The sequence below is a fragment of the Artemia sp. Qi Xiang Cuo genome, chromosome 14 (genome assembly GCF_049724085.1).
Source record: "Artemia sp. Qi Xiang Cuo chromosome 14, ASM4972408v1, whole genome shotgun sequence".
Taxonomy (NCBI): Eukaryota; Metazoa; Arthropoda; class Branchiopoda; order Anostraca; family Artemiidae; genus Artemia; species Artemia sp. Qi Xiang Cuo.
Genome location: NC_142807.1, coordinates 54105973 through 54226155, shown reverse-complemented (window position 1 = coordinate 54226155; position 120183 = coordinate 54105973). Strand labels below are relative to the sequence as shown.

General features: G+C 35.5%; 1 protein-coding gene across 6 annotated transcripts; it reads right to left on the bottom strand.

Annotated features, from left to right (window-relative positions):
• Positions 1 to 17228: 17228 nt before the first annotated feature.
• Positions 17229 to 114651, bottom strand: LOC148944630 (mesoderm induction early response protein 1-like). Of its 6 annotated transcripts, none has more exons than XM_089100458.1 (9): positions 114548 to 114651; positions 71459 to 71656; positions 49923 to 50080; positions 43179 to 43293; positions 40452 to 40609; positions 35007 to 35124; positions 26681 to 26861; positions 21763 to 21965; positions 17229 to 17306 (listed from the first exon to the last, which is right to left on the bottom strand). In XM_089100458.1, the coding sequence occupies exons 2-9, from the start codon at positions 71643 to 71645 to the stop codon at positions 17281 to 17283; spliced, it is 1146 nt and encodes a 381-aa protein (XP_088956584.1). In that variant the 5' UTR covers positions 71646 to 71656; positions 114548 to 114651; the 3' UTR covers positions 17229 to 17280. The 6 variants fall into 6 exon arrangements, with proteins under 6 accessions (XP_088956584.1, XP_088956582.1, XP_088956580.1 ...); XM_089100456.1 differs by lacking the exon at positions 71459 to 71656 and adding an exon at positions 67962 to 68082 and having other exon boundaries at positions 114548 to 114590; XM_089100454.1 differs by lacking the exon at positions 71459 to 71656.
• Positions 114652 to 120183: the final 5532 nt, after the last annotated feature.

Genomic DNA, 120183 nt, shown 5'->3' with positions numbered 1-120183 from the left:
TCTTCTTCGACAATTCACTTGTACAGGCAGTACTGCAGCCCGACTAAAATTCAGTTTACTAAACTTGGAAGATTTTAATAGATTTGGCAACATCTAGCTCAGTTTGTGAAAATTCGGGATCGCACAATTCCCAGTCTATAAAACCTTCATTATCAGATTTTTTATCATCCTGGTGGGTACTAAGACTTGATTCACTTCTTGGGCCCTCGATGCTTCTTTCTAAGTCATTCAAACCTTGAGGATCGTCTTCTTTTGCTAACCTTGTTATAATCATCTTTAACACTTGTTTTCTCTAGCTTTTAACTTTCTATACTGAGCTAACTTGAGCTTATACATTTTATTATATGGTATATGACGTCACGCCAAATATCTTGTACTCGCTTCTGATTCTGAATGATAAACTTTGCATTAAGCTCCAGGATTTTTGATGTTAGGTGTGTAGAATGCATATGACAGACCAAGAGGATCGAAAATTCAATATTCTTCACAGTTTTTAAGATACATAGCCAATGACCTGTCTTTACATTTGACGGGCTACTATTAACAATGATAATGCTATAGCTAGCGTTATGAATATGCTCAAGGAAATCCCAGGGTATGCAATAGGTTTTGTGTTTGGACCTGTACGGATCCAAGTTGAATACATTGATTATTCGATTTGGGTTCATGGTGCCAAGTCTGATAGAACACTGCCATCGGGGGTAATTTCCCAATAGGTTTCAAATTGATTTCAAATAGTAAAGTCTACAGTCTAAACGTGCAGTACCCGCTCGGACAATACTAATATCTTGAGTACAAGGCCAATACAATGATACCGTGACTTTTTGCAAACATTTGTATCGGTTATACCATTTTCAGATCTAGGGATTGTATTGTCAGTTCATATAGGGTCCTATAGGATTTATCAAAGGATAAATTGTAGAGTGGAGTTCCATTTATTTTACACGCAAGAGAAGAAAGTCCAAACATTCCAAATTTGTGTGGGGAACTTGTCCATGAATCTGTGGCACTAGCACTTTTTACAAACGCCAAAGCAAGTTTTGAAGGAATTTCACCATTGATAAATGAAGAGTCGGTATAGCCATAACGGGGTACCCCCTTTGTGTCGTAATTTGAGATAGGGCTTGCCTGTCCTTTTTTCCTATTTGCAGAAGAGCCTTACTTGGCTGTGTCGAGATATCCACCTTTTTTCCTCAATCCTGTGAGATCCGCCCGCCATCTTCAGACCAACGTAGGTAGGTAGCGCTGGAAGGGAGAGTTACCCACCACTTGCCAGCCATCAACGACAAGCAGCAATTAATCCTCAGAACTAGTCTTAATAAGAGAACTTCTTTTCCCCACCTCGGATTTCTTTCCTTGGAATCTTTTCGTGCGCCATGGTCGGCACGTCAGATGTCCAAGGGGATTGACCCCCGCTGATGATTTTGACAGCCAATACTTGCTTAAATACATCTAATCTCAGTAGTGTTCTACAAGATACCCCGCCTTGTGGTAGAACACTGTCCAGGACCGCCAGTGACAGCACAGTCAATGAAATTACCAATAGTAGGTCCGCTACTACTTGATTTTTCACTCTCAGAGATACCACGAGAAGGATGCCACTGCTACCCTCTAATAAAATAGATAAAGCATGTTACAGCAACAGAGATAGAGGTCAGGACAAAACTTAAGGCTAGGGCCTTGAGTTTTTGAATGAACACACCAACTCGTTGCCTGAAATTCACAAAAAAAGGCATTTACTGACTCATTGGATACACATAATTCTGGTGTTGAAAGCAGAAAGAGAAGAACATTATCAAAAGGAGAAGAACTGGAAACACAGGGCTTTGCCCCTGTTGGAAATATTTAATTAGTAGGTTTTCTGCACAGAAGTTTTCAACTGTTCTAAACAATTTTAGCTAAATTATTCCAAATAATTTACCAATTTATGGTGCTTTAATTATGCATATTTCCCCGATCCACCCACCAAGAATTTACGTGCATACCCCTGACATAGGACTAAGTACAATTAAGATGAGGACGTAAACTAGGGAAGAAATTATCAAGGATATTTGTTAACTTATAAGTGAAAATCAAATTTATGTCGTAATCAAAATCAAATTTTGGCCATGATGGTAAACATGTCCGTTGGTCAAGATTGTTTTTGTTTGAATATTATTGGTGATGGAAAACAGTAGCGATTTTAGGGCTCATAATCTAGGGGGGAGGCAAGGTATACCGCAAGTATATCTTTTATAGAAAGTAAAAGGCATTTTTTGTCAGATGTTAGAAAAAATTGGGAGGGGGGCTGCTGCACCCCCGTCCTAGGCCTAGAACCACCGCAGATGGAAAATGCATAGGGGGTTCAGTTACCTTATTCCCATTTGGCGGATCATCTGCAATTTGTTGGCTTAACGCTTTCACCTTTTCTCTAAATCGATTTGTGTGGGTTGCGATTTCTTCGATAAGGCTTCTGAACTCCAACTATATATCTGTTTTCGTTTTACATGACCATTCACGTTAAATAAACTAAAAAAAAGAAAATAATAAGTCGGGAACTGTTTCTAAATAAGTTAATTACCTTTAGATTCTAATTCGTAGTGAGTCATGTTGGTTGAATAAAACTATGCTTATCTCTTGACCCGTGTGTAAGGGGAGGAGAGGATTTAGGCCCATTAATATTTTAGCTTTTTTTTACCGATACTGTGCCCCCTTCCCTAAAAAATTACCACTGGAGAGCCAAAAATTAACACTTATACCCCTTTGATTCATTTCGTTTTCATCCTTCTCTTGTTTTTCTTTTTGAACATGAAAAGAAGTCTAACATTTTTATTTACCCGTTGTCTATGGTGACGCGTGTAATTATTTAACTCAGTAAATCACGGTACCTAATTACCTAATTGGCACTGTAGTCATGTTGTCATGCGTATTTTCTTTCACTTGTGTGATTGTACTTTGGCTAAGACATAAATCTCTGACTATACCAATTGGTTGTACCAAATCGGCACTGCAGGATGTAGTCACGCGTATTTTTTTCACAGGTGTGACTATACTTTGACTCGGGCATAAATTTGGAAGTATTTTAAAGGTTTGAAAAATGAATCTTGGCGTCAATTTTTTCTTCTTTTCTTTTATTAGCATAAAATGGAAATCACAGAAAAAAATAGTGATCCATCATAGGAAAAAAAACAACCTGTATTAATATGTAATCAATCGCTGTACTTTTTCATGATTGAAAACAGATCAGGGTAGAATCTCATGCATGCAAAACATGAAAACACCGACGTCTCAGTATAGTCCGCTACATTAAAAAAATATCATAAACTAATCATGTACATGGAAAAGTAAATGTAAAAGGTTGATTCATGGAAACTTCCATGTAAAACGAACCTCCTCAAAAGATTTGATCGATTTCAGCATGCACGGTCTCAAAGCCCTGTCCTACAACAACTATTTTATAAAAATAATACACTTATTACTGTAAGTTACAGTAGAGGAATGACTGCATTTATTGTTTGGCTATCTAAAATAAAAAAAAATAAATACGAATACACAAACAGGCTGTCTGATTACCCTCTCAAGCTCCATATCGTAGTTATACTGCACAGCAGATGAAAGACTGCACATATTGTCTGTTGTTACCGTCCAAAGTAAAGAAAACGAAACAAAAACAATAATGAAGTCGTCTGGTTGTCTTTTCATGCTCCATAGGGTAGATATACAGCATAACTGAAGAATTTTTTTGTGTGCAAAAGTGCACAATAAATAAACTGGTTGTCTGATTACTTTCTTTTGTCTCATGCTCAATCTCGTATACATAAAATGATTATAGAGTTATCTAGTAAGAACGACTCATCAAATATACATGATCAGTTTAAATAATGTTTTATGGAAAAATAAAGAAACAGAAAGAAAAAATGAAAAGCAGTTTCTCCACAAAATTTTCCTGGACGACGAAAGAATGATGACTGAGAAAATACTATCCTCTTCCAGCTTGGGCAGTTTTTTTACGCGGCTTTTGCTTGCATTGTCCAGCGAACTAAACATCTTTAGAATTTATTGACCCCCATCCCTAAATCTTAGACCTGATTCGTGTGTACTAGCCAGAGCAGCCTAGGCAGACCAAGACACATCTATCTGTAAGGGGAAAATTAACTTAAAAAATAAAGTTTTCCGAGGGAAGTAAAGAGCGAAGTTGAAACTTAAAACGGACAAAAATTATTACTTCACAGCCTTTCTATATAAAAAAAACATATATAAAAAAAAGCTAGGACAAATAAACCAACTAATTATGTTTCCCTAAGTTTCTAGGATAATAGAAAAGTAGCGCTTTACTGAAAACATAAAAGTCAAGTATAAAAAACAGAGATATTGATTTGGGAGTCAAAAGTGAGCATGTAGCCTTACAACAATAAACTAATCTTTAAAGTTTTTTTATAGTCTTACACCAGTTGTGACATTCTTACTGGAACCAAGTTTCCATTCTTAGATTAATAATTGATATCTGATATTGTCTCTGGCAATAGTCTGTTCTGGAGCTGGGTCCGAACTAGCTTTAATAGAGAAAACTGACGTTCAGCCGAGGCATTGTTATGAGGCAACGGCATATTACTCTTCATAAACACAGGTAGGTGAACGAAAGCAAAGTCTCCAACACCGTCATTGAGGGCAGACACTGTATTCCAGAACTTGAAAACTGACATTGTTCCTCCTCCTAGGTCTTCCTTAAACAAAGGCAGTCACCTCCATTCCCTGTTCAAGGCTTCAACCTCTAGCAAACCGTTAGAACAGTCCCTGAATATACGGAAAAGAGGGATTATAGAAGGAACTGATCCAGATACAGCGTTTTTTGGAGATAGCCAGCCTAGCATTCGAAATAAGGGATCTTCACTATGGATTCTTCGCTTTATTTCTGAGCAGAGCTTGATGTAAAATGCAAGGCAATGTTTTTTTGTCGCAGCTAGCTGTCTGTCTTGGATTTGCCGACTCTCAATCTTATCCATCGCAAAGAGTCCAATTTCTGCTCCAAAATGCACCTTTGTCTACATAGCTTTGAAGTTTCTTGGATTGTAAAAATCTTTTTCGAAGAAGAAAGTACAGCCAAGTATGGTCTTGGATATAGTTCCTTACCAGTTCTGGGAGAGTGTCACACATTTTAAAAGTTTGAGAACTTTCATTTCTGCACTCTGGAATTCAAGATTAAAAGAGTTTACAATGGGCAAATGTGTAATTTAGAAGAAGGTAATAGAGCTTGACTTCAGGATCAATCAAAGCTGCAAATCCGTTTGATCCCGACCTTCTTTTACAGGTAAGATGAAAAACAATGTCAGTGCAGCCCACTATTCCACCAGCCTCTGGGAAACATTCTTAAATGCTAACCAGCGAGTTGCAGGTCGATCTGATGCACCATTGCTGAATCTTACGATTTTTGTAGGCAACTGCTCACAAGCAGTAGCAGATCATAGTGCAAAGCTGTGACATATGCGTCCAAAGACAGCGAGCAAGGGAACACCTTTTTTTTATGAGAGCTGCAAGGCCGTTGTTCTTCCCAAGCATTACACTTGTATTATCAGATGCTAAACCAACGCAGTTTTTAGTGGCAACTCCTTCTCACTTAAAGTCTTATAAATCAAGTTTTTAAGACCCAATGCTGTTGTATCTCCTACCTCTGGAATGCCAAAAAGTCTTCCTTGCTTTCGTATGTTGTGCTTTCACAGTATCGAACAATAATGGCTAAGTATTTGGTCCCAAACTTGTCAGCGCTTTTCACAACCATCAGATAAAAGACTAATTTTTGCAATCTTGGGGTCAGCTTTGTGATGGCATATGGGGAAATCACGTTTTTAATTAACTCCCTGGTTTTAGTTCTTCCATATACAAGAAGCTTTATTACTGATGAATCAAGAAAAAAATTTAAGCAATTTGGGATGGTTGTCCATAGACGTATCTTCTTTGATTTTGAAGCTAGTGTAAAGTTGCCCTCCTTCGAGGACCAGAAACTGAGTCTGGTTGATCCCTTAAACCGACTTTGGGTTATCTGCGTTACTAAACGCTCCCTCTTAACCTGCCGATTTCCATTTATAAAATTAGTCACCAAAATTTCTTAAGGAAACAGTCAAATAATGGTAGCGCTTTTAACTGAGGCGATGAGGTTTGAATCGGTACTCAAATCAGGTGATAACTTGGCTTTAATGTTAATTTTGATAAATAAAAAGTAAAGAAAAGAATACTGAATTACGTGGTATTTAATATATTTTCCCCAATGGTTTCCGTCGGAATCCATTGGTGCGTGTGTATGTACAATAGTTATCCAAGGAGATTGTTCCTGCCAATTCTGATTGTTACCACCGAGAAGAAAAGGATTTTGGTAAATTTTAGAGCTGCTGAATATTTTTAATAGAATACACTTGACTAATTAAGTATGGTCCGAGTCGGGAGGCATTAAAATCTTTTAATCCAATTTATCTGGTAAGGTAAATTCTTCTAATTAAATGGAGTATCAAATTTAATAGTATCAAATACTATTTCAAGTTTTATTTGATCAGCCAGAAGTATCAAACAGTTCGTGGTAACGAACTGTAAGTAAGGAGTGACCCGGCTCAATGGTAACCGAAACTCTAGAAAACGGTATTTTGATGCAAATAGATATATCAAAAGAATTAAATTTTAATGCTGATTTCAAATATACAAGTTTCATCACGTTTAGTCCAACCCATCAAAAGTTACGCGCCTGAGAATATTTGGCTGATTTTCGAAAAAAGCGGGAAAGACCCCCTAAAAGCTATAGAACCTTAATGAAAATCACACCATCATATTCAGCGTATCAGAGAACCCTACTGTAGAGGTTTCAAGCTCTTATCTACAAAAATGTGGAATTTTGCATTTTTTGCCAGAAGAAAGATCACGGATGCGTGTTTATTTGTTTTTTTCCCCAGGGGTGATCGTATCGACCCAGTGGTCCTAGAGTATTGTGGGAGAACTCAATGGGACGGAAATGAAAAGTTCTAGGGCCCTTTTCTAGTGACCAAAAAAATGGAGGGCAACTTGACCCCCTCCTACGCTCATTTTTTCCCAAAGTCACCCGATCAAAATTTTGAGATAGCCATTTTGTTTAACATGGTCGAAAATATTATAACTATGTCTTTTAGGATGACTTAATCCCTCGAAGCCCCCAGGGGGAGGGCTGAAAGATAGGAACTTTACCCAATGTTAACATATAGTATTGGTTATTGGGAAGTATAGAGACGTTTTCAGGGGGAATTTTTTCTGGTAGTGGGGGTGGGGGTGGGTCGGGGGTTATATGGGAGGATCTTTTTATGAAGGAAGTTTTCATGGGGGAAGGGACGTTGCTATGAAGGAGGCGCCGGATTTCCCATCATTATTTAAAAAAAAATCAGAAATTAAATATAAAAAAACAAGTTTTTCAACTGAAAGTAAGGAGAAACATCAAAACTTAAAACGAATAAAAAATATTAGCTATATGATTGGGTTCACCTTCTAGTCAATGCCTCGCTCTTTAAGCCAAAGATTTTTTAGTACTTCCATGAGAGCTATTTATTCTAATTAACGGCTTTTGTGATTAATGGGTGATTTTTAAAGAATTGGAACAAAATTTGAATTTTAGCGTAAAGAGTGAAGTATTAACTAGTGGACGAACCTCTTAATGTACGTATTAAAAATATATGAATATAGGAGTTGGTTACATAAGTTAATTTGTAAGTTACGTATATTTATTACTAATAAAAACGTTCGTAAATAGAATTAAACAAGTTTCGAGAAAGCCATTTAACCAAATAAAAGTAAAATTAATATGCATATTTTGTTTTAATTATTCATGTACGGTAAGCCAAAATCAAAACCTGCATTAATTAAAAAACGTTCACAAATGAAATAAAAAAAAACAAGTTTTTTTTAACTGAAAGTAAGGAACGACGTTAAAACTTAAAACGAACAGAAATTATTCCGTATATGAAAGGGGCTGTTACCTCCTCAGCTCCTCGCTCTTTACGTTTTAAGTTTGACTTTCTCACAACTCAATTTTTTTTAAACAATAAAATTTTGTTTTAATTGCAAATTTTTTTAATTAACTTTAACGAAAATTACACAATCAGATTCAGCTTATCAGAGAACATTATTAAAGAAGTTTCAAACTCCTATCTGCAAAAATGTGGAAATTTGAATTTTTTATTAACTTTAACGAAAATTACACCATCACATTCAGCTTATCAGAGAACCCTATTAAAGAAGTTTCACGCTCCTATCTGCAAAAAGGTGGAAATTTGCATCTTTTGCTCGAAGAAAGATCACGATACGTGTTTTTTTTTCAGGGGTGATCGTTTTGACCCAGTGGTCATAGAATATTGTCAGAGGGCTCATTCGAACGGAAATTAAAAGTTCTAGTGCCATTTTTAAGTGACCAAAAAACTGGAGGGCAGCTAGACCCCCTCCCACGCTCATTTTTTTTACCAAAGTCACTTCATTGAAATTTTGAGATAGCCATTTGTTTCAGCCTACACGAAAAATGTAAAAACTATGTCTCTAAGGATGACTTAACCCCCCACAGTCCCAAGTGGAAGGGCTGCAAGTTTTGAACTTTGCCTATTGTTTACATATAGTATAGGTTATTGCGAAGTATACAAACATTTTCCGGGGGGATTTTTTCTGGTAGGGGGGGGGGGAGGCTTGGGGAGGGTTTTACATGGGAGGATCTTTCCATAGAGAAATTTTTCACGGGGAAGGAAATTTTTCATGAAGGGGGTGCCGGATTCCCCAGCATTATTTAAAAAACAATCAGAAATTAAATTAAAAAAAAAAAATGTTTCTTCAACTGAAAGTAAGGAAGAATATGAAAAGCTTTACTAACGGAAATTATTACATATATTAGGGGATTCCCCCTGTCGTCAATACCTCGCTCTTTACGCTAAAGTTTTTCTTAGTACTTTCAAAAGAGCTATTTATTCTAATTAAACGGCCTTTGTGATTTTCAAACAGTTCGTGGTAACGAACTGTAAGTAAGGATTGACCCGGCTCAATGGTAACCGAAAGTCTAAAAAATGGAATTTTGATACCAATAGATGCATCAAAAGAATCAAATTTTAATTGTGACTTCAAATATATAAGTTTTATCAAGTTTATTTTTACCCATCAAAAGTTACGTGTCTGAGAAAATTTGCCTTATTTTCGAAAAAAAGGGGAAAAGACCCCTAAAAGTGACAGAATCTAAATGAAAATCACACCCTCATATTCAGAGTATCAGAGAACTCTACTATAGAGGTTTGAAGCGCGTATCTGCAAAAATGTGGAGTTTTTCATTTTTTGCCAGGAGAAAGATCGGATAAACACGCGTGTTTATTTGTTTATTTGTTTTTTGTTTTTGTTTTTTTCCCAGTGGTAATCCTATTGACCCGGTGGTCCTAGAATATCTTGAAAGGGCTCGTTCGAGCGGAAATTAAAGGTTTAGATGCCTTTTCTGAGTTACAAAAAAAATTGAAAGGCAACTTGGCCCCCTCCCACGCTCATTTTTTTCCCGAAGTCACCCAATCAAAATTTCGAGATAGCCATTTTGTTTAGTATAGTAAAAAATCTAATTAATATGTCTTAGAGGATGACTCAATCCCCCACTATTCCCGGGAGAATGGCTGCAAGTTATAAACTTTGCAAGAAAGTCCTTCGGAAAGTCCCTTTCGGACCCTGAAATAAAAAAAGATCCCCGTAAATGGCACCGTCTAGTAAGGCAGATTGCTGGAAAAACAGTATCATCCAGTATCCGTATTCTCAACGATGATGGGTCACTCGTGAGTGCAAATGACGTCAACAATTACTTTACTGACATTTGTACATCCTTTCCTGCCCCAACTAACACTGAAATAGAGAATCTACTGTCAATATGCCCTGACGAAGGTGAAATCGTAATAGTTGAGTATCAAGTTTTCAAAGAGCTGAACAAGTTGAGTCCATCCAGTAGCTCTTTTCCTGAAGAGCTGCCTATAAGGTTAATACGAGAGTTCTCTCTTTTCCTGGCCAAGCCACTTGGACACATCATCAGAGAATGTTTCGCCCAGTGAACTTTCCCGTCGTGCTGGAAACGCGCATTTGTGCTTGTTATAACGAAGACTAAAACACCAAAATCTTGCAATGAGTTACGACCGATATCAATCACATCTATCTTTGAAAAAGTCACCGAGTCATTCATCCTGCGTGAATTGCTCAAGCAAACGCGGGAAAACATAGACCGTTACCAGTATGGCGGCCTCAAGGGTTGCAATACCTTGATATACCTCGTGCGCCTAGTTGACATTATCTTTAAGTGGCTTGACAAGGGCAGTACTTTCATCGACCTAGCTCTCGCCGATTTCAGGAAGGAATTTGACCTGATTTTTCATCTTACGGCAGCAAAAAATATGCGAGCAATGGGCGCACAGAAGCGGTCTCTTGCATTAGTGATGAGCTTCCTTCAGGACAGAATACAGTGTGTATTTCCATTGTTTGAAGATGACTTGATCTCATACTGGTCTAAACTTACCTGTGGAGCCCCTCAGGGTACAAGACTTGCTGGTTTCATATTTATCTCCCTCATCAACTTCCTCCTTCAGAATTTCGAAGAGCGACTCAAATTCGTCGACTATTTATCATTTGTCCTCAAATACCTCGTGAGAGAAGGTGTAATCGAACGTCAGTTCAGCGAGACCCTTCTGGCATCCTTCTCTGAGGACTGTGAACGTTACAAGCTGACACTGAACGCAGATAAATCAATGATCCTCAGGTTTTGCCCCCTTAAAACGTGATCTGGAATTCCCGCAAGTCCCTTTCCCTGTTGTTCCATCTGCAAAAATCCTCGGAGTCACATTATCGATGGACTGCACATTCACCGAACACGGGGAGAAGGTTATTAAGGCTGGTAATGCATCATTTCAGATCCTAGTCCTGATTCGCAGGTTTGGCTGCAACACTCAAAGCCTAAAAAATGCCTATATTACTTATGTGAGACCTCTACTCGAATACGCCGTCGCTGTCTGGGGACCTTTTGTCCAGAGCACCCACTACCTTTGCGATGACCTTGCATCTTTGCAGAAACGAGCTGTTAACATAATCGTTGGTAACAGAAGTAACGACTACAACAAACTTTTGCAAGAACTGAACTTTGAATCTCTCAGCGACAGACGATTATCACTGATCATGTCCCTCGGCAAGTCACTGCTATCTTCGCCCCATCACAGACTGATCCTCCCACCCGATGCTCCTTTTAACCAAAGAACCAGATCCCAGTCGAAGCTACAATCCCCGGTCTGCAGGACCAACCGCTACAAAAACACGTTTTTCCCCTTTTTCGTAGAAGCATACAACAAGATTTTGTATTATTTGTATTCACGTGTTAGTGTTCTTATAGTGTTATTTGTATTTTTTTTTTTTTTTTTCCATATTGTTGTAAAAACGACATAAATTAGCCATGGTTATGCTGTTCGATCTTAATAAACCTATGTCTATGTCTACCATCATTCCTAAAATTTTCTCTTTATGCATATCCTCTTCCCCCTTTTCCCCAGAAATTAAAGAGCCGTTGGAATTGGTAAGGATTAAGCGGAATAATTTTTACCATCATTCCTAAAATTTTCTCTTTATGCATATCCTCTTCCCCTTTTTCCCCAAAAATTAAAGAGCCGTTGGAATTGGTAAGGATTAAGCGGAATAATTTTTACCATCATTCCTAAAATTTTCTCTTTATGCATATCCTCTTCCCTTTTTTCCCCAGAAATTAAAGAGCCGTTGCAATTGGTCAGGATCAAGAGGAATAATTTTTACTATCATTTCTAAAATTTTCTCTTTATGCATATCCTCTTCCCTTTTTTCCCCAGAAATTAAAGAGCCGTTGGAATTGGTAAGGATTAAGAGGAATAATTTTTACCATCATTCCTAAAATTTTCTCTTTATGCGTATCCTCTTCCCTTTTTCCCCAGAAATTAAATACTCTTTGATTTTATGCTTTTTTTTCAATGTTTAAAAAGTTATATCATTAAGCTCATTTGAAATCAGTTGTTTTGTTGTTTGGTTTTGTTTGTTTAAAATCAGTTGTTTAGTTTTGTTTGTTGATTTATTTCATTTTTGTATTTTATATACTCCTCAATTTTGAAGGAAATAATTAATTAAATATTTTTTCACCTTCAATACTCACCGGACAATTTTCACCAGCCATTTTTATTTATTCTTGTTATTTTCTACTTCTAGGACTTATGGAGATTAATGGCATCGCTTTTTTCTCTTAAACTTTGAAAGTTCGCTTAATCTTAAAGAAAATAGAACTTGCCCTTAGAGCCTGCCGTACAAAAATTAGTTCATGAGATATGTCCTTTTGAAAATTGCACGAGGTAGGCTTACTTCATTCCTGTGGTACATTCTTGTACGACAAAAAAAAAATGGATAATGGCTTTGCGCTAAACGGAACTGGGGCATGATTCAGAGAGAAAACGAACTTATTTCTGATTCAATGTGGACAAAATCTAGACGTGCTAAGTGGGCCATTTCCACTCTCCCTGTCCACGTTTTAGCAGAAAAGTCGACTATGTTGTACCTTATTTGAAGCAGAATGACAGATGCATTTTGAACCTATGCTGTTACAGGAGTAAAAACTGACTTTTGGCTCTCCCAATGCTATCCCTCCCTCCACCGTTCCGACACTTAATTTTTTTTTAGCAGTTAGGCATTTTGAACGCTATATGAACAGAAACGGTGAATATAGTTTCAGTTTGTTTGATTGGAGTGGTTCCAGGGCCTCTCAAACTTCTCACTGCCACTCCACCGCCAACTTTTAGTCAATAATTAGGCATATGGTACCTTGTTTAAATCAGAATCACGCAAAGATTCACAGTACCATCACTATTAGTGAAAGCCCAACATTGGCCCTTCCCTAGGACCATCTTCCATCATTTTTTTTTGCAGACCACTCTTTGAAATATCTTTTCAAAAGTGAAATCAAACTAAGATTGGCATAGAGTGAGCCCTTGAGCCTTCCAACTACAAATTGGAAAGGCAGCCACGTTGCACCTTGTTTGAGCTTGGCTTGTGCAAAATTCTTGCATATGATTGGTATAATTGGTGATTGGCATACTAAGAAAACCACAGGGTCGGAAGTCCTCCTATGCCCTCCGACTCCTAATGCTGCATCCAAGGCATGTTGCATCTAGTTTTAACTGGAATCATTTAATAATTTTTTATCTCTGTGATTGAACGATCAAAGCGAGCCAGAGACCCCTCGCAACAAAGCCACATGCTCTCCCATCTCAAACTCAAAGGTAGGAATGTTTTATTTTTTTTTGAATGAAATATATGCCATGATTTTTAGTCGTATCTAATTTTAGGCACAAAATGGGTTTGTGTAACCATTCATCTCCCTGTAAACTTTTTAGCAGAAACTTGGGAATATTGCACCTTGTTTGAAGCGGCATCATTCAAGAATTTTAACGATTTATGTTTGGAGGCACATAGAGGACTGGTATTCCCTCTCAAAGAATATGGGTAGCTTATAAGAGTGTAAAATAGCGCTAGTCTTGACAAAAAAAAAACAACATCGCCATCTAGCCTCTAGCGACACTTGGAATTTTTCAAGCTTTGTAATTGTTTTTCTGTAAAAGCTGAGATCCGACACTTATTACTAGCCTAATTTTGGCAATTACTCTAATTAGAATTATTCTTATTATTGCACTGAAAAAAAAATTACCAAAGTTTCGCCAAACACTAGATGGCGTCGATAGTTTTTTTTTTGTCGACACTAGTGCCAGTTCCCGCTCTTATAAGTTACCCATACTCTTTGGTTCCTTCAATACTCCTCCCCTCTCCAACTTTAGGCAAAAGATTGACTAATTTTCTTACTTTTTTTTTGTTTACCAACAATCGACTTAAAATTTATGGGTAAATTGGACTCGAGGAACATGATTTTCTGACACCTGCTCTCCTTATCTCATTTTCGCATGAAACCGCTCTAATCAACTTAAAATTTCATCACTATCAAGTCTAAAAGTCGTATCTGACACTTTCTCACAGAGATATTTGCCAAAAGCCTTTGCTAAGCTATTCGCTTAGCAAAGGGAGGACCAGCAAGACAATGAATGTTCAATCACAATTTGATCCCCTTTTTCTGAATTGCCTTCGCTGTTCTTCCCTTTGAAAATAGCTTTAGTTTTATAAGCCTCGCGAAAATAGAATCAGTGCCATTAGTCAGAATCTATGGTCATTTCAAAACTAGAAAAACATATTTATGGAAACTATTTTCCAGGATGAGGATTCCCCATATCCCCTCTATCTCGGTGGGCAGACATGTTTGCGAGGACTAGCACATGGATAACAACCTAACCTGACCCCAGTCTAAATTTTCATCCGGATTCAGCCCCCCTCCCCTCTTCATATATAAAAACGGAAAAATACACAAATCATTTGAATTCTAGCTTCTTCATCAAAAAAAGAGAATAAAAGTGATTTTGCCCTATTTTTAAGAAATCCAGCCCTTTTGCACACTCTAAGAAACCATATTCCGGGTGATTCTTTCCCCGTTTCCTCACGTCTCACGTTTCCACAGTTCTTTCCCCGTTTCATCACGTCTTGTTGTTTGACATAAAGCGTCAAATTTTGCTTTGAATATCTTGCAATTTTAGATGATGGTGACGCAGTGAGGTTACATATCCAAAAACTAGAGGCTCTGATGCTGTTTAAGAACAACTTGGTGTGACTGAAATAAATGCTAACACCTGGATTCTTATGGAAAAAGAATTCTTTCTCGCTTTTAATTATGGAATTTTCCGTCAACATTATTTAGCCCTTTTTGTCTTTTCTAGTGGGTGGTTAGAATTTCATACCAGTTCTCAGTTAGATAGAAATACCGTTTGTCTCTAGATGCTTAAATATGGAGCCAAATATTTAGATTTCCAGAAAATTTTGAAGGTTCTGCTCCACTGAGCTTTTGGTGAAAGAGCTTAGCTTTCTGGACTTCGATTAATTTCAAATATCAAATTGAGCTTCTCTGTTCTTATATAGAATGTACGCTGCAGTCATGGTAAAGTTCTATTTCCATAGTCCCTGCAGTTACTAATTATTTTCTGTTGGGTTTTGGATTAAAAAGAGACTATCACTAACAATTTGTCGAGACGCAAACATATACGAAAAGTCTAAATTAGAACTTTCAAATGTAAACAAAGGTATAAACAGCAGTTCAAACTTCAAAAAGTCCAATAAACGTTGTATAAAGTCTATAAAAACGTCCAAAGAAAACCTTAAAACACGAAGTGGACCCATAGTCATTTCTCAAATGAAGGAATGAGCATACTTTTTTTAATTCGTCAGTTTTTTTAATTTTCTGCTCAAAATCTATCAGCAATATTTTTCCGACAGCTCCAACGAAATTTTAAGAAGAAAGATTGCAACTTTTGATTCCAATCACCAGAATTGGTCGCGGTATCCACCTGGGAGAAATGGGAATCTGTGCAGGTTCAGGGACGATTTTTGAGCTTGCTCGAAATCTTTTCCAGTTCAAAGAGTCTATTTTCATGAAGAACTCGGATTACGTTTGGTTGAAAGGGTCAAACGAGGTACACAAAAAGATTCTAAGACCACACTGGCTATACATGACATATGAAGCTAAGAGAGGAAAGGAAATAATAAAAGAAAAATAAAATAAAAAAAGGGTGAGAAAACGAGGATTTTGTCACCCAGTGACAAAACATGAAGACTAAGAACAAGCAAATATTTCGACAAGGACCTCCGCCAAGTCGTCCTCAGTGCTATGCAAAAAAAAAAAGGAAAAACAAAGAAAGAAAAAACAACAAAAATTTAACCTTTTGAAGTTTACTCAACAAGATGCGAAACAGAGACTGAATGAAAGACCAAGCCGAGATCAATGAAAGAAAGGATTTACCAAAGAGATTGAGCAAGAATGTTTTGCCTAGCAATACTTTTCGCTCGTCTGCAATTTCGGTTTTCATTAGATAGGCTAATAGTTTCTCTTAATTTGACTGGGTGCAAATATTAATTGCGTCTTTTAGTATTAAATTGTTAAAAATTGGGCTTAATGAAATATCTCCGGTGTCTCTATTTATAGTCAAATTTATGTTTATATATTTTTTTTTTATCTCAATTACCTCTTTAGAAGATTGCGGTAGGCCATTTATAGTAGATATTAAAGTTGCTAAACAAAAAATTTGGCTAAACAAAACAAAAAAAGTGCTAAATAAAAAACAGAAATTTGGCTATTAATAGAGATACCGGAGACATTTCATCAAGCCCAATTTATAACAATTTAATTTTAAAAGACTCAATTCATATTTGCACACAGTCAAATTTAAGAGAACCTATTTGCATACCTAATGAAAAACCGAAATTGCAGACTAGCAAAAAGTATTGCAAAGTAAAACATTCTTGCTCAATCTCGTTGGTAAATCCTTTTTTCATTGGTTTCGGCTTAGTCTTTCATTCGTTAACATCTTGCCGAGTGACTCCAAAAGGTTAGATTTTTGTTGTTTATTTTCTTTTTTGTTTAGCACTGATGACGACTTGGCGGAGGTCCTTGTCGAAATACTTGCTTGCTCTCCGTCTTCATGTTTTGACACTGGCTGACAAAATCCTCGTTTTCTCACTCCTTTTTTGATTTTATTTTTCATTTAATATTTCCTTTCCTCTCTTAGCTTCATATAACGAGGTACACCCTGCCCCCCTCCCTCCAGGAAGATCAAAAGTACAAGATTTTCTAACGTAATAGAAATATGGAAGTTTCCTAAGACAATCCGTAAATTTCACGTTTCCTCGTTTGAAGCTTTTTTCAGGTTTTTCGCCTCCTCTCCATGTAAAAGTTGCCCTGTGCATCCTATGTTAAAAAAAATAAATACAATTATGTTATAGTGTTTTCAATTACTAGACGAGGAAAAATAGTTTAGAAACGGGAAAATTTTGTCAATAAATGGTGAAAAGAACTGACAAGATAAATCGGACATTTCGGATATCTCTAGTAGTTGTACACCCTGAAAAGTTGAAAGAGATGAAAAAAAATTTACAAAAACAATATGCACATCCCTATCAGATAAAGGACAAAAAGAGACTTAAACTGCCAGAATTAAAAAGACTTGGGCATTTTTCAACCAATTTTGACTCCTGATGACCAAAGATCGATCTAAAACTATCTTCTATTGATCCAAATGACGTCTAATATTATTATATTCCAACAGGTATATCGCAGATATATGAAATGAGGGAAATGTAAATAAAGAAAAGGCTCAGAAAAAAACTGAATGTTTATTTTCATCAGAAAAATAAAAACACAGTTTATCACTTCCTTCGCTTGAACATTTTGCCTGAAAAAAAAAAAATCTGAATTATACATTTAAACAGTAAAAAAGGGCTAAATAACATCAAAATGCAACGAAAAAAGTTTCATCTCTCTCTCACAGTAGAGAGAATATACAGTAGCAGCTTCTTTCTCCAAACATGACACATATTTCATACCGCGCGTAAAGACTGTGAGCCGTATCGTCACAGCCTAGTTCAGTTGCTATAAGCTCATCGTGATGTGTACATCGGAATCGCGCGTGCCCGAAGGCGGAATATGAATCTTGTGTGGTTTTAGATCTGCGTGACATATTTTTAATGGAGAGTAAGGCCTTTGTCGCTACTGTATATTCTCTTTACTGTGCTCTCTCTAAACAATGCTGGGCTGCTATTACGAACAAAAGAATAAGGGTAACTTATAAAAGTGGAAACTGGCACTAGTTTAAAAAAAAACAACTATCAACGCCATCGAGCGGCTGGCGACACTTGGCATTTTTTCAGTACAATAGTAATTGGTGCAAGTAGTAACATTAGGGTAGTAATATATATCTGATCTCAGTTCATGAAAGAATAATGATCAGAGAGCTTAAAAATCTGCCAAGTATCGCCAAATGAAAGTTTTTTGTTGTCGATATTAGCGCCAGCTCCCACTCTTATAAATTACCCCTACTCTTTGGTGTGAACAACAAGTCATGTCGGTCGATGAAAAAGGTATGGATTCATTCTTCCACAACACCATTTTGATAAAGTAATCAATACCAAAAGAAATCTGTTATTTATCTTATCATATAGATAATAGATTCCTATTTCAACTTTGAAATTGAAATCTTCAATACACTAATCGAAATCTATTCATTACGAATAAAATTTTCAAGGATAACAGTCTCAACCAGACAAGAAACATTAACATGAGGATCCCTTACCCCGCTCTCTCTCCCCAGGAGTAAAGAGATTATTGGAGTAAAGGGGTAAGTAAAGGGGTATGGAGTAGTTGTAGCAAGTAGGCTAAGAAACACACAAATTTATAATTAGCCGATACGGGTTAATTCTAATAAATTTTAGTAGAAATACTATTGAGTTTTCTTTAGCATTGATATCGCAAAAACAAGAGATGAAAATAAAGAAAAAAAGTATTATTTTAAGCAAAAAAGTGATACCCTTCAATTTAGTAAATGACTATCTCTATCTCATAACTCGAAATCCTGTGGTTCTGTAAAATTTGAGTTTTATTTCCAACCACTCTAAGCTATTTTCTATTTTCAAAAAAGTGATACCCTTCAATTTAGTAAATGACTATCCCATATCTCTGACTATCCAACTATATGACTATTAATATATCTCTGACTATCTCTATCCTATAACTCTAAATCCTATGCTTCTGTGAAGTTTGAGTTTTATTTCCAATCACTTTAACTTATTTTCTTTTCTTTTTTTAAGTGATACCCTTAATGTAGTAAATGACTATCCCATATCTCTGACTATCTTACTATATTCAATATATCTCTGACTATCAATGACTATCTCTATCTCATAACTCTAAATCCTATTGTTCTGTAAAATTTGAGTTTTATTTCCAACCACTTTAAGCTATTTTCTAACGTTTGAATTTGCTCCTAGCATAAATATAACATAAATAATGGAAGTAGAGCCGTCCCTAAGGTTGGTGGTGCCCGTGGAAAAATTAATTACAGCCCCCTCCCCCTCCTGAGTCAAATATAAACAAAGAACACAGAATCAAAGCAAAAATTTTGATCAAAGTGGACAACCCCCCAGAACAGCAAAGTATTGAGAAGGGGGCAATCTCTTCATATACGGAATAATTTCTGTTCGTTGAGTTCTGATGTTGCTCCTTACTTTCAGTTGAGCAAACTTTATTTTTTATTTAATAACGCAACAGAAGAGATCTATTTCAGGCCAAAAAATACGGAAACAAAATGCACCAACGCCCAAAATGCTTAATTGATAGTAATCCTTTGGAGGGGGATAAAAAACCATTTATTCTGTACTCCTAAACAGAGTATACAGGAACAATAGAAAAAACTTTAATATCACCTCAAAAAAGTAAACAAAATATATATCTTTTCGACTCCAGCCGGGATATATGCAGCCTCATTCTAAGTTGCAGCGTTTATAGGACCCACTGCTATTGTTTCTGTCTCTGTATTGCAATCGTTTCTATATTGGGAGGACCCATCAAGAGTTGGAAATGAAATTGTTAATGCATAAATTTTCAACCGAAAAACCATGAAGTTATGCCAAAGACCAGATAATTTTGACTCCACCTTAGTCCAACACGTATATGACAATTCAGACCACTCTGTTTTGCTTGATAACACCTCTGTTATTGTCCCTTTTATACAATTTTACATACAATTCCAATACAATGTACATACAATGTATGTACAAGGACATACAATGTCCCTGTACATACAATTTTAGGGAGGCAGGTACGCAAGTAGTTTTGTTCCCTCATTCGTCAAGATTTTTAATTCTGCATACACACGTCAATAATTTTATATATTTATTTTTAGTTCATTATTCTTTTTGTTCGTTTAACTCTGTTTGACTCATTAGTTTGAATCTGTGATATTTCAAATCAATGTATAATTTTTTATGACAATGGCTATGGCTGTGATTTTCATATATTATATATGTTTAGTGTTTTTTTATGAGAAGCACTGCCGCTGATCGACATGACCGTGTAAGGCATTTAAAAATAAAATTGTTTATAAATCATCAAGTCTATCCACCAAAGAGTCACTTGATACTGGGGAGACTTATCCCAGCCTCATTTACAATTCTCTTAATAATTCTGATCTTTCGTAATTTTTTAAATCACATTTTGCAACCTATGAAAATTCTGATAATACCATACTTGGCAAAAGGTTAGCATCCAAAAAGCCTAACACAAAATAAATTCATAATTGAGTTTAATCTGCCATTCAATATCGGATTTTTTATTCAGTTGCCCTTTCAACGTTGGTTGAGAAAGGGATTCTATTAATATAGATATTTTAAATTTTATCTTTCTATATTATCCTGTGGACTTATTTTGTTCTTCTTCTTGCACCGAGAACGGCAGAGTGGAGATCTCCGCCGAAATATTTACATTTTCTTTTTTTTAACTAGCTATGAATGAGCTCGTTTTAATTCATTGCCCTTGTGTCGTTTTGTCTTTCTTACCCAGTGTTATCTCAGAAAATATTTAGGAGTTTAAATGCTTTTCTTAGAAAAAAAGAAATATAAATAGAATTGAAGAAAAGAAAAAACATACTGAATTGCAAAATAAATTAATATTTGTCCTTGTATATACTGTTCCAAATCTCGTACAGTGATTTATCAAGGAGTTTTTACTTTTCAAAATTTTTCGGTTTTATTTTTTAGTTTCAAAGTCTGCCAACATCAGCGCTACACTCAATAACAACAAACCCGTATTCCTCTTGTAAATGGAAATTATAAATATAAGAAATATCGCACTACAATAAACACTACACAGTACATGTTCCTAGAAAATACAACAAAGTCTCAATGAACACAAATCCAGCTTTATCACATTTTCAAATAATTGAATTCCACATTTATCTACATACTTCTGATACATTTGACAAATCATTGGGCGCAATTTTAAAAATCAGAGCTTCTGGGCGCAATTTTAGAAATAACAGCTTCTGGGCGCGATTTTAAAATAGCAATGTCAGCGATAGAATATGATAGTTTCACGTGGGAGACCAAGGTTTGATTCCCCGTCGGCGAGAATTTTCAGTCCTGTGGTGGCGCAGTGGGTACGAGACCCAGAGATCAAACCTTACTGTAGCAACATACTGCAGGGGCGACGCAGGAAACTTAGTAGTCAAGAAGCGTCGCTAATCCGATTACTTACTTACTAATATGATAGTTTTAAAGTAGAAGAAATACGTATGATTTCCTACGAGAAACGTATGGAACGTACCATTCCGTGTGAAATGAAACGTATAAAATCATACTTGCGAAATGATTAAACGTACGAAAAACGTCTGACTTCATAAAAAAAACGTATGTTTCCAAACTATAATGAGTTTGAGGGTATAAAATAAGATCAAGAACTTAATAAATAAGGTTTTTAATTATATTAAAAATCAATTATATTATATTTGTTATAATTATATTTATATATATTATATTATATTTATATATTTACAATAATTATATTTAATTATATTAAGAAATGACTCCCAGATACATCTTTCTGGTTGCCCGATCATTCTTATCAAAATTTCTACTACATATAAGTAATATAGCAGATAGTGCAGAATACAATGGTAATGAAATACTAGAAACCCCATAAAAAAATTCTAACGGGAATTTCTTAGGAATCATTGAGTAAAAATTCCAACTATGTATTGGATGTCCGTACGTATAGTCTCTCATTATATAGAAACTCTAAATGCCTCTGTTGAATCTTTAAGATGTAAATTTTGCCAAAAAAATGGGTAGCATGCATACCCTTCTTTCCCTTTCCTCTTTTTCCTTTTTTCAGGGCGGTTTTAGCTTTTTTCCTAGATGGTAGCTCAAAATCTTCGTTTTCTTCATCCATTAGACTGGCAAAATTACCAAACGAGGTCAATTCGGTGCCAAGATTAGTTCGTTTCACGCCTTTCCTGTCAGCCTTTGCTAAGGGCATGCGGGTCATGTACGTCTCTTCGTATCTACAGAAAAATAAGAAAATCAATTTAAGAAGAACATAACAATCTAAAAAGGAGAAAATACAAATTTAGAAATAAATTACAGGGAATCACAATGCAGAAATATTGAAATAATGTTTCTTGCTGCTCAAGACTACAGTCTAATCTCAGAATATTGAAATGCTTCTTCTTGCTGCTCAAACAGTACATTCTGCTCTGAGGCTGCACACCTTAGCTGCCACATTAAAGTGCTCTAAATTAAAATAACTGGGAGAGGGATAAGCAGTAGATGAACAGTGGCTAGAATTTCCCTTTTAAGACAGTTTGTATGGTCAAAGCCGTATACAGTGGAGGGGGGGGGGGGGTACAGGGTTTGAAACCACCCCCAAAAATGTCCAACTCATACAAACGTAACAAATATACATATAAACAAATTTTTGCTGCGTTTATTTTTCATTTCATTTTCAACCCCACTCCAAAAAACGCCCCCCTCAGCCAAAAAAAATCCTGGTTACACCCTTGTGCATGGTGAACGTATTTTTTTAAAGGTCTGTTTGCAATGAAAGGTATCTGACAGCTTGGCAATAATCCAAATTTTATTTTAGCTCCAATAAACAGCAACCTATTTTTATTTATTTTATTTGACCAAAGAATAATAAGTGGGAAAGCCTACGAACAATTTACGAGAATAATTAGAAATATATTGAATCTCTTGATACCACAACGGGGGATATAGGGCCCTAACTTTAATGTTAACTTACATGAACTTTTCTGAACTATGATTTAACTTAAAAATATATACACACAAAAAGTAAACTTTCCTCTTTCGCGGACTAGCGGAGACGCCAGCCAATAAAAAGAATGACAGCATCCAAATAGTAAAATCAATGAAGAAAGATTAAGTCAGCTATTATGATGACTCGTACTCAAAACTTAAACGTAAATTCAGAAGTATGAACGAGTAAAACTAAAATTTAATGAACGAGTCACTAAAATTCTTAAAATGTAATTGAAATAAATGTTACGCTTCTGAATCGCTCAAAAAAAAATTACCCAAAATTTGTGTAGCTATATTTTGCAATAGCTATATTTGTCTAAAAATAAAAATGCGCAACTTAAAATGTGAGAGCGAGTATGATCAGGACTCTAAAATAGTTAGAAATACATTAAATCTATCCTACCATAGTTATACTTAACCTTTAACAGATTGAAAACAAATTACATTTCTAAAACGCTAAAAATCAATCACATAAAATTCAAGCCTTATTTTGTCACTGGCCTCAAAAAATATTTAAGGACATTAAATGACATATTTCATATATGACTGAATTTACGAGTGGTAAACAAAATTTAAAAGAAACAGCGGTTCAATAGAAGAGGCACAACGGAAAAAAAGACGTGTGGTCCTACGGACCTTATTCATGAAAATGTCCCATGCTGTGTCTAGGCATGTCCACGATCTAAATCCAGAATTATAATTATGATGTAATTTAATCGTAATTAAATGATTCAGATTTAAATTATATTAAGTTTAAACTGAAATGAAATAAAATTCAATAAATTTAAATTATGAGTAAATTAAGTTAATATGATTATTAAAAATAATTATTATTATTGACAGACCTTAACCCTGATCCAGGTTTTAACCTGAGACGGATAATTGTTCTGGGAAGTCATTTTATTTTTGGTTTTGGGTTGTTTTTCGGTGTTATGCTTGATTTTTGGATGGTTATACTGTTTTGTCCTGGGGAACTGGATGGATGAGTAGGGTCTAGACCTTGTTCAAGTGCTCATTTATTTCAGTTACTAAAGTAGGAAGACAGTTTTTTTTTTTTTTTTTTTTTTTTTTTTTTTTTTTTTTTTTTGCCAGGTGATTACCGTAATACACTATATAATGAATTCAATTAAATATTAAAACCACTACGATTCTTGTTTCAGGCAAAACAGACAATACAAAGGACCTACTTTATAGACAGATAAGACAGATTATAATCTAACGAGTTATTAACGTCCTAACCTAAAATTACATAGTTTGTTGACAAACAGTATATATTTGACTTGGTAATAAAAATTCGCATTTTATTATTTACCCATAAACTACAATATGCTAAATTTTACTAACACAAGCTGTATATTTCAAATAAACCATTATGCATATTATTTCGAATCCTCATACCAAGCCATTTTGTGCGCCAGTTACTTTTCTAGTTTTTAAGTTTATTTACCAGATAATTATTAGAACATTATAATGACAAAAGTACAGCTTCACAGTATTTTACGTAGCTTTTGACGTACTATTTTTAATCGTTTTATACTTGATACGATTACAATTGTGTATTTATTCAGTCATTTCAGTTTGTGAGTAGCTGTTTTGAACTAAAGATTCATTCATTTATTTATCCATCCATATAAAGTGACTCTATGAATTCTATGGATATCTTTTCTTACCCTACTTTCTTTCAGCTATCAGTTCCTTCTTTAGAATAATTAAATATACCCAACTCTAATCCTAAACAGATGGAGAGGAGGGGTCTTTATGCATGGAAGAACCAAACCACAACAAAGAATCGTATTAAATCTGTGATCCGTTGAGTTGAGGCTTTGCATTCTGTTTCTTCTGCTATAGAACTCATCCAAAATGGATACATTGCCTAATGATTCACAATCGAATCCTGCGAAATTAAGATATCCGTCTCAAAGATATGGTGCTGGTGTAGAATGCGTGCAACATCTTCATCAAGTTCTCAAATTTAATTGAAATTTTTCATCTCCGTCAGACTCAAATTATATGCAGGTGGTACTAATGATGCAGAGACTACAACCATGAAATATTAGATCCAGTACCAACCTTACATGCTTTTACTGATCTGACGGAGAAAATTATTAATCACCAGTTTTAATAATTTAAAACCACCTTATACAAAGGTTTTGAAAGCATCTGAGCTTGAGACTTGCATTCTAAATCAAAACATTCTTGATGATCCTATATCAAAAGTTTTTGGAAAAAACTGAAGCTTCATATTCAAATAAACTGACACACGAAAAAGAAACTAATAACCTGAAAAAGTGAAAACACTGATGGAAATATACCGAACTGAATAATCTATCTGACAAATAGGCTCATATTTCAAGAAGTTCATTTTGACACGGCACGCTTACACCCGGACCTCATCAACTTCGGCACGGCTACCTCCTATCCTACGTTGTCTTGTCGTCTGCTTGCAGGCTTGCTTTTACTACTCATATTCTTCATCCATTATTCACTAGATGGCATCACAAGCACTACCCTCTGCCAGCCCGTTTTGGCACATTTTGACACATTCTGATCCTGGATGCTGCCATTACCAGTTAGTCTATCCCATCACTTTATTTTTGAATGTTGTTATACACCTGGACCTCATCAACTTCTTCACGGCTACCTCCTATCCTACGTTGTCTTGGCGTCTGCTTACAGGCTTGCTTTTACTACTCATATTCTTCATCCATAATTCACTAGATGGCATCACAAGCACTACTCTCTGCCAGCACGTTTTGGCACATTTTGACACATATTCTGATCCTGGATGCTGCCATTACCAGTTAGTCGTCAACTTCTTCACGGCTACCTCCTATCCTACGTTGTCTTGTCGTCTGCTAGCAGGCTTGCTTTTACTACTCATATCTTCATCCATTATTCACTAGATGGCATCACACGCACTACCCTCTACCAGCACGTTTTGGCACATTTTGACATATATTCTGATCCTGGATGCTGCCATTACCAGTTAGTCTATCCAATCACTTTATTTTTTGAACATTGTTATACAACCGGACCTCATCAACTTCCTCACGGCTACCTCCTATCCTACGTTGTCTTGTTGTCTGCTTGCAGGCTTGCTTTTACTACTCATATTCTTCATCCATTATTCACTAGATGGCATCACAAGCACTACTCTCTACCAGCACATTTTGGCCTATTTTGACACATATTCTGATCCGGGATACTGCCATTACCAGTTAGTCTATCCCATCACTTTATTTTTTGAACGTTGTTATACACCCGGACCTCATCAAATTCCTTCCGGCCACCTCCTATCCCATAGTGTCTTCTCTTTGTCTGCTTGTGAGCTGCTTGTTGTCTATCGTAAGGTATGCCTCACAAGATTTTTTCACGATTTGAATACATACATAAGCTTTTTCTAGTATCATACCAATATAAAACAACCTTGACGCGGGTCTTTGTCTCCTGAATAAACAAATCGACCATTAAAGATAATAACGTGGAATTTACTTCCTTTCAGCTAGAAAAAAAAATCTGGGATCCCCTTACCGAACAAAAGCCAGCAATCGTCTCCTCACAGAATGAATTTTGGAAAATCAGAATAAAAACAAACTAAATTAATATTTCCTTTTAAGATCTATTAACACTTTCTGCATAAAATTGATAGATTCATAAGTGCCACCCAGAAAAGAGGCGGATAAAAGAAAAAAACAAGTAAATTAATATTACTCTTTCCAGACCTATTAATTTCGATAAACTCCCATTTACCCTTGATAGGTCCTCAAGTACCTTAAAGAAGGGGAGGGAAAGTTATCACTCAGCTTTAGACTACAATTAGGATAATATAAGAAGAAAAAAAAGTTTTAGTGACTCTTTTTTTTCTTAGCTTTCCTGTGGTGCTTGGTATTGATAATGTCACATAGTGTCGAGACATATCATGACACCGTCATACTGTAAAAAGAAAAAAAGTCCTACTGACTCTTGTTTTTCTTTAGCTTTCTTGTGCTGCTTGGCTTTGATAATGTCATCAGTATCCACAAGCTCAACGGGGGCATCTGTATATTCTTCTTTAAGTTCTTGTAGAAGTGAAGATGTCATTAGCTGCCGCTTAATACGGGCTTCCTTCTGAGCTTTTTTCTCAGGCAATGATAAATCCCCTTCTGTAAAAGAAACACTTGAATAGAGAAGAAAAAAGTAAATCTGGAAAAGGAAAGAAAAGCAAAATAGAGAGTAAATACAAACACCAAATGTAGAGAATCCGCGAATAATTAATCAACTAGCATAAATCAAAAGGTAGCCCCGGAAACTGCAATTGATTTATGAGAAAAAAGGTGTATTAGAAAATGATTTGAAATTAGTATTGATATATTTGTATTACAACTGAAACTATACACCCCCCCCCCCCAGGAAAGTGACAACAAAACCAATGAGGATAAAAAGAGGAAGAACACAAATTTATACTTAAGTAAGCCATTTCTGGAGTTAAGATTTACCGTAAAAGTGGGATGGAGTGGGTGGCACACTTCAGGGGCGTAATTTTGTCCAAATTCGGAGGGAGGGGGGACAAAGTTGGAGGCAATTTTCCCAAATAAAGGGGAAATGACAGTGAAAACTGAGAAATGAGCTATATCAAACAGTTTGTGGTAACGAACTGTAAGTAAGGAGCGACACGGTTCAATAGTAACAGAAACTCTAAAAAACGAAATTTTGATACCAATAGATATATCAAAAGCATTGGCCTATTATCCTGATTCTAAATATATAAATTTCATTAAGTTTAGTCTTATCCATCAAAGGCTACGAGCCTCAGAAAATTTGCCTGATTTTCAAAAAAGGGGGAAAACACCCTTTAAAAGTCAGAGAATCTTAATGAAAATCACACTATCAGATTCAGTGTATCGGAGAACCCAACAAAGAAGGTTTCAAGGTCCTATCTGTAAAACTTTAGATTTTTTATTTTTTGCTAGAAGAAACATCACGGATTGCGTTTTTTTCCAGGGGTGATCGTGTCGTCTCAGTTGTCCAAGAGCACCGAGAGAGGGCTCATTCAAATGGAAATTAAAAGTTCTAGTGTCGTTTTAAAGTTACTAAAAAGATCGGAGAGCAAATAGGCCCCCACCCACTGCACTTTTTTTCTTAAAATAGTCTGATCTAAATTTTGAGATAGCCATTTTGTTCAGTTCAAAGACCGAATAACTATGACTGAAGAAAAATAGCCCCCCACAGCCCCTGAGGAAGGTAAGTTATAAAATTTGGCCATTGTCTACGTATAGTATTTGTTATTGAGAAGTCTGCATACATTTTTCAGGTGGTGGGGAGGGGCAAACTTTCTGCTGGGAAGATTTTCCACGCGGAGAATTTTCCATCGGAAGGGCAGTTTCCAGGAAGTGAATTTTTCAGAGATTTGACACTGGAAAAATTTGCCCAAATTCCAATAAGAAATTCTTCTTATGTCTTGCTTTCTCTTCGGCAACTCAATTTTACGCGTGGAGATGTTAAGGGTACTTTTAGACTGAAAATAAGGAGCAGCGTTAAAACTTAAAACAAACAGAAATTATTTTGTATACGAGGGGGTCTCCCCCTCCTCAAAAACTCGCGATTTGAGGAGGAGTATTTGTTCCCTTATTACTTAAGTCAAATTATATTCCAATATACTGATTTACTCATAAATTGTTTGCAATTTACCGGATTACCTTTAATGAGTAATAGTTTATCGTAATAAATTCTGTTTTCCTTTTCATTGAGGTTTTTCCTTACATTGAGGCATTTCCCATGAAGGGAGATTTTTGGAATGATTTTAAAAACAATCAGAAATAAACAAGAAATTTTTTCTTTCTTAGAAAATTTTTTCTTAGAAATGTTTTTTCTAAGATAAGAAAATTTTTTCAGCCAGAATCAGCCACAATAAATTTTCCGCAGATAATTTTCAGCTAGAATTGAATTGCCTGGGGGGAATTTTCATCGTAGAGGGGGGTATGTTGGAAGAACTTTACAAGGAGGGATTTACTGTGATGGAAAGGAGTTTCCCATGGAGCGGGAGCTGGATTACCCGGCTTTATTTAAAAAAGATCAGAAATTAAATTTTAAAAAAAGTTTTTTCAACTGAAAATTAGGAGCAACATCGAAATTTGAAACGAACAGAAGTCATTACGTATATGACGTATATGGGGGTTACTTCTTCCTCAACACTCCACCCCAAAGAGCACTCTTTGAGGAGTTTGAATTTTGTCGTAATCCTTTAAGAACGACTCATGAAACAAAAGGTTCATTTAATTAAAACAATAAGAAGCTTATTTAAAAGTACTATAAAAACTTGAGCATAAAGATGAAGGTGTTGAGGAGGGGGAAACCCCTTCATGTACGTGAGAATTTTGTTCGTTTTAAGTTTTAATGTTGCTCCTTACTTTCACTTGAAAAAACCTGTTTTTTTTTAATTTAATAATACCATAAAGGTAAAGATGTACTAAAGTAAACTGACCGTTTCTGTAAATGCTCGAAATATGGAAGAACTGGAGGAACCGGAAATTTCAACTGGAGGGTAAACTGGATTCTGGAAGGGGGAGGCGAACCAAGATCTGGGAGGAGCAGTTGCCCCCTGCCTCATAGCAAATTACACCCCTGGCACACTTACCGAAGAAGCACAGAAAGGAAACTGAAAACCTCAATGTAAAGGAAAACAGAATTTTTTACAATCAACTAGTAGCCTACTCATTAAAGGTAATCCAGTAAATTGTAATCGACTTGCAAGTAAATCAGAATATTGGAATATAATTTGGCATAAGTAATGGAATTTCTTTTTAATTCCTATTTTATTTTATTTAATTCTCTTCTTCTTGCGGTGAAGACGACGGAGGTCTAGACTATAAAACTTTGCATTGCTTTTTTTTTACTGGATGAATTTTCCCTAATTTAGCTGTCTAATGGTTTTTCGTCCACCAAATTTACTCAGTGTGGTCCTGAAACTTATTTATTTCTAACAAAATAGTTCTGATGATATAATTCTGGGGAAACAACAAAATATTTTACTCTGTTGCAAGAAAAAACTAGGGAGATTTTGAAAAATATTCTGAAACACCAGAAAGTGATGTCAGATCGAAACGAAAGCTGCACCATTGGAAACATCAAAGCCGAAAACCCATTTAGGCGATTTTTAATCCCCATCTTCAGCAACAACAGAAATCACTTTTCATATGGGACGCAATGATGTGTCTCTCCTTTTTTTTCTATCGCTGCAAGCAGGGTGCTGAAACATTATAGAGAGATGTTTAAAGCTCATTTGAAAGCAAATTCCCATGTCTACGGCGTTTTTTATAAGTAGAAAAACGTAATAATAAAAATAAAATTAATTTTGAGTCAAAAACTGTATCTTCACATGCAGGATGAAATAACTCAATAATGACGTCATCTATGACAGATTAACCATGAATGACGTCGTACTAAAACTTAAAAGGATACAATAATGTTGAACATCCCTTTTGTATTACCATGATGACGTCATTTGTCATGACGTCATATACCATATAAAACAATCTATACGCTCAAATCACTTCAGTATAGAAAGTTAAAAGCTAGTGAAAACACATATTAAAGATGATTGTAACAAGATTAGAAAAAGTTTTGAATGACTTAGAAAGAAGCAGTCAAGGTTTGAATGACTTAGAAAGAAGCATTAAGGGCTCAAGAAGTGAATTGAGTCTTAGTATCCATGATGATGGTAAACACTCTGATATTGAAGTTTTAGACAGTCTTCGAGATGTCGTCATAGTGCCAGAAATACGTGAAGAGAACAGTAGTTCTATAAACCAGAAACTACAAAACGAAGAAACAACACATTCAACTATATTCAAATTTGGGGTTATGGAAAAACAAGGAAAAACAAGTCAAGAGCTTGCAAAAGAAGGAATGAACGGAGCAGACCAAGCGTGCGATAAAAAATCTTCACAAACTGAGCTAGATGTTGATGCCGAACTTGATCTTGAGCTAGATGTCGTAACACCAAAATCTTTTGATTTTCAAGGGCTAAAAAATGACGGAGATGGAGAATACGTAGACAAGAGTAGACAAGAAAGATCAAGAAGAAGTAGACAAGAAAGATCAGGAAGAAGTAGAGAGCTTGATGGCCCTGCTAGGCGAGAAAATGGACGTAGTTACAGTAAAAGTTCTCTAAGACCGCGACATGAACCAAGTGAGCATCTCAAACGCAAGCAACAAATGAATCAGTTGCGTTATGATGTTTTGAACGATTTAGAAGAAAAAAGGAAGGACTCAAGAAATGAAAAGAGTGAGAATGCCTTCCAAGGTGAAGAAAATAAAATAAAAAAGCATGCAAATAGACGAGAGAGAATAAATTCAGGACAGGGTGGTGTAACTGATAGCTCTACTTGGCGAGAATATAGGCGTTGTTATAGCAGAACCCAGCAACAATACAGATATGAGCCCAATGACCGGTTTTATAAGCCACATTATGATCGACAGAAAAAATATGATTACTACAAACACTATAGATATAGTCAACCTGTTTACCACGAAAGACGTCATAGGAGTCCCAATGAGAAGTTTGGATATAGCCGAAATATAAAAATGACAAAAAATTTCGGAGAGCACAAAAAATATAGGTACAGATCTCCTATTCGTAGTCTTGGAGGGGCTTATCACACAAAGGTGTCCACCTCGCGGCATGGAGATCGAGTGCAAGAAAGGAGAGAAGAGAATGTGGATGTCTCAAAAGATTTCGAGCAAAAAAATGAGCAAAGAAAGAGAAGAGCGAGAGACTACAATGAAAATAATTATGAAGAAAAAATAATTGACCACAGTGTTTATCAAGGTGAACCGAGAGTGAAAAAAAGAAGAACAGAAGATTCTGACAATGTTGATAATAAAAAATCTTCTGACAGACGAAATTACGTTCAAAGAAACTTCCCAGACTTGAAACCCAATGACTCTTATAATAAAGGAAACGTTAGAAAGACACATAAGACAGAGACAAGTAAATGTGAAAGAACAGGTAATGAAAATAAAAGGCAAAAAATAGAAGAAGAGACAAAGACAAAGAAGAGAGAGGATGAAATTTTAACTGAATCTGATCTCATATGTAAGAAAATGCTAGAAGAGGCAAGAATAAGAAACGTTAAAAAGAAACATAAAACAGAGGGAAGTAAAAATGAAAGGACAAGTAACGAAAATAAAAGGCAAAAGAGAAAAGAAACAAAAACATTCAACAAGAAGAAGAAACAGGATGAAGGTTTAACTGAATCTGATCTCATATTTAAGCAAATGCTAGAAGAGGCAAGAATCAAATAAAACATGTTAATTGAACAGGCCATATGCTAAATTCTTAGCCCGTCGGTGGGGTTTTGGCTGGTTTTTATTTATTTATATAAATTTATGCATTGGAGCTTGAAGTTGGCGTTGGAGTTTGAAGTTGAAGTTTGAAAAATTTTTAGCTTTAATTTTTTTCTAAATTTGTCTGTAAATAAAATGATATTTCCAAAATAGACAATCTTATATTTAGGTCCATAAAAATAGCTTCAGAAGGTTACAATTAGCCTTAATTATAAAGTTAAGTAGAACTTGATTTGATTTTCGGTTTTTCACTTTATAGACCACCAGGTCGTCATCATCTTCCTCTTTTTCTAAATTTATTTCTCGATAACTTTTACAATTAAGGTTAACCAAAACAGCAGTTGCTAATCCTGAATCAGTTTCAAGTGGCGATTCTTTCTCACTTAAGGCTATTTTCAAAATCCACTTGAAAGCTGTCGGTTACTATGGGCTGGAGTTCGCTCTTTACAAGGTTAATGGTAATACTACTACAACCATGACCAAAAATGATAGTAAAATATTGACACGCATACCCTTTGAAAAGATGATATAACACGCATACCCATTGAAAAGTTACTCTCTTGGGTATGATGTCACACTTGAGTGACTCCGTTATTAAAGCTAAGACCAGACACGACAAGTCCTGAAGAGAAGTTTTGTTAATTTTGTAGTGTTCAAGTTCCAACTAGGTTGTTTCGCAAGTGCAAATACTTTGAATTCATTAGTCTTTCAGCACGAGCTTGTCCCATAGAATCAAAAGAGCATATTATTTCTGAGATAGCGCTAGATGGATCCGACTGCTGGATAAAGAACAAAAAACTTAAAATGAATAACTTTCTTCTATAGTAAATTTTCCATGCCATAGCAATTAATGAAAACGGTACTTGTGTAATATACCCACTACCGCTCAAGAAGTGGAGTTAGATTAATCCTAATAAAAATAAATAAAAAAACAAGCTTTTTTAACTGAAAGTAAAGAGCAACATTAAAACTTAAAACGAACAGAAATTATTCCATATATGAAAGGGGCTGTCCCCTCCTCAATGCCTCGCTCTTTACGCTAAAGTTTTTCATTGTTTAAAAAAAATAGAGTTGTGAGAAAGTTAAACTTTAGCGTAAAGAGCGAGGCGTTGAAGAGGGGACAGCCCCTTACAAATACGGAATAATTTCTGTTCGTTTTAAGTTTTAACGTCGTTCCTTACTTTCAGTTAAAGAAACTTACCTTTTTTTTATTTAATTTTTGAACGTTTTTGAATTAATGCAGGTTTTGATTTTGGCTCACCTTACATGAATAATTAAAACAAAATTTGGATATTAATTTTACTTTTATTTGGTTAAATGGCTTTCTCAAAACATGTTTAATTTTATTTACGAACGTTTTTATTAGTAATAAATATACGTAACTTACGAATTAACTTATGTAACGAACTTCTATATTCATATATTTTTAATACGTATATTAGGGGGTTCGCCCCCTAGTCAATACCTTGCTCTTTAAGCTAAAGTTCGAATTTTGTTCCAATTCTTTAAAAATGACCCCATAACCACAAATGCCGTTAATTGGAATAAATAGCTCTTATGAAAGTACTAAATAATCTTTGGCTTAAAGAGTGTGGTATTGACTAGGGGGTGAACCCAATCATATACCTAATGTTTTCTGTCGTTTTAAGTTTTGATGTTGCTCCTTACTTTCAGTTGGAAAACTTGTTTTTTCTTATATGTAATTTCTGATCTTTTTTTTAAATAATGCTGGGAAATCCGGCACCCCCTTCATAGCAATGTCTCTTCCCCCGTGAAAACTCCCTTCATGGAAAGATCCTCCCACATAACCCCTGACCCCCCCCACCCCCACTACCAGAAAAAATCCCCCTGAAAACGTCTATATACTTCCCAATAACCAATACTATATGTTAACATTGGGTAAAGTTTATAACTTTCAGCCCTCCCCCCCCCCCCCGGGACTTCGGGGGATTAAATCATTCTAAAAGACATAGTTAACATATTTTCGACCATGCTGAACAAAATGGTTCTCTCAAAATTTTGATCGGGTGACTAGTTGCCCTCCATTTTTTTGGTCACTTAAAAAGGGCACTAGAACTTTTAGTTTCCGTTCGAATGAGCCTTCCCACGATATTCCAGGACTACTGGGTCGATACGATCACCCCTGGGGAAAAAAACAACAAAAAAAGAAACAAACAAATAAACACGCATCCGTGATCTTTCTTCTGGCAAAAAATACAAAATTCCACATTTTTGCAGATAGGAGCTTGAAACCTCTACAGTAGGATTCTCTGATACGCTGAATATGATGTTGTGATTTTCATTAAGGTTCTATAATTTTTAGGGGGTTTTCCCCCCTTTTTTTCGAAAATCAGCCAAATTTTCTCAGGCACGTAACTTTTGATAGGTAGGATTAAACTAGATGAAACTTATATATTGGAAATCAGCATTAAAATTTGATTCTTTTGATGTATCTATTGGTATCAAAATTCCGTTTTCTACAGTTTCGGTTACCATTGAGCCGGGTCGCTCCTTACTTACGCTTCGTTACCGCGAACTGTTTGATATACCTAAGTATGATAAAAATATAATACTTTAGTGACAAATTTGGGCCATACATTTTCACAATAGGGGGGGTGGGGTAAAGTACAGCGGGTCTGCATGCAAAATGTGTTAGCTACAATTATTCTGATATTATGAAGTAAGAACTGTTTTCTGACTACATACTGTTCAAATACTTTACCCCCAGCCCCCCTAATGTGCAAATATATAGCCGAAATTATATATTTCCCATCTATTCTGTCACTTCTCTTTGTCTTTCCTCACGGTAAGTTGAAAGAAACTAGGGAAAGAAACCGGTTTACGGTGCATCAATGCATGACCAACTTGAGCGGTAGGGGGTATATCATGAAAGTACTATGAAAACTAATTAAAATCCATTATTCAGTTAATTTGACATATACATAAAAATCTGAAATACTCACCATAAGGCATCGAAACAAGTTTTGGAGGAACATAGATGCCACCAGTTTGTTTTGAATCACTTTTTTGTCTATCTTCTTCTTCTCCTTCACTCAACTCTTCTTCAGAAGATGCTTCCTCCTACAATAAGAAACTGTTAGATGAAATAACGCTTATGCATCCGCTTATTAACTTGAAATTCATCCTAGACGGGTTCAGTGCCACTGGAGGATTAATTTGGACACATCCCCACATTTCATAACCATCATCTTGCATTGCGAGATTTTCGAAGTTAAATATTACTTTTTCCAAAAGAGAACAGAAAAAAACTTTCATTTTCATTAAAAAAAAAATCGACTTAAAAACTTTCGCCTAAACTTTTGTCTTCATTGTTGAGAATTTTTAGTAAGAGTTGCAACAGGTGATGACAGCAAGGAAAAAGGGATTCAGTAACAATTAATCTGCAGAGTCGTGCTGGAACGTAATATTTAGGCTCCACATCGAATTGGAATTGTAGGCAAAATGTCGGTTTTTATAGAGGAAGTAAGGTACTATTAATTTTCGTTAATATTTGGAAATTCTGCTTCAAGTTTGCGACTAGAACATTCTATTTTTCGGTTATTCACGTCTTATTTAATTCAAAAATACTTCTTCATATTTACACCATTTTGACCATTCTTTAAGAAGAGGGTTTCAAGGATTTATTTATTTTCATCATTTAGCTTGATATATTGACAAAATAGCCGAAGGAATATTGTACAGTTGGTGAGAATCCGAAGAATATTTTACCCAGTCACCTTCCAGACAGCATCAATATTCGTTTTTGATTGATAGTATTAATTACCAGTTACTGGTGCCCCCCCTCCTCAAACCACACATAAAAAAAATAATATTTAAAATCACTGAAAACAAAGCTGCTAGTAGGATCTGTATCCACCCTCCCGTAAGAAATATCATGGCGATGCTTATTATGTCTTCTTTTAATTCAGATTCTTACCAAGGAATGTCATTAAAATGTAGAAGTATCCATAATGGTTAGGGGGATTCAAATCCCAATACATTCAGTCATTCAGAATGAGAAAATGCCGTAAGATTGTGGCTCAAAATACAGTCCATCTATCGAGATCTTGACCTTAGTATACAAAACAGTAGATAAAAATATGTTAGCAAAATCCACTGGACAACAAATGAAACAGTGGATCCCTTGATACAAGGTATCCTTTCTCTGTCAGGAAACCTATTCCCTGTTCGTACACTCTCTAATATTACTCAAAAATATTTGGTGTTAGTACAAATTTATAAACTACAACAAAAATATCGCACTTATCTTTTTTTTTTTCAAACTTTGAGATGTAACAAAGAAAGCTGATCAATGTACTCTCTAGTTTAATATTAGAAAAACTTAAATCATTAAACTGATTCTAAGCATTAGGAAATGGTCTTCAAGATCGGTTCTCCAAAGGGATATCTGATATTTTTTTCTGCAAAATTTTGGAAAAAATACTTTTTGCAATATTACAAACGTCGGCTCTTTGGTTCCCAGGTCAGGCCAATATGGATCTAAAGTCGACACAACACTTCGTTAATATTGGAACCCAATAAATCTAAAGAAATTCAACATAAAGAAGTATAATAAAATGTAAGAGTTCAAAAGAAATATACAAGTATAAATAATATATAAAGTATAAAAATATAAAATCTAAAAAATGTGTAAATACAAAATAAAATATAAAAATATAAAATAAAATATAAAAATAGATGAAAAAAAAATCAGGAATGCCGATGGCTAATTTCAGTGCTCAGTAAAATAATGTAGATGGCACGACCCATATATAAAGGGAACCAGTGGGATCAACATAAAGCATACCCTCGCTCCGAAAACCCTAAATTTGTTTCAATTTTTGGGCACTTCCTGTTCAAAATATCAAATAAAATTTGTTTTCTTTTACTGTCCCCCCTTCTAATTATTCTGAATACAAGGTTTCAAATTTGTTTTTTCGTCAATTTTGATAATTTTCATGATAAAGGGGGAATTTCAATCTGACCTTTTTTATTGGGGTATTACTTATGCTCATGTCATTGGTTGCATTGCCAAATGTTGCATTGTTACATAAAAAATATACAGATGATTGCTAATTTATAAGGAGCTCCTTATATATAGAGGGATATTGTCATGCCAAGTGATCTAATTCTTGTTTTCTTTTTATATGGCCAGTATTAGTGAGCTGCCACCCTGACTTTAAATGCTTTTGGGTCTCAAAATTCGTAAAATAATAGCGCAATTTTAGACCCAAAAGAGCACTGGTCTGGATACCTCATACCAGATTTGAGCCAGAACCGTCGGTTTGACAAAACGTAACAGGGTTTTAGTCTTACATTGGTCTGTATATTAATTTGAATGTTATGTTTTAAAACAGTTTTTCTCTCCATTTTTTTTAATAAGAAATGAGAGAAAAAATATGAATCTGACTTTCTATATTGTGATATTAGTCTTATTCATGTCATCGGATGCATAGTCTATATTGTGATATTGTGCCTATATTGTGATATATCTATATTGTGATATATCTATATTGTGATATTAGTCGTATTCATGTCATCGGATGCGTAGCCTAAACGAGGCAGTTGTTTTTTAATTTGATTAATATTTGAAAAAAAGCAGTAATAGTTTAAGAGGTTATATGTTTCTTTCCCTTTTAAGAAAAACATATAATTCTTTCAAATCATATCGCCCTAAGAGAGGTATAAAAAATTTATTGAAAATACCAACTTAGCGATTTTAACCTATTCATTGCAAATTTCAAATCAAGTTCCCTTTCTTGTGCTTTTGGAAATATGCTTAACTAGACATTATAAAGTGGAATGGCCTTGAAAATGTATGTGTAAAAGCTGACTTTATAGAAAAGGGCAATCAATGAGAGTTAGTCTACAAGACATTAGTGAGACCCCCCTATTGATAACCGGACGACTGTGTCCGGTTGATGATCGAATTTTACTTTTTAATTTAAATTGAAGAAGTCCTATGATCCATTTCAACCTAAAAAAGGATAACCGGCCTACAATGAACCTCTGAAACCGGTTTACCCCTTTCCCCCACCTGAAACCCATCCCCCCTCTCTTTTGATCTCGAAAAACAATCTTTTCGATATTTTCATTAAAAAAATCGAAAAAGTTGCTTCTCCTCATTCAAGATTTTGAAAATATTTCTTTTTTATCTTCCTAAGAATCGGAAAAATCTTGCCCCCTCCACCCTGCATTTGGGTGAATTTTTAGGAGATTTAGGAAATTTCAATTTTGTAGAAATTTTTACCATTTGAAAAGAACATTATGGTCGGTAAAAAAAAAACTAGAGTCAAGGCCATAACGGTTTGGGAGAATAGTTGCACATCACATCACCTCATATGCAGGTTTTCGTGTATCGTTCCCAGAAAATCAATTACATTATCGAGAGTCCATTTTATATAACAATTAACAGAATTTGATAAAAAAATATTGCGCATGATGATAAGATCACAGATCTCATCATTCTTAGGGTCATTTTGAACGCTGACGATGTTGATGCTAAACCTATAAAGGGTTGCCGACATGGTAAAACTGTACTGTTTCTGGTACAATTTAAAAGTCTTTGTACAAAACGGCACATCTACAAATTTGTTGGTACATCTAGAAATTTTCTTCTTGTTATGGCAAATTTTTGACCTGCTGTTTAGACGGAACGAATTATCCTCTTTCAATACAATTTTAGTCAGAAAAAACGGTACAGTTTACTTCAAACCATTGACAACGCTAAATCTGTATTTAATATTCCCCTCTATCATTAAACTTTTTAGCAAATTTACAAACTTTATGCTGAAAAAAAAAAAAAAAAAAAAAAAAAAGAGAAAAAAGAGAAGCTTTAATTTGTGAACAGGGTCTACCAATATTGCTGATGATGATGTCAATTTATATTTCATTTTAACCTTTCTCATTTAACCTTTCAATAGCTTTTCAAAATTTCTGCAGAAAAGGCTCATTTGCTAATAGAAATATTGAATTGCGGAACAATTCGTTTTTTTGTTGTTGTTGGAGTGGCTAATGTTGCATTTTTTAAGCATTACTTAGCGGATACTAACTTTTTTTTTAAGGTATATTCACTTATTTTTGTGCTTGTTAGTAAAATAATTAATGATTATTATATTTTTGTTTCGTATTAAATTTTCTTTCTATTATGGATTTTTTTTTTTCTCCTTAGTCGTTTTTTTTTCAGCAAAAAACAATTTACATGAGTTGTATAATGAAAAAACAACCAAAAGTACCCGGCATTAGTCTGATATTTTTATGATTTCTTTTTTTCTAAATTTCATACCACATATTTAATTTTATAGTGCTACCTCATACCCTTCAACCCCAAACTAAACCCATTCCAAAAACTCCCCCACATCCCCTTTTCACCTTCTCTTGTCCCTTCTCACCATCTCCTGCCATTTTAATTTTCCTTAGGGGATTGCACGGGGATAAAGGAACACTTGGAATTTGTTTGCATTAAAACAAGGTTAACACAAGGCCTGTAAGTGAAACAGTAGAGATTAGGTTAACGATAATACATATGGTGGGTGACAGAAAAGGTTAAAATTAGTTTTTATTCTCAGTTCATCACCTGCATCCAGGGTTCCATCCTTGGGAAGCCTCGGGGCCCAGCTCCTCCACCCATTAAATCCGAACTTTCTTGAATTTCCGGGCACTTTTTTATTTAAACCGTCAAAGAAAATAGGCTTTTTTTAATATTAATCCTCCCCCCTCAACTTGTCACGAAAAACAAATTATCCAGTTAGCTATTTCATTGGATTACATCCAGGCACGTCAATAGGGGGGAGGGGAGGGAAGGGGCTGCTGAGAGGGACAATAATACCTTTTTTAGTTAATTATTAAATACTTATTTATTTATTATGATTATTATTATTCAAGTCCGAGAACAGATAGACAGATAGATATTTTAAAAATTAAATCAACAGTAAAAGAAAATATATCACCATATGCCCCCTTTAAACTGTATGGCCGTGAATGCAGGGAGAAAGACGAAGAAAAAAAAGGAACAAACTCTAATTATTCGCCCAAAACAAATCCAAAGCAATTTGCCATGCACATAAAATAAAACAAAAAAAACGTTTATAACTTTACCCAGAGACATCCATTGTAGCGAGCCAAAAGAAAACTGAATAAAAAAGAAGCGATTTAATAATAATAAAATAATACCATAATAATATAATAAATACAATAATTCCACAATAATAATAACAATAAATAATAATAATAAAAAAAAAATACAATTAACACCTTCATGCTCAATTTTATCCCTCCAAAAGACCCCCTAAACTTTTGGGCTTGAAAGGGAAAAACGTCTTAACTTCCAGCTCAATTGGTCCATACGTTAAGGAATTCATTGCGACCAAACGAAGCACTTTATGGTACATTTAAGTAAATAATCTTACCTTAGCGACAAGTAAATCCGGATTTGCTTTATAGCGGAGGGGATCATTCGCTGAGAGATCTCCTCTAGCCGCTTTTAAAACTTTATCTATTTGATACTTTAATTTCTGTTCAATCGGTCTAATTCTCTCAATAATAGTCCTATTCTCCACGATTAAATCTATAAAACAAAGTCAGTGATTTTAAAAAACTTTCTATTAATAACGATTTACTATGGGAATGAGGAATATGTTTATAATTGTATTAATTGAGCACTAAGAACAGAGAAAATAAAAAAAAAAAACAAAAAAAAAACATGAAAACCTATAAGGAAAAAGAAAAATTCAGATAAAATCTTTGCAATTCTGATATTTGGAGGAGGGAACACCAACTCCTCCCTGGCTTATCTACCTGAGCAGAAAGCTATTATTGTACTCAATTCAAGAACGCACGGGAGAGCAAAGCTCCGAAATAAAGTAAGATAGTTAAGATGACAACGTCGGCATAGGGTAGAAGCATAAGCACTAAAGACAGAAGAAGAAGAACAAAGAAACTAAGATGACGTTTTCAAAGTAAAAAAAAAGATACCTTCTAAATAAAGCAGGAAAGTGGTGTGAGCTAATTTAGTATAATAACATAATGATGGCATAGTAATATATCAAAACAGGTGGATTAACATACATGTGAACAGCATCACCGAATTCGAGTTTATCAGGAAAATTCTACGAATTAGGCCATTCGTCATTTGGGGAGGCAAGGGGGCAGTTGCTCCCTTCCCAATAACTTTGAAAACATTAATATTTACTAAATAAACTTAAAAATGTAATTGGCGGGAAACTGGTTATGTGTTGCCAAGTTCATTTTTCCGTCAAAACTTAAAATCGGAATAAGTTAAGAACCTAGTCATACATGTATGTAGGCATGGAATGTAGGGATGGAAGCGGGATTGCCATTTTAATTTTGTGTTTGTTATATGTGTGTGTATTGTCTATTATGTATTGTGGTATAAGTATGTGGTATGCTTTTTAAGTTAGCTGAGTAGCGTCTTTGCTAAATAATAACTTTTCTTCATTACCACTTGAAGAAAAATGTGCTATAGCAGACTTAGGGCAGCCCAACACCATCTTTACTTGTTTACTATTTGGTATTTAGCATGCATTATAAAATCATCCCAAAATAAGTTTTCAGACAGCTTAAAACACCTTAGGCTATAATAAAAAATTATAGGGTTTAAGAGTTTAAGGTTTCACATTTGTATGTTTTTTGTTTTTTTCAATTTGTGGTAAGGATCTAGGTAGAAGATTAGAAAATGGAGTTTTTAATTTTGGTATATGGAAGAAGAGCAGATTTTAAGTTAAATATTTCGAAGTGTTTGATTTTAGAGTTTAATTAGAATTCTCAGAATATAATAGTTAGCTTCAGGATTTGTTCAGTATTTTTAAGTTTATTTATTAGGTAAGATTTAAATCTAATTGAATAGTTATAGTATATGATTTTATGAATTTTTAGATTACAGATTTTAGATTTGGTCATTTTTTTAATGTTTGTTTGGAATTTATTTTATACTAGTGGAATTTATTTTATATGTTGAGGGGAATACGATTCACCCGGATTGTGAAGTATTTGATTTTTGGGAATTGTTTTGAGGATTATTGTAGCTACCTAACAACGTAAGGCCCAGCGAGAGTAGAGCGAGCTGAAATGTGATGTAGTAAAAAAAAATGGTGTTATATATTTACTTTTTTCTTTTATTTATGTAAATATAATGAAAAGTGTTTTAAAGTGTTATAAGAAAGGTGAATATATTTTAAAGTACTAAAACGTATATGCATTGTAAATTTGTATTTTAATGTTATACGCTGTCGGCCTAATGAATGGGAGCAGCCCCTTGCCGCCGTGGGTAGCTAGAATGAGAATTTTGAAATTGTTGAATGGTAAATTAATGGACGGAGAATCGTATGAATGAAAAAAAAAAGGTTTTTAGGAGAAAGGTAGATAAAATGTACTAGGAGAGAAAAAATTATGTATGTGAGGAATTTTAAAAATGGAAAGCTATAGAACGTCGAGTAAGAGGTAAGATAGATAGGTAGTAAAGTGAAGGAATAGAGAAATAGGGACAAATTAGATTACAAATAAGCAAAGAGTCATAGATAAAAAAAGAAGAAAGAAACAGGATTGATTTTTTTTTTCAGGAGTACGAAAAGGAAACAAAAAAAACACCTTAGGCTTATATTTTTAACAAATTCTCCGGAGGAGGGCAACAAGAAAACCCCTTCTCCCTGAAAGGCATCCCACACCTCCGAGACACCCGGATGTGGACGCCCCTCTTACCCCCCTCCAATTGAAATGCTGAAATTACCCCCGTGAATTAGGGTATACCCAGAATGAATGAAAGGATGAAAGTAGCCTAGTCATAAAAATTTTCAAGACGAATGTCCCTTCAAGGGTTGAAAATGCGGAAAAGGGCATGTTTAGGTTATAATTTTTAAAGAATTGATATAAATCAAATCAATCTAAGAGGAGGATCAGACAAGTTATTTTTCCAGAAAAGTGTTTGCTTGTCTGGAAAAGTGTTGCCTGCAATACCATTTTCGGTGCTGCAGAAGCAGGGGTGGGACAAATACACACCATCCTCCACAAACCTATACGTTTAAGGAAGAAATGTTGATTTCTGTTTTAATAAATCAGTATCTGGTCGTACATACAATCTTATTTGCACTGGTAATAAAAAGATATAAAAGAAAACTTACCAATTAATGAATTTTTTTGGAGGCTCATTCCATTTGCCTTTATAATCATGCCATAAGTTATGCCAATTAGATACTCAAGAAAGGCATGATATTTTACTTCAAGAATACTGAGTCCCTAAAAAAAAGAATGATACAAATAAGAAACAAATTCAAAGCCTAAAAAGGCTCAGATTTTCTTTAAAATATTTTTGAGGCCTTTTCCGTTTTCCTTTATAATCATGCCGCAAGATAATCCGATCAGACACTCAAGAAAAGGCCGAAATTTGACTTCAAGAATCCTTAAACCCTAAAACAATAAATTCTATAAATAGAAAATACAAATTATAGGGCTAAAAACACTGACATTTTCTTTTCTATGTATTATTTCTATATATTTTTAGGCCAAAACTTTAAAGACCAAAACTAGTTTGTGAAGGAGCCTTTCTGATGATTTTCAATTTCTTACCGAATGTCACAGAAAAAAGGCTTATATTTTAAGCTTATTATATTCTTTGCCACAATAATGGCTGACAATAGTGTAGATGTCATAAAACGGCTTCTAATTCAAGGGCCAGGATCCATAGTCTCCAGATTTGTACATTTAATTTTGACTAAAATCCCCATAACTGAAGACAGGTTAAATCTATCAAGGAAACGTTAGGAAAAAAAAAACAAAAACAAAAACGAGTTTGTAATTTATCTCCAGTTCTTGGATTTCTATATTTTCTAACACTAGACATTTGAGACCATAGGTGCCCATAGAAATGTTCTAAAGAAGGGGGCAAGAAAACAACAACTACAAGAGGCAAAAACCTAAAAAAAATCTCGGAAAATTCTTCCCGAATTTTAAAAAACTGTGCCTTTTGTATTTTTTTTCCGAAAGGGCTAAAGTCTAGCCCTCCTCTTCCAGCCTCATAACTTGCCGTGCTTAAGGTTATATGCAATGACGTCAAAACACCACTCTTAATTTTGCGATCAGCTGCGTTTCACCGAAGTCTCCCAGAATAATGAATCCCCAAGAGTACATTTTAAAACTCTTTTAATAGAAGTTTCATTCACTTGGCACTAAAGTAGTAATATATAAAACGTATAATAAAAGGAAAAGTATAGTAAAATTATAGTACAAGGAAAGTAGTAGAGTATAGAAATGCAATTTCAAAGACAAGAGGAAAGCCATTGTTATTGCTGAAGCCACCAATCTTACCATATTTTTGCCGTTCAAAAGCTGATCTGACCAAGTCTATAACATAGACAATGGGAGGAAGTCGTAAGGAAGGATTTAGGGGAAATTGGAACTTCGTAGGAGGATGTAAAGAAGAAGGCTTTAAATAGATTGGCATGGAAGAGGAGCGTGCGTAGCTGTCATAGCCTCAGGCAGCTGGGTGCTTCAGTGAGCTGTTAGTAGAACATGTTGAGGAAAGTTTGGAAGAGTAGGATGATAAGTCTGCGAACCAAGATTAGAATATTGGAAGCTACAGTTTGGTAGCGTGATTTAATCTCGTTTTCTAGGGCTATAATGAGAGAAAGGTTGAGATGACTAGGACACGTTCTGCAGATGACATATTGCCAATGATTGTCCTTCTCGGACAACCGGGTAGGGCTAAACGGAAAGCAGGTCATCCTCGGTTGGGGTAGGAGGATATCGTATGGAAAGATTTACGGGAAATGGGAACTTGCTGGGAGGTTGTAAAGAGGGAGGATTTGAATAGATTGTGATGGAGGATGAGCGTGCGTAGTTGTGTTAGCCTCAGGCGACTTGGTGCTGTGGCGAGTTGTTAGTAGTAGTAGTAGTAGTAATAGAGGTATAAGTTTTACATAAGGCTTTAGTTTGTACTTTAATAGGTTTATAGACTAAGGTATGCATGCAAAAGCATCAACCCTTTTTCGGTATTTTCATGGAAAAAAGGCTTTTTCTGTACTTTCATTGAAAAAGTAGAAACAACAACAAAATTTCCCCACATATTTTGAAAAATACATTTTGCCCCCCCCCTCCCCCCTCTTAGTTCTTGCGAACTGATGCTGCTGGTTGTATAAATGAAGTTTTACATTAGCTATTTGCCCATGTCGGCTAATAAATTGACTACTAGACGCTAATTTTGGACTCTGAGAAAGTTATGCCTTGTAACATGAACACCAAGCAATGAAATAAGTTACAAATTTTTAATTCAAAATAATTGACCAATAGCTTTAACTCATAAATAGGAAATTCTGAATCCTTCTAAAATTTTAGATGGTAATCTTTCGAATCTCAATTTGGCCTTTTCTTTACTAAGAATGTAGCTGACTTTCACCAAGAATTAAAAGTTTCATTCTTTCTCTGGCATTTGCTCTTGACACACACACTTTAAGACAGAACATTTTACTACTAAATAGAATGTCAAATAAGCACACTATTATCGAAAAATATTTGTTGCTGCTGCTGCAATTGTTGGCAAAAACTTGGATCCACAACAAGTAGATGGCAAACATTATGTTTTTTTCCATAAGACCGCTCCCTTCCTCTCAGAGGAGCTTTCAAAAATTATAATAGTCATAAGTATTAAAACACCGACTTAAACAGAGGTAATTTTCTAAGATCCCACCTGCGGCTAGCAAGAAACAAATGAGAGTTTCAATAGGGATAAGTCCTTTTTTAGACAGTAAAAAACAAATACGAAAGTTCTGGATACACACATATAAAGTTCAAAATGCGTGGCTGGTAGGTTCCATAGCCAGGCTGGACTACTGTTATGGGCGTGGCTTCTAATCTTGTAATCTCAGTTCGCAGACTTGTCTTCCTATTCTTCCGAGCTTTTTTTTAATTACAAAAAAAAAAAAAAATAATAATAAAAAAATTGCCAATTGGCTATTCTACTTTTACATCTTCACGACATCCACCATCTTTATCAATAATACAACTCAGGGAAGCGAAGCTATTCACTTGAAATATTTTATCGTGACTTAATATCACCTCATACACCCTCACATATTCCAAGTCTCGGCAGCCCTTAATATTAATTTAAAATTTATTTCTGTATCCTGAACTCTCAAAACCTCAAGAAATTTAGTTCATTAACATTTTATCTGGGACGCTCAAATAATCTGAATAATCAAAGTCTAGGAGTGTTTATCTCCCCATTTGATACCATGCTCTCCTATAGCCTCTGCTGTGTTCCTTTCGACAAAGTCCATACAAGCAGCCCTTCTTAACTCGAGCCCTTCTTTACACACAGCCCTTCTTAACTCGTGATTTCACCGAATCAACTACTAACCGCACTTCCTATCCTAGCCGCTGCAATCTGGAAAATATACCATCTGGTACAATTTATATTCTGGTCCAAGGGTGAATGAAAATGTACAGCCTCAAAAATGTACTATCTTCTCTCAGACCTTGGATATACTTTTTATCACTTTTTTTATTATTAGAAACTAATAATATTTCAATTGAGAATAATATAGATAGTGCTGCTGTTATACCGTATGCCCTTCACCACTATTATATACCAGAGTGCAAAAACAATTTCTAATCAATTCCATGCGCTCAGAGGCAACAACAATGAAGCTTGAAGGTAGTTGATTTTGGTATGTTTAACAATGGCTTTTCAGACAAACTTGATTTGATAATTTCTTTTCATAACTTGCTTTGATAAAGTCACCGAGTCAAGATAGATGAATGAACCTTCCAGAGTATAACATAAAACTGATTTATTGACTGATTTAACTGATTTATTGATTTATTGTAAGCTATGCCCTGGGGGCATATAAGGTTTTTTATAGGAAGCGTTGTCGTAAAAACTTCAAAAAGTGCTCATTCGATTGGAAACTAAAATGGCTAGTGCCTTTTTTAATAGTTGAAAATAATTGGAGGGCAACTAACCCCCTCTCACGCTCACCATTTCCCCTAACACGTACAATCGAAATTTTGAGGTAGCCATTTTTTGTCTTTGAGGATGACAACCCACAACGGCCCTCAGGGCAAGGGTTGTAAGCTATACCCTGGGGGCATATAAGGTTTTTAAAGAAAGCCATGTTGTTAGAAACTTCAAAAAGAGCTCATTCGATTGGAAATAGGAAGGGCTAGTGCCCTTTTTAATAGTCAAAAGTGATTGAAGGGTAACTCCCCTCTCACGCCCACCATTTCACCAAACACATCCAATCAAAATTTTGAGAATGCCATTTTGTTGAACGTAGTTGAGTTCTGGAAATGAGGTCTTTGAGGATGACACCCCAACCCAAAGCCCTCAGGACTAAGGCTGTAAGTTATTCCCTGGGGGCATATAATATATTTATAGAAAGCGTTGTCGTAAAAATTTCAAAAAGGGTTCATTCGATTGGAAATTGAAAGGGCCATTGCCCTTTCAATTTTTTATGGAAGGGATGGTTGTTTAACTTCAGATGGGGCTCAGTCTTTCTCCCTGAAAGAGACTATGTCAATACAAAACGAACAGAAATTAATTAAACAAACTTTTTCCACAAACTAGGTTTTTTAAAAAAAAAGTAAAGAACTCCATTAAACCAAAAATGAAAAATATAGAAACAAATAATCTACTAAGGATACAACTACCACCAATCTGTATAAATAAATAAATGAAACCCAAAACAAACAGAAATTAAAATAAGTCAAACTCACAACGAGCAAATATTAATTTAAGTAGGGTTCTAAACCCTATGCTTTCTAATCTGCAATTTAGAATTCATTGGGTTTAGAACCCTACTCACATTAATTTCGGCTTGTCTTGGGTTTCAATAATTATTGATACTGATTTGTGGTAATTGTATGCTTGGTAAATTATTTGATTCTTTTTTTTGTTCATTTTTGGTTTAATAGAGTTCTTTACTTTTTTTTTGAAAAACTTATGTTGTGCAAAAAGTTTTTTTGATTAATACCAAAAGAAGCTTGCTCTGAAAGCGATTATTTTTCCCTGAAGTTCCTTTAAATAAGACACAAGTTCTACAGCATGCCCATTTAATCTATGAATGCAAGACGAAAATACAATGCTTCACTTTTTTTGTAAATTTTCAAGGTAAAGTATCCTAGAATGTTAATGATACCAGCATAAAATAACATAGTAATTGCCAAAAATACTAAATTCAACATTCAAACTTTCAAAAAAGAGATTATTAACTATAAATCTAGATCTTTAAATTATTTACTAATACCTCTTTCAATGCCGAAGCACAATCTTATTAAGCATGCAGTGCTGGACAACACTTTGGACGTCAATAAATCACACACTACTGTAACTGTTTCTCTTTACTTATACGTTCCCATTGTTCACGAATAACTACGTACATATAAAAAATAAATACAAGGATTTTAATTCAGAAATTAAAATTGCAAATATGAAGAATTTTAGAGTATTTTTAATAGATAGAGGGCATAAATACGGGAACACAAACTGAGTCCAATAAGAGGAAATGGATTTCGTTATTGAATTAGTAGCCATGACGGGATCCTCCCATGTGTATTGTAATTTGATATAGGATTTGCCTATCCTTTTTTTCTCTTTACAAAAGAGCCTAACTTGGCGATATTAAGGTGTCCACCATTGTTTTCCTCGATCCTGAGAGCCCCAACCGCCATCTTCAGACCGACTTGAGCAGGTAACGCTGGAGGAGAGTTACCCAACACTTGCCAGCCATCAACATCAAGCAGCAATTAATCCTCAGAACTAGTCTTACTAATAGAACTTCTTTCCTCCACCTGAGATTGCTCTACTTGGGATCTTTTCTTGCACCATAGTCGGTGAGTCAGACATCACGGGGGATTGACCCCCGTCGATGATTTTGAAAGCCATTACTAGCTTAAATACATTCAATCTCGACAGAGTGTTCCGAAAGATACCCTGCCTTGTGGTAGAACACTGGCCAGGACCGCCAGTGACTGAAATAGGTAGTAGGCCAGCTACCATTTGTTTTAACGATTCTAAGGGATACCACGAGAAGGATGTTACCTCTACACCTTATTAGAATAGAAAAAATGCAAAAAAAAGCCTATTAAGCATTTCAGAGCAACATAATTAGAAGTCAGGACAAAACAAATCTAGGGCCTTTATTCTTTAAATGGACACGCCAACTCATTACCTGAAATTCACCAAAAAACAAATACCATTTACTTGCTTATTGGATAAATACATTAAAAGCATTGGTATTCTGACGCAGAAAGCATTGCAGTATCAAAAAGAGAAGACCTGAAAACACAGGGCCTTGATCTTGTTGGAAATATTTATATAGTTGGTTTTCTGCACAGAACTTTTCAACTCTTCACAACTATTTTTACTCACAACACAGTTATTCCAAGCTATTTACCTACACCTGGTGCTTTAATTAAGCATATACTCCTCCCCATCCACCCAACACAAATTCCTAAATATACCCCTGACATAGGACTAAGTACAATTAAGGTGAGGACGTAAACCAGGGAGGCAGGTATCAACGATATATGTTAACTTTTAAGTCAAAATCAAATTTGTCAAAATTAAAATCAAATTTCAGTCATGAGTGTAAATACGTCCGTTAATAAAAATTATTTGAATATATCAGAAAAACTGGGTGGGAGGGGGGGCAGCTGCACCGCCTGCTTAGGCCTAGACCGCCAATGATGGATAACGCTTTGCATCCCAAAACACGGGATAAAAAAGTCATTGGTCAGCCAAAGCTTCTAATTTTTATTCACAAAGAGAAGGAAAAAGCATAATTCACTCAGCATCAGCATCAGAATCTTCTGATGCTGAGAACGAATCACTCAGCATCAGCATTCACTCAGCATATCAGGGATTCAGTTACCTTATTCACATTTGGGGGGTCATCTGCAATTTGTTGGCTTAACACTTTCACCTTTTCTCTCACTTGATTTGTGTGGGTTGCGATTTCATCGATAAGGCTTCTGAACTCCAACTGTACATCTCTATCTTCATCTTCCATGACTTTCAACGTTAAATAAACTAAAAAAAAAGTAATAAGTCGGGAATTGTTTCTAAATAAGTTAAATACCTTAGATTCTGATTCATAACGAGTCATGTTGGTTGAATGTAACTATATTTATCTCTAGACTCGAGTGTAAAGGAAGGAGATGATTTAGGCTCGTACAACTTCTCTTATATTCGTGTAAATATGAGAATTTACACTTTCTGCTGTTATTTCTCAATATTTTAGCATTTTTTTTTATATTGTGCCCCCTCCCCTGATTTGAACACTGGAGAGACAAAATCAACGCTTATACCCGTTCGACTCGTATCTTTTTATCCTTCTTCTTGTTCTTCTTTATGAACATTCAAAAAAGTATATAATTCCTATATACCGGTGTCTACGGCGACGCATGTAAGTTGAGCACTATTCAACTCGATAAATCAAGAACGGGATAACTAATAGGAACTATAGTCGCAGGTGTGACTATACTTTGGCCCAGTCATAAAGATACAAGTATTTAAAAGGTGTGAAAAATGAACCCTGACGACACTTTTTTCTTCTTTTTTCTTCTTAACACAAAATGGAAATCATGGAAAAAAATAACGGTTCATCATCGGAAGACTGTAGGCTACTTTTCCATCACTGATAACAGACCTGGTGAGGATCTGATGAACGCAAAACATGAACACAAATGTCGTAGTTTGGTCGGCTGAATTAAATATACATCCTAAACTAAACAAATACATGAAGAAATAAATATAAAAGGTTAATTCATGGAAACTTCCACGCGAGACGAACCCCCTCAAAAGATTTGGTCGGTTTCAGCATGCACAGTCTCAGAGCCCTGCCCAATAACTTAACTATTTTCCAACAATGATATTGTTCACTGCTATAAATTACAGTGGAAGAAAGACTAGACATGTTTTTTTTTTATTTTTTTTTGCTATATGAAAATAAAAAAAATAAAGATGAATAAACAAATAGGCTGTCTAATTACCTTCCCAAGCTCCATATCGTAGACATACAGCGCAGCAGAGGAAAGACTGCACACATTTTCTGTTTTTACTGTCCAAAGTAAAAAAACAATAATGAGGTTGTTTGGTTGCCTTTTCATGCTCCATACCGAGGTTATACAATATAACAATATATTTATAAAATATAACTGAAGATTTTTGTTTTCCAGAAGTAAACAACAATGAATAAATAAATTGGCTGCCTGATTACTTTCTTTTGTCTCATGCCCAATCTCGTGAACATAGAGTGATTATAGAGTTATTTAGTAAGAATGACTTACCATTACAATATGACCAGTTTAAATTATGTTTTACAGCAAAATAAAGAAACACAGATGAAAAAAATGAAAATAAAAAAGCAGTTTCTCAACAAAATGCCCCTGGATAACTAAAGAATGACGACTAAATTCTTTTCCACAAAAAAAGAAGTTCTTAGAAATCTCACCCGAAATTTCCAGAAATAAGAAATCTTTCACTATCCGAATTGCCACGTGATTACATTCTTTATAGTGTAAACTTTTTCATTTGCTTTCATCAAATACACGGCGAAGAAGACTCTCAGACCATCTTTTTAAATAAACTAAGGACAATATGAAGATTTCATTGAAAATTAGTACCCCCTCCCGACTCGGGGCAGTTTATTTTTGCAAGGATTCTGCTTGCATTACAGAGCAAACAAAAAGTTCATTAGAATTTTAGCTACCGACCCTTCCCCTCTCCAAACCTTAGACTTGATCTGTTTGTATTAGTGTGAGCAGCCCAGGTAGATCAAGACACATCTGTACATCCGTAAGAGGAAATGAAGAGGCTCCCCTAGACTTAACACTAGGAGCTCATATAAGGTTACCAAAGGACCACTTTGTCATCATTTTTCTTTGACCAATTTTTGGTCTATTACTTAGACTATTAACTATTAGATGTCATTAACTTAAATGTCACTATTTTTTTCCTATCAAACATGGTGTCTTTATTATCTTGTGTCATTGCAGTGTCAGTGGTTTATCCTGTCATCAGTCGGAATGAAACTATTTGTAAATGTCATTGTAAATGTCACTATTTGTAAATGTTATTGTAAAGAGCGTAATCACTTTTTTTTCGTCATCACATAGCTTACCTTTGGTTTAGTTGATCATGGCAGTCATCGTTTTTATTTTGCCTTCCCACCCCCCAGGAAAGCTTCATTCCATCAAAAATTTGCACCCCCCCCCCCAAAAAAAAATTAACCAGCGAAGCTTGAAGATTCTGATGATAGTACCCACAGAAGAATGCGCCTACAGAAGATTGCTAGATTATGCTCAAAGATTTTCAACTTGTTTATCTGTAATTCCAAGTAATACACTTGAGCTTACCTTTTTTATGAATCACGTACTACAGAGTTCGAATTAATCTTTTTCTTGTTCGAGTTGGTAAGTCATTACCTGTGATATCCCCAGTAGCCTAAACCCGGCCAAGAGGTTGTCTGCTCAGAGACTATAATTCCCTCGTTTGACTGGTTTGTAGTATATCAGCAGTGGTGGCTCTATACCTGGGCAGGGGGATGGGGTCTGCCCCATCTCTAGTTTTTCTAACATCCGATATTAAATTCCTTTTATTTTATATTTTTACACTCCCATTAAGGTGCTTAATTAACTAAAACATAGTCGCAATTGTAATTTTTGTATACCTTGCCCCCGCTCCTAGTTTATGAGGCCTAAAAACGTTACTGTATAATGGTACTACAGTTTGAGGCTTTCCGTGTCATCCCTTCATTATAGCGCAGCCATGATTCGAGATTTGTCCAGACTTTTACGCATGGAAATAAAACCAAAGTTTTTGATTTGCCTGACAATTCACATATCTTACCTTACATACACATACCTCATGCTAATATAGACTTAACAGTCTTTTTAAAGATAAATAATGGTAAACAAAATAAGGTTCTGGAAAAAAATTCCATTTTGTCCCAATTAATTCAAACACTGCAGTATCCATTTTCTAATGGTAGCCTTTGTTCTAGCAAAACTAGACAGGCGAACCAGATACTTCTTTTAATGCAGAGATATAAATTTTTTAAACCTCGCAACCAAAATATGTTGCATTTGTTATGGTCAGTCAACCAATATTTAATAAATCTTTTGTTAGCGCAACTGTCTGAACTTATACATTGGCTCACTCGCCTGACACTCTGGGCGGATGTTCAAACACTTAATTCAAACACCTTAACACCAATTAATTCAAACACTACAGTATCCATTTTCTAATGCTAGCCTTTGTTCTAGCAAAAACTAGACAGGCGAACTAGATATTTCTTTTAATGCAGAAATATAAATTTTTTAAACCTCACAACCAAAATATGTTGCATTTGTTATGGTCAACCAATATTTAATTAATCTTTTGTTAGCGCAACTGTCTGAGCTTATACATTGGCTCACTCGCCTGACACTCTGGGCGAATGGACCCTAATAGTCTTTGGACGCTTGTTTGCCTGCGATTCCAGGCGACTTAACGGTCATTTGTCAATTCTAAAACTCTGTCAACCTGCCTGAGACTCTTAGCGGACGTGCATCTCCAAAAGCTAAGACAGTAGTATTTGTCCAAAAAGAGAGCCATAGTTACTCCAGCCGTTTACCTGAACACTTGGAGAACTATAGATCTCCCCGTTTGCCTGCGAGTCCAGGGGACTTGTCGGTCCTGTGTCAATCCTTAACCACGGTAGTCCGCCTCACAGTCTAAGCGGGCGAGCCTATTAGGATACCAAGGTCACTCGTTCACCTCTGAGTTTATCAAATTCAGTCCCCCGTTTTGCATACAAGTCCAGGGGACATTGTCCGTCATGAGTCAACCCAAAAACCTCGGTCATCCCCATTGCAATTCCAGTAGGTATGGGCGAACCCAAAGGGGGATAACAGGGATACATCCCCCTGAAATTGGGGAAATTTGTCCTTTAGGGTCGACATTTTTATAGATCTTGACTAATACAAAAGGATAATAAACGCCCTCAATCTCATTGTGACGAGTTTAAAAAAATGAATTATTTACTTATTTTATAAAATAATTTAAAACGAAACTGTCTTAAAAAGAAAACCAAATTCATTATAGGTTTTAATCCAATTGATATAAAGTAATGTATGCACAACAAGTAGGTAATTTGTGACAATCTCTACACGAGAACTTTGTTTTATGAAAATGCAGTTGGGAACAATGCCCGGCTGTCGCCAGTAAGCCAGATGCTGTTATGACCTCGGGCTCCTAAGATTGTTGAACTTCGTTTAATTCAATGTGTTCTTTTTCAGTGTTTATACAGAAGTCTACGTCCCTGCTTTTTAAGTAGTCGTCCATCATTCCAAAACGGAAATCACAATTATAGACTTTTTTCAAACAGAAACAGTTGGTTGATACAAACCTTGGTTAAAAATGGGAAGCAACTTAAAATCCTTAGGGGGGGGGGGCAAGGTTATGATGGAGCTTCATCTATGAGTGACCAGTTTTAAGTTTTTCCTGCTATACCCAGTGAACGTTTTCCCTATGCAGTCTATGCTCAATATGCAAATCACTTCTCAAATCTAGCCCTGTGTCATTCCTACAACATACCTATTATGAAAAACTATCTAAGAACTTTGAAAGAAGTTATTAATTTCTTTAGAATTTCACCTAAACGCTTTGCAATTTTAAAATAAATTGTTCAAGAAAGTAATCCTATCACAGGGACAAAAAGAATAAGATTGGACAAATTTTGCGAGACTAGATGGATGGAGCACTTAGAAGCAATCATTTTGTTAAAAGAGATGTCCATTATTATCTTTCAGGCTATGAGGGACATTCAAGAACATCCTGATTCAGCTTCTGAATCTTCAAGCAAAGCTTATTCCTTGCTATCTGCTATTGAGAGACGCAGTTTTGCAGCAGCTATGATTACTGTCATAAAAGTTTTTAGTCTGTCACAGAATTTATCGACATCTCTGCAATCAGATACTATAGATATCGCATACTTTCTCAAACACGCTTACGATCTTAAGAACGAAGTTAGAGACATGATAGAGAGGAGAAAAAGCCACGTTTCATCCACTTTTTACTGAAGGGACTGAACTATGTCAAGATTATAAAATCGGCATTAGGATGCCCAGATGACCTCCAAAACAAACGTATAGGGATATTTACGCAACAGCGTAAAAGGATCCTGAAATGTAATACCGACGTTCTATGTTTATCCCATTTATCGACTACTTTCAGCAGCAGCTGTATCAGCGATTCCTTAGTGTCAGAAAGTTGCTGGAGTCACAGCAATACCTATTTCCTCAACACTGTATTTCGATCGACGAAGAAAAACAAGAATATATCAGACTCTCTGACTAATTTTTGGTATGTTGACGCAGACAGCTATAGGGGAAGCTTGCAATCTGAATTAGCTCTGTGGAGGAGAATGTGGATACAGCCGGGAAACGTGACACCAAAATATTTCATAATGTGCCTGAAAGAATGGAAAAAGAACATTTTTCCCACTCTACATCGATTTTTGAAGATTGGTGCAACGAATCCGTCACTACGGCTACGTGCGAGCGTTCTTTTTCTACCCTGAGAAGAGTGAAATCTAATACCAGGACATAAAGAAAGAAAAAAGAGCAAAAATGGGGTTTTTGAAGGCCAAATGAAAATACTGAAAAAATACAACAAAGCGAATATCTCGAGGGGAAAAACGCCTCTCTTCCTCAGCGCGATATGAAAAAATATAATCAATGCGAGTGCCGAAGAACAAACCAACAAATAAAACGCGGAAAGTCAATGTGAATGTGAAAAAGAAAAAAACAAATTAAAAGATGAATAAAAATCAATAAAAGCCAAACATTTGTAATAATTGAAACCGAATACTTAACAGCAATAAAAGTGAGTCATTCGGCAATATCCGTAATTTGTAAAGAAATTTAAGTTTGAACCGCTATCTAAGGATACTAAGCGAGCAATTGAGATATAAAAGACAAACATTCATTCACTCAAACAAAAACGAAACAACATTGAATGAGTCTGAGAGCTATGTCATCTGACTCCTGATTTTAATAATTTCATTTCTCGCTACACTCTTTGAACCTTAAGGGGTTGTTGACGTGTCTGATTAAGTGATTGGGAAAGTGTTACAAGGTTTATATCTGGGACTATTAAAGTATCGGCTTCTCTTTTGAGAAAACCGAAATAGGACTCATCTATTCTTAAACCACCTGAATCCCTGTTCAAAGCTATACCTATATGCTGGTATTTATAAATTTCAACAGCTTCTCTGTAGTGCTTAAGAAATTATCTTATACCAGGAGTGCCTCAGGTCGGGAACGGCTTAATGGATTGGCTTTATCTATACACAAGGATATTCCAGTCAATGCATAAGATGTTTTGGATAAACTAGCCCACAATAAAGGGGCTTAATTTTAATTTATAATTACATATTCACATTGTTGTCTTAGTAAACAATGTATATTGTAGTCTAAAAACTTTATTTTTCCCTTTTAGTCAGTACTACCATTCCTTAGTCAATTTATCCGTGCCCCTCCGAGATCTATCGTTGAGTTCGCCCCTACTCAGTAGGCAAAGCTCATATAGTGAGAAGAATCTGAGCTGCCCAATCGTCTTCAAAGTCCTGTGAACATGGTCAGTCATAAGTATTTGAAAACCTTTTATTTGGGGTCTCCAGTTGCCTTCAAATGGCTCATAGACAATTAAAATTGCCCTTATTCCATGCCTATTTACCTTAGTTCTGCAGTAGGATGGATGGATGGTAGACTATCGATCAACAATTGAAGAGACATAATTCTGAAAAAGGCTTATGCCATCTTTGCCTCTCTCTCTCAAACTAGTTGCAAATCAAGCTGAAAAAATTAAGCCATGGCTAATCAAACAGTTCGTGGTAACGAACTGTAAGTAAGGAGCGACCCGGCTAGATGGTAACCAAAACTCTAAAAAACGGAATTTTGATACCAATAGATACATCAAAACAATCAAATTTTAATTATTATTTCAAATATATAAATTTCATAAAGTTTAATCTTAGCTATCAAAAGTTACGCGACTGAGAAAATTTCGTTGATTTTAGAAAAAAACAGGAAAGACCCCATAAGAATTATAAAGACTTAATGAAAACCACACCATCATATTCAGCGTATCAGAGAACCCTACTGTAGAGGTTTCAAGTTCCTATCTAAAAAAATATGGAATTTTCCATTTTTTGCCAGAAGAAAGATCACGGATGCGTGTTCATTTGTTTATTTGTTTTTTTTTTCTCAGGGGTAATCGTATTGACCCAGTGCTCCTAGAACATCTTGAGAAGGCTCATTGGAGCGCAAATTAGAGGTTATAGTGCCTTTTTTAAGTGACCAAAAAAATAGAGGGCAAATAGGCCCCATCCCACGCTCATTTTTTCCCATAGTCACCCAATTCAAATTTCGAGATAGCCATTTAGTTCACCATAGTCGAAAATTTAATATATATGTCTATTAGGATGACTTAATCCCCCACAGTTCCCAGGGGAAGGGCCTCAAGTTATGAACTTTGCCCATTGCTTACATATTGTATTGGTTATTGGGAAGTATACAGACATTTTCAGGAAGGATTTTTTTTCTGGTGGGGGGGGGGGGGCTGGAGGAGGGGGTTAATCGGGAGAATCTTTCCCTGGAGGATGTTTCTTTAGGTTAAGGGACATTTCTATGAAGAGGGCGCAGGACTTCCAAGCATTATTTAAAAAACATCAGAAATTAAATAAAAAAAAAACAAGTTTTTCAACTGAAAGTAAGAAGCAACATTAGAACTTAAAACGAACAGAAATTATTATGTATATGAGGGGGTTCTCCCCCAAGTCAATACCTCGCTCTTTACGCTACAGTTTTTTTTAGTGCTTTCAAAAGAGCTATATATTCTAATTAAAAGGCCTTTGTGATTCAGGCGTTTGTGAATTAAATTTTTTTTTAGCTTTTAACGTAAAGAGCGTGGTATTGACTAAGGGGAGAACCCCCTCATATACGTAATAACATATACAAAAAAAACAAGCGATTCGGCTCAATAGTAATCGAAACTTTTAAAAACGGAATTTTGATGTCAATAAATGTATCAAAAGAATGGGCTTATAATGCTGATTCTAAATATAAAAATTTTATTAAGTTTAGTATTACTCATCAAAGGCTACGAGCCTGAGAAATTTTACCTGATTTTTAAAGAGGGGGGAAACATTCCCTACAAGTGAAAGAATTTTAATGAAACTCACACCATCAGATTGAGCGTATCAGAAAACCCTATTGCATAGGTTTACAAGCTCATATCTGCAAAAATCTGCAACTTTGTATTTTTTGCCAGAAGAAAAATATACGAATATAGAAGTTCGTTACGTAAGTTAATTTGTAAATTACGTCATAACCAAATTTAGATACAGCCATTTAGCAAAAGAAAAGTAAAGTTTTTATGCAAATTTTGTTTACTTATTCAATGATGGTGAGCCAAAATAAAAGCTGCATTAACTAAAAAACGATCAGAAATTAAATAAAAAAAAGGAGTTTTTTAAACTGAAAGTAAGGAGCGACATTAAAGCTTAAAACGAACAGAAATTATTCCGTATATGAAAGGGGCTGTCCCCTCCTCAACGCCTCGCTCTTTACGCTAAAGTTTGACTCTGTCTCACAACTTATTTTTTTAAAACAATAAAAAAAACTTTAGCGTAAAGAGCGAGTCGTTGAGGAGGGGACAGCCTCTTTCATATACGGAATAATTTCTGTTCGTTTTAAGTTCTAATGTCGCTCCTTACTTTCAGTTTAAAAAACTTGTTTTTTTTATTTAATTGGAGAAAAGCCAAGACAGATAGTCCGAGTGAGAGGCAAAGCTGGCATAAACCTGTTTCAGAATCATAGGCAGCACAATACCGCTGCCTAAGTAAAGAACGATGTTGGCACAATGTATTATTATTTTTTTTTTTCTTGGCCTTAGCCCGGGTACTTCATATTAAAAGAGTTGCCGTGGCAACTTCGAAAAGGGCTCACTCCATGTAAAATCGAAATATTTTATATCTTTTTTAATAGTCAAGATTGATTGGAGGGTAACTAGCCCCCCCCCCACCGTCTGTCACTCCCCCAAACACATCCAATCAAAATTTTGAGATAGCCATTTTGTTCAGCGTAGTTGATTTCCAGATAGAAATTATGTTTTTGACGAGGACACTCCCCTCAGAGCCCTCAGGGCAAGGGTTGTAAGTTATGCCCTGGGGGAATATAAGGTTTTCATAGAAAACTTTGTCGTAGAAACTTCAAAAAGGGCTCATTCGATTAGAAATTCAAAGGTCTAGTTGCCCATTTTAATAATCAAAAGTAATTAGAGGACAACTAACCCCCCTCAAGCCCAGCTTTTCCCCAAACACATCCAATCAAAATTTGAAGATAGCCCGTTTGTTCAACGTAGTTGAAAGTTCTGGAAATTAGGTCTTTGAGGATGACAACCCCCCATAGTTCTCATGGCAAGGGTTGTAAGTTATGCCCTGGGGGCAAATAAGGTTTTTATAAAACGCGTTGTCGTAGAAATTTCAAAAAGGGCTCATTCGATTGGAAATTGAAATGGCTAGTGCCCTCTTTAATAGTCGAAAGTGATCGGAAGGCAACTAACACCCCCTCCACGCCCACCATTTCCCCCAACTCATCCAATCAAAATTTGGAGATAGCGTTTTTGCTGCACGTAGTTTAAAGTTTAGGAAATTATACCTTTAAGCAGGACACTGCCCCCACAGTCTTCAGGGCAAGGGTTATAAGTTATGCCCTGGGGGCATATAAGTTTTTATTGAAATCTTTGTCGTAGAAACTTGAAAAAGGGCTCATTTGATTGGAAATCCAAAGGTCTAGTGCCCTTTTTAATAGTCGAAAGTGATTTGAGGGCAACTAACCCCCCTCTCACGCCCACCTTTTCCACAAACATATCGAATCAAAATTTTTGGATAACCATTTTATTCAGCGTAGTTGATTTCAAGATAGAAATTATGTTTTTGAGGAGGACACTCCCCATCAACTCTCTGGGCAAGAGCTGTAAGTAATACTCCGAGGGCATTTAAGATTTTTATGGAAAGCGTTGTCGTAGGAAACTCAAAAAGGGGATTGGTCTATCGAATATTCAAAGGTCTAGAGCCCTTTTTCAATAGCCTAAAGTGATTCGATGGCAACTAACCCCTCCTCTCACGCCCACCGTTTCCCCAAACACGTCCAATCAAAATTTTAAGATAGCCGTTTTGTTCAACGTAGTTGAAAGTTCCGGAAATTAGGTCTTTGAGGATGACAACCTCCCCACAGCCGTCAGGGCAGGGGTTGTAATTTACGCCCTTGGGGAATATAAGGTTTTTATAGAACGCGGTGTCGTAGAAACTTCAAAAAGGGCTCATTCGATTGGAACTTAAAATGGCAAGTGCCCTTTTTAATAGTCTCGGAAGGCAACTAACACCCCTTCCACGCCCACCATTTCCCCAAAAACATCCAATCAAAATTTTGAGATAGCCATTTTGTTCCACGCAATTTAAAGTTCAGGAAATTATACCTTTGATTAGAACACTCCCCCCAGAGTCTTCAAGGCAAGGGATATAAGTTATGCCCTAGGGGCATATAAGTTGGGCTCATTCGATTGGAAATTCAAAGGGACAGTGCCCTTTTTAATAGTCTCGAAAGTGATTTGAGGGCAACTAACCCCCCTCTGACGCCCACCTTTTCCCCAAACACGTCCAATCAAACTTTTTAGATAGCCATTTTATTCAACGTAGTTGAAAGTTATGGAAATTAGGTCTTTAAGGATGACAACGCCTCTACCCCCACAGCCCTCAGGGCAAGGGTTGTAAGTTATGCCCTGGGGGTATATAAATTTTTTTATAGAAAGCGTTGTTGTAGAAACTTCAAAAAGGGCTCATTTAATTGAAAATTGAAAGGGCTGGTGCCCTTTTAATAGTCGAAAGTGATTGAAGGGCAGCTAACCCCCCGCTCACGCCCACCATTTCCCCAAATACATCCAATCACAATTTTGTTATATCCATTTTGTTCAACGTAGTTGAAAGTTCTAGAAATTAGGTCTTTTAGGATAATAACCCCATCAGAGCCCTCAGTGCAAGGGTTGTAAGTTATACCCTGGGGGCATATAAGGTTTATATAGAAAGTTGCTGTAGAAATTTCAAAAAGGGCTCATTTGATTGGAAATTGAAATTGCCCTTTTTATTAGTCGAAAATGAGTGGAGAGTAATTAACCCCCATCTCACGCCCACCATTTCCCCAAACATATTCGATCAAAGTTTAGAGATATCCATTTTGTTCAACGTAGTTGATAGTTCTGGAAATTATGTATTTAAGGATGACAAACCCCCCAGAGCCCCGAGGGCAAAGTTGTTAGTTATGCCCTGGGGGCATAGAAGGTTTTTATAGAGTTGTCGTAAAAACTTGAAAAGGGGCTCATTCAATTGGAGATCGAGAGGGCTAGTGCCCTTTTTAATAGCTGAAAGTGATTGGAGGGTAAATAGCCCCCCTATAACACCCACCATTCCCCCAACCACATCCAATCAAAATTTTCAGATAGCTATTTTGTTCAACGTTGCAGAAAGTTCCGGAAATTAGGTCTTTGAGGATGACAACCCCCCCCCCAGCCCTCAGGGCAAGGGTTGTCAAGGTTTTTATTGAAAGCGTTGTCGTAGAAACTTCAAAAGGGCTCATTTGATTGGAAATTGAAAGGGCTAGTGCCTTTTATGATAGTTGAAAGGGATTTGAGAGTGACTAACGCCCCTCTCACGCCCGCCATTTTCACAAACACATCCAATCAAAATTTTGAGATAGCCATGTTGTTTAACGTAGTTGAAAGTCCTGGAAATTAGGTCTTGAGGATGACAACCACCCTCAAAGTCCTTAGGGTAAGGGTTATAATTTATGTCCTGGGGACATATAAGGTGTTTATAGAAAGCGTTGACGTAGAAACTCAAAAATGGCTCATTCGATTGGAAATCGAAAGGCCTAGTGCCATTTTTAATAGTCGAAAGTGATTGAAAGGCTTGACATTTTTATATTAAAGATCAATGTGGGTATATTGTATTATTTTTGTTGTTGTTGTAATTAGGTCTTAGAGGATGACAACCACCCTCACAGCCCTTAGGGTAAGGGTTGTAATTTATGCCCTGGGGGCATATAAGGTGTTTATAGAAAGCGTTGCCTTAGAAACTCAAAAATGGCTCATTCGATTGGAAATCGAAAGGCCTAGTGCCCTTTTTAATAGTCGAAAGTGATTGAAAGGCTTGACATTTTTATATTAAAGATCAATGTGGGTATATTGTATTATTTTTGTTGTTGTTTAGGCCAGAGCACTTCGTATCGAAGGATTTGTCGTAAGAACTTCGAAAAGGGTTCATTCGATTGAAAATAGGAAGGGCTGATGTCCTTTTTGATAATCAAAAGTGATTGGAGAGACACTAATCCCCCTCCCACGCCCACCCTCCCATTTGCCTTTATGTTTAAACTAAATGTTGCCTTAAGATTAAATCAAAATGCACTGTGTTAATGCTAATTCCCAATAAGGCATCCCAGCAGTATTCCAAGAACAACTGAGGGTATTATGTTCAAACTTTCGGGGCTACTTCTGCTCTTAAAATTTAACCAAATCAAAATAGCGTAAGTGTATCCAAGCTGTCAAAGAAAGTGAACAGATTTATTTGCGAATGGTATCAAGTTTTCCACTTCAGGTCAACTAGAGGAGGTATGAAACTAAATTAAACACTACTGTTTGTGTCCAGATTTTTAAAAGGGCGTATGTTGTTAAAAATTAATGAAAATTTTTCTCCAGCATACAAACAGCAGGCCAAACTATAAATTCTCAAAAAAACGAAAAGATTTAAAGTGTTATTTTCTTTTTCCCTGAAAAGACTACGTCAATATAAGACGAACAGAAATTAATTAAAAAAAACTTTTTCCACAAAATAAGTTTTTCAAAGAAAAGTAAAAAACTACATTACGAAAACAATAAGAATTCCAAATAGGGATAGGTCATTTTATTAGACAGTGAAACGAAAATATAAAACAAAGACTCTAAATATTTCGACGACACAGTCGGTCATCATCATCAGTAGAGTTACTAACTTATCAAAATTTAAACAAACTGCTTTTATACTAAACAAATAATCACTTCCAGGTCAAAGCAAGTTACCGGTCCATTGACTCAAAAAGTTCACTAACTGTTCTTGAATTTTTTTAATACTGCGTTGAGTAAAGGTGGTACAAGTTTTTTCGAAATTGCAAGTCAAAGTAGGTCACTTGCTTTGTAAAAACATTTATATTTTTTTCAGCAAAGTGCAAATTATGTTCACGGTTATTTATTGTAATTTCTGTTCGTTTTGGGCTTCATTTATTTATCGATCCTGGTTTGTGGTAGTTTCACGCTTGGTATATTATTTGATTTTATTTTTGCTCATTTCTTGTTTAATTGAGTTCTTTACTTTTCTTTGAAAAACTTATTTTGTGGAAAAAGTTTTTTTTAATTAATTGTATAAAAATGATGTCATTTCACTTGTTGATAGATAGTCTATCATCCATCCATCCTAGGGAAAAACTAAGGTAGATAGTCATAAAATAAGGGCAATTCAGATAGTCTATGAATTTCTATGAGCCATCTGAAGGCAATTGGAGACCCCAAATAAAAGATTTTCAAATACTTGTGACTGACCATGTCCACAGGATTCTGAAGACAATTGGGCAACTAAGATTCTTCTCATTATGAGCTTTGTCTACTAAGAAAGCCTACTGGAATTGCAATGGGGTTGATCGAGATTTTTGGGTTAAATCTTGACGGACTATTTGCACAAGACTTGTATGCAAAATGGGGGACTAAATTTTATTATACTCACAGGCGAACGAGCGACCTATATCCTAAGCTTGGCTCATTTTTTTGTTAATCCTTAAAACATTTATTATCCGATTTTGTTTCCCACTATCTACAACAAGGAACCATTTTGTGCCAAACATATTTCTTATAAAAAAAAATCATTGTCCTATACATGATAAGCTAATCAAGGATGACTGATCGACTTTACAAGAAAAAACTTCTGTTTAGATTAAAAGTTGATTTTATCCCCACAGGTTAAATTGCTAACATCAGAACCAAGAAAAAAAGAAAGGTAAGATTCTTTTTCTTTAGCACGGAGATAACTATTAGTCTTCTTCTGCTCTTCAGTTAAAGGATAAATCCATTTAAACTTTTTCTTATGGTCTGATTATGTCAGGGGCATCCTGGGAAATCAAATGCAAAAGTTAGTCTATTATCCTTTAATAATAGAATTTATACATCATTGATGAAACCAGCTATATTCAGGTAGTTAACGACAGCTTTGAACAATTCGGCAACATCGATTGAAGAGAGTTTGTTTTGTGTTAGTTGGTCAATATTGGGGGCATAAAAGATCAATATATACAATTTCTCTGCTTCATTCCTAAGCGGGAAAAAAGAAATGACAGCCTCAACTGAAATGACGAGAGGAAATGACTAGTAAACAAACGTAGATGGCAGTGCTTTTCGATCGGTGAGAAAAAAAAATTGTCTAAATTTTTGTATGTATTAGTGTCAGAAAATATTTTGGCAATGTGACTAAGGAACCACCATATGCAGTGAAATATTGTCGTCAACTTATGCCAGTGTTGACTTTCTCTGTTGTTTTTGATTAAACGGAAGGTACAAATTCGGCAATCCTTGCTTGTGTTAACCTTATCTTACATCTTAAGCACTTGAATTCTAGAATAACTTCAAATTGATACTGGTGCCTTCCTCCTTGTCTTTTAACAAACCTTGCCATTAAAAAGTAGAAACAGAGTTCAAAGAAACAAAACTTGGCAGAACATAGTGTCCTCTATAGACAATAATGTTCCATTATAACCCATCCATTGCATGATCTGGCTGAAAGAAAAGCAAAATTATCCTTTTTTGCTACCGACACAGCTGTACGAAACGTTGTGCTACATATGCACACAGCTGTGCTACCAATGCACAGCTGTCTGAAACGTTACGGCTTATTGATAAATCAGACCCGAGTTCTCCTATTCATATAATCAAATAAGAAAACGAATACAATAAATCAAGTTCCGTATTATTTTGAAAAATATAATAAATACATGAATATACCTTAATCTACGCAAAATACACCACAAGATTAAAATAAAAAATATTTATAGCGATTATTTACCACATAGAGAGGATGACATCTGTGATTCTTGTCATGAGCCCGAAATCAAAAAGAGCCAAATCAACGTGCCTTTTTTGCTAGACCCCTTTTTTACTACGATTAGGGTGCTAATTACAGAACATCACGGTGTTTATGGGAATCGATCGATGCATTTCTGCAGCTAGGTTTGTACACTTCCTTGTCAGTATTAATAATAATAAAAAAAAAAGATTGCCTATGGATTGAATAAAACAGTACTTTACATCACATGCTTCACTCGAAAAAGATTACCAACTTCAATAGGTTTAGGTAAAAAAAAAAACTTTCTTTCCTCTAGCATCCCAATGCACTATTAATAGTGGTAATTGACAGGAGATAACTTGAAATATCTTAAGGTACCTATTTAAAAAAAAAAAAAAAAAAACACTATTAATTGAAAGGAGATAAATTGAAATATCTTAAGGTACCTACAAAAAAAGGAAGAAAAATGGTGGTTTAAGCTTGTATCGACTGCACTAGCTACTGGCTCAACAGTAGTGATTCCGCAATACATACTTTATGGAGAAATTCAGGATGTTTGGACCTGAGCAGGTTACTTTCAAAACTTTTTTTTTAGAATTCAGGATTTCATGGGATTTTAGAGCTATCTCAAGATTTCTTTAAATTGGTCGCTGATTTCAAAATGAATTCAAGGTTCAGAGCCTACTAATTGTAGTGGAAAATCAACATACAACCACAGGTTTGGCTGTAAAAAAAGAATTGCACAAACACACATCTACTGCCAGAAATACCCCAAAGGCATGAATTTAAGTTTGATAGCTATGAAGACATATCCAAATATTTCAGTTATTTGCCAAGTCTGCTCATATAGATTCTACACTGCTTTTAGATGCTAGTATTTTAGGTTTCCTTGTTGAAAATAATTTGCTGTATTGGACGATAGACGAACTCGAGTCTATAATAGTTTGCATACCTTCCAGATCTCTTATGGACAGGGGTGTCGTTTGGGGGTACAAGGGGGGGCAGTTGCCCCCCCCCCATAATGTGAAGGAAAAAATTATTTTACATCCCATGCCCTTTGACTATCTGGATCCCTCTTGGCCCCCCCCCCCCAATAAATATGCTGAAGATTCGCCCCTGCTTATGGATGGTGTGTTGCCCAATAATTCACTGACGGATAATAGGTGCCTGTACATTTCTTTTAGCTCATAAAACAACAGTGGTTTATCTGATAAGTTTCAATTATGTGTTATTTACATTTTCAAACTCTACTATATATAATTCCACGAAAACAAATATGCACCAAAGTGAATTTTAGTTTCTTCAGGCATCCCTTTTTGTACGAGGTCGTCCCAATGTGAAACAAATTTATATTACCAACCAAACCTATCCCTTACCCCAATAAAGATGCATCCCGGGTTCTACTCTCTCTCTCTGAAACAAAGATTTTGAGAAAGATACTCACTATTAAGCTATGTTATAACTTTAAATAAAGGAGCTTCTACTTCGTTATAACACTCATTCCTTCCCTCCTAATCAAATTTCTGGTACTGACATTTAACTCAAGTTCCCAGACAGTACAAATAACAACAGATAAACAATAGTTTCAATAAAAGGAAAAGAATCATCATCAAACATAAAAACTTCCGTATTTAGAATAGTACTAATCATCATATTAAATGAATTGCCATAAAAACAAAGTTAGATTTGGCGATGATATACAAAAAATCCGGGAGCACCTCCAGAAGTTTAAGATTATATAATAAATAGTTTCAAAAAATAGCTTTAGACATGAATAAAACCTAGATTACAGAATCAAACAGAACGCAAAAACTTATATGACGATCTAAATACAACAACAAAAAAATGTTTCGAAAGTAACAACATACACGGCAGTATCCACGGAATGAAGTAATTCTTCGAAAACTGTAACGTTTCTTTTATAGAATTTTATATAGGGGTTCTCAGATCAATCTAAAAAAAAATCAACCATTCGAGTGTTGAAAACCATATAAACAGATATACAACTTGGTGTTTGTTACCTTTTGGTACAGTTGCAATTAAATAATTTCAAATGCTAAATAAAATTGTGAGTAAGAGAAAACAAACTATTAACTTATTTATGTTTATAAGGATTTGCCACATAAGAAAAAGTCAACCTACTATCTTAATTACAAGCAGAATTTTGCTTAACGCATATTTTTCCTAAGATCTAATATAAAAAAATGATTATTAAAGATAAAAAAAAAGTAGGAATTAAAACAGATAAGATTCAACCTCTTTTGATCAGTGGTAAAAATTTCACAAAATTATTTGCAGCTTTAATATTCACTATACAGTTTGATCATACCATTCATTGAATTCTCAACCTAAAAACCTTTTTTAACTCAGCTTCTACAAACTCAGATTTGTTCTTAATCAATTATTTACCCATCTTCAAGATCCCCCCCCTCTCCTCCAAAGATAGAATAACAGCATAATAACATTTTCTCAAAATAAAAACTTTCTCCCAAAACAAATTTCCAGATATAGTCCTTCTAACAAATTCGTTCTTTACTAGGTTGCAGCTACTACTGCAACCATGATTTAAACAGTATCTAGGTATTTTTGAAAGGTTTCATTATTTTTTAACATTAGCTTTCCTTTTAAGCTCTATTGACAACTTATAAAACCCGAACCTATAAAGGAATATTTGTAGGAAACAATGTGGCCAAAATGCTCAAGAATCGAAATTAAAACATAGTTACGAACCTTAGAGGAAACAACAAAATACAGCAAAGTGGGAAATTCGTTTCTGGAAAGAAATTTCCTTCAAAGAAGTAACATCTGAAGGAAACAATTTGCTTCACACGTATTGTAGTTATTTAGCCATCTAGAAGAAAAGGCCTAAATCGTATTTTATGTGGAATTTTTTTTACTATGATGTCTTATCCTCTTGTTCTATAAAATCTACTGAATCCTTGGAAAAATTTACCACTGGGAGGAGATTCAATCGGGGGAGAAATCCCTGGACGAGATAATTGGTCGCAAATGAACTGTAGCTATTTAGCAATCTAGAAAAAAAGGCCTATATCGTATTTTATGCAGAACTTCTTACTATAACGTCTTATCCTCTTGTTCTATAAAATCAAAGGAATCCTTGGAAAAATTAACTACTGGGAGGAGATTCTATCGGGGGAGAAATTTCTGAACGAGATAACTGGTTTCAAATGAACTGTAGCTATGTAGCCATCTAGAAAAATGGCCTACGGCGTATTTTATGCAGAAGCTTTTACCTATGATATCTTATCTTGTCATTCTGCAGAATGTCTGAAGGAGTTTGATGCTGAAATCCTTGAAGAAATTTGTTACTCAAGAGCAAATCTATCATGGAATAACTCTCTAAAGGAGACCATTTATAGGAGAATCAAAAAAGGGAGACAACTATAGTAAGATCCAAAAAAGTAGCTTTTGATGAAGGCTTTTGAGTTTAAGGGACTAAACTTGAATTCTTACTTTCAGGCATAATCTTGTAAAATCGCTAAATTGACAAGACCATTTGGCAATGACGTCCTTTTATATTCTTTACAGCTATTTAAATGGATTTGATCTAGTATCATAGTTGCAGTGATAGCTCCAACTTTGTATAGAACAAACCAAGGTCCATAGTAACCACAAATTTAAAAACATATTTGAAATCTGTCTAGTAAGAAAAGTGTCTAATCTGTCTAGTTGCCGTTCGTAACTGATTCAATGGTAACTATTATTTATATTACGGCAAGCAGCCCCCTTTCACACTCTCTTATTTCCAAACCCATCCGATTACAATTTTAAGTTAGCCACTCAAAACTTTACATTAACAAGCGAGGGACAGAGGAGGGAGAAGTCCGTCTTAACTTCAGCTGAAAACTTTCGTTTTGTTTAATTTCTGATCGTTATTCAAGTCTTGCTGGGGAATGTTCCTGGCCTTTAAACCCGGAAAATTACTTTTTCACCAAGAATAATGGTCGAAGAGGGGGGGGGGCAAATTTTAAAAAAATAATTTATTTTCAGGCTGATTTTTAGCTATTTGAGAGGAGATTTTTTTACGAATCCCAGGGGGAGGGGGTCTATAAGTGCTTATAAATTAATACAACCACTATTTAACCTGCAGCATTTTCGCATATCGTTAGTTAACGTTAACCTCAATGTGATATTACATTTCCACAGAAGTGATTGACAAGAGTCTTTTGATACCAATAATAATGGTTGGTATTTTTATTCCCATTAGCAAATTATGAATGCATGAATTTAATCTATTCTACTAGGAAATGTATAATGTCTTTCAGATGCTTCCACACCATGAACATTTGGTTCCTTGTTGCTCGGGAGGGGAATGCACTGTAAACACAGCAGTTTAACAACTTCCGAATTCTCTCAGCAAATGCATAATTTAGAACGTAGGTAAAAAAAAAGTGCTGAACAAAATTCTTAGTAAAAATTCGCTTAGGTAAAATTCTCTTTTTTTTCAGCCAGCAAACTTTTGGGATAAAATACTAATACATCGTCTTTTGTTGAGGAGGGGGCGTCTGAAACTGTCAAAAAGTGCATCTTTAGACCTTAGTTTTCCCCTAGAAGCAGTATTAGGGCTGATCTTTGGTAAGGATATCCCCTGGGTGAACATGGACAAAGTTTTTATTTGCAAGTACCGTTTTTTTTTGTTTTTTGTTTTTTTAATCAGCTTACTATGGCAAAGTTTTCAAACATGTGAACCTTCGAAGCTGGAAAACATTACAAGTAAACATACGACACACGACTACATATGCATATGGACTGGGTCAAAGTTGCCAAGAAAGCAAATTTTTTTTTACAGATTTTTTTACATTTAGAATAGTAAACGCTCCGTTTTAGAAACAATTCAAAACAACATATTGACGCATTTCTTACCATAGCACTTTACAAAGTAAAGAGAATATACAAATCCTAATCAGTTCCTTTAAAACGATCACTAGTATTACCGCATTTATCTGAACATGTGAAAAAAGTTCAGGCACCAGAATTACATCTTAATCTCATTAATAATAAATGAGAGGTTCATCATTATGTACTATATGGCATATTTCAACCATGTAGGCCATAGAGCATCTAAAAACACCAGACACAGAGCAAAGACGATCTGCCACATAGTTGATTTTGGCGTTCAAACTCGAAGATTGAAGTATAACATTTCCTCGAATGACAATATGTTCATTTTTGTACCAGATTGTATGGACATTGGAGGCTTTACATTGCCTACAACTAGATAGATACTATCAATAATTATGGCAAAACTTTTGTCTACTGGTTATTGTTTTGGTAAGAATCACCAAGTTGACTCCGCCTCTTATCTGAGGCTAGGAGTGAATAGGCAGGAGAGGCACTTCGGTCCCTAGATGCAGGCACATTCGTAGTCATCTCTTGTTCGTCAAGGAACTTATCCATATAATCTGTTGTACCAGGATGTAATGCATATTTTTTCTTTTCTAGTCTTGCTTTACTAGCAAAAATATCATGCCTTTCTGTTTTTTTCCATAGGTAATAAAACTGAATAAGCTCGCCGACAGATCGTGTCCTCACTTTGTGTTTTTGAATAACATGGAAATCTTTCCCATATATTCTCAAACCAAGCTCAAAGTTTCGACACTCTTCCTCTGACCAGAGACTCATAGTGTCTGCAGTTGGGACAGCATTCATCTTCTTTCTCCTCAAAGCCTCTTCAACATTATACCCACATTGGTGTAAAAGATGCAGTGCAGGTTCATCATCTTTAATATGTGCACCTTCTGGAAGCATTAAACCTTGTGACTCTCGTACAATCTTCTGCACTTTCCGAAGATATTCGATTACTTCTTCGTCTTTCATTTTTGGGACCCAAACTAGTTTATCTTCATTTTCATAAGGCAGTGCATCACCATAAGGGCTTAAACCCAAAGGTACACTAGCTTGGTAATCTGACCCAATCATAATTGTTTTTCTCCACTCATCATCTGGAACCAAGTCTTGTCCCTCTTCTTGTTCTTCGTCACTAGGCTGTCTTAGACCCGATCTTAAAAAACGTGTATTGGCTTCTTTTTTCTCTTCTTCATAAAGCTCAGTTAATTCTGAGTCAGGCTCTTCAATTGGATCAGTCAAAAGCAAGTCAGGATTTGTGACATCTTGACTGCTGGACGGTTCATTGCCAGTATCTAAAGAAGGTTCTTCTTCTTTATTATAGCCGTATATTTTCATTAGTTCATGAAGAGGCATATCACCTTCTTTTTGCAGGTCAGTCAATTCCTCTTCTACATTTTCACCACCAAGCGCCTCTTCTTCTGCCATAGTTTGTTCATCGTCGAAGTCATAGACAAGCATTTCTGCAGAAGGTTCAAACTCTTGGTCTTCTATGTCAGCAGATTTATCTCCAGTTGCCAGGTCTGAGCTGCTTGATACTTCCGTCATATTTGTCCAATCTGACAAAAAGTCTAGAATTAGCAGTAATATTTTCTTCATTTGCATTACAAATTAAACAATATTCTTAGTATCCTATACAACGTACTTGTGGTTTAAGGGGGGGGGGGATTACGTCAGTTTAACATACTTTAGCGAGGGTTCACACTTAAAAGAAGTTGCAATACTTGATCAAAGTTTTCTTTCTATAACTTCCCAAGAATCAAAGAAAGTTTTAAGATCAAAGTAAGTTCACCCCCTGTTTCTGTGTGTAGGAATGGCTTAGATCCTACTTGTACAGAGAAGGTAATTGCCTTAACATTAGTTCAAAGGAAGGAGAGCTTTAAAAATTTGGGGCAATAACAAACTCTTTTGACATATTTTGAGCACACACGAATTAGCTTAATATTCCAATGGGCCAATACTAATTTGGGACAAAAACATACTTTTTGATAGTGAAAACTTAGGAAAACACCTTGTCAAAAATTTAAACCACCCTCCATCCCTTGGAAAGACTTTAAAAAAAAAAAGAAATATTTATCCAAATGTATTTATCCCCAATATTTATCCAAAACACTTTCTGTCCAAAAAATTGTAAAATGAGGACAAAAGTAGCACTTGCTGTGTCTTAGAGCACCGCCCACCAAAAAAGGAAAATCTTTCAAGCCTCTTCCCTCCCCAAAGTGTCAGGAATGTGTGCACCCATGCTCGTAACCGTCTTCTAAGCAGGCACCTTATATGATTTTGATATGGGGGAACCACCTCACGATATTAGAAAAACGTTCATAAAATCCATATATAAGTAAGATAAATTTGAATGAAAGAATGCAGCAACTAGACAGACATAAGCTTGTTTCGGTAGGAATCAAATTTCTTTGCAGAACGCCTTGTAGATAGTCTTAAAAGAAGAACAGTTTGGCTTTAGGAAAGGGAAAGACTGTGTTGACCAGATTTTTAGGCATAAATTAATAACTGTGTCTACAAGTGTCTGAATTATCTCAATCCTTTCGCATTGACTTTTATAGACTACCAAACAGATATCTGTTTCAGAAAAAAGAAACTTTTCACTTTCCGTGGAAGGGTTAACTAGATAAGCATGTTCAATTGACTAGTGTACGAAAGCAATATTGCTGCAGTCCAGGAGGTAAACAAGCGCAGGAGTTGATATCTTTTGAAGTCAAAGGTGTTGTGTTTGTAGAGTTGAGTTTTATCCCCATTTAATTTAAACAAATTGTTTTGATGGTTTTTTTTTATAAACATTAGAGCAAACATTAAGGGAAAACATCTTTTTAAAGGAGAAGGTGAGGCTCTCCTATATTCACATCATGCAGATGATTTGAGCGTTCTGGTAGGTAGTGAAGAAATGAATAGCATTTTGAAGGTTTTGTGTCCCAGGACTATGGTACAAATGAAAATTTACATTAGGAAGATCAAGACACATAGATGAGGAATAATTGGGGATAGGTGATATTAGTAATGATTGGTGATATTAGTATTAGAGGGAGATGGATGCAGTGAAGATGCAGTAGCAGAATAACGAAGGCAAAGTGTGTTTTTTTGCATTGAAAAGATTAGAAGATAAACCTCAGAACTTATATTAAGATTTTAGAAGGCACAGTAATAACATTTGTTAAATAGAGGTGGAGGATACAGATTTGTTTTCTATCTCCTTCCTCTCCTAGAATCTGAAAAATACTTTTTGTGGGTATTTTCATTGAAAAATGTCTTTTTTGGTATATTCACTGTAAAACTGAAAAAACGACATATTTACACCCTAGATGTTGGAAAATACATTGAGTACCCCCCCCCCCTATTTTTGTGAATCAACGCCACTGATTAAATATCACTGTAAAATGTGGGTGATTTGAAACGCTGAGAACAATATACTATATGTTTTTCAGAGGAATATCCAAAGGCTGGTCAGAGGCATTTATTTGACCCCTTATCAAACAAGAACCTCTAAGAAAAAATGTGGTTGGATTCCACAATCAAAAGCTATATGTAAAAGGAGGTTAAGAAGATCAAGTCTGGTTTTTTGGATAATATGCCGTTAAAAATTCCGCTTTTTGGCAATCCAGCTGAAGCAAAATAAAAATCCAGGTCCCTTCAAATGGGATAGCAATATGCTATAAGTAACACTTTAAAGAAAGTGGAACTTTAATGGACGAGGAAAAAAAGTGAAGCTCTGGATATAGTGGAATAAAGACGGCCTGTGCGGTTTGTGACTCACGAGCTAGCATCTGGGGTGACAACTCTTCATTTCTTAATTATTAGTACGGTACTTTAGAAAATTTTTGAAATTATGAACTAAACGATCTTAGAAAATTTCAAAAGATTGCTAGGACTTGATTCACTGAAGAGCAACACAATAGGATTCATTCCTTCATAAACTCGATCGCCTACCTCTATTCCTGAAAGGGGACCTAATTAGAGCAGGCTTGCATTACGAACAGACTTATTCAGAAAATTGCTATCTTATCGTCTTTTCTGTTTTAGAGCTTGAAGTAGAGGGATTGAAGTCAATAAATTATTGACGTAAAGCTTTCTTCTGTATGGATATGTCTTTCTGTTACATTCTGTTACAAGCTAAATGACAGTGCACCAAGTCCCAAAGCCCTGCATTTGCTATGAATGACTGTGTTCTTTCCCAAACTTCAAAATTCAGTACCAACTAATCAGAATTATTCAGCATACACAGATCGATAGCCTAGTACTGTCATCAGGCCAATCTCCACATCAAGATCTCCGTCTTACACAGCAGCTGGTCAGGTGCAGTCTCACTTAAAAATCAACGACATGCTGTTTATCTACAAACATCTAGTCACACAGTCTAGCTAAGTGGACATAATTTTGACACAGGGAGTTGCAAAAAAACTCGAATGAAGATTATAATAAATAAAGACATTATAATGCTATTTATTTTTTACTGCCACTTTCCTTTATAAGTCAAAGAAATTTTTTGTCTTACACAGATTTTGAGAATCCAGATTTTTCTACAAAATACATCTTAACGGGTTCACAAGATAAATGCCAAAAACGTACTGACATAATTGCAATATTTATATTGTAGCCCATAACCAGGAGAATATACCAGTTCAATAATAATTGCAAAATTACCTGGAGATTAGCCACAATTAGGTTTTTTAATTTGTCCATTTAACAGGTCATGGCGATAAAAGGGGTCTAAATTCTTAAAACAAAAAGATTGCTAAGCTAACGATTCCAAGAAAGAAAATTGTGGAAGATGAATTGACTATACGACAACGGATATTCTCCCCTTGTATGTGTATGGGCCTTGATGATTGTGGTCCGAAATGTGACTCTTTTAAATGAATGCATATTTCTAAATACATGCACAGAACTCTGCTATATCCTCAGAATCACAACAGCAGACAGGCTATTAAATCAACAACAACACCTCATTTCATGAGCTGTCTATTGTGCAAAATAGGCCATATACTAAATTCCCTTGCTTTGCACTAAAATCTTCTGAAGGTGCAAGCTAAAAAGTCAACTCGAACCAATATATTTTCGTAAAAATTGAAGCTAAGCCAATTTCAACAATGAAAACTGTTACCAAATCTTAAAAGATCGATTTCATTGTCCAGTTCCCTCCACAATAGAACTTGCAGGAATACCCGTAAAAATATGGCTTTCAAAAAATCTTAGGTTGGCGATAATGGTTTTGATTCAGCAAATATATGACAAGTGGTAACCTTTTTGATGTTGATTCAGAGTCAAGCGACTTATAGAAAATCTTCATGGGTACTTTTCCAGCCTGCAAAATAATGTCTTTGGCGGAGGCTGAATCTAGAGAAACCTGAGCAGCCTTGAACAAATTATTTTCCGTCTGAAATTTCTTTATGGCGAGCAATTTACCAAGCTCATAAACTCGGGACGTTGTGTCTTATCCTCAAAACACATGGGCAAGGAAGGCATTACTGCGAACAACATCACAAATTTTGTGTTTTTGTTGTGTTTATATTCCGAAGTATTCGTTTGCTTTTTGTTGAGAATAGAAGTACAATGGCTGCCCATCTCTGGTTGGGATGACGATGTATGATCAACAAATTAATTTCTTCTTCAACTATCGCAGTTGCTGGAGATTCTAAAACCTTAACTACAATTTTGACTATGAGGAGAATGACATCTCAACTCAAATGAATGCCTTAGCAACCACCACTTTTGATCTGTATTCCCAAAAAAGTCATCTTTCTTTTGGTTAGTTACTATTTGTTGGGTAAAATTTACACAGGTGTAGGTTCATCCTACTTGTCTGCGAGAGTGGACTGCAGCTCTTATGCTACGTTCTGCAATGTGCCTGCCATGTTGTATACTAGCATCCTCGCACACCCTTCCTTTCTTCCAAGGAACCAGGTGTAAGAGTGCCCCTCCGTCAAGAACATGATGAACATTTCTGCCATGAACCTAGAACTCGTTGTTGGTTGGTTGCACTTCTTTGATAATTTTCCAGATATCATCAGCCAATGCAGACTTATTCACCTCCCATGGCTTTGAAGCCCTGTTTTTCGCGAATTATTTCAGAAGTATAACAGTGATCCTCTACCATGGTTACAGTGATAGCTGCAACAGTAAAGACCAAAGCACAGCCCATAGGAAACAAAAGTTTAAAAACACGTTTTGAAAAAAAAACTATCTAGTGAGAAAAAATTACCATTAGCAGTTGATCCAGGAATGGTAACTATTATTTCGAATAATTTTAATAGCAAATCTTATTTTGAAAACAAATTTATGCGAATATCAAAAAAGAGCATGAAAGACCTCAAAAACTGCGTTGAATCGAAATGAAAAGTACACCATTGGAATCTCCATAGTCAAATATGGATAAATTATAGCCCTCCCTGATCAACAAGGGAAATTAGTTTTTTGCATGGGTAGCACTGATGTGGCATTTTTTCTCTCTCTTTTTACACTGCTAGTTGTGCACTGGAACATCAGAGAGTGTAGGTTAAGGGCTCATTTGAAAGCTAATTTATATATCGATCTTCTTATAATTAATTTAAATTTTTTTTCCACAAAATAAGTTTTTCAAAGAAGAGTAAAGAACTCCATTAAACAAAAAATGAGCAAAAAAAAAAAAAAATCAAACAATCTACCAAGCGTGAAACTACCACAAATCAGAATCGATAGTGCAATTTTGTTCTAGCCTTGGGAAGGCATAGGCGTTTTGAGCCCAACTTATGTTAATTTCTGCTCGTTTTGAGTTTGACTTGGTTATTTATTGTAATTTCTGTTTGTTTTGGGTTTCATTTATTTATCGATGCAGGGTTGTAGTGGAAGGGGGGTTAGTTGCCCTCAAATCATTTTTGACTATTAAAAAGGACATCAGCCCTTTCTATTTTCAATCGAATGAGCCCTTTTCAAAGTTCCCACGACAACTCCTTCGATACGAAGTGCCCTGGTCTAAACAATAACAACAACAACAAAAAAATACATTATTTTGTATTATTATTACAAACATAATACAAACAAATAAACATAATAATACAAACAAAAATACAAATGTTTTTACTTGTATAACTTTAATAAATCAAATAATATTAACATTCGATTACTAAATATCAGTATATGTATATTAAACTGACAATGCATATTCATTTGTATTTTTTCAGCAAAGTGCAAATTTTGTTCTGGCCTTGGGAAGGCATAGGGGTTTTGCGCCCAACTTGTGTTAATTTCTGCTCGTTTTAAGTTTGACTCGGTTATTTATTGGAGCCTTATTAATGAACAATAAGGCTCCAGGTGCTGATAGGGTAGTAAATGAGTTTCTTAAATATGGTTGCTCTGAGGTTAGAAATAAGTTATTGAAGATTATGAATATGATTTTTGAAAAAGGGGAAGTACCTAACGATTTTAGGAAAACCTTAATTAAGCCACTTTATAAGAAAGGTGATAAAAGTGAGTGTGGTAATTATCGAGGCATTAGTCTGGTCTCTGTAGGTAGCAAATTGCTTAGTAATATGATACTTTTTAGACTGAGAGATGCCGTAGACAAAGTTTTAAGAGAAGAGCAGTGCGGTTTTAGAAAAGGTAGAGGCTGTGTTGACCAAATTTTCACTCTTAGGTTAATAGTTGAGAAGTGCCTAAGTTTTCAAACACCTTTGGTCCTCAGTTTTATAGATTATGAGCAAGCGTTCGATTCTGTCGATAGAGGAGCTTTAGTAAAGGTTTTTTCCTTGTATGGTATACCAGACAAATGCATTAAAAGTGATTAGTGCTATGTACGAGAATAACACCGCTGCGGTTAAGGTCGGAAATGATTCTAGCAGCTGGTTTTGTATTAAATCAGGAGCTAAGCAGGGTTGTGTTCTATCCCCTTTTATATAGGTTATTTTGATGGACTTTGTTTTAAGGAGCACAAGAAATGCAATAGGAGACCACGGAATCAAATGGGGAGGAAAAAGTCTCCTGGACTTGGATTATGCTGATGATTCAAGCATCCTAGATGAAAGTGTGAGCAAAATGAATGAAGTTTTAGAGGATTTTGCGAGTTCAGGGTGCTAGTATTGGTTTGAAAATTAATGTTAGGAAGACTAAGTCACTAAGGCTAGGAATAAGTGAAGATGAAAAGGTGACGTTGGGTAATGAAAAGATTTATCAGGTGGGCAGCTTCACTTACCTTGGTAGTATTATTAGTAAAGATGGTGGGAGCAGTGAAGATGTTAAAAATAGAATAGCCAAGGCTCAAGGTGTTTTTTCACAATTAAAAAAAAGTCTGGAAGAACAGGAAGGTAAGTCTGCAAACCAAGATTAGAATATTAGAAGCTACAGTGATGACAGTGGTCAAATATGGCTCTGAAGCATGGACGCTCCGAAAAGCGCATGAAGATTTTCTAGATGTTTTCCAGAGAAATGGCTTGAGGATTGTTCTTGGTTCCCGGCTGACTGACCGTATTTCAAACAATAAGCTATACGAAAAATGTGGTTCAATACCGCTTTCTAGGTATATAATGAAAGAAAGGTTGTGGTGGTTAGGGCTTGTTGTGCGGATGAAGGATGACAGTTTGCCGAAGATTGTTCTTTTCGCCCAACCATCTAGGGCTAAACGGAAAGCAGGTCGTCCTCTTCTGGGGTGGGAGGACGTCATAAAGAAAGATATAAAGGAAATGGGAACTTCGTGGGCGGGTGTAAAAAGGGAGGCTTTGAATAGATTGGGGTGGAGGAGGAGCGTGCGTAGCTGTGTTGGCCTCAGGCGGCTTGATGCTGCGATGAGTTGTTAGTAGTAGTAGTAGTATTTATTGTAATTTCTGTTTGTTTTGGGTTTCATTTATTTATCGATGCTGATTTGTGGTAGTTTCACGCTTGGTAGATTATTTGATTTGATTTTTGCTCATTTTTTGTTTAATGAAGTTCTTTACTTTTCTTTGAAAAACTTATTTTGTGGAAAAAGTTTTTTTAATTAATTTCTGTTCGTTTTATATTGACATGGTTTTTTCAGGGAAAAACGAAAATAATACTTTAAATATTTTCGCTTTCTATGGCTTTAAAGTTTGGCCTGCTATTTGTATGCTAGAGAAAATTGTTCCAGCCGTCTTTAACAACATATACCCTATTAACAATCTTCACGCAAACAGTACTATTAAGTTTTATACCTACTCTAGCTGACCTGAAATAGACAATATGATAGAATCCGCAAAAAAATGTTCGCCTTTTTTGATAGCTTGGATACACTGCCATCATTTTGATTTGGTTAAATTTCAAGAGCAGAAGTAGCCCCGAAAATTTGAACATAATACCCTCAGTCGTTCTTGGGATACTGCTGAGATGCTGAGATACTGCTGAAGAAGACCAGCGTCCAGCCAGTGACTCGCAAAGTTTCTACCTTATGAATAGGTAGAATATCTTGCAAATAAAATTTGGATTTGGGGAAGAATAAAATCAGTTCTATAAATCATACAACAACTTTCTTTATAAACCTTATACGCCCCCAGGGCATAACTTACAACCCTTGCACAGAGGGCTCTGAGGGGGTTATCATCCGAAAAGACGAAATTTCCAGAACTTTCAACTACGTTGAATAAAATGGATATCTAAAAGTTATAATTCGATGTGTTTGGGAAAATGGTGAGCATGAGAGGGGCGTTAGTCGCTATCCAATCACTTTCACCTATAAAAAAAGGCACTAGCCCTTTCAATTTCCAATTGAATGAGCCCTTTTGAAGTTTCTACGACAAAGCTTTCAATAAAAACTTTATATGCCCCCAGGGCATAACTTACAACCTTTGCCCTGAGGGCTGTGGGGGGAGGGATTTTCATCCTAAAATACCAAATTTCAAAAACTGTCAACTACGTTGAATAAAATGACTATCTAAAAATTTTGATTGAATGTGTTTGGGGGAATGATGGACGTGGGGGCTAGTTGCCCTCCAATCACTTTCGACTATTAAAAAGGGCACTAGTACTTTGAATTTCCAATCGAATGAGCCCCTTTTAAAGTTTCTACGGCAACGCCTTCTATAAAAACCTTATATGCCCCCAGGGCATAACTTAAAACCCTTGCCCTGAGGGTTGTGGGGGAGTGTCCTCTTAAAAAATATATTTTCTATCTGCAAATCAACTACACTTAACAAAATGGCTATCAAAAATTTTTTTGGATGTGTTTGGGGTAATGATGGGCGTGGGGGAGGGGGGCTAGTTGCCATCCAATCACTTTCGACTATTAAAAAGGACACTAGCCCTTTGAATTTCCAATTGAATGAGCCTGTTTTGAAGTTTCTCCGACAAAGCCATCTATTAAAATCTTATTTGCCCCCAGGGCATAACTTAAAACCCTTGCCCTGAGGGCTCTGGGGGAGTGTCCTCCTCAAAAACATGTTTTCTATCTGGAAATCAACTACGTTCAGCAAAATGCCTATCCCAAAATTTTGATTGGATGTGTTTGGAAAAATTATGGGCGTGGGGGGGGGCTACTTGCCCTCCAATCACTTTCGACTATTAAAAAGGGCACTAGCCCTTTGAATTTCCAATCCATTAAGCCTTGCTTGAAGTTTCTACGACAACGCCTTCTATTAAAACCTTATATACCCCCAGGGTATAACTTAAAACTCTTACCCTGAGGGTTGTGGGGGAGTGTCCTCCTCAAAAACATATTTTCTATCTGGAAATCAGCTACGCTGAACAAAATGACTATCTCAAATTGTTGATGGGATATGTTTGGGGTAAGGATTGGCATGGGGGGGGGGCTATTTGCCTTCCAATCACTTTCGACTATTAAAAAGGGCACTAGCACTTTGAATTTCCCATCGAGTGAGCATTTTTTTAAGTTTCTACGATAACGCCTTCTGTAAAAACCTTATATGCCCCCAGGGCATAACTTAAAACCCTTGCCCTGAGGGTTTTGGGGGAATATCCTCCTCAAAAACATATTTTCTATCTGGAAATCAACTACACTGAACAAAATGGCTATCTCAAAATTTTGATTGGATGTGTTTGGGGGAAGGATAGGCGTGGGAGGGTGGTGGCTATTTGACCTCCAATCACCTTCGACTATTAAAAAGAGAAGTAGGCCTTTAAATTTTCAATCGAATGAGCCTGTTTTGAAGTTTCTACGACAACGCCTTCTATAAAAACCTTATATGCCCCCAGGGCATAACTTAAAACCCTTGTCCCGACGGTTGTGGGGGAGTGTCCTCCTCAAAAAAGTATTTTCTATCTGGAAATCAACTACGCTGAACAAAATGACTATCTCAAAATTTTTATTGGATGTGTTTGGGGGAATGATGGGCGGGGGGGGGTTGGGGGGCTTCTTGCCCTCCAATCACTTTCGACTATTAAAAAGCATACTTGCCCTTTGAATTTCCAATCGAATGAGCCTGTTTTGAAGTTTCTACGACAACGCCTTCTATAAAAACTTTATATGCCCCCAGGGCATAACTTAAAACCCTTACCTGAAGGCTGTGGGGAAGTGCCCTCCTCAAAAACATATTTTCTATCTGGAAATCAATTACGCTGAACGAAATGGCTATCTCGAAATTTTGATTGGATGTGTTTGGGGAAATGATGGGCGAGGGGGGGTGCTTGCTGCACTCAAATCACTTTTGTCTATTAAAAAGTGCATGTTTCAATCGACATTTCAATAGAAAGTGCTTGCTTTGAAGTTTCTACGATAAAATCTTCTATAAAACCTTATACCTTATAAAAACGATATATACCCCCAGGGCCTAAATTAAAACCATTGCCCTGAGGGTTGTGGGGGAGTGTCCTCCTCAAAAACATGTTTTCTATCTGGAAATCAACTACGCTGAACAAAATAGTTATCTCAAAATTTTGATTGGATGTGTTTGGGGGAATGATGGGCGTGGGGGGGGGGGGGGGCTAGTTGCCCGCCAATAGTAGAGGAGGGGGTACCAGCGCCACGCGACACCCCTGCTGCCACCTACAACTTTTTTAACACCATATATTGGCACGAGAACCACGTTGTTTATGGTTTTTTGTCAATGAGAATTTGAAAAACAGGAATTTTGTCACATTTATGTCTGTTTTCTTGGATGGTTATGTGTGTTGTTCGATTTATTTGATTTTTTTAATGGATGTTTAATTGTTTTTGTCAGTGAGAATTTTAAAAACAGGAACTTTGTCACATTTATGTATGTCAACAGCAATTCATGTATGTTATATGTTTTTCTCAGTGAGAATGAAAAACAGGAATTTTCTCACTTGATTTACATAATCGCTAGGGGAAATTATTGATTCACGAAGGGGAGAATTAAGAAACATTAAGGCTTCTTTAATCTTAGGTCTGAGGGATAAACGTTCTTTAGGTCAGAGAGAAAAATTAATATTCTATTTTTAAATAGGGCTTCATTGATCTTTAGTGTCAGGAATTATAATTGACATCACTTGTTATCTTGGAATTATGCGGGAGTCTAAAGAGATAGAAATTCAATTTTTAAATACGGCTTCACGGAGCTTTAAGTCAGAGAGATAAATTGATCTTCTAACGAAACCCTAATAGTTTAGCTAAGAAAATTTATGAGATGAAGAGATTAACGTAGGACAGGGTTTCCTAGAAATTTGAAATGAGTTAGCGCAGAGATGCCAAACAAAAGGAACACACAGAAATTACTTTTATATTTTTGCAGAAACCTATCGTGAATAAATAATTCCCCTTAAAAACATCAAATTAATTACTCCTTTCTTGACAGATCAATCAATCAATGACATCATCTGTCAGACTTTAAAAATTTTCGCCTAGAAACATTTCTCCAGGAATAGATCCAAATCATAAATGTCTTTGCCTCGGGAACAGTTCTACTGGTCGAACTCCAAAGGATATTAATAACCAAAGGCCATGGAAACAATTAGGCAAGAAGCATCATAGCGATGAATTGTTTTAGCGTACAAAAAGGTTTCTTATTAATTTGAAATGCATTAGCGCAGAGAGGCCAATAACAAAGGAACACGCTGAATTTACGTTTAGGGATTATTTGGGCGAAACCGTTTTAGACAGGTTATGGAACTATTTCGGCGAAACAGATAGAGACATTTTAAAAGAAGATTTTTGAAGAGATTTTAGAAGAGAATTTAATGGTGAAACTCTGTGGTCGTTATAATACACAAGTTTCATATGAACATTGTTGTGAGGTCCTCTAACCCAACCCCAAAGGGTTCCAATCCTCCTACCCCCACCCCGAAGGCCGCCCCCCGGCCGCCAAGGGGCCCCCAGCTCCCCAAGGGCCCCCCGCGCCCCCCAACGCCCCCCCAGACCCCCAAAGACCATCCCCGGGCCCCCCAAAGGCCCAACGAGCTCCCAAAGGACCAAAGGGGTCCCAAAGGCCCTCCACCGGCCCCCAACTGCCCCTCCGGACCCCCAAAGACCCTCCATGTGCCCCAAAGGCCCTCCCTATGCCCCAAAGGCCCGCCCCCGGCCCCCAACGGTCCCCTGGACCAGAGAAGCGCTGCCGGGATGCGCCGTGGGCCAGGAAAGCACCGCGGGATGCACCGCGGGCCAGGATAGAACCACTGGATTCGGCGCAGGGAGGCAGTAAGGGAAAGCATCACCGGATGCGCCGCAGGGATGTGTCGCAAAAAAAAAAGTAAATTACCCGCTACAACGGTTACTGACCAAAGAATCTACTTCTATAATGGTCCACCACACCCAATCTTAATACCTACACCTTGCCTCCCCTGGGCAGCACAGGCCCCCCGTATCCACCCCCGCTACACTCAACCTACCAAATACCCCACTACTCCCCTCACCTCCGCCGGGCCCCCCCAGCGGCCCCGCTCCATTTTTTAATAATTTTTTATTGGTTTATTATATATTTTAAGAACAAGTTCCAGAACCTATTTTCCAGATCCACTTTTCAGAACAACTTCAGAGCAAGTTACTTTCTTAATGTCCCTCCTAAACCCATTTTCAAACTTGAAGTACTTATCTTCTTCACCCACAACTATACTTTACAGATTTGGATACCTCAACAACAAGAAATATTTTTAAAAAGTCATTTCAGAGCAAGTTACTTTCTTAATGTCCCTCCTTAACCCATTTTGCAACTTGAAGTACTTATCTTTTTCGATCACAACAATACTTTACAGCTTTTTGGATACCTCAACACAAAGAAATAAATTTCATAGACACTTTCAGAGCAAGTTACTTTCTTAATGTCCCTCATAATCCCATTTTCTAACTTGAAGTACTTATCTTTTTCACCCACAACTAGACTCTACAGCTTTTTGGATACCTCAACATCAAGAAATACTTTTCAAAGACCATTTCAGAGCGAGTTACTTTCTCAATGTCACTCCTAAATCCATTTTCCAACTTGAAGCACTTATCATTTTCACTCACAACTATACTTTACATCTTTTGGGATACCTCAACAACAAGAAATACTTTTCAAATACCATTTCAGAGCAAGTTACTTTCTTAATGTCCCTCCTAAACCCATTTTGCATCTTGAAGTACTTATCTTTTCCACCACTTTCTCTATGAAAAAGAAATTAGTTTTTAATCAATTCTATTTTTCCAAATAATATAAAAATTTTCCAATTCGGTTCAGATTTTTCTCAAGGGGATGAAAAAATTTAAAATAATGTTCCAAATTTTCTCAACAAAGTGAAGAAAATTTTTTGATCTCTTCTGAATTTTACCAAAGAACACGCTCCAAGTCTAATTTCTCCAGAGAAAACAAAAATCTTCCAATTCATTTCTTTATTTCACAAGCACTTTAAGAAATTTAAAGTTCAATTCTAATTTTTCGGTGGTAGATAAAAAAAGTAATACAAGACTTGTGAATATTTTCATTGCAGATGAAAAGTTCTTGTACAATTTAAAATTTTCTCAGTTACGTGAAGAAAAGTTCAAGTTCTCTTCTGAACTTTACAAAAGAACACACTTCAATGCTAATTTTCTCCAGAGAAAACAAAAATCTTCCACTTAAGTTCTTAATTTCACAAAGACATAAAGAAATTTAAAGTTCAATTCTAAATTTGTCGGTGGAAGATGGAAAAAGTAATACCATACTTGTGAATATTTTCTCGGAAGATAAAAAGTTCTAGTTCAAATTACAATTTCCTCAACGAAGTGAAGAAAAGTTCAAGTTCTCTACTGAATTTTACTATAGAAAACAATACAATTCTAATTTCACCAGAGAAAATAAAAATCTTCCACTTAAGTTCTTTATTTCACAATGACATAAAGAAATTTCGAGTTCAATTCTAAATTTTTCGGCGGAAGATAGAAAAATTAATACTATACTTGTGAATATTTTCATGGAAGATAAAAAGTTCTAGTTCAATTTACAATTTCCTCAACGAAGTGAAGAAAAGTTCAAGTTCTCATCTGAATTTTACTAAAGAACACAATTCAATTCTAATTTCACCAAAGAAAATAAAAATCTTCCACTTAAGTTCTTAATTTCACAATGACATAAAGTAATTTAAAGTTCATTTCTAAATTTTTCGGTGGAAGATAGAAAAAGTAATACCATACATGTGAATATTTTCATAGAAGATGAAAAATTCTAGTTCAATTTACAATTTTATCTTCGAAGTGAAGAAAAGGTACAAGTTTTCGTCTGAACTTTATCAAAGAACAAAATTAAATTCTAATTTCTGCAGAGGCAATAAAAATCTTCAACTTCAGTTCTATATTTCACATAGACATAAATAAATTTAAAGTTCAATTCTAATTTTTGATGTAAGATAGAAAAAGTAATACCATACATGTGAATATTTTCCTGGAAGATAAAAATTTCCAGTTCAATTTAAAATTTCCTCAACAAAGTGAAGAAAAGTTCAAGTTCTCTTCTGAATTTTACTAAAGAACACAATTCAATTCTAATTTCTCCAGAGAAAACAAAAATCTTCAACTTAAGTTCTTTATTTCACAAAGACATAAAGAAATTTAAAGTTCAATTCTAAGTTTTTCGGTGGAAGATAGAAAAAGTAATACTATACTTGTGAATATTTTACCGGAAGATAAAAAGTTCTAGTTCAACTTAAAATTTACTCAACGAAGTGAAGAAAAGTTCAAGTTCTCATCTGAATTTTACTAAAGAACACAATTCAATTCTAATTTCACCAGAGAAAATAAAAATCTTCCACTTCACCTCTTTATTTCACAAGGACATAAAGAAATTTAAAGTTCAATTCTAAATTTATCCGTGGAAGATAGAAAAAGTAATACCATACTTGTGATCATTTTCACGGAAGATAAAAAGTTCTAGTTCAATTAAAATTTCATCGACATAGTGAAGAAAAGCTCAAGTTCTCTTCTAAACTTTACCAAAGATAACAATTCAATTCTAATTTCTCCAGAGAAAATAAAAATATTCCACTTCAGTTTTAAGTTCCCCAAAGAAATAAAGAAATTTAAAGTTCTATTCTAAATTTTTAGATGAAAGACTGAAAAAGTAATACTATGATTGTGATTATTATCCATGAAGATCAAAAGTTTCACTTTATTTATAATTTTTCTTAAATTTAGTTCTGATTTTTCTCAAAGAAATAAAAAATTTAAAGTTCTGTTCCAAATTTTTCATAGAAGATAGAAAAAGTTATACATTGATTGTGAATATTCAACATGAAGATAAGGAAATCCACTTTAATTCAAAGTTTTCTCGAAGAAGTGAAAAATGTTCAAGTTCTCCTATCTATGGCTAATTTTGCTAAAGACAAGCTATTTTCTTGTGAAAACACACAAAATCAGAAAAAAATATCAATGTTCCTCTAGTACTTACGCAATTAGACTAAAAATTAAGATATTTATTCAGAGTTTCAACAAGCTATGGCTAAGTTTACGAAAGACAAGCTATTTTCTTGCGAAAACACGCAAAATCAGAAAAAATGTTCAATGTTCCTTTAGTACCTACACAATTAGACTAAAAATGAAGATATTTATGAAGAGTTTCAACTAGCTATGGCTAAGTTTGCTAAAGACAAGCTATTTTCTTGTGAAAACCCACAAACTCAGAAAAAATGTTCAATGTTCCTTTAGTACCTACGCAATTAGACTAAAAATGAAGATATTTATGCAGAGTTTCAACTAGCTATGGCTAAGTTTGATAAAGACAAGCTATTTTCGTGTGAAAACACACAAAATCAAAACAATGTTCAATATTGCTTTAGTACATACGCACTTATGTTTAAATGAAGATATTTATGCAGAGTTTCAACTAGCTATGGCTACGTTTGCTAAAGAAAAGCTATTTTCCCGCGAAAACCCACAAAATAAGAAAAAAAATGTTCAATGTTCCTCTAGTACCTACTAAATTAGGCTGAAATGAAGATATTTATGCAGAGTTTCAACTATCTATGGTTAAGTTTGCTAAAGACAAGCTATTTTCTTGCGAAAATACACAAAATCAGAAAAAATGTTCAATGTTCCTTTAGTACCTACGCAATTAGGCTTAAATGAATATATTTATGCAGAGTTTCAACTAGCTATGGCTAAGTTTGCTAAAGACAAGCTATTTTCTTGTGAAAACACACAAAATCAGAAAAAATTATCAATGTTCCATTAGTACCTACGCAATTAGACTAAAAATGAAGATATTTATGCAGAGTTTCAACTATCTATGGATAAGTTTGCTAAAGAAAAACTATTTTCTTGCGAAAACACACAAACTCAGAAAAAATGTTCAATGTTCCTTTAATACCTACACAATTAGACTAAAAATGAAGATATTTATGTAGAGTTTCAACTAGCTATGGCTAAGTTTACTAAAGACAAGCTAGTTTCTTGCGAAAACACACAAACTCAGAAAAAATGTTCAACGTTCCTTTAGTACCTACGCAATTAGGCTAAAAATTAAGATATTTATGCACAGTTTCAACTAGCTATGACTAAGTTTGCTAAAGACAAGCTATTTTCTTGCGAAAACACACAAAATCAGAAAAAATGTTCAATGTTCCTTTAGTACCTACGCAATTAGGCTGAAATTAAGATATTTATGCAGAGTTTCAAATATCTATGGCTAAGTTTGCTAAAGACAAGCTATTTTCTTGCGAAAACACACAAACTCAGAAAAAATGTTCAATGTTCCTTTATTACCTACGCAATTAGGCTTAAATGAAGATATTTATGCAAAGTTTCTGCTAGATATGGCTAATTTTGCTAAAGACAAGCTATTTTCTTGCGAAAACACACAAAATCAGAAAAAAAAAATGTTCAATGTTCCTCTAGTACCTACGCAATTCTGCTGAAATGAAGATATTTATGCAGAGTTTCAACTAGCTATGGCTAAGTTTGCTAAAGACAAGCTATTTTCTTGCAAAAACACGCAAAATCAGAAAAAATATTGTTAGGTTAGGTTAAGTTAGGTTAGGTTAGGTTAGCCTACTTACGCGCGCATATATGTTAGGTTAGGTTGGATTAAGTTAGGTTAGGTTAAGTTAGGTTAGGTTAAGTTAGGTTAGGTTAAGTTAGGTTAGGTTAGCCTACGTACGCGGGCGTACGTAGGCTAACCTAGCCTAACCTAAATTAGCCTAACCAAACTTAATCTAACCTATCCTAACCTAACTTAACCTAACCTTACTTAATCTAACCTAACCTAACTTAACCTAACCTAACTTAATCCAACCTAGCCTAACCTAACCTATATGCGCGCGTACGTAGGATAGCCTACCCTAATCTAACTTAATCTAACCTAACAATATTTTTTTCTGATTTTGCGTGTTTTCTCAAGAAAATAGCTTGTCTTTAGCAAACTTAGCCATAGCTAGTTGAAACTCTGCATAAATATCTTAATTTCAGCCTAATTGCGTACGTACTAGAGGAACATTGAAAATTTTTTGTTTCTGATTTTGTGTGTTTTCGAAAGAAAATATCTTGTCTGTATCAGACTAAGCAATATATCGAAGAAACTCTGCATAAATATCTTCATTTAAGCATAATTGCGTAGTTACTAAAGGAACATTGAACATTTTTTCTGATTTTGTGTGTTTTCGCAAGAAAATAGCTTGTATTTAGCAAAATTAGTCATAGATAGTTGAAACTCTGCATAAATATCTTCATTTCAGCCTAATTGCGTAGGTACTAAAAGAACATTGAACATTTTTTCTGATTTTGTGTGTTTTCGCAAGAAAATAGCTTGTCTTTAGCAAACTTAGCCATAGCTCGTTGAAACAGTGCATAAATATCGTCATTTTGAGCATAATTGTGTTGTTAATATAGTATAAAAGAAGATTTTGTCTGATTTTGTGTGTTTTCGCAAGAAAATAGATTGTCTTTAGTAAACTTAGCCATAGCTAGTTGAAACTCTGCATAAATATCTTCATTTTTAGTCTAATTGTGTAGGTACTAAAGGAACATTGAACATTTTTTCTGATTTTGTGTGTTTTCGCAAGAAAATAGTTTGTCTTTAGCAAACTTAGCCATAGCTAGTTGAAACTCTGCATAAATATCTTCATTTTTAGTCTAATTGCGTAGGTACTAAAGGAACATTGATCATTTTTTCTGATTTTGTGTGTTTTCACAAGAAAATAGCTTGTCTTTAGCAAACTTAGCCATAGCTAGTTGAAACTCTGCATAAATATCTTCATTTAAGCCTAATTGCGTAGGTACTAAAGGAACATTGAACATTTTTTCTGATTTTGTGTGTTTTCGCAAGAAAATAGCTTGTCTGTAGCAAACTTAACCAGATATTATAAAATATTAGTACAGCTAGTAATGTAATAATACGATCGTTTTTACGATTGTAACATTTTACATTTTTTTTCTTATTTTGTGTGTTATCGTAACAAAATAGACTTTCTTTATGAATATTATACCTATATAGGTTAACATCATAAAAAGAACCAAAATATAAACAAAATTGATAATTTACATCGTCACTAAATAACATTGTTTTGATGGGTTGTTTTTTAGCACGAAAATAGCTTGTGTTTAGCAAACTTAGCCATAGCTAGTTGAAACTCTGTATAAATATCTTCATTTTTAGTCTAATTGCGTCGGTACTAAAGGAACATTGAACATTTTTTCTGAGTTTGTGGGTTTTCACAAGAAAATAGTATGTCTTTAGCAAACTTAGGCATAGCTAGTTGAAACTCTGCATAAATATCTTCATTTTTAGTCTAAGTGTGTAGGTACTATTGGAACATTGAACATGTTTTCTGATTTTGCGTGTTTTCGCAAGAAAATAGCTTGTCTTTAGTAAACTTAGCCATAGCTAGTTGAAACTCTTCATAAATATCTTCATTTTTAGTCTAATTGCGTAGGTACTAGAGGAACATTGATCATTTTTTCTGATTTTGTGTGTTTTCACAAGAAAATAGCTTGTCTTTAGCAAACTTAGCCATAGATAGGAGAACTTGAACATTTTGCACTTCTTCGAGAAAACTCTGAATTAAAGTGGAGTTCCTTATCTTCATTTTGAATATTCACAATCAATGTATAAATTTTTATATCTTCTATAAAAAATTTGGAACAGAACTTTAATTTTTTTATTTCTTTGAGAAAAATCAGAACCAAATTTAAGAAAAAATATAAATAAATTGAAACTTTTGATCTTAATGGAAAATAATAACAATAATAGTATTACTTTTTCTATCTTTCATCTAAAAATTTAGAATAGAACTTTAAATTTATTTATTTCTTTGGGGAACTTAAAACTGAAGTGTAATATTTTTATTTTCTCTGGAGAAATTATAATTGAAGTGTGATCTTTGTTAAAGTTCATAAAAGAACTTGAACTTTTCTTTCCTCTGTCGATAAAATTTTATTTTCATAGTACTTCTTATTTTAAGGGACACTGATCAGTAGGATTGTATTACTTTTACTATCGTCCCTGGAAAAATTTAGAATTGAACTTTAAATTTCTTGATTTTCTTTTGACATCAATAGGTGAATCTGAAGATTGTTGTATTATATGTAGAACTTAGAATTGAATTTTGTTCTTTAGTAAAATTCAGATGAGAACTTGAACTTTTCTTCACTTCGTTGAGTAAATTTTAAGTTGAACTAGAACTTTTTATCTTCCGGTAAAATATTCACAAGTATAGTATTACTTTTTCTATCTTCCACCGAAAAACTTAGAATTGAACTTTAAATTTCTTTATGTCTTTGTGAAATAAATAACTTAAGTGGAAGATTTTTTTTTTCTCTGTAGAAATTAGAATTTAATTGTGTTATTTTTTAAAATTAATAATATAAATTGAACTTTTATTCACTTCTTTGAGGAAATTTTAAATTGAACTAGAACTTTTTATCTTCCGGGAAAATATTAACAAGTATGGTATTACTTTTTCTATCTTCCACCAAAAATTAGAATTGAACTTTAAATTTATGTATGTCTTTGTGAAATTAAGAACTTAAGTGGAAGATTTTTATTTTCTCTGGAGAAATTAGAATTGAATTGTATTCTTTGGTAAAATTCAGAAGACAACTTGAACTTTTCTTCACTTAGTTGAGAAAATTTTAATTGAACTAGAACTTTTCATCTTCCATGAAATTATTCAGAACTATGGTATTACTTTTTCCATCTTCCGCCAAAAAATTAGAATTGAAGTTTAAATTTGTTTATGTCTTTGTGAAATAAAGAACTTAAGTGGAAGATTTTTATTTTCTCTGGTGAAATTAGAATTGAATTGTGTTCTTTAGTAAAATTCAGAAGAGAACTTGAACTTTTCTTCACTTCGTTGAGTAAATTGTAAATTGAACTAGAACTTTTTATCTTCCATGAAAATATTCACAAGTATGGTATTACTTTCTGTATCTTCTGCCGAAAAATTTAGAATTGAACTCTAAATTTCTTTATGTCATCGTGAAATAAAGAACTTAAGTGGAAGATTTTTATTTTCTCTGGTGAAATTAGAATTGTATTGTGTTCTTTAGTAAAATTCAGTAGAGAACTTGAACTTTTCTTCACTTCGTTGAGGAAATTGTAAATTGAACTAGAACTTTTTATCGTCAGGGAAAATATTCACATGTATGGTATTAATTTGTCCATCTTCCCGTGAAAAATTTAGAATTTAACTTTAAATTTCTTTGTGTTTGTTAAATTAAGAACTTAAGTGGAAGATTTTTGTTTTTTCTGGAGAAAATTGTAATTGAAGTGTATTCTTTTGTATAGTTCAGAAGAAAACTTGAACTTTTCTTCACTTCGTTGAGAAAATTTTAAATTGGACAAGAACTTTACATCTTCCATGAAAATATTCACAAATTTGGTATTACTTTTTCTATCTACCACCGAAAAATTAGAATTGAAATTTAAATTTCTTAAAGTCTTTGTGAATTAAAGAACTGAATTGGAAGATTTTTGTTTTCCCTGGAGGAATTAGAATTGGAGCGTGTTCTTTGGTAAAATTCAGAAGGGATCAAAAACTTTTCTTCACTTTGTCGAGAAAATTTCGAACATTATTTGAAATTTGTTCATCCCTTTGAGAAAAATCTGAACCGAAGTGGAAAATTTTTATATAATTTGGAAAAATAGAATTGATTAAAAACTAATTTCTTTTTCATAGAGAAAGTGGTGGAAAAGATAAGTACTTCAAGTTGCAAAATGGGTTTAGGAGGGACATTAGGAAAGCAACTTGCTCTGAAATGGTATTTGAAAAGTATTTCTTGGTGTTGAGATATCCCAAAAGCTATATAGTATAGTTGTGAGTGAAAATGATAAGTGCTTCAAGTTGGAAAATGGATTTAGGAGTGAAATTGAGAAAGTAACTTACTCTGAAATGGTCTTTGAAAAGAATTTCTTGATGTTGAGGTATCCAAAATGCTGTAGAGTATATTTGAGTGTGAAAAAGATAAGTACTTCAAGTTGGAAAATGGGTTTAGGAGGGTCATTAAGAAAGTAAATTGCTCTGAAATTGTCTTTGAAATGTATTTCTTAGTGTTGAGGTATCCAAAAAGCTGTAAAGTATTGTTGTGATCGAAAAAGGTAAGTACTTCAAGTTGCAAAATGGGTTTAGGAGGGACATTAAGAAAGTAACTTGCTGTGAAATGACTTTGAAAAATATTTCTTGGTGTTGAGGTATCGAAATCTGTAAAGTATAGTTGTGGGTGAAAAAGATAAGTACTTCAAGTTAGAAAATGGGTTTAAGAGGGACATTAAGAAAGTAACTTGCTCTGAAGTTGTTCTGAAAAGTGGATCTGGAAAATAGGTTCTGGAACTTGTTCTGAAAAGATATAAAAAAGCCATAAAAACGTATTAAAAAAGGGAGCTGTGACGGGGGGGGGGGCCCGGGGAGGGGGTGGGGAGAGCCGGGGGCCCTGTAGGGTTGGGGGATCGTGGGGGGGCCTGGGGGGCCTTTGAGGCCCTGGGGAAGCAATTTGGAGGTCTGAGGAGGGTGTTTGGTGGGCCCTTGGGGGAGGGTGCCCTTCTGCGATCGAAATTTTTACTTTTTAGTTTACTTTTTTTCTTGCGGTGCATCCCTGCGGCGCTTTCCTGCGGTGCCTCCCTGCGGCACATCCTGCGGCTCTTTCCTGACCCGCGGCACATCCCTGCGGTGCTTTCCGGGCCCCCGGCGCAGCCCGGCAGCGCTTCTCTGGTCGGGGGACCCGTGGGGGGCGGGGGGAGGGCCTTTGGGGCCTAGGGAGGGCCTTGGGGGCACTGGGTGGGTCTTTGGGGGGTCCGGAGGGGCAGTTGGGGGCCGGTGGAGGGCCTTTGGGACCCCGTTGGTCCTTTGGGAGCTCGATGGGTCTTTGGGGGGCCCGGGGATGGTCTTTGGGGGTCTGGGTGGGCCTTTGGGGGCGCCGGGGGCCCTTTGGGAGCTTGGGGGGCCTTTGAGGACCGGGGGCTTCCTTCGGGGTTGGGGTAGGAGGATTGGAACCCTTTGGGGTTGGGTTAGAGGACCTCACAACAATGTTCATATGAAACTTGTGTATTATAACGACCACAGAGTTTCACCATTAAATTCTCTTCTAAAATCTCTTCAAAAATCTTCTTTTAAAATGTCTCTATCTGTTTCACCGAAATAGTTCCATAACCTGTCTAAAACGGTTTCGCCCAAATAATCCCTAAACGTAAATTCAGCGTGTTCCTTTGTTATTGGCATCTCTGCGCTAACGCATTTCAAATTAATAAGAAACCTTTTCGCGCGCTAAAACAATTCATCGCTCAGATGCTTCTTGCCTAATTGTTTCCATGGCCTTTGGTTATTAATATCCTTTGGAGTTCGACCAGTAGAACTGTTCCCGAGGCAAAGACATTAATGATTTTGGATATATTCCTGGAAAAATGTTTCTATGTGAAAATTTTTAAAGTCTGACAGATGATGTCATTGATTGATTGATCTGTCAAGAAAAGGAGAAATTAATTTGATGTTTCTAAGGGGAATTATTGATTCACGATAGGTTTCTGCAAAAATATAAAAGTAATTTCTGTGTGTTCCTTTTGTTTGGCATCTCTGCGCTAACTCATTTCAAATTTCTAGGAAACCCTTTCCAACGTTAATCTCTTCATCTCATAAATTTTCCTAGCTAAACTATTAGGGTTTCGTTAGAATATCAATTTATCTCTCCGACTTAAAGCTCCGTGAAGCCGTATTTAAAAATAGAATTTCTATCTCTTTAGACTCCCGCATAATTCCAAGATAACAAGTGATGTCAATTATAATTCCTGACACTAAAGATCAATGAAGCCCTATTTAAAAATAGAATATTAATTTTTCTCTCTGACCTAAAGAACGTTTATCCCTCAGACCTAAGATTAAAGAAGCCTTAATGTTTCTTAATTCTCCCCTTCGTGAATCAATAATTTCCCCTAGCGATTATGTAAATCAAGTGAGAAAATTCCTGTTTTTCATTCTCACTGAGAAAACCATATAACAGACATGAATTGCTGTTGACATCCATAAATGTGACAAAGTTCCTGTTTTTCAAATTCTCACTGACAAAAACCATTAAACATCCATGAAAAACATCAAATAAATCGACCAGCACACATAACCATCCATGAAAAAAAACATAAATGTGACAAAATTCCTGTTTTTCAAATTCTCATTGACAAAAACCATAAACCACGTGGTTCTCGTGCCAATATATGGTGTTAAAAAAGTTGTAGGTGGCAGCAGGGGTGTCGCGTGGCGCTGGTACCCCCTCCTCTACTTCCAATCAATATCGACTATTAAAAAGGGCACTAGCCACTCCAATTTCCAATCGAATGAGCCCTTTTCAAAGTTTCTACGACAAATCCTTCGATACAAAGTGCCCGGGTATGGAGAACCAAAAAACAACACATTGTGCCCACATCGTTCTTTACTTAGGCAGCGCTTGCGCGCTGCCTATGATACGATTTAATAGCACAATCATAAAGTTCCAACGACACATTGGGGGCCGTTTCTGGAGTAAAGAGGCTGGGAAGTTTGAAAAACATAACCTCATAGTCTATGCGGTCAAAAACACTTAGCCTGGGATTCAAAGTCCCCCTCTTGAATACTTCCCCTCCCAGCCCCCTTAAAAAAGGACGATATGATCAGCTGATATTGATGACTTCTGCATCAATTACTATGATTTTGACGCAGATGGTGACTTTTTAAGCAATTAAAATAAAAACAAGCTTTTTCAACTGAAAGTAAGGAGCAGCATTGAAACGAACAGAAGTTTTTACGTATATGACGGGGTCACTCCCTCCTCAACACCTCACTCTTCACGCTAAATCATTTTGTACATTAAAAAAAGCTCCTTATTGTTCTAATTAAATGACCTTTTTTCAGGAATCGTTCTTAAAAAATTGGGACAAAATTCAAACTATAGCGTAAGCAGTGAAGTGTTGAGGAAGAGATGACCTCCCGCACATATAGGTAATAATTCCTGTTCGTTTTAATGTTGCCCCTTATTCTCAGTTTAAAAACATGTTGTTTCTTTATTTAATTTCTATTTTTAACCTGGACAATTACCCCTGATACATCCACATGTAAAATTGAGTCGGCAACAATATAGGAAGACATATACAAAGAATATGTATAGGGATTCTGGCAAATTCCTCCAGTGTAAAATTTTCCCTGAAAATTTCGCCCCCCCTGAAAACTTCCCTGCCCATGAAAAATCCCCTCAGTAGAAAATTCGCCTCCCCCCCCCCACTCAAAGAAATATACATATTTCCCAATAACAAATACTATGCGTAAACAATGATCAAATTTTATAGCTTGAAGACCTTTCCCCTGGGGTTTTCGGGGGTTATGCTATCTCCAAAGGCCGAGTTATTGGGTCTTTCAACTATGCTGAACAAAATGGCTATATAGGACGGTTTTTGGGGAGAAAAGGGTCGTGGGAGGGGGGCTAGTTGCCATCCAATCTTTTCGGTCACTTAAAAAGGGCATTAGAGCTTTTATTTCCATTCGAATGAGCCCTCTCCCGATATTTTAAGGCCACTGAATCGATACGATTACCCTAAAAAAATAAATCTGAATAATGACTGAATAATTCTTGATTCAGTTTCCCAAGTGAAAACATCTTTTTTGGATTTCTTGAACTTTAAAGCGTGCTCTCAACCAGTAGTAATTCACTTGCTTTGAACTTGACCTAGTTTCTTGATGTTCATTAATTCACTGCTTGAACTTGAATTTAATTCAGTGACTTAGTTTGGAATAAATAACAGTGGACTTTTGGTGAATTGACCTGAACTTAACCTAGATTATTGATATTCATTAATTCACTGCTTGAGCTTGAATTTAATTCAGTGACTTAGTTTGGAATAAGGATTAAGTTTGAAATAAATTACAGTAAACTAAATTGCGCGAAGGAGGATGCTATGTGAAATGAAATGAATTTTGGCGCGATCCGCGGTGATAGATTGTGAGCGTTTATGAACTGTTATTTTTGGATATAAGATCACCGAGGAGAACACCTTCCGTAAGCAGAGATTTTATCTTGTAATAGTTTTACTCAGGCAAAGGTGGGGTAGCCCCCTTGCATTTCCTTAGTGCATAGTACCAAGTCAATATTTATATGTTATTATTACTAATTGATAAATGGCTGCCGTGACTTCTGAAAAGTTGTACAAGACAGGGTGCAAAGTTTGCAAAGAGAGCCTCAGCCTCGCAACCAGAGGAACAGTTATTTGCAACACATCTGCTGGGCGTTGTGGTCGCCTCTGCCATAACCGCTGTGAAATTCTTCAGAGTATTGAGAAAGACAGTATTATAATACATCAGTGCTCTGACTGCTGCGAGAAATTTGCTGATAAACCTGCTTCCCCGCAGATCCCGCCTCCTTCAGAGACTATTGTTTATTCACCAGTTTTAACTTTTTCCGCCACTGTCTACAGTCAGGAATTTCGTCCGCCTCCTGTATATCTTCGTGTACAAACTTCTATTCTAATGATCATCTTGATCAAGCTAGAAGCCTCTAGTGAACCCCACGCATAAACTCCTTGCACGTCGCGGCCCCTCTGCTAAGCAAAGCCTGTCACAGGATATTTTAGACATCCTTATTTCTGAGGATGCTACCCCTCGCTTGCCAAACCTGAAATTCGTTATGACTGCAAGTGATGCGATACCTGCGATAGATACGGATCAAAATGCTCACTTTAGCCGTGCCATTCAAACCTGGGACCGGCATCTTTTTAGCATAATTGATAAACTTGATTACGTCACAAGTAAGGTAGCAGAGACTCCTGCTTTGGTGAAAGTGTTGTGACGGAGTACAGAGCGAGGTTTTGAGCTGTATAAATAAAGAAAAACTCAATGATAAATCCTGGCCTCTGCTGAATAACGAGTCAGAAACAGTGGGTCTTGGCTACGAACATTTCCGGCTTAGTGATTATAAGTTTTTACCGCGGATGTGCTACAAATGCGGGTCGCTAGAGCATATCGTCAGGCTGCTCTAGCGTGGAACGTTGTCTCAAGTGCCTTGGTAGTGGACAATCTCATTCCAGGAACAACCCTTGCCAGAATGAACCTTGTTGCTTCCATTGTGGATCTCATGAGCATACTGGATTTAGCTTTCGCTGCAAACAGTTAACCGAAAAAGTTGCAAAGAATAAAAAATGATTAGTGCAAAGATTATATATCTGAATCTGAATGGTTTTGGTGATAAACAACATGTAATGCAGTCTATGCCGCGCGATCTGGATATTTTGTGTCTGCAAGAGCATCATCTTCTGGACCGCTCTAGTAGTCTTCTTTCGAGCCTGTCGCAGCAGTTTAAGTGTTTTATATCTCCAGCTACACCTACAGGTGGACGCACATCAGGAGGCGTTTGCATTTTTATTCGAAAGAATATTCCAGTTTCAGTGTTTGCCGTTAATCGTTATTTTGTTGTTGTTCGAATCCCAGGGATTAGGGTTTTTTCGTGCTATTTACCAACAAATTATCATACTATTGATTCGGATTTTGATTTCAATTTTGCATGTTTAGAATTATCGCGATTTGTGGCGAAAGTTCCATCAGATTTCCAGTGGCTTATTTGCGGGGATTTTAACTGCAACATTGCTATCTCTCATGTCCGCTCCTCCGCTCTGTTATCTTTGTTTTCGGCTTTTACTATAGTTTCAGAAGATGCGGATTTTACACATGTCTATAATTCTGGTTCTGGCTCTACTCTAGACCATGTGCTTGTTTCAAATGCAGCATTAATACCACAGCCTGTTCATGTTGGATTGGATATGCATATCAGTGACCATTTTTACCTTTCTTTTCATTTAAATATTCAAATCCCTTCTTTTAAAATTATCCATCGTTCTAGTCAAATTGTAAATAAAATGATCTGGGATCGGAAAGTGCAAATATCATGAAGAATCAGATGCACTTTTAGCTAAAATAATTGTAATTATTCTAAGGATGTTGATCAAATTGATATTGATCTATTTTACCTTGAAATTGTTCATAGTTTAAAAGTCGGGGCTAATAAAGCATTTCGGACTGATTCTTTCCGTCGTTGATCTCGTGTTTTAAGTTGGAACCTTAACCCGATTTTAAAGCAAAGCCAAAAGAATGCATCTCAAGCTTGTTACCTTTGGAATTGCGCAGGAAAACCACGATGTGGACCATTTTATGATGGTATGAAATTAACTAAACGCATTTTTCGGGCTGAGTTGCACTTGCATAATGAAATTATAAAAGATGAAATTGGTTCAAGGATTACTAGTGATAAGAATGAACTTTGGAGTTCGGTTAATTCTAGACGTCGTAATAATAATTGTTCACCAGATTCTAATAGTTCTCTGAAACTAGATGATTGGATAACTCATTATAATCAAGTTTTTTCATCCGGTGATGCGGCAGTTGAATCACGGCCTGACTCTTTATTATCGGAAGAAATTTCAAAGCCCCGCCCAAATAGTAAAATATCTGTTTCTGTTGATGATGTAACGGTAGCAATTAAAGCTCTAAAAAGTAAGCATTCTTTTGATCATGATAGTATACATTCAAACCATATAAAATGGGCATCCCCCAAAGCAGTCCTTTTCCTCGCTACTCTTTTTACTACTATACTTTCTTCTGGAGTTCTTCCAACTAGCTTTTCTCGTGCTGCCACTTCACCCCTTTCAAAAAAAGGAGGGAATACGAATCGTTGTTCTGGTTACAGGCCGATTACTGTTTCGTGCCAGATTAGCAATGTTTTTGAGTTAGTTTTATTAAAGTATTTGGAGTCTTGTAACCAAGGCCCGAATCAAATTGGGTTCCGCAAGGGTCTAAGCATGGATGTTGCTCGTACCCTCCTTTCAAGAATAATATCCTTTTGTAAGCAATGGGAGAGTTTATACACTTGCGTTAGATTTTGCGGCGGCGTATGATTCAATTATCCATTCTTGAGCTATGACTGCGCTTCTGAAGAATAATGTCCCACTACCAGTAGTTTTGGTTTTAAAAAAGTGGTATGGCTCCTCTCGTATTCGTATTAAGTGGAAGAATCAGTTTAGTGATTATAATGTTAAGTTATGTAGGGGGCTGAGGCAAGGAAGCATTATTTCTCCTTGGATTTTCCATATTACTGTTTCGGGACTATTGGATCAAATTCAGTTGACTTTTATTTATGGTAAAGGTTATGTTCTGTCGTGGATTGCTTACGCAGATGATTTACTCCTTTTGAGTCGATCGCTTCTGTCACTTCAACAAAATGTAGATTTTTTAGCAAAGGTTTTTAGTGAGCATGGACTTCGTTTTTGCCCTGAAAAATGTCAGTTTTTAATTCTTGGTCCTAAGGCTAATGATCTCGTTAACTCAGAAATTTCTGTCCGTATTTATGATAGTATTTTAAAACTTTTGGAATCTTTTTTATATCTTGATGTGCCTTATGGACCAACTTTAGCTCTATGCCGTGCTTCTATTTCTAAAGCAGTTAAAAGTAGAATAGCGTCTAGTTTCGGGGCAGTAATTTGTCTTCGCGATCTTCTTTCTCGGAAATCACTGGCTCGGGTATATAATACAGTCGCTTTGCCACAAAATTTATTTTTTTCATAGCTTCTACCGTTTTTTATAATTATTAATATTTCGCATGTAAAAACCACAATTTTTAATTTTTATAATTTACTTTTCCGCTTTTATAAATCTGAATCACATACTTTTTTAATTAATGCATATAAAATAAAAAACCCTGTTGATGTTTTGGAGAAAAAGCAAAAGAATTTTTTATCCAAATTAAATGTTTTTTCTCATAATTTATATAGAGCTGCGCACGAAGCTTAATTTATTTTATTTTATTTAATTTTTGAATGAAGTGTTAATTTATTATCTATTGAATGAAGTGTTAATTTGTGTGGTAATTTTGATTGAAGGCCTTTGCGTATTTGTTGTTATATAGTTTAAAATAATTTTATGGCCTGTTGATTAGTGGTTATTATTTTTATTTATTTTTTTTACTCTTCGTATTCGGAGGAAATAAAAAGTTTGAATTGAAAAAAATAAAAAAAAAAATAAAAAAATAAATAAACAAACAGGCATCCGTGATCTTTCTTCGGGCAAAAAAAACAACAAAATTCCACATTTTTGCATATAGGAGCTCAAAACCTCTACATAAAGTGCCATATAGCACCAAAAACGGCGATTTTTGATGTCATATCTGGACTGAAAAGGCTAGGAAGCATGAAAAGGGTATACCTACCATCACAATCTCCATGGTCGAAACCTTAAGTATGAGTAATACAGTCCTTCCTCTTATATATTCCCCCCTCCCCGCCCCTTAGTATTTTTCATAAATCGTCGGCTGACTAATAGAACTGGGCTAGTTCTAGTGGCTAGACTAATTCTAGGTTAGGTTACTGCTGTCAATTAACAAAAATATAAGTGGGGGAGACAAAATATATATTTTTACTGTCTAGAGGGGATCAAATTTGTTTTATTGTTTTTTTTTCATTTTTTTTTTTCAATGAAAATACTAAAAAAGACATTTTCCAATTAAGATACTCCAAAAAAGGTATTTTTTGAAATCTCGACGGGTAAAAATGAACTTTGACACAGGCAACCAATACCACCCCCCCCCCCCCACCACAATTGAATCCACTGTGACTAGCAGGCAACTGCAACATCGTAGAGATGTTTAAAGGCTCAATTTGAAACTATTGATCATTTCACCATGCTTAGATCCTTTTAATGGCCTTCAGGTTTCCAAAACGAGTTGGCCTATACATTTCATGTAGCATAACATTAGATAATTGAATTTTTATTTACAACTCGTCAAAGACACCAAGGATAATATACCCTATTTTTTCTTTAGGGCATAGTTTAAGAAAGATGTAAAGTTAAACCTATATTTTATGCCTTATTCCTTATTGTATCGAGAATTCATGTCGAATTCTCTAGTTTCTTTGCCTGAGTTGGAAAAAGATCTTTTTACAAGGTTTATTGACTATGTTTTTAAAACCTTAAAAATGTACAAAAATTAATCTAAAAACTTTTTCTGATAAAAGTAAACAGCAAAGTTGGAACTTAAAACGAACAAAAATAACTGCTTTGCAATCGATGCAACATATTTGTGAAAAGTTATTTCGAATAAACTGGTTCGTGATACTTCCCTATAGTTGAACAACTCTGAAAACCTGGCGCTTTACTGAAAACTGAGCTTTCTTGAGTTTTTTTTTATTATTAAAGTTCAAATTATGTTGTATTTATTGAACTCATGGCTGATAAAAAGACTATTAAGAGCTTTATAAACAATCCTTTTTTCTGCAGACCACTTAAGCAATTTTCTGCTTCTAGTCCTACTTCGTTGCATCAGTTTTGTGTTATCAGTAAAGCACTAATTTGTCATGTAAGAACTTGCGGTAAAAAAATAAGAGTGAAAGAATAAGCGCAATAACTAGCTAGTTTAAAAAAAAAAACTGAGGGTGATTTCTGCAAAAGTTGTCAATTCGTATGTCAACAATGCTTACAGGAATATTTATTTCATTCAGCTTCAAGAAAATATAATAATTTCAAAAATACTAAGGCACAAGATTTTCTAAAGCCAATCACTACAAATTTTATGAAGTTAGAAACGCATAATCACTTAGCTATAAAGATATCAGTATAACAAAAAGCACTTAGCCAGGGTTCTGCAACCTCTCAAGGGGCATACAAAGCATTACACTGTGCTCAAGAGCTTGATTTTCTTTAATACCATGTTAACCATATTTCAACTAAATATATTCGAGTTCAAAACAATGTTTAAAAGACCAACTCCCAAGGGGCACACAAAACGCTACAGGGTGCTCAAGAACTTGATTTTCTTTATTACCATGTTAACCATATTTCAACTGAACATATTCCAGTTCGAAATAATGTTTAAAGAACAATTTGTATAGGAATGAGGACAGAGAGGTGATGTTGGGCGAGGCCCATTTCTAATGAGATTTTACTAATACCGAGATTTAGTTAAAACTAATTTGAGCCAATCAGATTCTTCCCAGAATCTCCTGATTGGCTGAAAAGTTTAAGGAAAATTTTTGATTATTTGAAATTAGTGCTAGCTAAATCTCAGCATAAATGGAAACCCATTGTGAATAAGCTGTTAGCTAACGAGAAAATTGCCTTAGTGGATATCTTCACTTACCCAGCTAGCATTATCAGTAAGAATGGTGGATACCTGCACATGAATAGCATGCAGAATCACTTAAAAATAGTGTTATCAGAAAATGTAGAATACAAGAAACTGCTGCCAGCCAGCCCTTTGAGGCTTTCTTAGCAGGTGTTGCAGAGTTTTTTAAACATGTGTCAAATAAAGTTGTCTTAAAAGAATAGAAGAAGATTCAGGCTGCATTACTGGCTTAAGTGCAAAAATTCCAAAGGAAGTGTCACAGCCAAAATGAAGTTTTATTTTGAAACACTAAAATGATGTCACTTCAGAAGCTTTAGAAAAAAAGTACAAATGCTTTGAATAAGTTTTCATGCCTTTGGCAATTTATTTGCGCAATTTTCACTAAAGACCAAGTCACATATTTGTACAAAATAAATTTACTCTCACATGAAAGCAAAATCATCCAAACTTAACTAAACTAAATTAAAACTTAAAAACAAGCAGAAATTATCCTAAATATGGGATTTGCTACCCCTTTAATCAACTACTTCTAAGGTCACAAATCATTTCTTTTCTGTTTATGACAGTGGTCTGAGAATAAATGAACTCATTTTAGCAGCTTAGATGAGGGGTTTTTGCTATATTAGAAATTACTTGAGTTATGTATGGCAAATGAAACATTCATAGCCTAAAAGATCTTTTCATCTACTATCTTGATCCTGTCCTTATTTCTAGAGCTTAGAAAATTGATAGAGACAAGTCCATTCCTAGATAAATTTTGGCAATAAAAGATAATTATTTTGCTGTGGTTGATCACATCTAAAGCAAACATGATAATAAGGTAAGAGCAGTACCATTAGATTCTATATTAAATGCTCTTTCCAAATACTATGGTTGCTTTTCTGAAAATCCACCCTACCCCCTTGACAGCCCTAATAATATATTTTTCTGCTGTTTTGCATCATATGATATGTCAGCTCTTCTTTGTAAGCTTTTTTTCTTTCATTTTTGACCAGGTGAAATGACCAGTTTTTCCTGAGTGATGGCCTGAGTAAGGTGAATAATCAGTTGTGCCTGAGAGGTGAAAATAGAAATGTTGGATAAAAATATTATTTGAAAAGATATAGAATTATGGATAATATTGGAAGAAAACATGATAATCTGGTTAATGGAAACTCAATGTATATTGTAAAACAAGAATTTCATTGTTTCTTCTAGTTTTGTATATAACTTAGGGCTATAACTGTAACTACTGTTACATTATCAAAAAAGTAACAATGATATCATTGGCAGCACAATAGCACTGCCTAAGAAAAGAACAATGTGGGCACAATATATGTGGGCACAATATGCACAATGTATGTTTATTTCTTGGTTGTAGACGAGGGCACTTTGTATCAAAAAAGTTGATGTAGAAACTTCGAAAAGGGCTCATTCGATTGAAAATTGGAGTGGCTAGTGGTCTTTTTAATAGTCAAGTGATTGGAAGGCAACTAACACCCCTTCAACACCCACCATTTCCCAAAACAAATCCAATCAACATTTTGAGATAGCCATTTTGTTCAGCATAGTTGATTTCCAGATAGAATATATGTTTTTGAGGAGGTCACTCCCCCACCACCCTCAGGGCAAGGGTTTTAAGTTATGTCCTAAGGGCATATAAGAATGTCAGCACTATGTATTATTTATTTTTTTTTTCCTTTACACCAGCACACTTTGTATCAAAGAAGTTGTCGTAAAAACTTCGAAAAGGGCTCCCTCAATCAGAAATCGGAGAGTCTTGTGCCCTTTTTAATAATCAAAAGAGAATGTGAGGCAACTAAAACGCCTTCCACACCCACCATTTCCCGATCCACATCCAATCAAAATTTTGAGATAGCCATTTTGTTCAGCTTAGTTGATTTCCAGATAGAAATTATGTTTTTGAGGAGGACACTCCCCCACAGCCCTCAGGGCAAGGGTTGTAAGTTATGCCCTGGGGGCATATAAGAATGATGTTGGCACAATGTATTATTTGTTATTTTTTTTCCTTTAGACCAGGGCATTTGTATCAAAGATGTTGTCATAGAAACTTCAAAAAGGGCTCATTCAATTAGAAATTAGAGTGGCTTGTGCCCTTTTTAATAGTCGAACGTGATTGGAAAGCAACTAACACCCCTTCCACGCCCATCATTTATCAAAACACATCCAATCAAAATTTTGAAATAGCCATTTTGTTCAGCATAGTTGATTTCTAGATAGAAAATATGTTTCTGAGGAGGTCACTTCCCCACAACCCTCAGGGCAAGGGTTGTAAGTTATGCTCTGGGGGCATATAAGAACAATGTTGGCACAAGGTGTTATTTATTATTTTTTTCCTTTAGACCAGGGCACTTCATATAAAAAAAAATGTCATAGAAACTTCAAAAAGGGCTCATTCGATTAGAAATTGGAGTGGCTTGTGCCCTTTTTAATAGTCAAAAGTGATTGGAAGGCAACGAACACCCCTTCCACGTCCACCATTTCCCAAAACACATCCAATCAAAATTTTGATTTAGCCATTTTGTTCAGCATAGTTGATTTCCAGATAGAGATTATGCTTTTGAGGAGGACACTCCCCCACAGCCCTCAGGGCATGGGTTGTAAGTTATGCCCTGGGGGCATATAAGGTTTTTATAGAAGGCGTTGTTGTAGGAACTTCAAAAAATCCTCATTTGATTGGAAACTCAAAGGCCTAGTGCCCTTTTTAATACTCAAAAGTGATTGGAGGGCAACTAACCTCCCTCTCATGCCCACCTTTTCCCCAAATACATCAAATGAAAATTTTTAGATAGCCATTTTGTTCAACGTAGTTAAAAGTTCTGGAAATTAGGTCTTTGGGGCTGACAACCCCCCCCCCCCACAGCCCTCAGGGCAAGGGTTGTAAGTTATACCCTGGGGGCAAATAAGGTTTTTATAGAACGAGTTTTTGTAGAAACTTCAAAAAGGACTCATTTGATTGGAAACTGAAAGGCTAGTGCCCTTTTTAGTAGTTAAAAGTGCTTGGAAGGCAGCTAAAACCCCTTCCACACCCACGATTTCCCCAAACACATCAAATCAAAATTTTGAGATAGCCTTTTTGTTCCATGCAGTTTAAGTTCAGGAAATTAAACTTTTGAGCAGGACACTCCCCCCACAGTATTCAGGGCAAGGGTAATAAGTTATACCCTGGGGGCATATAAGTTTTTATTGAAATCTTTGTCCTAGAAACTTGAAAAAGGGCTCATTTAATTGGAAATTTCAAGGTCTAGTGCCCTTTTCAATAGTCAAAAGTGATTTAAGGGCAACTGAACCCCCTCTCATGCTCCCTTTTACCCAAACACATCCAATCAAATTTTTTAGATAGCCATTTTGTTTAGCATCATTGATTTTCAGATGGAAATTTTAGTTTCTTTTCCTCTGCTGACTAATAATGTTTTTGAGGAGGACACTCCCCCACAGCCCTCAGGGCAAGGGTTATAAGTTATGCTCTGGGGGCATATAAACTTTTATTGAAATCTTTGTTGTAGATACTTGAAGAGGGATTCATTGGATTCGAAATTCAAAGGGCTAGTGCTCTTTTTAATAGTCTTGAAAGTGATTTGAGGGCAACTAAACCCCCTCTCTCAACCACCTTTTCCCCAAACACATCCAATCAAAATTTTTTGATGCCCATTTTATTCAATGTAGTTGAAAGTTTTGGAAATTAGGTCTTAAAGGATGATAACACTTGCACCCCCAATGCCCTCAGGGCAAGGGTTGTAAGTTATGCCCAGGGGGCATATAAGGTTTTTATAGAAAGTGATGTTGTAGAAACTTCAAAAAGGGCTAATTCAACTGGAAATTGAAAGAGCTAGTGCCCTTTTAGTAGCCAAGTGAGTGGAGAATAATTAACCCCCCTCTCACACCCACCATTTCCCCAAACACATCCAATCAAAATTTTGAGATATCCATTTTGTTCAACATAGTCAAAAGTTCTGGACATTAGGTCTTTAAGGATGATAACCTTATGAGAGCCCTCAGTGTAAGTGTTGTAAGTTATGCCCTGGGGGCATATAAGGTTTGCATAGAATGTTGTTGTAGAAATTTCAAAAGGGGCTCATTTGATTGGAAATTGAAATTGCCCTTTTTGATAGTCAAAAGTGAGTGGAGAGTAATTAACCCCCCTCTCACCCCACCATTTCCCCAAACACATTCAATCAAAGTTTAGAGATATCCATTTTGTTCAACATAGTTGAAAGTTCTGGAAATTATGTATTTAAGGATGACAAACCCCCCAGAGCCCCCAGGACAAAGGTTGTAAGTTATGCCGTGGGGGCATATAAGGTTTTTACAGATAGAGTTGTTGTAAAAACTTCAAAAGAGGCTCATTCAATTGGAAATTGAGAGGGCTAGTGTCTTTTTTAATAGTTGAAAGTGATGGGAGAGTGACTAACATCCCTCTCACACTCACCATTTTCCCAGACACATCCATTCAAAATTTTGGGATAGCCATTTTGTTTAACATAGTTGAAAGTCCTGGAAATTAGATCTTAGAGGATGACAATCACCCTCACACCCTTAGGGTAAAGGTTGTAATTTATGCCCTGGGGGCATATAAGGTGTTTATAGAAAGCATTGTTGTAGAAACTCAAAAAAGCCTCATTTGATTGGAAATCAAAAGGCCTAGTGTCCTTTTTAATAGTCAGAAGTTAATGGAAGGCTTGACATTTTTATATTAAAGATCGATGTGGGTATAATGTATTATTTTGTTGTTGTTGTTGTTGTTGTTTAGACCAGGGCACTTTGTATCAAAGGAGTTGTCATAGGAACTTTGAAAAGGTCTCATTCAATTGAAAATAGAAAGGGCTGATGTGCTTTTTAATAGTTGAAAGTGATTGGAGGGAAACTAATCCCCTTTCCATGCCTATACCCCCCCCCCATTTATCTTTATGTTTAAAAACAAAATGTTGCCTTAAGACAAAATCAAAATATCCAAGTTATCAAAGAAAGTAAACAGATTTTTTTGCAAATGGTATCAAGTTTTCCATTTCAGGTCAACTAGAGGAGGCATGAAACTAAATTAAACACGACTGTTTGTGTCCAGATTTTTAAAAGAGTGTATGTTGTTAAAAATTGCTGAAAATTTTTCTCCAGCATACAAATAATATGCAAAACTATAAATTCTTCAAAAAACGAAAAGATTTAAAGTATTATTTTCTATTTCCCTGAAAAGACTGTGTCAATATAAAACAAATAGAAATGAATTAAAAAAAAAACTTTCCACAAAATACGTTTTTCAAAGAAAAATAAAGAACTCCATTAAACAAAAAATTAGCAAAAATAAAATCAAATAATCTACCAAGCGTGAAACTACCACAAATCAGCATTGATAAATAAATGAAACCCAAAACAAGCAGAAATTACAATAAATAACCAAGTCAAACTCAAAACAAGCAGAAATTAAAATAAGTTGGGCTGAAAACCCCTATGCCTTCCAAAGGCCAGAACACAATTTGCACTTTACTGAAAAAAATACAAATGAATGTGCATTGTCAGTTTAATATACATATACTGATATTTCGAAATCAGAATGTTACTATTATTCGATTTATTAAAGTTATAAAAAGTAAAAACATATACATTTTTTTCAGTAAAGTACAAATTATTTTCTGGCCTGTTGAGGGCATGTGGGTTATGAGCCCTACTCATGTTAATTTCTGATCGTCTTGAGCTTGGCTCGATTATTTATCGCAATTTCGGTTAGTTTTGGGTTTCATTTATTTATTGATGCTGAATTGTGGTAGTTCTATGCTTGATAGATTATTTGATTTTATTTTTGCTAATTTTTTGTTTAATGGAGTTCTTTACTTTTCTTTGAAAAACTTATTTTGTGAAAAAGTTTTTCTAGTTAATATTTGGAAAGAACATAAAATAATGGATGTAACAGTATTCATTTTATATCATATGCATAATTCCAGTAGATTTGGTCAACCACAGCAAAGGGCGGGTTAGGACACTGCCCCCATACCACAACTACAATTGTCAATAAAAAAAAGGGCTAAGTTTTATGAATAACCTAGGATTTTTCTTGATTTTAAAAGAACACATGAATTTAAGAAGTGGAAAATTAAAATGGCAAGAAATTGGTTTAAAAAACTTGTACCAACACTAATTTCTTATTAACTGCTTGCTACTAATACTGTGTCTTCTTGTTTTTTGTCAGACCCTGTTGCATATTGAAAAACTGTTGCTTCAAGGTTCCACCTTTTTTAGTTTAAAAAAATTATGCCATAAATCCTGACTCTGATTAGATAATATGAAATTTTATGCTTAAAACTTAACAATATTCACGTCAAAAACTTAGGAACAGTGTGCATAATTACCTCAGCAGTGATGCACAATTTTGATTTTACTAACAAGTATGACTATAATGTGTCCTGTGCATCAGTCTTTATTCTTTGGTTATAGGTCTGGAAAAAATAATTCCCACAATCTTAGCATGGTTTTAAGCCAAATTAATGTTTTTATTATATATTCAAGATATAGGTTCCAAATCTTTAAAATTCTGTAGTTCATGCTTAAACAATGGTATGATGCTCATAACAGTTCCCTTGTATATAATTTGAGCTTTAGATCTATTTCTGAAGGTTTGAATGGTAAAATTCTAGTTTAAGTGCTTTTTGCTATCTTGGAAAGTAGTTGTGACAAGTAAATGAAACACTTAGGAATTAGGTGGATAGAACTCTCAGGAATGTATACAGAGCCTTAATTATCTCAAAGGAAGACATTTGAAGCCCTTCCCCTACTCCTTTGCTTTTCAGAGGGCATTGACCTTTAACAATATTTGTTATAAAAGTAAAACAACAAAAGTGTTTTTACCCTCATACCTTTGCTTAATCCCTAATTTGTAAGGTTTTAAAAAAAATTTCATTTACTTTTAGAATTTAGAAAAAAAATCGTTTATGTGACTTAAAATTCTACTGAAATAATACAAATTACATATTCAGATTTTAAGAAAATGAAATAGCAATTGAAATTAAGGTAAAATAGTTTTTTTTCAGGATTCAAAGAGGTCTTGTATGGGAAATATATAATTTGAGCTATATATTTATACACTGGTATAGAAGAAGCAGCTTCAAAATATTTCAGCTACAATTTTTCTGCATATTATTAAATAAGAATTATTTTCTTAACATGTTTCCTTCTCAAGAGCCTCAATTCTGCATAAATACAAAAAAAATGATGGATTTCTTACTTCATGTTATACAGCAAGTATCAATGAATCACATTTCCTTATTTTTCAATCAGTTTTCATTAATTATTATGATAGTTTTTCTACATAATCTAAGGCAATCTGAGACCATTAGTCAGGGGATGAATGGTCAAAAATATAGGCTAACCAAAACCATAAAATAAACAATCTAAAAAGGTGTCTCTTTTTGTTCTAGGATGTCTTTGCAATGAGTGGCTATTCTATACCTTTACCTATGAATTCCAGTTTCAAAAACTAAAGTCAATGTAAAGACTAGAAACTAAGATATAGGCCTAGCCTAGTTTTTTTTCAAAATTCAGATAAATCAGAATCTATTGTAGAGATTCAGAATCTATTGTATTCAGAATGCTTGTATAAATCAGAAAGGGTAGACATAGTAGCTTGGCAATACCTTCCCAGAGTAGCCTATAGTCTATGCCAATTTTGGCCCTGGATTAATTCCTGAAAGTTTCATTCAGTTAACCAGACTACTCTAGTACTACTTTCCAAGATTGCAAAAAGCCCCTAAACCAGAATTTTACCATATCTATAGTCAATATGTCTGACCTATGAATAAAGTGAGCATAACACTTGATGCCTTTTTTATATTCTTTCTAAGTATAATAATTGCTTTTGGCGCAAATACAATTTTAAGCCCTTTACAGGCCCTCAAAGATCATACTTTTTTCTTGTATTTTAGATATAGTTATATACCTATGTTAGTGTCACTCTTGTTAAAATCAGTTTACCTGTAAATTGAGTCATCAGAGGACAAAATTGAGAATCAAAAATGAACAAGAAATATAATAATAATAATAATGATTTATTTACCCACCAGCTACAAAAGATTATAGTGGAGCAAGGAAAAAACTAAATACACCAATAAAAAGAAAAACTTAAGTTATTATTAGAGAAAAATGTCATCTATTCAGTATCACTTTTATCACAGACTTCTCATGGATTCTTGACCATTCTTTGACTGGATTCATAATTCCAAATTTTTGAAGACAGGAATTTTGGTGCTGCTTAGGAAAAAATAATAGAAACTTTGCATACCTAAAACAGCACTTACTAATTTTATCTATTTCACTCTTGGCAAGTAGATGAGCTGCACTAGTGAGGTAAATAATGTGAGGTTGGCACACTGAACAATAAACAGAAGCAAGTGATTTCCTGGAATATCACCCCCAATTTTGAACAACAATCCTGTAAGCACATTTAATGGTGGTGGTTGTGTGCTTCATAATGGATTTCCTGTTTTTGAGGAGCAATTCAGAAATCATTAACCCAAGGTATTTCAACTCTGACACAGCAGGGACTGAATGATTTACAAGGGAAACACTATTGCTCTTAGCTCTGTTGAAAGCCAGAAACTTGCACTTTTCAATGTTAATAAAAAGTCTAATTGACTGAGGCTTGTTTTGCAGTCTATTTAAGTTATCTTGCAAGCATATTTTCAATCTGCTGAGAAGAAGAACACCATCTGTGTAAGCTATATAAGATAAGTTGATACCATGAAGCAGTAGACACATGGTTCAGAATCTGAGGGAAATTGCATGTTTGAAAATAAAAAGACTAAGAACACTGCCCTGCCTCACATCTCTTTTGACTTTAATTGGTTCTGAAACTTGTGTCTCTCCATTTCGTAGATAATGTTGAATTTGTGTACCAAACTTTCATAGTTTCAACAATAATCACACTTACACTGATGTGCAATAGAGCATCAAGAGATTGCATGCAATTAATACTATCAAACACTTTCAATAAATCAACAGTGTATGCAAAAAGAGGTGACTTTACTCTCCAAATCTAATAGCACATTTGCTATTCTAGTAATCTATGTGTCTCTGGGTAACCAACACTGTTTTGGATCCAAGCTGATTATCTCCAAAAAGTCTGGTGTCTTGCTTGGGAAAAATAGCAAATTCAAATATTTCACTCAAAATGCACAATACACTGATAGGCCTATAAAATTTACAATCATAGGTGCTAGGTTAGAAAAGCTAGGTGCATTGGTGATGTAAGATTTGCAATATATAATATGGCATAGACTATATATTTGGGTAAAGTTAGGTTAAAATTGGGTAAATATCTACCAAATCATATTATTGACTTACACACAAAGTGAATATACCACCCAATGCCTTTTTTTTTGCTGTTTATGAATATAATAATCTTTTATATTTTAAATGAATTTCAGCCCCCCCCCCCCTATATATGGCAATTCAGGGTATATATTTCTATGTTAGGGGGGGGGGCAAATTTTGTTTCTGATGTAAATGGGAGGTAAGTTTAAACTTTACCCCCACCACCCAAATGTAGAAATATATACCCTGAATTGGCATATATAGGGGGGGGGCTGAAATTCAGGTAAAGTTCTACCAAATCATATTATTGACTTACGCATAAAGTGAATATACCACTTGATGCCTTTTTGGTAAAATTATACTTTAGCTGCTTTTGACTATCTTGGAAAGGGGTTAGGTTAGGAAAATGAAACTTTCGGGGATGGGTCTACAGGCTAAAGTATGTCCTGGGAAGGTATTTTGAAGTACCTACCTCCACTGCTTCTCCCTCTAGAGGGTCCTGACCTTTGATGACCTTTAAAAATATGTGAGTTATAGAAGTGAAACTTTGCAAAATACATCTTCTGCTTAAATGAAGTACAACAAAATTGTTTTCAGCTTCACAACTTTGCTCAATCCCATTTTATAAGGTTTTATAGATATGCAAGTACATTTCCTAAATTTTGAAAATAAACTATTTATGTGTCTTAAAATTCTGCTCAAATAACTGAAATTGCACTTTAGAGCTAAAGCCAGAGAAAAAAAAACTTATAACTGACAGCTAAGGTAAGATTTTAGTGTCAAAATTTCAATGGGTATAGACCTGCCATGCAGGTTAATTTTAGGACCTTCTAGAGGAAGTAGGAGTGAATGCAGATTCTTCAAAATACCTGCCTAGAACAAACTTCAGTCTGTAGACCCATCCCTGAAAGTCTCATTGTCCTAACCTAACCCCTTCCCAAGATAGCCAAAAGTAGCTAAAGTAGAATTTTACTGCCTTTTTTTATGCTGATTACAAATATAGTTATCATTCTATCAGAAATGAATTTCAGCCCCCCCCCCCTATATAGGCCAATTCAGGTTATAGGCTATACTTCTACAACCTAACCCTGAATTGGTAAATATAGGGGGGGGGGCTGAAATTCATTTACGATATAAATGATTATTATATTTGTAATGAGCATAAAAAAAGGCGGTCAATATATACCAAATCATATTATTGAGTTTCAAATAAAGTGAATGCACCATTTGATGCTTTTTTTTTTGCTGATTACAAATATAATAAGCATTTCTATCGGAAATGAATTTCAGCCCCTCCCCCTATATAGGCTATACCTAACCTAACCCTGAATGGGCATTTATAGGGGGGGGGGCTGAAATTCATTTACAATAGAAATGCTTAGGGTAAGACACTCAGTAGTTGGACACTTTAATCACTTTGAAAACTTTTTGACATTTAAACTACTCTAATTACTGTATTATACCACCTAGAAACTTAATTTTTGTATCAAAAAATTTCTGAAAAATTTCTGAACAAGTAGGTTACTAATTCAAATAGTTTCACTAGTGCAGCGCCTCCTATTTTTGAATTTACTAACAAGTGACAATTCTGCCTAAACTCGGACATACAAACGGCTCATTGTAAATTGGTTATTAAAATAGTATAAAAGATTATGTCCAAGAATAGGCAGGTGGCCAACTACTGGGTGTCTTACCCTATTATATTTATAATCAGCATAAAAAAAGGCATTAAATGGTGTATTCACTTTATTCCCAACTCAAGAATATGATTTGGTAGAACTTTACCAAAATTCATTTCTGATAGAAATGATTAGCCTATTATATTCGTAATCAGCATAAAAAAAGGCATCAAGTGGTATATTCACTTTATGTGTAAGTCAATAATATGATTTGGTAGATATTTACCTAAAATTGAACTTGCACCATAGGCCTAAGTAATTGTTATAGCCTATTCAGAAAGAGACTACAAAAAGGCATCAATTGTTAGGCTATAGGCTATTCACTTTATTTTTAGGTCAAAGATGTGAACTGCTCAATATTTACCGTATCTAGTCAAGAACAGAGTATGAATTTCATTGTCTGCCCACCAGTCTTTATAGCAACAGACAAGCCTAGTTCACCCCTTTTCTGAGCTCAACCTTGGATCCAAAATGTAGTCTTTCACCCTATAAATACTCTGTGCTCAAACATATCATTTTTAATATATCTTACAGTCCAGAATAAAATGTACAGAAAAGAAAATTAAGATCATACTAACAACAAGGTCTACTTTTATCTAGAAATAGGCCAGATGCATCCCTCCAAAAAATTGTTGCTGCTGTGACATAATAGATGTGTTTTTTACACAGCAGTCAGTTGCGAGTTCTGTTTTATTTCAGAATACAAAACTGACTAATATGCGTCTTTTCTTCGTGGACAGAATCAGCCAAATTAAAAATAAAACAAGTGTTGTTTGCAGTTTTAGAAAAAGCATTTTCTAATCCTCTCACTAAAATTTTCCTATACCACAGTATACAAATTTAAATTTTCATCGTTTTCTATTTAAGTTCTAGGCTTTTGTTGCCTGAGTAGAATTTATAATTCATCTCATATATCTTATTCCGCTAATATACAACCTATGAAAGAAAAAAAATATAAGTAACGCTTACATTTTACATATGGTCCAAAATAGATCTGGTGTTAGTCTTTTTACTAATTTTGCAAGAAAATTGAAGTTGATAACAATGTAGCATCAACACTAAATACGACTCAGGCTTGGCATTGACCACATTCTAATTCGGCACCACCACGAAGATTTTTTTCCATTGTTCCCCTCCATTTCTTACCATTATCGTTCTTAGAAAATTATAACTATTCATTGACTTACAAATAGAGGCATACAGTTTATAAGACATCAAAAAGAAGTTATTTTACAAAAAAGAATTCTTTGCAACCCTTTGTTTGGTTAGAAAAAATATTTTAGAATATTATTTTGGTTCAATATATTAACAAGCCTCCAAAAAAAAACCGGCTGCCTTCAAACTTCTCTTTCTTAATTGAAACATAAACAGTTGGACATAGTTTTAGCAAAGATCAAAAATTATTTTCATTGGTGAGTAAAAATGTTAAAAGTGTACTTTCCAAAAAAAAGTACTATATCATCACATTTGTAGTTCATTATGAAAAATATAGCCTTATTGCAGCTAATTCATCACTGCATCATAGCATAGAGCAAATATTAGTTGCATTTCCAAATAGACTGTAGGCATATAGGCTACATTTAAGGAATTGAGGAATTTACCTAAGTCATAGACTTACAATTTATTAAGGGCTACCATATCATAAGCAGCGTGCTAGCGCTGCCAAAGTAAAGAACGATGTTGGCACAATGTGTTCTTTTTTCTCCATTCCCGGGCACTTCGTATCGAAAGAGTTGTCGTAGAAACATCGAAAAAGGCTCATTCGATTGGAAATTGGAGTGGCTAGTGCCCTTTTTAATAGTCGAAAGTGATTGGAGGGCAGCTAGTCCCCCCCACAAACATCATTTCCCCAAAAACATTCAATCAAAATTGTGAAATAGCCATTTTGTTCAGCGTAGTTGATTTCCAGATAGACAATATGTTTTTGAGGAGGACACTCCCCCAAAACCCTTGGAGCAATGGTTTTAAGTTATGCCCTGGAGCATATATGGTTTTTATAGAAGGCGTTGTCGTAGAAACTTCAAAAAAGGTTCGTTCGATTGGAAATTAAAAGGACTAGTGCTCTTTTTCATAGTTGAAAGTATTGGAAGGCAACTACCCCCCCCCCCCTCCACGCCCATCATTCCACCCAAACACATCCAATCAAAATTTTGAGACAGCCATTTTGTTCAGCATAGTTGATTTCAAGATAGAAAATATGTTTTTGAGGAGGAGGACACTCCCCTACGACCCTTGGGACAAGGGTTTTAAGTTATGCCCTGGGGGCATATAAGTTTTTTTATAGAAGGCGTTGTCGTAGGAGCTTCAAGAAAGGCTCATTCGATTGTAAATTCAAAGGGCTAGTCAATAGTCGAAAGTGATTGATGGGCAACTAGCCCTCCCCCTCCCACGCCCATAATTCCCCCAAAATCATCCAATCAAAATTTCGAGATAGCCATTTTGTTCAGCGTAATTGATTCCCAGATAAAAAATATGTTTTTGAGGAGGACACTCCCCCACAACCCTCGGGGCAAGGGTTGTAAGTTATGCCCTGGGGGCATATAAGGTTTTTATAGATGGTACTGTCGTAGAAACTTCAAAAACGGCTCATTCGATTGGAAATTCAAAGAGTGCCCTTTTTAATAGTTGAAAATGATTGGACGGTAACTAACCCCCCTCTCACGCCCACATTTTCCCCAAACACATCAAATCAAAATTTTGAGATAGCCCTTTTGTTCAACGTAGTTTTAAGTTCTGGAAATAAGATCTTTAAGGATGGCAACCCCCTCATAGCCCTCGGGACAAGGGTTGTAAGTTATGCACTGGGGCATATAAAGTTCTTATAGAACGCGTTGTCGTAGAAACTTCAAAAAGGGTTCATTCGACTAGAAATTCAAATGGATTGTGCCCTTTTTAATAGTCGAAAGTAATAGGAAGGCAACTAACACCCCTTCCACGCCCATAATTCCCTCAAACACGTCCAATCAAAATTTTGAAATAGCCATTTTGTTCCATGCAGTTAAAGTTCAGAAAAATTACACCTTTGAGTAGGACACTCCCCCCAGAGTCTTCAGAGCAAGGGTTATAAGTCATGTCCTGGGGGCATATAAGTTTTTATTGAAATCTTTGTCGTAGAAACTTGAAAAAGGGCTCATTCGATTGGAAATTCAAAGGTCTAGTGCCCTTTTTAATAGTCGAAAGTGATTTGAGGGCAACTAGCTCCCCTCTCTTGCCCATCATTCCCCCAAAAAAAACCAATCAAAATTTTGAGAAAGCCATTTTGTTCAGCGTAGTTGATTTCCAGATAGATAATATGTTTTTGAGGAGGACACTCCCCCACAATCCTCAGAGGAAGGGTTTTAAGTTATGCTCAAAAAGGGTTTTGAAGCTTCAAAACAGGCTCATTCGATCGGAAATTCGGCGGGCTAGTACCCTTTTTAATAGTCGAAAGTGATTGGAGGGCAACTAGGCCCCCCCCCAAGAACATCATTTCCCTAAACACATCCAATCAAAATTTTGAAATAGCCATTTTGTTCAGCGTAGTTGATTTTCAGATGAATAATATGTTTTTGAGGAGGACACTCCCCCAAAACCCTCGGGGCAAGGGTTTTAAAATATGCCGTGGGGGCATAAAAGTTTTTTATAGAAGGCGTTGTCGTAGAAACTTAAAAAAAGGCTCATTCGATTGGAAATTCAAAGGGCTAGGGCCCTTTTTAACAGTCCAAAGTGATTGGAGGGCAACTACCCCCCCCCCCCCATGCCCGTCACTCCCCCTAAACACATCCAATCAAAATTTTGAGATAGCCATTTTGTTCAGCAAAATTGATTTTTAGATAGAAAATATGTTTTTGAGGAGGACACTCCCCCACAATCCTCAGGGCAAGAGTTGTAAGTTATGCCCTGGGGGTATACAAGGTTTTTCTAGAAGGTATGGTCGTAGAAATTTCAAAAAAGGCTCATTCGATTGGAAATTCAAAGGGCTAGGGCCCTTTTTAATAGTTGAAAGTGATTGGACGGTAACTAAATCCCCTCTCAAGCCCACCTTTTTCCCAAACACATCCAATCAAAATTTTGAGATAGACATTTTGTTCAGCGAAGTTGATTTTTAGATAGAAAATATGTTTTTGAGGAGGACACGCCCCAACAACCCTCAAGACAAGGGTTAAGCTATGCCCTGGGGGCATATAAGGATTTATAAGAAGGCGTTGTCGTAGAAACTTCAAAACAGGCTCTTTCGATTGGACATTCGAAGGGCTAGTTACCTTTTTAATAGTCGAAAGTGATTGGAGTGCAACTGCACCCCCCCCCCCCCCAATGCCCATCATTCTCCCAAACACATCCAATCAAAATTTTGAGACAGCCATTTTGCTCAGCGTAGCTGATTCTCAGATAGAAAATATGTTTTTCAGGAGGACACTCCCCCACAATCCTAAGGGCAAGAGTTTTAAGTTACGCTCTTGGGGCTTATAAGGTTTTCATAGAAGCCGTTGTCATAGAAACTTCAAAAAGGCTCATTGGATTGGAAATTCCTTTTTAATAGTCGAAAGTGATTGGAGGGCAACCAGCCCCACCTCCACACCCATCATTTCTCATAACACATCAAATCAAAATTTTGAGATAGCCATTTTGTTGAGCGTAGTTGATTTCCAGACAGAAAATATGTTTTTGAGGAGGAAACTTCCCCAGAGCCCTCAGGGCAAGGGTTTTAAAATATGGCCTGGGGGTATATAAGGTTTTTATAGAAGGCGTTGTCGTAAAAACTTCAAAACAGACTCATTCGATTGGACATTCGAAGGGCTAGAACCCTTTTTGATAGTCGAAAGTGAGTGGAGGGCAACTAGCCCCCCCCTCAACACCCATCATTTTCCCAAACACATCCAATCAAAATTTTGAGATAGCCATTTTGTTAAGCGTAGCTGATTCCCAGATAGAAAATATGTTTTTCAGGAGGACCCTCCCCAAAAACCCTCAAGGCAAGAGTTTTAAGTTATGCCCTTGGGGCTTCTAAGGCTTTCATAGAAGGCGTTGTCATACAAACTTCAAAAAAGCTCATTGGATAGGAAATTCAAAGGGCTAGTGCCCTTTTTAATAGTCGAAATCAATTGGAGGGCAACTAGCCCCCCTCCTCACGCCCATCATTTCTCATAACACATCAAATCAAAATTTTAAGATAGCCATTTTGTTGAGCGTAGTTGATATCCAGATAGAAAATATGTTTTTAAGGAGGAAACTCCCCCAGAGCCCTCAGGGCAAGGGTTTTAAGTTATGGCCTGGGGACATATAAGGTTTTTTATTGAAGGCGCTGTCATAGAAACTTCAAAACAGGCTCATTCAATTGGAAATTTGACGGGCTAGTACCCTTTTTAATAGTCGAAAGTGATTGGAGGGCAACTAGCCCCCCCCCAAACGCCTCTCATTCTCCCAGTCACATCTAATCAAAATTTTGAGATAGCCATTTTGTTCAGTGTAGCTGATTCCCAGATAGAAAATATATTTTTGAGGAGGACACTCTCCCAAAACCCGCAGGGCAAGAGTTTTAAGTTATGCCCTAAGAGCTTATAAGGTTTTTATAGAAGGCGTTGTCGTAGAAACTTCAAACAAAGCTCATTGGATTGGAAATTCAAAGGGCTAGTGCCCTTTTTAATAATCAAAAGTGATTGGAGGGCAACTAGCCCCCCCCCCCCCCTCCCTCATGCCGATAATTTCTCCAAACACATGCAATCAAAATTTTGAGATAGCCATCTTGTTGAGCGTAGCTGATTTCAAGATAGAAAATATGTTTTTGAGGAGGAAACTCCCCCCAAGGCCCTCAGGGCAATGGTTTTAAGTTATGCCCTGGGGGCATATAAGGTTTTTATAAGAGGTGTTGTCGTAGTAACTTCAAAACAGGCTTATTCGATTGGAAATTCAAAGGGCTACTTCCCTTTTAATAGTCGAAAGTGATAGGATGTCAACTAGCCCCCCCCCCACGCCCATCATTCCCCAAACACATCCAATAAAAATTTTTAGACAGCCATTTTGTTCAGCTTAGTTGATTTCCAGATAGATAATATATTTTTGAGGAGGACACTCTCCCACAACCCTCAGGGCAAGGGTCTTAAGTTATGCCCTGGGGGCATATAAGGTCTTTATAGAAGGCGTTGTCGTAGAAACTTCAAAAGGGCTCATTCAATAGGAAATTGAAGGGGCTAGTGCCTTTTTTATAGTTGAAAATGATTGGATAGCGATTAACACC

Bases quoted from the DNA above. Each gene is read 5' to 3' on its own strand.
- LOC148944630 (XM_089100458.1), bottom strand. From the start codon at position 71,645: ATGACGGAAGTATCAAGCAGCTCAGACCTGGCAACTGGAGATAAATCT. The intron at 43,294-49,922 runs GTAACTGAATCC...TCTTTTTTTTAG, and splicing joins ACCCCCCAAATGTGAATAAG to GGACTCAGTATTCTTGAAGT. The intron at 35,125-40,451 runs GTAAGATTATTT...TTCTTATTGTAG, and splicing joins CGGATTTACTTGTCGCTAAG to GAGGAAGCATCTTCTGAAGA.